This window comes from Parasteatoda tepidariorum, chromosome 6 (assembly GCF_982258835.1).
Source record: "Parasteatoda tepidariorum strain Cologne lab strain chromosome 6, Ptep-v5.0, whole genome shotgun sequence".
NCBI classification, from domain to species: Eukaryota; Metazoa; Arthropoda; class Arachnida; order Araneae; family Theridiidae; genus Parasteatoda; species Parasteatoda tepidariorum.
The window spans coordinates 64,287,117-64,431,295 of NC_141760.1; the positions used below are offsets into that span (position 1 = coordinate 64,287,117).

The following is a 144,179-nucleotide window of genomic DNA, read 5'->3' on the forward strand; positions in this document are numbered from 1 at the left end:
TACAATTGTGTAGGCATTTGTCCCAATAAGACACTTGTTAGCCAATGCTACTCAGGATATAGGACCAGTTGCGCATTTATACATCGTCTATTTGAAACTGTTTTCATCGCTGGGCTTCTTTGAGAACATCGAAGATAGGAAATCACATTTAGGCAGAACTCCAGGGTGAGTAACGCTGTATTGCTCATTTGAGTTTTCCAAGATGTTCCCATCCGGTTGCCTAGTGTTTTTGAGCAGCAATATGATGTATACGAAAGAGTTGATCAGTCGATCTCATTACGTTGCCTAATATAACAAAGGCTTCCAACCACCGATAATCATTGAATTCAGTTATAAGAAATCGATTAGCAGCTGCTCTTCACATTCGGTTCTTCGACTTCGAGTTACATTCAGAAACGAATTGATTATCCTCCTTTTATCGCAGTTTGTGTAGCAAGTATTGCCACACAGCGAGCGAACAGCACGAATCCTTTTTGTCATACCAAAAGCTACATTTTGAGTCCGTCACCATTTCTTAAATAAAATAATTTCATTTAATTGACATCTGACTCGTTATATATTTACAAACTTAATTATTGTTAAATAATATAAATTTTGATACTAGTTTTATTACGGAGGAAAGTGAAAAGAGGAATTTTAGTTTAGTTTTCTAAAAAATAGTTCTATATCTAAAGTTGCAGCCATTGAAAAAAACAAAATTCGCGCATTAAAAGCTCCTTTTATTAGTTTCGAATTTTAAATTAGCTATTTATGAGAACCATTTGTTGTATTTTCATTTAGATAACTTAATTTCCATTGATTTAGTCGGTACAAAAGATTTAGATTGGCACCGAAGAGATCCAGGACAGTCAAACTCCTTCTCAAACGTTTAACAACTAAACACACTACTAAGTTATTTACATAAACTTAATATTTTCGTACTATTCTTATAGATGGAATTAGAAATTATAAGACTCGTATATTTAAAATACTATGTTTAAAATGTCTTATAAAGTTCTTATTTTTTCTTATTCACGAGATTTTAATGAGCACATATAAATCAGTAAAAAAATATTTTATTATACAAATATTAACAACCATATAAATAGAACAGCTCTTATACATTCTGTTAGTCTGCAATTACTTAAAATAAGTATTTACTAAAAATATAATTGGAATATCAAACAACTTTATGAGTAATCAATTTTTTTGTTTTTTTATGGCTCATGTATATGAAAAGTTTCCGGTGATGTAGAACAAGTATAATTGAGCTCTTATTTCATATCTATTTTCTTGCTTGATTTCAAATTAAAAATCTCACTAATTGTTTTATTTTTATAGGAATTTAACTAGATTAATCACGTGACAGACGATAAAAATCTGTAAAATATTGTTGGCAACATAAGTGATAAATAAAAATAAAGTTTAGCACAGAAGCTTATGCGTGGATTAGCGGAGGAGTATCTTAATGCTGTAATTCCGTTTGCCACAGTTTTTGTTCCATTATTTGGCAATGGCTCAATACCTAAAAGCTCACAAAGAATATTATAAATATCAACCATCTGTAGAGGCTGCGATATGTAATTTCTCTTTAGTCCTGCAAAGAAAAGGTCAAATTTAGTTTTTTTTTTAAATATGAGAGAACAAAAGTACTCATAAAATTTATAAATTATCCAAACTGGACGATTCCACCACACCCACCGTTAAATCTTATGTGAAAATCTTAATGAAAAAAGCACTTTATATGATGTATGAAAATAAAGTTTTAGTTTATAATTTCTATGGTAATGAAGTAAATTTGTTGCGAGCTTCAAAAACTGCTGCCATTTCATGAAAGAACTCACGAAATAATATTTGAAATTTAAAAAAAATCGTCTGCTTCATATGAAAGAGAGATCGATATGTTTCGAATGATCAGAACACTACGTTTTCTATCAGAACGGCACGCAAGTGACACAAGCTTAAAAACAGATTCAAGTTAAAATCTAGAAAAGGCAGTTGCCAATGAACAAATTGTATAGAAAAATAAATGAGCTAAAAACCATAACTTGAGAAAACAAGATAGCTCAAAGAGGCTAGTCAAAATATAATTATTTATATACTATGCTTTGTCGTGGACTTTCTTTTATTTTAACCATGTGACAAAATAAGTTCTTGTTTTAATGTATATTTTTCGTTTTAGTTTTCTTGAAAATATTCGTTTTATATTAAATGATATTCTCATTGCAATCGACTAAACGTAATAAGAATATATAATAAAAATATGTTACAAGTCAATCATACTTTCAAAGGCTAATGGAAGAGACACTCAATATGTGACATTTCAGTGAACTTGATATAAATAGCTTTAAAACGTACGAGGTGTGTAAATTAAGTAATTAGATAGATATTTGAATTTTTTTTATTTAGATAAAATTACAATCCATTGTTGTCTACCTTGAAATAATACTCCTAATAAGCAACACTGCATTGGAGATGATTCTTCTACATCTCATATTAGTGATGGAATTCATACAGCCTTTAACAATTACAATTCATTGTTGTCTACCTTGAAATAATACTCCTAATAAGCAGCACTACGTTGGAGATGATTCTTCTACATCTCATATTAGTGATGGAATTCATGCAGCTTTTAAAAATTACAATCCATTGTTGTCTACCTTGAAATAAAACTCCTAATAAGCAACACTGCGTTGGAGATGATTCTTCTACATCTCATATTAGTGATGGAATTCATGCAGCCTTTAAAAATTACAATCCATTGTTGTCTACCTTGAAATAATACTCCTAATAAGCAACACTGCCTTGGAGACGTTTCTTCTAAACCTTATATTAGTGATGGAATTCATAAAGCCTTTAAAAATTACAATCCATTGTTGTCTACCTTGAAATAAAACTCCTAATAAGCAACACTGCGTTGGAGATGATTCTTCTACATCTCATATTAGTGATGGAATTCATACAGCCTTTAACAATTACAATCCATTGTTGTCTACCTTGAAATAATACTCCTAATAAGCAGCACTGCGTTGGAGACGTTTCCTCTACACCTTATATTAGTGATGCAATTCATGCAGCCTTTAAAAAGTTTTCCAATGTCCAAAAATGACGTCCCTTGAAATGAAATATTATTTGGGAAATAGGACAAAATTATAAGTGTTCGCATCGTGTAAGTAAAGAGTTGAAGAGCCAGAAATCTTTTTACTGTCCAAAGACACATTTATATTTATTGCTGTGACATTGATTACGTTTAGTGATTTCACATTATCGTGATGCTCCTTCTTGATATTTTGTCTCACAGGTATAGCCCCTTTTCGAAATGCATTTCTCAAATTCTAATGCGCATTGGTGGGATTCAAATTCAACTCTTCTACTATTATTTTAGCCGTCAACCGATGCTACAAGATAACGGATTTCATACATTTTCATCTACTCTAGCAGATGAAGGGTCTTCCTCTGCTAATTGATTAAGGCATTTTCAGAAGGCAAAGAATATCTTCTGTTTGGAAATGCCTTAAACCATTATAAAACCAGGGAAATTGTGTAAACACTGTCTCACTAAGACAGCTGAAGCCTTGCAAAATTTTTTGTTGCACTGTTTTCATGTCTGAAGTAAAATATGATAGTGCACCGTTATTGCTCCTTATTAATGTCACTCATTTTAATAATGCACTACAAAATTTTATAGACCACGTCCAACCACATGAATCTATCAAGTTTAGACTTATGCTGAAAACATGACAATTGCACCAACCACCTCTCGAAATTTGGTGCGCCCAGGATTATCATATTGAACGTGATGTCGCTAGTCTAATTACCTAATTTACTCACCCCGTATAAATGTATCACGTATCTATACGTATCGATGCATTGACCTGTTTTTAAAATCCCTTTTCTGTTGAAAAACGTCTTATTTAAAGACTTGGCAGAAAAATATATTTTCCTTTTTGTAAGCGATTAATAATATACACTGGTTATCATAAATTAAGGAAAAATCACAAAAATAGCGATAACTCTTTCAAAAGTAAGCCAAACCGTGCAAAATTTGCATATGTTGTCCACTAAGAGTAGCTGAGTAAAATTGCAATATGCAAATTAGTGGCGCTGCACTCGGCTTACGTCATCTGCCTGGAGCATAAAAGTCCAAGTTTGAGAGAAAGCACACAAATTTTACTGTGATTGCGACATTGAAAATCTGAGATAGCCAATTCGTAATAATGACCTCTAGGCATCATTTGCCTGAAGAACTACGATGGAGAGCCATCGGGAGACTAGAGGCAGGGCAGAGTCAATCAGAAGTGGCCAGATGGCTAAATGTGAGTCCATCTGTGGTTCATAGACTTTGGAGGCAATTTCAAACCACAGATTTGGCATCTAGGAGGTTCAGTCAAGGACGGCCAACTGTTACGACCAGTGCCGATGACCGATATTTGACATTAAGTGCACGCAGGAATAGAACCGCTACTCCGACACATCTTAGATCCTCTCTTGCTGCAGCCACCGGAAGGTTGGTGTCAACGTCAACTGTGCGCAGAAGGCTCCACGAAGGTGGTCTGTATGCGAGACGACCAGCCATTTGCGTGCCGCTCACATCACGCCATAGGAGAGACCGTTTGCAGTGGGCCCGACAACATGTCCACTGGACGTCAGATCAATGGAGGCCTGTTCTCTTTACGGATGAGTCCAGGTTTAGTCTAGAAAGTGACAGTAGACGTTATTTGATATGGAGAGAACCTGGGACCCGTTATCATCCATCAAACATCCGTGAAAGAGATGCATACGCAAGAGGCAGTGTCTGTGTTTGGGGAGGCATATCCTTAGGAGGGCGCACATACCTCCATGTCTTTCCAAGGGGAACCGTGAATGCTCAGGTTTATCGAGACAACATCCTTGATGCTTATGTGCGCCCATATGCCGGGGCAATTGGTGATTGCTTCCTGTTACAGGACGATAATGCAAGACCACACAGAGCTCGCATTGTTGATGATTATCTTCAACAGGAAACAATTACTCGCATGGAGTGGCCAGCTCGATCCCCGGACTTGAATCCTATCGAGCACGTTTGGGATGCTCTAGGGAGGCGTGTATCTGCCATCAATCCGCCCCCTCAGACCCTTGCCACGCTTGCAACTGCTTTACAAGAGCAATGGCTCTCACTTCCTATTGAACTGATAGACCGCATAATTGAAAGCATCACACATCGCTGTTTGTGCTGTATTGCTTCTAGAGGCAATCATATTCCATATTAAAGGTACTTTTTCTATTGCAAACCGATACTTCCAATTTGTTTATTTTATACATGTGCTAATTTCTATACTACTATTAATGTCTGATAATTTCTTTTTATGTTGTTTAATACCTTACTATGTGTTGTATATTGTGGGTAAGTTTCATAAAATTCCATGTGTAATTTCTTGAGTTATCGCGATTTTTGTGAATTTTCCTTAATTTATGATAACCAGTGTATTTTTGAACCCTTAAACTTAAGGGGTTTCAAAATATTATTCTACAAAGCGTTTTAGTTAGCAATGTTAAAATGTTCTTACTTATTATAATTCAAATGCCTACAGATACACAAGCAATACCTTGACAGTTTATATATCTTTAATTTTCAGTTCTTTAGAATTCAAACACTTATTTCAATTGTTTTCAATGACTATTTAAATCAATGAATTTAAGTATGGCGAGAAATATGGTTTCGCTTTTGCATGTTATTATTTCGGTTTTATTTTCAATCAATTCGGTTTTATTTTTATTGCAATCAATCATTGATATGAAAATTAAATTATCTCTTTTGCAGTGGTTTTGCAGAAAAAGGTTAGAATACTTTTCGATTTTCCAACTTCATTACAAGATGCAGAAAAGATTTATAGCAATTTAGACACTATAACTTCATGTATATTTGGAGTTTCGATGACCTCGTGCTTTTCTTGGAAAAGTTGCTGATTTGTTTAGCATTAAAAAAGGTTTAAAATCAATAAATTGTTGATCTGAAACTCTTTTACAAATATTAAAAAAATATAACCGAAAGGAATGAGTTTATATTTTTTGATGCTTGAAAAAATTTGATATTTTGATGAAGGATTTAATTAAATAATTGATAAACTTTTCATGACTGATTTAAATTATTAATTTTTGTTTATGAATAAAAATAATTATTTAACCCGGGAGTCTAGATTAACACCAGAACATATGTTTATTTCGATTTAATTTTTGAAAATAAACTAAATAAAAAACAATGTTTCGCTATAATATTTTACAAATAAATAACTCTTTATGAAAAAGCAAAATTAATAGGATAATAAAGATATTACGGTATTTATAACTATTATTTTAGATATAGATATAACTATATCTATATCCAAAACTATAAAATAGTTTTTCTGGTATAAACATCAATTTGTAAAATCTACCAAAAAAATATATTTTTCAAGAATTCTGAAAACATATCTTAAAGGCAATCGTATGGAACTCTTTATAGCAGTGTTTCCCAAACTTATCACTTTTGCGTACCCTTTTTAAATTTTTCGTAGCGCTGTGTACCACTAATAAAAAAATGAATGTATTTTATCAAAATATGTCTATTTTTACTATAAAAAAATTGCACAAAAGTTAAGAATCACAACTGGCTCTTAACAGCGCTAATTATTAATTGTTAACTCAGCAAAAAATAGCCAATAGAAAAATACGTAATCGTAAATTTTCATGGCTAGCTTTGTTTTTATATAAAATTTGTTTGAAATTTTTAAAAAAAAAATTTGTTTCGTTTGTTGCAAGATATTTCGCATAAGAACGAACTGTTCCCGTACCCCTGGGGGTACGCGTACCACACTTTAGTAAACACTGCTTTATAGATAAATGCTTGATTTCTGTAAAGTTAATTGACACACTTGAAAGTATAAAAATTCAACTTTGCAAAGTTTGTCAAAACTTTAACTAACCTTTATTAATACATTTTTTTGTTAATTACTTATTTAAAGCATAATTTAGGGAAAATACACACTCCTAATTTAAAAAAATATTTTTACATTTATTTCATAAAATAACTAGTTAGGATTTGCAGAAAAATAACATTTTCAAAGCAAAAAAAAAAATGCTTCTCTATTCCAAACTTTTCATTCTTTTGTTCGATTATAAAAGGCATTTTATTTTCTACATGAAAGAGATGATTAAAAGATTTTCAAACCTGGTCCTCTAGCGAAGAAAATGCCTCGCATATCTGGAACTTCATATGGATCATAGCCATGAGATCCTAATGATATTGATGAACCAGTAGGAATGCTTTTACCAGGGATATCTAACTGGGGAATAAATGATGGAAGAATGCGAACTAAATAAATATTGTTGGATGCATTTTCTATTGAATGCTATGCACAGTATAAGAAAAGGAAAAATACATAAACATATTATTAGATAATTAATGCAATTTATATGCCGTAACTTTTAGTTGAACTAAATTTGAGTTTAAATTTTACTGGCATTTGATAAACATAAATATTTTTTTTGTTAACAAAATTAGTTATTAAAAAGAATTTTGCGCTATATATTTGTTTTACTATGCAGAAACGTTAATTGTTTCTAGCCATGAAAATAATCTACACTTTAAATTACAATGATTATTTTTACAATAGCATATCGATATTTTTATTTCCTTTATCTTAGTTAAAAACTTTTCTAATATCATGAACTATACTGGTTGATTTTTTTAAATACACATAACTGATTTTTACGTTATGTATATGAAGATTAGAAACAAGATGCATTTCATTTACATAAAAATTTAAAATACGTAAACCTGGAGATTAAAATAGTTCTTTAGTGCAAACGATAATAAATAAAAGTTTAACACTTCTGTTATCAAGCATAGTAGGTTTTTAAACTAAGTTAAGTTATTTACACGGCACACTGAAAAATTATTATAATTTAAAAAATTTTGATCTGCGTATTTTATCGAATTATATAAATATCTGTATTTTTGCTTTATAATTTGATTATGTAAGCATTAAAAATATTTCAGTAATTTTTTTTTCCTTACTGAATTAATGATATATTGATATATCATTAAAAAAAGATAAACAGTTAATTTTACAGTAGTAAATAAGCAGCAAATGTAAATATTAAATACTGTTTATTTACACCCTGCTTATTGTCTGCTGTTTGATTCATATAATAAATCCAGATCAAATAAATAATTTCATTATACAAATTAATATTACAGTTAAATCTCTTAGTATTTCTTATGTCATGATTTTTATTTGCTATTTTTCTTTTAATAAATTTGAATAAGGAACAACAGAACAAATATAGACAGTTATTGGTAAAAACAACAACACACTTACTCCTTTGATATAATAGTTTTTGGAAGCCACCAAAAGTATTGGAAGTGTTAGTCTATTATTTCTTATGTGATAGTGTTCAGGAATTTCTTCTTTGAGGTAAACATGAAGACCTGTTATTCCTTTGAGCTCTTCATACAGCTGGAAAATATTTTAATATTGGGTGAGTTCCCTGATTTGGTGTTTTTGGAGCGCGCTATGACGGGGACGTTCGAAAATGACCGAAATAGATTAGTCATTTTATTCTTGAGAGAATAGTGGAGATATCCCACCCTTCCCTTTTTTTGTTAAAAGCTAATGATTTTGTATTGTATTAAAATGTTTTGAAAACAATTCACGTTGCAAGTTCAGAAAAGAGAATTACGGTATAGGATTTAAGTAATCCACGACTGCATATAGTTCCATTTTATTTAGCTGTCAAATTATAAAATTATTCTTTTAAAACAATATAAAAGCTTTTAAAAATTAAATTCATCGAACAGAAATTTAATTTGATCCATTTTTTATAAGCAAAAAAAAGACCGTGCTACGTCGCTTCAAGAGTTGGCAATGTTAATATTTGTTTACGTTGGAAGCCTGCCATACATTTAGAATCAAACAGGTTCTTCCCATAGGGATAATGGTTTATTCTTGCCTTGCTACAGAGTATAATAAGTTAATTATACTAAAAATATTTCCCAACAATACGTCAACATCATTTTTTATTGTAAATTTTCTTGAAATTAAAAATTCATTTTTAATATGCATTTAGTAATTGAGAATCTGATTTGTGCATTTTGAGCAGAATGGGCAAATCAGATCCATTAAGAATGTTATCTAAATTTTTAAAAATTATGAATTGAATTTTATTATACTTTAGGGTTTTAGTTTTTTCTGCTGTAGTTTATTTTTATGATGAATTATGAAAAACATTGATAAAAATAATTTTTATTAAAAACGTAAAGGCTATGACCTTTATCGCTCGATAAGCCGACAGTCAAACGATTGTTTACATTTAAAAAGTTGAAAGAGTTTAAAGTGCGTTTCAAAAACTCAGTGTCGGGAAACTCTCCCAAAATAAGATCAATAATACGACGCACATATACAAACAGTTTTTTTAAGCAACGAGAAATAATGATAACAAATAAAATTAAATGACTTGAAAATTAATGATATATCAGAATTGCGTTTTCAGTTTTACCTTCTCAGTTTTTCCCTCACATGGCAGTAGCATGCTTGTTGCTCCATAATATACCATGTATTTTATATCAGAAACATCAACCAACTGTTGCAGATTTATGACGTTCAAGCCTCTTGAATCCGTCGATGTCATTCCGTGATCAGAAAGTGCCACAAGATTCACCTTAAAGTTTTTGAAAACAAAATATGTCGTTGCAAAATCAGTAAAAGTTTATAAATATTTGAAATTTATCAAGAAACACTACACTATTAGATATTTGCGAACCTTGATTGATAAAAATCACTGTTAAAGTAATTTTATTAATCATTAGTAGGGGAGAGTGGGGTCAATTGTAACAGGGTACGATTGTAACAGAGCAAAACTTTCGAGTGTCGGGTTCTAGATTTGGTTCCTAGGTGGCGCACAAGATGTATTTAATAAATCTACATGTACACCCCTGCTGGCAACCATTTTTATGTACTTTTGAAAGAGATTCATCACAAAAGATATTTTCACGCTACATAAGTATTTTTTTTTGGTATTATAATATTATATTGTAACAAAGTAATTTTGTTTAAACAAATAAAAATTATTAACCGAATATGTAAGTGGACACCTTAATACATTTCAATAAAAAAGATTAGTTTTGTTAATTAACTAGCATTGTTTTTAACAAATGAAGCTGAAATAGCGTCTTGGGGACGATTGTAACAATAAGTAAAGGGACGATTGTAACAGCTGTAAATAAATAATCTTATGTTTACAAACCATTACTTAACTCTTTAAGAACCACCAATAGTTTCCTATATCATTTATATTATGTTGCAAGTGCATTATTTTATTTGTCACCTTTCACAGCATAAATTAAAATTTTTAACCCCTTGAACTTAGAAGTTTAACCCCTTAGGTCTCTGCTCATTATTATTTTTACTCCTAAAATATCACTACTATTTTGATCAATAAAAAATGTATCACAACTATGATAATATGTATAATTAACTTTGTTTTAGTTGAATTTATGAACTGTTACAATTGACCCCGTAAGTGGGGACAATTGTAACAAGTGCACGACTGTCAAAAATTGTTAATAACCAATATAATAACATTTAAAATAAGGTAGGTATTCATTTTTTTTCTAGTGGAGGATAGTCTACTTTACTCGTCTGTCAATTAATACTAATAATATATTGATTTTTTGTTAGTTAAAAATAGTTAAGTAAAAAATGTTACAATTGACCCCACTCTCCCCTATTCAATTGATTTCACAATGTATCAGCTCTTTGGATATCAATTCGAAAAAAAGAACTATTTCTTTCCTAGAAGAATATTCCCTTATCATTTTTTTTACATTTATTTTATTTTGTTTTGTTTAGTTTATTTTGTTTCACATTATTTTCTGCAGATTCTTTTCTATTTAACTTTATTTCCTTCTGTGCCGCTAGCAAGAAAATATATACAAATTTCTATTTTAATATATTTTTTATGCAACACTTATATATATATATATATATATATATATATATATATATATATATATATATATATATATATATATATATATATATATATATATATATATATATATATATATATATATATATATATATATATATATATATATATATATATATATATATATATATATATATATATATATATATATATATACAATATCGCAATGTGTGATTTTATTTTAAAACATTTTAATTTCAAAATATAATTCTTAATTCCGATGTTCTACTAAATTTTGTATTATTTTAATCGCTACCTTTTTACGGATTATTCTATATAATTTGCAAGTTATAAATATTCCCTCCGGCGTGATTTCTGTATTGTTCTTTAAATCAGAATACATGATTTTAATCATTCAAGTGTAAAATAAGTGCAATTTGTGTAAGGAAAAGGCTTCTTATCTCAAAATACTCACATTTCTAAAGTATCAAATTAAATTAAATGTAGTTAGATTTTATTGTTACCTACCCTTTCGCATGAAATTTAAGGTTCACTGATTTGTAAAATCTAGTCGTTCTGTGAATACTTGATAAAACTTTCAGTTCAATCATTGAGGCGGAAAATATCTAATTTTTATTTTGATGATATTTTTTATTCCTTGATTTTTGTGAGTTTCAGAGTTATAACAATGTAATTTTAACGATTTTAAAAATATTTTTGAAGGTTTCAAAATTTATATTCTCAACAATAGAATTCGTTTAGTTTTTAAATGAATTTTTATTTCTTAAGATCACAACTTTTCAAAATAACTGATAAAATACACCTTTCAAAAGTAGAAAATAGTTATCTAATTATCTTGCATTAGTTCATGAACTTTGTATCATATTTATCAATCGAATTAAAGAGCATTATTAAAAAGTAAAAGGGTTAATAAGTCATTCCGGAAAAACTAGAAATCTAAAATAAAATTTGTTTCCTCGTTTATATTTTTAAACTAAACTCTTAAACTAAACTATTTAAAATGCACCAGACTTTCAGAAATAAAACTCTCACGTTTGACGATTCAGCAGTCCTTAAGCTGTATTTCGTTATTTTGAAACTCATTTCGTTGCAAAGTTACAGGATTTATGACAAACACGAACTTTCAAATAAGCGACATAATGAATTTATGAACTCAGAACCTCATCACAGTGCATTATGGGAAATCGCTAACTAGAATTACGAAATTAAAATGAAGACTAGACAGTCGTAACTAGAAAGGCGAAATATTTTTTACTTTTGACGAAGCTCGTTTCCCCGAAAAAGACATGAAGTTATGTCACTTTGACGAAATGTATGCTTAGGGCGTATACGAGGAAACGGTTTCGTCAAAAACTAAGAATGTTTCATGAAATTTGAGGATCCATTTTCTTACAGTGTACAGTTTACGTTTCGAGCTTTATTATATAAGAATGTCAACAACATCGCAGTGTAAGGAAAATATACTGTCAACTAATAATTACCTTATCATGTAGTCTTCTTCTAGATATTTCACGCTGCGCTAAATCTAATATATTATCAATATCTTTCACAGCTTGTTTTCTTTCAAAAGAATTTGGACCATATTTATGACCTGTGGTTTAAACAAAAAAAAATTCAAATGAATGTTCTTAAAATTCCTATCATACGTTTAAACATGATTATTATACATTAGCATTTCCTTATTGAAGCATTGTTTAAATTTTTATTCAATTCTCATTTAATTTATGAATCTTATACAGAATGTCCATGATTAAATTACCCTATTTTTAAGTTATTTAAGTTATTTAAATTACCCTATTTTTGATTCAGATAAATTTTTGTTAAGGAACTAAAGAATAAATAGTCACTTGTTTTAGCTTTAAAAAAAAGATATATGCTTTATGAATCACACATTTAGTATACATTTATGATTGTTAACAACTTTTATGAAACACATTTAGTCACCATTTTATTTTCAATTATTATCATGAATCATGATGTAAAAGCGATTCCTCAACTGACTGCAGTGTGCTTGGGGAAATGTATAAACATGTTGTGAAATACTTTCTTTCAAGTACAGATCTAGTACAGATCTTCGATCTACGATCTAGATATTTCGAATCTCTTCGAGAGCAAAATCTAAATCAAGAAATATCAGTGTTGGTTATAAAAAGACTTTTCTGGCGTGGAAATTTAGAGCTATTTTTGTAACTTGCTCTAGTAAATTTCCATTCTTTTATTGAAACTCCTCAAACAAATAATCATAACTTTCTGAAAAAATATTTTTATAGATAATTTTAAAATAAGGATGTTTAAATTTGATTGTAATTTGATTTTTTCATAACTTTTTTGTCAATCGTTTGAAATGAAATCCGTTTTTCTAATTACTAAAATAAAAGAGAGTGAAATAAAAGTTGCAAAAATTTTCGTAATATTATGAGTCAGTAATAATACGACAACTTTTTTGAAAATGTGGTTATGAAATGCCCAGAGAAAAGAATAAGTAAAATTACCATTCTAGTAAAATTACCATTTTGTATGATAAAAATATTTCTGGTAAAAAAACCTCTTAATTATGGTAATCAAAATATATGGTATTTAAACCATTCGTTTGGTAATTTTTTCCCTCTATAAGTTGACAGTTAACCGGGAATTCTAGGTTTCAAAATTATAGTTCTTATCAACAGACGCTTAGTAAAAAATACGAAACTTTAAAGTAAGTTCACCCAATAAAATGGTTTTTATGCCATGAACTAAGGTATCATGATAAAATTTTTACCATACTTTATCATAGATATATTTTGCCTAAAACATTACCAAAGCGCATTTGTAAATATTTCTGGGTTTTTTTTGTTATTCAAATAGACCCAGAAACACAATAATTGAAACCAAATTCTAAGATTTGACCATTCCTTTTTCTCAATGTGTATGAACCTTTCGGTCATTTCATTGAAAGAGATGCAAATGATGTTAATCTACTATTTTAATCATTATTTTAACGATGGTGATAAAATGTTAAACAAATAAATTGGAATTAAAGTTTCAAATAAATGTATTCGCTCGATTTTAAACTCCCTTTGAGTCTTACCAGTTTTATCTTTGAGTTTTAAAACATCATTAAAATGTTTCAAGTTAAAATGCTAAAGATTAAAATTCCTTTTTGTAAAAGTTACACAAGAAAACTCACTTAGAAATACTTAGTTACAGAAATAAAATGTATTAACTTTGATAAATTGATTTATCTTTAGAGTTGTAAGATTACTTAAAATCCCTTTCATATGTATGCAAAATATAATTTAATGTATTTTACGTTTCTTTTTTGTTAATGTAATGCTCTTATGATTTTATGGAATGAATGTTTAATTTAAAATTAATTTAGCTTTAATATACTATTATGAACTAGGTAACACACTGCATGGATATAAATAATTTGTTTAGGAACTGTTACTTAAAATTATTAGATTTTCTTTATAAACAGTATTTTCATACGTTATCCCCTTATTTAACTTATTTTCCCCTAATTTATCATCATTTCGAAAAAATTTCTCTTTTCCTGCACTGATATTCCATAATTTTACTTCAAATGGTGTTAAAAATGTCTAAATATTTAATAATCTAATCAAACTATGAGAAGATATCTAACACTTAAAAATAATTATTGCTTAAAAGCATAATCTTTACAATTATTACACATTGTACTAATTGCTTCATTTGAATATAATTCATGAAAACATAAGATTTGATTCATCAAGTACACTTGAAAGTCGCATGTCATAAATAGTATATGATGAGAATGATGAGAATAGTATATGAATAGTATATGATGAGATGGCTTAGAGGATAGAGTGCTCACCTCCTTATGAGGCAAACCTGGTTCGAATTTCAGCGATGACTGATCTGTACGAATTCCGCACCCGGCTCACACCGACCAGACTGCTGCCATAAAATATCCTCAGTGGTAGACGGATCATGGGTTAGAGTAACTTTGCAGTCAGGCTAAATGTGGCAGGTTTGGGTGGTTTTCATCTCCATGGAACGCAAATGTGGGTTTGCTCCATCAAAAGCCTTCCATGAAGGCAAATTTCTCCCAATACTTGATCAAGGAGTTCCCTTGTCTTCTGGATTAGGTTCACAATTACAAAGCTACGAAGTTGAACATTGATAATCGTAAACTCAGTTTTTGGTTGGATGCTTAACATCGGTTTTAAACTAAAATAAAAACACTAAATCGCAACTGAAACAATATTTTCACCAAATGAAGAGAACTAGATCTTTTAAACTACTCGCACATTAAAAAAAAAAAATATTATGAAAGCTTTCAAAACTAAAACTAGTAGTCTATGTATCCGCAGTTGGAACGGCAAACGTTAGGATATAAGAGATTTGATATAAATATACGTATATCAATAAATATTTTTTTTTATTTTTAAAATCTGGAAGAATGGTTTGAATTCTGCCTATTGAGATTTTATTTAATTTACTTAAATGTGAAAATGAATTCTCTTTACAGTGAGTAAGATTTCTATTTTAAATATTATACATTCGTGTTTCTGTAAAATATAATTTACCATTAAAATCTACAGATTCGTAGTAAATTTGAACTAATTGTACTTCATTCTTCTCCATAAGTTGTAGAGCTACTAACAGAGCATCTTTCGTATCATCGTTCACAGTAGACCAAGAATATCCAACATACTTATATTTTCGGCAATAGGTTGGTTTTCTACCTCGGATTTCAACCTAAAGTAAGGAATCATATATCAATTTCAGATAAGTTAAATATTAATAAATATACGTGGAGCTAATTGGTTTGAGTCCTCCTGGAAGTCAACGAAAATCTTTCTCGCACATATACATTATGCCCAAAAATGAGTATATATAACAATTCAATACATTTGCTGTTTCAATTTTGAATACATGTGGTTTTCAAATTCGACTATTATTTGTTTCAGAGCTCTGACATACTTTTACTCAACTTTGAGAAACCTTTTTTTTTTTGCAATGTCCTTAACATTTAAATATCCGGACGTTAAGTGTTTGCTGGATACATTGATTTATTTCATTCCAGCATTTTAATATTTAATGACTGCTTTATTATTGTGCGTCGGAAGTATCTGTCGCTTTGATAGCATATTTAAAACAGCTGCCTAAAAAATGAAGAAAGCATCTAAAAACTATTGTTGTGTTGTCTTATTATAAGACAACATCTAAAAACTAAACATTTTGCAAAATGACTATATTCTATTTCTGTTTATTCAACTTTTAGTATGAATGATAGTTTTCCTGCACTAAATTTTTCCTCCCCAATTATTTTAAAACATCTTTAATTTTTGAAAATTTTAATTGCGTAAACATTTTTTTTACTAAATTTTAATTGCCTACTTCTATTTATATAATCCTGAACTTCAATAAACTGGTCATAATAGTAATAACTATAGTGGAAAGCATCATCTAAAAACTTATATTTTTAGAATGCTACTTGTCTTTTGCAGATATTTTTAAAAGAATGAAATTACACTTGTGCGACGATTTTTTATTCTGTAAAATAGAAAAATTTATTTTTTGAACTCCTTATGTTTGGTGTTTTTTGAATAAGAAGATTTGAGAAGATCTAAAGACTTCCTACTGAAGTTGATACGTATTTTAATATGTGTTATCAGTAATTTTGATAAAGTTATCGGAAAGACTATTTACTGCACGATTCACAAAAAACAATAATGTCCTTTACCATTTCAAAATATTTTTCGGAATTAGTTAGCATAAAAGATGAAGAAAAAAAGGTAATAATTAGCGTACAACTACCTGGCAACCATCCCACCAATATAGAGCACTTCTAAGTCCATTCTTCTCAGCAGTTATCCACAGTGGTTCAGCGCTATCCCACCAATGCGGAACTGAAGCAGTGTCATTCGGACCCATTAAGAAAAAATCCCCGAAGTAAGAATCATACATCATATTTTGCACAAATCCATGATTTTCGGCATAAAGACCTAAAAAAATAAATTTGGTAATTTTTCACTTTATGTCGCGCTCCATTAAAAAAATTAATTTGAATCAGTATAATAATCAACAAGGAAATGCAATTTTCAAAATTTTGAACTTCATTATCACAAACCTAAATTATATCTTGCGTATTTTGCAATGCAATATATCTTATAATAGCATATCATATAATTACGTACCTTACAATGTTTATAAATGCAAAATTTAGCCTGTTTCTAACAATATTTTGTTTTAAAATACCAAACAAGTTGAACTTGAAATCCTAAACAATATACTCGCTTAGATAACAAGTATTTATAACTATTTTTTAGGAAACTAATATTGTATTACGTAATTATAAAATATGAAATTGGTATACTGAAATTAAATTTGAAATTCAAACTAATTCTAAATTTGCTTCAGTTTGTTTTCTACTCCTAAAAAAATAAGGTATAAAATATTCACACAAATTTATTTTTTTAACAATGTATTTTCACTTTCTTATCTATTGACAGTTAAAATCACTTAAACAATAGATAAACAATTTCCATTTTCAGTAATAAAGTATTAAATCTTCATTAAATAATATTTTTCGTGATCTTCATCATAATACTTCATTTTTTATGATGAAAGTGATTGATTACTTCGAGAAAAGTATTAACTAAATGGAATTCATTTTCGACTTAATAAACAAGAGATACAACTATAAACATGCATAAATAGAAACAAATTCTTAAAATTCTTTCCTCGTCATGTTAAGGCCACAAAAATAAAATGAACGAGTACCTTTTTTCTTTCAAAAGCATATTTTTAGCAACAATAATGTGAGTAAATGTTTACAAGACAGAGCTCATATTCTACTTAAATTTAAAAAGGACACTGGTAATTTTTCTAAATAAACATATATTCACAAAATTGAAATTTGTTGTTTATATAAAGGTATAAAAAATCTTAACTTAGAAGACTGAAAGACAGATACACAGTCAAGATTCATAAAAATTTATTATTTTCATACAGGTTGCAAAATTAATAACTTAAAAGCTTATTTAAATAATAGTTTAAAGTTCTCAACCTAATTTAAATAATTGTCTATTCATGTTCATTCTACTTTCTTTTGAAAATCAAGTTATTTAAAAGAAAGTTTCAAGGTATTAATGATAATGATAGCTAAGTAGGAAAGTAATTAAATTAATTGCTTTTCATCGTAACCTATTAAAATAATATCGTAATTGGAAAGATACTGGTTAATTCATTAAGTAGACTTTATCTTGATTTAATGAAAATTACAATAAAGGTTTAATTTTTCAATTTATCTTGATTGTAAGGATTTAACAAACTTTGAAAGATGCTGTAAAGACAATTAAATTAATATTTTTTGAATTTCAATGTCCATAAATTTCAGTATTTCACTTGTTTGTTATTACGAGCTAATTTTTAATAAAGTTGAAGTAACGTGTCTTATTTTTAACTGAAATTTAAAGCATGTTTTATTGAGGTTTCGGACTATACCAAACTCTGCTATACTATATTTTTTTTCATTGTCTCACACAGAAAGTAAAAATAATTTAATGAAATTTTTTAAAATTAAATTCCAGTAAAACAACAATCTTGGCCGGAAATTGCATTGTTAAGTCAATTTGTTTTTAATTTTGGCGATTTAGATACCCTCTTATTAAAATATATTAAACCGATCAAAGTTATTTAACTGTGGGCATGTTATAAGTACTCAACACTTTAATTTTATAACCGTTGTTGAACAGTCGTCCCAATTTTTGGTTTACGACTACTAATGTTCAACTCCGTAGCCTTAAGTTTTGAACCCGATCCAGAAGACAAAGTAAATCCTGGATCAAGTATTGGGAGAAATTCTGCCTTCAGGGAGGAATTTTTGATGGAACTAACCCACATTTGCTTTACATGGAGAGGAAAACCATGAAAACATCCCAAGGTTAGCTCGACGGCAAGGGGACTCTGACCCATGATCAGTCTACCATTAATGATATGTTTACGTCAGAACTGCGGTCGGTGCAAGCCGTGTGTGGAATTCTATTTGACGAGCCATCGGTGGGATTCGAACCCAATTCATTTAATTGGAAGGCGAACGCTCAATCCTCTGAGCCACCACGGCTCAACTCTACACTTTGAAAAATTTTGATGTAACTTAAAAGATATTACAATGCAAGTTTGCGGTAACCTTAATTTGGCGTTATCCATATTATAGTGCTTCATAAAATTGATTTCTTAATACAAGTTGAATTACTATTGTTGCACTGTGTTATGGCTCAAGATATCAATATTTTCTGACTGAAGAGTATTGATAGTTCATGTTTACTAAATGAGTTGGAGGACTTTGTCTTATAATAAAAGATTATTATTTTCAGTTGGCGCTCAGATAAGTTTGAGAATTATATTGTGAATAATCATTGATTTTGGCTTCGGTTTTGTTTAAATAAAGATGCTATTTCACCATGAACATAGCTTGATTATGTAAATAAAAGACTATCCATGTTGTTAATAAAAGATTATCCATGATATGTAATTAAATATCCTTGTCAGTCTGAAGTAGATTATCCATAATTACTAATTAATTCAAGGTTGATTTTTGGATTTGGACTAGTTTGGAGGTATTTTTTAGACGATTCCATTGGATCACCCATTCCTATTGAAAGATTCACAAATACGCGAGAAAAAGGATTCCAGAAGGAATGAGGTCAGAGGTGAATCAGATGTTACAGTCAAAAGCTGCTTGGCTAATTGCGGAAATTCCAAAAAAAAAATTTTTGAATAATATTTGAAAAATAAGTGGGTGAATAAAAATGGCCAGTAAACTCTCCTGATCTTGATTCCAATGATACTTACTCGGATATCAGCGAGAAAAAATTCACGAAAAAAGATTGGGAAATAAAAAAAGATCTCAGTTGTTCCATAATTTAAGTACTATACCGAGATAACAAAATTGACCAAAAATGGTAGAATCTATGCCAAAAAAAGATAAATTGGTTCTGGAATTGAAGAAATAGCCTATTAAATATTAATTAAGAATAAATTGTATTAACATTTTCAATAAACTCTTTATTTCCAAAATGTGTGCTAGAATCAATTGTCAATGTAAAAAATGTTTCTATTGTCTTAGAGAACAATTTACTAGTTGCATATTTTGGGAATAAAGTATTCTTAAAATGTTTAGCAAAAGAAATGAATGAATAAAATCTATGAAAACGATGTTTAATATTTCCCTTAAATGATTTAAAGCCAGCTACTGAAATTATGAGTAGTTATCATGCTTGGATAAACATTAACTGACAAAATTATATAACTGCCATGGGCAATCCCCGCAAACGTTACTAATCTGAAATGGAGACATATTTCTATGAAGTCGAATTACATGTTGAATATACCACTAGTGATGATAAATGATTAAGCTTGCAATTGTTTGTTCTAGAATAGTTTGCTAATGATAATTTTCAATTTAATCTACTTTCAATTACTGTCAAACTTATATATTTATTATAATACTTACTTCAATTAATGTCTTTTCACTAAGGATATTGAAAAGAATAGCAAAAGGTCTCTAGGATTATATTGAATATGCGGTATATTGAGAGAAATGTTTATATTTTTGAAATTACATGCCTACAACTACAGATAAGATTATAAAAGCATGTACAATGCAAAAAATCCCGGATATAATTACAGTACGAAGGAGCATTATCCGTAAAATCCATTTTTACAGTAAAATCTATATTTACCGTAAAATATTATATCGTAGTTTTAACAGCAATGTTTATTTAGTTAATTTTTACAGTACTGTAAAAATTACGATTTATATCAGATTTGTTTTATCTGTAACATGTTTCGGTAAAAAGTAAAGGCTCTCTGATTGCCCGTACGGTAATTTTTTACAGTGTAATTTAATGTAAATTTTGATCGATCATTACATCAAAAACACACATTTGTGATTTATTTGCATGTATGATATACCGGATATTTCAAATTAGGCTATTTATATATTTCCACTAAGAAAATATAAACAGAGGCATTTTCATTTATTTTTGATACACCTAATACCCCTTTAGCTACAGTAGGATTGTATTTTACCACAAAGCAAACCTTTTAGAAAAATACGAATAAGTAATGCTAATGACTTTAAATGCTGTGATAAGGAGCCGATAGATTTGTCTATAGAAATATAAATTGAGCAGAAAAAATATTTTTGTTCTAATGGATGATACGCGAAAGTATATTTAATCAGCATTTATATAGCAAAATAATTTTTTGGCAGCATTGCACAAAATGTATTGTTTTGTTTGTGTATGGTTTTATACAACAATGCATATGATTTGAACTTTTTTAAAATTGTGATGTCTTAGATATTAGAAAAAAAGGTTAAGTTACGATAAATGCAAGCTACAAAGTGAAATTTTCCACAAAACCAAAGGTTAGAACAAAGATTGTAATATAGGTATGGGGAACATCTGAATGCCGTTAAAAAAAATTTACCACCATACCAGAGCTAGAATTAGGGCAGAAAAAAAGATCTTCCTGGTTTTGACCTCGAAAGGTTTGTGAGCTGTAAGCTAAGTAAGATTATTTACTTTCAAACTTGGAAGATTGTAATAATTTATTAAATAATTGTGAAAAAAGTCATGTCGACAGATTTTTATTAATTAAATAAGTTTGCACTTTCAACTGTAAAATATCAATATTAATATATTATATTATTATTATATATTATTATCTAACATTAACTATATATTTCCCCCTTTAGAGAATGTTTTTGTAAAAAGTCTAAAATATTAATTGACGAAAATATCACTCACATTGCGTAAAAGTTAAGTTCTCAAAACTGCCACTCACTTAACTTCAATTACCTTTAATGATAGCTTTTCTGCAATACATCTTTAGAGCTAAAAGTGAAGCAACATTTGCTTAAAAAAGGAAATTAATTTTAATAAATTGCTATGACATAAAATTTTTAATCAGTTAATTAATAAATCATAATGATTAATACTCAATTACAGTCATATGTGATTCTCGCAAATATTTTTTCCAATGCACACTGGGTTGACATTCGTCAATTCAAGCGTATTTGTTTCTCGCTCTTTCAGGGGCACCATGTTAAGTGGGCCAACGTTGCTAATACCGTAAGGACAGATATTACAGAGACTGAAAGAACATCCATGTCTTATCCGGGATTCGAATTCAGAAACTTTCTGATGCAAGACCAGTTCCCTGATCCCTGAACAGTCTAGTTGGCATCTTTGCAGATATAAAATTTAATACCTGCAATCTTTTGTCTTGTCAGACCGTTTTAAGAATTATAAAATTATTTAAACCGTCGTTCTTACAAATTTCTCATAGTGTCTTCTCTAATAAATTTTATGAGAAATTTTTCATACAAAAGCTATTATAATTTTTTTGTAAAAGTAAAATGACACTCGTCTCGAAAACTGGAGTTGAAAGATAATATCTATATATATATTTCTCTTACACGGCGACAAAAAAAGCCTCGTTACAACTCCCCGAATGGCAACGCTAGAAAATCGACCAATGATTGCCGCTAAAAATGTCACATGCCAAATATAGCTGAGATGGCTCAACATATAGCGCTTTTAAAAACGGAAACGGAAATAACCAGACAGAGCATAAGCTAGGCAGAAGTAAGTAGTCTTTGATAGATCTCTATTTTAGTTTTTTGTCGAATGCGCTTTTTTTCACGAATTTATTTGACGATTTTTGATTTATATCACGAATTTATTTGTTTATGCAGGTTTTTCCATTGCAATTCACTTATTTCAATTTTTAATAGACTTAATTATAGCCAAAATTTTAACATTTTTAACGAATTACATGTTTAACGATATACATGTCATTTATTTGAATTCAAATTTATTTTAATGACTTAGTATTTACTAAAAAGATGTAATTTTTTTTTAAAAAAAAGTTGTTATATGGATTTGAATGATTGTTTTGAATTTTTAGAATTTTGTGCATTTGCAATGCACCTAAGTTAGTAGCGAGCGAAGCGAGCTTGGTTTGCGAAGCAAACCATATAAGATTGCGTAGCAATTTCCAGGGTTGGCGAGCGTTAGCGGGCAGGGGGCGCAGCCCACTAGTTTAAAATCATACTTTTTGAAAGTCTCTGCTAACAGTTTTATTCAATTGGTTTAAGAAATTAATTTGCATAGTGAAGCAAATATTTTTCAGAATATTTCTTTATGCTTGAGAGATTACATGCTTTCTTAGAAAATGTACGAAAAGGAAATATTTGCTGCTATTTTGTCATAAAGAAAAAGGGGGAAGACACGTTATTGAAAAAAAAGCTTATTCTTTCAGATGCTTTCGTTATGATGATATGGGCATTAATCATGTCCTTATCGAATATCTGTCATCTATTGAAACGCATCTTCATGATATGGATAGTGCAGAACTAATATTTATCCTTCTTTATATCCAATTCAATCCTTCTTAGCAACGGTATCAATTTTTCCTTGAAAAAGGTATTATTGATTTTTAATGGCATTAGAATTTATTTTGCATTAAAAGTAAGTTTTTGTGTCATTTCGTGCCATGTCGTTTAATTTCTATTATCTCACTATATTAAAAAAATCTTAAAGGCTGCCAACGTCACCGTGGTTTTGGCTGGTCAACTTATTTGTTGTAATGTTACATTTTGTTCATTGCGCCAAAACTATAAGACTTAGAAACTTGAAATTACGAAGTTGTGTAGAAAACTGTACAGGGAGTTCAAGGAAATAGGAAAAGAACTTTCGATGATTAGTTTGGGAATTATTAAGCTTGTCAGAAGAAAATACACCATACGTACCACTCTACTGACCGCAAGAATGCAACTTCAAAGTTGAAATTTGTTATGTTGAAAGATCCATCTTTGTTTATGTACATAGAGGTTTTTTTTCGAAAATCAAATTTGTTCAAAAATTATTGCAATTTCAAATGCTTTTTTTTTTTTTTTTTTTTAGAATTTTTCCTTTATGAAAAGTATTTTGCATTTCTATACATAATTAATATAATTTAGAAACTTGCAATTACAAAGTTATGCAGAAAAACGTACAGGAAGAAAGAGAAAATATAAAAATTTAAGATTGCGCACCTGGTTATTACGTGATAGAAAACTTCATACGCTTCAAAAATATACAAAAATGAAATGAGTCAATTTCAAAATAAAGATTGCACCTATTTTCAAGACTTTACAAGCGTGAATGTTACGAAACAAAAGGGATTTGAATAGAAAAAAAGTGCGAAATTGCCAACGAAAAATGGGAAAATAAAGGTTAAAAACAAGAACTAGAAAAACCACAGAATCCAAGAGAGAGAAAAAAGATGAAAAACAGAACAAAAAAGAAAAATCAGTGGTCGAAAGGAGGATTCACGCGTTATGGAAAGATGGGGAGAAACTTATGCCATTAACTAGAGAATCAGCACTCGAATGAATAAAATAAGATTCCAGGGTATCAAGATGAGCTGACGTGATCAAGATGAGATCAGGGTGTTTAGTTACAAGGACATCTAAAAAAGATAACGTGAAATTAATTTCCGAGTCTAATGTAAATTGAAAGTTGGAGTCAACCGAGTTGGCAACAGAAAGTAACTCTTGAAAATCAGTTTCACTGTCAATTAAGACAAACGTATCTTCAACATATCTCTTATATCACGATTCGTTCGAACAAATTCGAACGACTTAAGAACTTTTTCTTCGAAATAATGCATTATAATATCATAAAAAAAGGGCGAGAGAGGGTTGCTCATGGATAAACCCTCAGTTTGTTTATTGAAATTACCATTGAATTGAAACGCATACAGGAAATCACAAGGGAAATAATATCTCCGATTTCAATAAAAGAGAAGTGAAATTCTTGCAACCGTAGTTTTACGCAATCAGTATCATTTGAAATCAATGGCACCTCTTTTTGATGCGTTTGAAACAGGTCGACTGTCACTTGAATTTTGTATATTTTTGTAGCGTATGAAGCTTTCTATCAGATAGTATCTTAACGCTTAGTTTCGAGGGATTATTAATTTAATTGAACTATCAGTTCGAGAATCATTAACTCTCGAGCTTGTGGGGGAAATATATTATGTTTGGTCGTATATATAGCCAGCTGAGACGCAAATGCTGAGTTTGACAAACTGAAAGATTTATTTTTAAATGAGGCAACGCAAATTTTGTTTCGAAATATCAATTTTTTGAAAGTTGTTGTAATTTAAAGTGTTTTTTAGTGATTATTTTTCATTTTTTTTTTGTGCTTTAAATATTGACTATTTATCCATTGTTGTAGAAAATTTATTTTTCCCTTATAAGATCTTTTTATTTTATTTTATAAGCTCACGCTCGAGTAGATGTCAATCAAAAATGGTAAAAAAAGTAATATAAAATGTTTTTTAGCCAATTCCTACTTAGATCAACAAAGAAAATTATTATCTTAGCTAATTTTTATTAAATAGTTACAATTTTTTCACCCATATGAAACTAAAATTAATTAATTAAATTTAATTAATGAATTAATATTTGAAAAAAAACTGTATTAACATCAAGTGTCATCCACTATAAGTTTAAAAAATTGTATTTGAATTTGAATGAATGAATAAAAAGTTTTTTAATAACGATAGAAAATTTGAACAATATATGGAAATATATATAGGGAGAGTGTGAATTAATTGCAAGAATTGAAACAAAAAAGGAGCATTGTATCCGACAACTATAAAAGTATAAATTTCGTAACGTGGACCACATGTGCTACCACGTAATGTTCTTTATCGAATTTATCTGACTCACAGAATATAAAATAATTAAATATTTAAATCTGCACAATAAGCTATTTTTTTTGTTCAAATAGGGCTATAAGTTAGAAATTATCACTGGTGTTATTTTTGAAATATGTGAAAAACTAAGTCACTTATAATAAAATTTAGAACAATTACTAACGCTTAACCAATCAGAAAATTCCATTAGCAAGTATAGCTATAAGAACTGTCTACGTCAGTATTTCCCAAACTTATGAATTTTGCGTACCCTTTCTAAGTTTTTTGTACCACTAATTAAAAAATGAAATTATTTTTTACTATAAAAAATAGCACAAAAGTTAAAAATCATAATTGGCTGTTGAAACCACGCATTATTAACTGTTAACTCTGCAAAAAATAGCAAATAAAAAAAATACGTAATCGTAAATTTTCAAGACTAGCTTTGTTTTTAAATAAAATTTTTTGAAATTTTCGTTTGTTGCAAGATATTTCGCATAAGAACGCTTACCCCCGCTAAACTGTTCCCGTACCCCTGGGGGTACGCGTACCACTCTTTGGGAAACACTGGTCTACGTCAACGAGTATAATTACTTCTGATTTATTTTTTCTTATTAAGCCACACAGTATATATTCTTCAGGTTAAACTTTTTTTCTTGAAGTTAAGATCATTATTTTTCAAATCTTAGTAATCGCCCATTTCTTTATGATTAACATGTTAACAAAATGTTCTTGCATAAAACTACAATAATTGTATATTTCAAAAACGAAATATTCTGTGTTTTGTAAAAATTAACGGACTACTTTTAAGGGGAAAAAATAATGTATGAATAATCAATAACGAAGGTCAGCGAGCAAGGGGTGGAGTCACTAATTAAAATATATAATTTTTAAAATTTGCAGATGTTATAGCGAAACAAGTTACGGAATATTTTGTGAAAATACGAATTGTAATTTGATAATAATTTTTTATGTAATGTTTTCGAAAAACAGTTACCCCTAGCAATGGATTTTTGCAAACAACGTATAAAAAATTTGATAATGTTCTTTTGAATACAAAATCACAAATTGGTCAATAACTGATTCAAGGATATAATGCTTTAAATCAATAAAAATCTATACAAGTCACTTCTTTGGGACATTATTTACTTATACGTATTTGGGACATAATTGACTCCACTGATTTTCATGCAAAATGATTCAGTCATAAATAAACGTGATAAAGTGTTACGTGTTGACATGCTGAATGATATTGGCGGTACGAATAAACCATGGGAAATTTATTTGCATGAAGATCTTCGTTAAAAAGTGTCAAGCATTGTGTTGGTAAACTCCCTGAATTCTAAATTCCTTTGAGAAGTTTGCAGTGGTTATTGCTGGCTTCAGATTGGTTAAGATGGGTTTTTACTTTGAAAACATATTTCATGAAGCATTGATAGAAATTTATCATAAAAACTATTTGTGATGAAAATTGGAATAAAATTAAAAACTTGTAGTTTCACTGGGAAATGAAAGTACAGTCAAAACTACCGGAATATTGTCAAATTTACCTGTTTCTGGCTATATGGAAACACAAAAAACTCGGTATTTTTTACAAAATAACTTAGGTAATAATTTGGTAAATTTGACAATGAAATAAGGTTTTATAATAAGTGATAAAATGTGGTAAAATTTGTTAATTTTAGCACACATTAGAGCAAAGCATAAAAAACTATTTATTCGATTAAAATTGTTTTTCAGTTTTGTATTTTATGCTAAATGTGGCATAATAAGAACTACAGTTTGGAAAGCTAGAATTTCCGGTAAACCGTTGTCTTATATGATGGAAAATTATCAAATAAATGTTTTAAATACCGTATATTTAGAATTTATTACACACAATTATGTTGTTGTTTTTCTTACCAGAAATGTCATTGTCATACGTTACGGTAATTTTATCAAAATATTTTTCTTAGAGTAGAAAACATAATTTTGCGTAAAAAACATATCTTTGTTAAGATTTTATTCTTAATTAGAACCAAATTGCGTTATTTAAACCTTTAATTTACAACTGCATCTCATGATTTACATGCAAAAAATCTCACTTATTCAAATTAATAAATTTTATCACTGCAAACGTTTGATATCTTACTCTAAACAATTAAAACTAAAACAAAAATTAAGAAAAATTCAATGATTTGAACTTTTGACAGCAGAAGCAGCACTTAATAATTAACACTAAAACTACGTACTCTCCTCTTAAAACTATAATTTTACGAGACTTTAATTCTTAGAACTATAATTGTAAGAATGCACTTTTAATTCTAACAGTAGCAGCCAAACTATGATAATTTAGACACTCATGACGTATTGAGTCATTAAATGTAACTGCACTTCTAGGAATATAAACTCTAAAAGGGATAGATACTTGTTGCAGGTCAAAGTGTAATTTTTCTGAATTTACACAAGTCGTATGAACAGGTCATTAAATTTTAATAGCCTCATCTCTGAAACCTTTCTGTATTTTATGCAGTGTATTGCACTTATTTAAAATACTTCATTTGTTTAGTACTACAGTTTATTTCTGAGAATGTGCAGGATCTGACTTTAAAAATTTCGAACGTAAATATCTTAATTGACTGTGTTAATTTATGTGCAAAGGTATATTTTTATAAAATTGAATTTGAGATATGCATTTAAGTTTTGTTTAATTGGAAGTTGTTGCAATATCGTAACTGTTCGTTACTATAGAAGTGCTTATAGTAAACTTAATTTACAAATTATGTGCGAAAAATAATGGCTTTTATTTACAATGTTGAATAAGTTGGAATCCTTTATAACTAGTTGTAGTCCTTACTTGGGACTTAATGTGCACTCACCTCTAAGTTAATAATGTAATTCCTTCATTAAGAAAAAGAGAAAAAAAAACAGAATTGCTAGTAGTAGTTTTGAAAAACTAATACGCGTATTGAAATTTGGAATATAAACAAAATCTAATAATTCTGAATATATTAAAAATGTAAATAAAAACCTAAATCGCAGAAATTCCCTTGCCTAATTCACTAATCTTCTCAACAAAAAAAAAAAACTGAACACGTGGTAAAAATTGGATGCTCAAGTTTCCCGAAACTTGTTTTTGACGAAACCGTTTCCTGGTATATATATATGCCCCGACCAAAAATTTCGTCAAAGTGAGGAAATAATTATCGTCGTTTCTTCGAGGAAACGAATTTCGTCAAAATTAAAGAAATATTCCGTCATTCTATTTTGTGTACAAAAAAAGCCTCGTATCTCCTCGTATATTTGTTTTACCCCGACACACTCTATGTAAAATGTAAATATGTAAAAGAAAAATTATTGAAATAAAATATTTTTAATAATATTCTTGAAATATTATAAAATAATCTTAAAAATATTTTATTTTTTTCCTTCTCTTTTCGTTAACCTTTATTATCTTCCATGTTTTATCTATATTTTTTAACTTATTTTATGAGTTCTATATACTTGCAGCTTATAGACAGTAAATAAAGCTTATATATTTTTTTTATTTTTCTCTTTTTATCCTTTTTGCTTTATTGCGCTATATTTATATATATGTAAAACATTTTCTTAGGTCTAGTATAAATATTATTCTTTGTAAGTGCTTTTTTTCGAATTCCTAAATACTTAAATGCAATTTACTTCCGATGCAATTATATTTCCTTTTGAACCAATTATTTTTAATAACGGTTTCACTCTTTTAGTAAAATAAAAATTATTTTTTATTTTGCACGGGGTTAATTTTATATTTTATTTCTTGAACAGATGTTTCATGACAATTATTCCAAACTAATCATTAGCATTGAGGTAAATTTGTATTTTTTGGCGTTATGTTTTCATAAATTGGGAAAAATAGTTGTTTTTATGTTTTTAATTGCTTTTTGAAATTCCAGATTCTATATTTGCGTCTTATATAGTTCACTTTCAGATTTTATGTATTTAGCTACTTTAAAAACTAAAATTAGTAATATTTAAGGCTTTTTCTTAAACGTCTGTAAAGTTTTCAAAGGAAATAATTATAGCTCTTATAAGTTAACTGAAATCACAGTGTTTGTTTAAATTTTTTAATCAGTTTATACTTTCACTAAGTAAATAACTCATAAGAAACATTTAATTCCTGACATTTTCCGAAGGTATAATAATAATAAATAGATTGTCTTTCCTTTTTTGACATTTTTTCATCAATAGACATATTTTTTTTTTTAAAAAAGTGGATAATTGCATTTACCACTGAATCGTTTGAAACGAAGATACTCCCAAATACTACTAACGGCTAATGATTTTGCTTATTGTATAGCTCAACTTAATGTGCGTATGCGTAATTGTATAGCGCAACTTAAAAAATAAAACTCAAAGTTTTAGTAATCCTTATTTTGTGTTTTATTATTTTTGAGAAAAATTTCACTTTGAAATCACATGAGTTTTGATTAAACAAAAACGCTCAAATAATTCACGCATTATTTCTTCAGTTCTATGTCCTCTTATTGCATTCAGGGAGGTTTTAGTAGCTTCCTGCCTGTTTAATTCTACATCTTGGATGCATGTCTCATTAGTGACATTCAATAGCATCTACTGATTTTTAACAGAAATATTCAACTTTTACAGTCTAGAGTAACGTCATTAGAATCCCCTAGTAGCTTTCTTTTCACCCGCCATGATGTCAAAATGAGTTCCTTCCCTAATCTGATACCCTTTTTTATCTGATTAAAAACCCGATTGCATTTAATGTGGCTATCAAACTGATTTTAAAGCTTTTGCTTAACAGAAAGAGATTTCTTGTGCTTGATTGATTAGCCATAATGGAGAAGTCATGCTTTTTTTTTTTAATTTTGTGTTGCATTTTTAAATCAATTGTTTTACTCGATATTTTCAGTGAGCAGCAAGATATGTTTCTGCACCATTCATAATACCACTTTCATACTATTAGTTAGAAGAAAACCTCTTATCATGGTTTGATTTTAGTTTCATTTTCATTGGTTATGGAGCATTTTATACAGCTTATTCTTGATTGTGACCCCATGTGTTGTGCTAGTGCCTTCAGTGAGCTGCAAGATATGTTTCTGTACCATTCATTTTACCACTATCATACCAATAATTAGAAGAAACCCTCTAATCATGGTTTGATTTTAGTTTCATTTTCATTGGTTATGAAGCATTTTAAATGTTGTGTTTTAAATCAAGAAATATATTTTTACATTAGATGAAAAACATACTGTTAAACTACCTTGGAGCCCAGAGACATAGATTATACACACACACACAGATTACACGCCACAGATACAAGTTCATACAACTGAAAGAAAGAACTTATTAAATTACTTCATATTTCTAACTTCATTTTTTTAGGAATTAATCAAAAAGTACATTTTATTTTCTTGTTACATTTGAAAAAAAAATCGCGTCTGGATAAGTATTATAATTGAATATGATTTTCTTGTACAGTCATATTTAATCCAATTTTTGAGGTATCTTAATTCCGAAGTTATTTGTTAATTGAATCTGGAGTATTTCATAGAACATTTTGATCAATGAGGAAATTAGTAGCTGGAGCGCGAAATAGAGATAGAATTTCTGCAATAAAATAATACAATATTTGTAGGAAAAAATTGTCTAGACTTTCTCAAACTAATGTTTTTTTTTTTTTTGGATGGGACGACGAGTTTGTATTGCAAATAACTGAGAATATTAGTTTTTTTAATTTAAAAAATGTAGATTTTTTCATAAACTGATAATTTACTAAAAAAAAAGGAAAAAAACGCTAAATAAACATAAATATATTAATGTCTAGAAGAATTACAACTAAGAATTTGTGAGGGAAGGTCATACAATTTCGAAAATAATTTTTTTAAAGTAACACATTTTTGGTAATTGCTGTAAATACACAACTCTTAGCTGTGGTGTAAAAGAAAACTTATGAGAAAAGGGGAAGGGAATTTATGCCTAGACAAGAGTAAAACTTTTAATTTTGGATGCCACTTTGCTTTTAAATTGTCAAGGTTTCTTCATATCAGATGAAAAAATTATTTATATTATTATGGTGATAACAACTATCTAGTTTATCCAATATAAGTTTCAAGAGCCATGGTGACTCAGGGAATAGAGTGTTCGTCTTCCGATGAGGTGAACCAGGTTCGAATCTCAGCGATGGCTGGTCGATACGAATTCCACACCTGGTTCTCACCGACTGCAGTGCTGACGTAAAATATCCTCAGTGGTAAACGGATCATGGGTTAGAATCCCCTTGCCATCAGGCTAACCATCGGAGGTTCTCATGATTTTCCTTTCCATGCAGCAAAAAATTCATAAGAAAAGGCTAATTTCTCCCAATACTTGTTCCAGCAGTTCCCTTGTCTTCTGGATTGGGTTTAAAATTATAAGACTACGGAGTTGAACATTAGTTGTAGTAAACCCAAATTTGGGTCGTCTGTTCAACGACGGTTTTGAAATTAAACAAAATATAAGTTTAAAAAAAATTTTATTTGCCAGTTTTATCTCCAAGAAAAAAGTTAGGGGAGAGATCGGCCCGTAATGCGTTAACCGTGTGATTTAGAAATATTTGTAATTTAAAATATTGCAATTAAATTTCGTTATAAACTAAAAAAAAATGTTTGAACTTTACTATGTCTAAAAAATGTTTGTAGAATACTGTAGTCGAATTAACTTTGGGAACTACTCAGTCAAAACTTATGCATTACTATTTAAATTTTAATTAAGAAAGATTAATTCATTTTTAAGAAATGTTGTCAGATTATAATAATTCCTGTTTTCGGCTGTGGATGTTTTAATTTAATACAAACAAGATAGTTATTCATTATATAATTAGAAATCAGAAGTTCATTTTTAGTAGGATATTCAAAAAGTGTTAATTAAGAGAACTATAATTATTTATGCATTAAAAAATTCAAAATTAGCTTATAAAATTAAAACTAGTTTGTTTGACTTTTTATTGTATTTAAATGAAGGACATCTGAAAGAACCATCATGCATAATGATTAGAATATTTCAAGCATCACAAATGCGTTTATAGAAGTTTTTATAAATATGTTTATTTAAATCCAAACGAAAGTTTGCGAAGATTAATTCGTTGGTAGAGAGAAATAAAACAATGCAATTCTTAAAAAACAGCAATCATCTATTCCGGAATTTTTGTGCTTAACGCCATATTGTTCTGAAAGACAGTTCACTTCATTGCAATTTGCTTAAAAGCTCATTACTCAAGCTGCTAATTTTCTAAAATTTATTCCAAATTTTGAGAGCTGTTCTATTTAAAGTAATAATAAATAATAAAAAATACTACTTATTTAAGATTTATTATTGACTTTTTTAATGTATATCGTTATTTTTTAAGGATTAATTTGCCATTTTTTCATTATATTTTCTATAGAATTATAAAATTTAATTAATTCAAAAGTTATAAATTGTCATTGCAAATTGAATAGCATATTTAAGAGGACAAATGCCGCAGAAGAAATGTTCCATGGACAATTCCTTATAAACTACATTAGTAGTTTATAATTCATAATATTGAAAAAGATGAGTTCAGGTAAGCCAAGAAAATAAAAGAAAAGCTGATTGTTTTTTTCAAAATATCAAATTTAAAATAAGTTTTAACAGGATAAGCTGTTGTTATGGAGAGGAAAAGAGACATTTTCATAAGTTGTCTGCAATTTGATATTTGGAGAAAAAAAAGTTTTTCAGAACTTGAAGCTTTATAGTTTATTCTTAGTTTATCTGTACGCATTTTTTGAATACTTTATATTTTAAATTGCTAATGTAATTGAGAGAAAATTTGTCATTAAATATTTATTTCGTGATACATTCACATTTCGTCTTCCGAACTTAGAATCTTAAGAAGTATAACGGTTGCAATTTAGAATGTTTAAGTCTACTCATAATACCAAAAGTTTGTCAATCGCTTCTTTTAGTTTTTTTCTTAATGTAAACTACACAAAGAAAAAAAGTATTTTGAAAACTACCTGAATGTGGTAAAATTTACCGTTCTTCTTACTGTATTGGAAAACCAAATATATGAGTAATTTATACCGAATTGATTTGGTAATGATTTTAGTAAAATTAAAATATTGTTTTATAAAATAAAATAAAAATTTAAAATTTTATTTTGATTTCTTAGAGGAAAGAGTAAAAACCATTTACTCGGTTAAATTTACTTTTCAGTTTTGCATTTTTTACTAAATGTCTGGTAATCAGAGCTGTAATTTTGAAAACCAGCATTTCCGGTAAACCGTTACCAAATAAGCGGAAAAATTACCACATGAATGGTTTAAATACCATATATTTTATTTTTATTTCCAGAATCAAGTTTTTCTTTCATCAAATAGTGTCATTACCATACGGTTCAATAATTTTAACAGATTGTTTCTCTTCGTGTACTTTAAGTTTCTTTGAGTGGTTATTTTTATGAATTGTTTTAATAACTAAACATTTTATGCCTCATATTTTAAAGTAAGAACTATTTAATCATAAACATATAAATTATAAACATAAATTTAACATTAAACTATGAAACTCATTTAATGCATTAAAAGTCTCCATATGTTAGGTCAAATGCCTAAAGAAGATAGATTGTTGTAAAATTTGCCAGAAATAATTTTTTTTTCTTTTTACAAAATCGTACCACCCATGAAGAATAAAGTGTAAGTACAGCTTACTATCTTTAAAATTTTTCATTTATTTGGCCATTTGCCATTATTATTCCTGTCACTTTATAGCTTTAAAAAAGAGCTTTCGACCAATAATGGATAGTAAACTTTTTCTAAAAACTGTTTATAAAACTCCGCAAAGAGGAAAAATTCTGAAGTTAAAAAAAGCGCCATTTCATCAAAAAGCTAATGGATAGAGAGAGAGAAAAAATCACAAAACATATGAGAAAATACTAAAAGTCAATTTTACGTATGCTTTTAAACTCTTCAATTTATTATTCGATCGATGTCAAGTGAAGGAAAGGTTTTAAAAGAAAGACTTTCCGTTGTATTTTGTTCGTGCACCAGATAAAAGTTTATTGTTACAAAGAATACGAGTTTTTCATGATTTTTACAGTTAGCGTTAAGTGATGGTTAGGATTTCCTTTTATGAAAAAATCATTGTATAAAATTGTTGTTTTCGGAACTTTACAATATGATATAATTTTTGTAAAACAAAGTAGTAGAAACATACTATGGGGGAAAAAACGCGGTCAAAGCCAAAAGCGTTGCCGAACTATGGTAAAATTTACCCTTGATTCTGACTATACGGGAAAAGCTTAGGTAATTTTTAACAAAACGCTTTTGTAATGATTCTAGTAAAAGTACCATTAAAATATGGTTTTATACTATGTGATAGAATTTAGTAATTGTGTTAGTAATTTTATAGTGATACGATAGAACATGAGTTTAAAACTATTTATCAAATTAAGTTTGCTTTTCAGTTTTGTATTTTTTACCTTATATATGTGGTAATAAGAATTTTAATTTTGGAAACCAGAATTTCCGGTAAGCGGTTACCATATTGATAGAAAAATTACCAATTTAAAGGTTTAAATAGCGTATATTTTGATTTCATTAACTAAAATAATGTTTTTTTTAAATCAGAAATGTCATTATCATACAATACGGTAATTTTACCAGAATTCTGTGTGCTACATAAGAGGTTACTATAATTAGTTTACTAGATGATTATGCCTTTGAGTTTAATTTAAGTAGCAGCTTGAGCATTTCATTTCATGGTTCTAAAACCACTATGATAGATATATTACAAGTCAAAATTACAATAAAAGCAAATTAATTTTATCGTATTTTTGAATGTTTAATTTAAAACTTTACCTAAAATACAATAACATAAAAAACACAAAGTAGAAAATCTATAAAATTTAAAATGATTTAAAAATAAATTTAATAGCTCGATATGTGTTTATTGTCTTACAATTTTCTACTGCCCTTATTTATAATTTACTAAAAATACTTTTCTAATAAAAAATAATAGAAATCACTAATAGGGGGGGGGGAATCTTGTAATCTAAATTTTGACAACTTTCGGTCTAGCTAAAGCACTCAAATCTATACTAGAGTTTTGTTCCTGAAGGAAAGACATACTTCAGTCATTTCCAAACAGTTACAAGTAGAATTTATCACCTTATTATCACCGATTGGAACTTGCTGACGATTGAAATGTTGACTAGTTTCTTACAAGAAATATGCTCAATCTTTAATTAAAACTTTAATCGTTTATTGACTAATCAGGATAATTTCTATAGTTACTCAAGAACAATTTATACATTATTACAAGGAATTTAATGCGTAAACAAATTTTCACCTCTTTGCGACTAATTGGAATGTTCATTGTGCATAAAGACAATATAAGTTATACTTTCTTTCCTTGTAATAAATACATGTAAGTGTAGTAAATAAGTTAAATATTTAATCATTTGTGAAAATTTCCATCTTTTTCCGATATGAATAAACTAACAGGCAAAAAACTAAAACAAAGAACAATAATATAATTTTTCTCAGAAAAAAAATTTTATTCTTTAGACTTAAAATGAGAATATTTTTGCGTTTAATTTACGAACAACGTAATAAGCTTCTATCACCACCAAAAACTGTACTTCAGTATTTCAAAAAAAGTTATAACCGTATGTTTTTCGTTTTAAATCTAAAGATAGTAAAATTATTTCTTCTTTTTCAGTTCATTTCAAAAATGATGTTCTTCAAATTTCTATTTCATTTTAGTATTTGCCATACAGATAATTTTCTATTGTTCATCTGTTGTCTTTTCTATTTATTTTAATCATAAGTGTAAGTTTTTATTTTATATGTAATAAAATGGAACAAAATTATCAAAAATAGCTATTATGAAAAAAGTAAAAAAAATAAAATGATTTTTTTTAGAATCCAATGTGCTTGTGCTATAAGTGATGACAGACATAAATAGTTATAATTCCCATCAACATAAAGTGACGCTTCAAGATTTTATGAAAACATTAGAGTATTTTTACTCGAATTAGCTGTTTTATAAAATAAATTGTAAAATTAACCTACGTAGTAGGTAATGATGCATTGTTTGAAACATTTAACTTCCAAAAAAAAATTTTCTTAGAAAAATTAACCTTTCAACCTTTTAAAAAGTCTATGTGATTTTTTTACACATAAAAATGTCTTAAAGATATATTTCTTACTCAACTTTTTCTTACATAGCCATCTATATCTGACTGAAAACAACACTCTGGTCCGACTTTAATGGCAGATGACCATTGCCTGATTTATCTACCATATGGTCAATTACGTTGAGAATATTTTTTACCGAAAAATATAGGTTGGCAAAACGAGAGAACCATTCATTTTTTCTGCCTCAGAGATACTTGTCAAATATATATATCCATTCACCATGAAGTAATTCAGCACACCGTTTATTTGATTACAACTATTACTCATATGACAGAACCAAAGCTAGTGTTACTATTTTTTATTTATTTCTCTCTCTATTTAACGCGAAAACCGAATTCCTGGATGGTTACACACATTATTTATGGAATAAAACAATGAAATTGAAACAGCTGTGTTGCCCAAATAGACTGCAAAAAAGAGAGTAAAATATTGTCTGAACGGCAAAAATTTTCTGATTGGTTAAAGTGTGAATAAAATTAACATAGTGCTACATAAATTTGAAATAATTGAAATAATGTTAGCTTAGTAAAAGACTTAATTCTCTTACCTTTCTTTAAAAAAAAATGTTTGTAAGTTTTTGACCATTCGTGTTAATATGTTCTTTTATCCAAATTATGTACAAATCCTGAGATTCTAACTGCATAATTTGCAAACTATTAATTTATTATTACTATATAAAATGTATATAATCTTAACAACACCCATTAATGTAGCTTTTAAACTCCATTTCGAAAATGATATCAATGTTGTTGTTGCTCCTAATGCCACTTCCGAAGCGTTTCTTAGAGGCGCCATCTATGGCCAAGAATACGACTTCAACCATGCACACGTCACAGCCCGTTTATAGGGCGGATCCATTCATACATCCATTCCCTCATCCACAGATCGTAATTTTGACCCGACCAGAGATCAATGAATCTTCAATTCAGTACCTCCAGGGGTATTATTTATGATGGGAACATGTAGGACTTCGTGATCCGACAGATTTAGCATGAACCAGTCACCATTTACTACATGGGGAGTCATTGGCCGGCCAAGATCGAACTCACGATCTCTTGGACATGGGCCCAACGTCGTACCAACCAGACTATCCCGCCCTAATGATATCAATAAACTGTTCATATAAAGCGTCGTAATTTAATATTTAGGAAGAAAAAAAAAACTTCCTGGCAAATAATTAGCAAGATTCATGAGAAAAAGAACGAGGAGTTAAATTCAATAAAAACCAGCTTAATTATATATTGAGGTAAAATGCACTATCATTTTATTGGGAACCGTATTTAATATTCATGCTAAAACAATCCTGGTAAACTACCGTATTTTTATGGTAATGACATTTCTGCTAAAAATTTCATAATTCTGTAAACCCTATTTAAACCATTCATTAGGTAATTCTTTCGTTCGTATGGGATCAGTTTACCGGAAATACTGGTTTTCGAAATTATAGTTCTTATTACCACACATTTAATAAAAGTACAACCCTGAAAAGTGAATTTAACCGAATAAATGGTTTTTATGCCATGCTCTATCATATCACAGGTATCATGATAAAATTACGAAATTTTACTATATTTACTACCTAACAGATGGTAAGAAAATTATATTTTAAAATTAATTTACCAATTTTTCATTGCACCGTATTTGTATTCATTACTATATATATATATATATATATATATATATATATATATATATATATATATATATATATATATATATATATATATATATATATATATATATATATATATATATATATATATATATATATATATATATATATATATATATATATATATATATATATATATGTATATATATATATATATATATATATATATATATATATATATATATATATATATATATATATATATATATATATATATATATATATATATATATATATATATATGTAGATATATATATATATATATATATATATATATATATATATATATATATATATATATATATATATATATATATATATATATATATATATATATATATATATATATATATATATATATATATATATATATATGTAGATATAGATATATTTATATATTATTCTTTCTTCAGTGCTTCTATAACTGCAACTAAAACTTCCCATTGACGTTTTTGAATCATTAAAAATTATTTTATGATTTTATCTAAAGCTTATCTATTCTATTTGGAACGATAGACTAAAGCTAAATAATCGAAACACATTATGTCTCTATTTTCATGGTTTAATGGATTCTATAGAATCTATTAAAAATGAATGAATATCTTTATATCTCATTTGTTAAAGTACTAGTTACTTTTTCTATTCTTCTAGGATTTGACCCACATTTTACCTCTCTGTGGCTGGAATCCATGAGTACTTTACTTAATTATAAACAGTGACTAATCACTCAATCTTTAATACGAGATTTTCTCTTTTCAATTTTTGACTTGCATGCAAATAAAACATTTTATTCTATATTTTTTCACTTGTAAGAGATCGGGTTGTTACCTTGAGTGAACTGGCTTTGTCGCATTGAAATTATAGGTATTATACGAAAACAAAAGTTTTTACAATTTATCATATTTAATTTTACACAATGGCATGAGACTATTATTTCATCCTTATAACATACATGCACATATTTTCCATCTAATTTTCTCATAACAATGTAAACTAATAGTGTAAGTTCAGTAGAAAATGTGTTAGTAAACTAAACGCATACTTTTGAAATTATTACGTTTTTATTTAAGATGCTCTCCTTATGATTATCGAACCAGTTTAGTTGTTTTGACAAAGATTTACCAATTTTTTACAGTTTTTGAAATTTTACCCCATCCCAAAACACCTTTCAATCAAATTAAAAAAGAGTGTATTTTCACTCTGAAATCCATTTTTGCGAGTCTTTTCTTGCAGATACCCTCAAACTGTCTATGGAATTAAAATTCAAATAACTTTCTGGTTACTTTAATATAACCACTTTGAAAGTTTTCCTCTTTTTTTCTTTTGGAATTATGGCAAAGGATCCAACTGAAAAGTTCCATCTTTGGATGGAAATCTCCTTTTTAGCTCTGACCTCTTTCTTTCCATTATTAATTTCTTGTAATGGGTGATGTTAATCCTTCGTTAAACACCAAAAAGTAGTCCTATGTTGTCGTATGAGAAACAACACCGAAACATTTTTTCCTACAGTTGAAAATCAGAAACTTTACATTTGACTCAAGTAGTGCGGATGCGCCAGTGTTTGTTTGGGGCCACAGGAATTGACTTCCAGGAATCTATTACTGCTGGTTGACTCTCTTGATTTGGTTGATGGAAGAATGGTTTATTTAGTTGGTAACGTAATCTGCTACCTAATTCACTCATAAGGGGTTTAATAAAATTTAGATCGAGGCCTGGTCCATTTTTTGAACATCAATATATTTTTTTTCAATGGCGGGTACTTGGGACATTGACCCATTGGCCTCAGGAATGCCAGAACTGCTGCTCTCTTCTCGTTACCCAGTGGGCACCTGTAGCGAAGCCACGGCGGTGAAGTAGCGTTGCCCACGTCACACAACCACAGACCGGTTTACAGGGCGGGTCACGTTCACACAATCACACACACATAGAGGAGAAAGGACATAGAACACAGATAGAGAAAGAAACATCCATGCTCTGAGCGAGATTCGAACCCGCAACCATCGGCTCCGCAGTCAGGCACGCTAACCACTCGGCCACCTGGACAATATAATCAATATAGTCAAACCATGGTTGACTTAGGGGATAAAGTGCTCGCATCCCAATGAGGAGACCTGGGTTCGAATTCCACTGATGGCTGGTTGATGCGAATTCCGCACCTAGATCACGCGAACCACAGTATTGACGTAAAATATCCTCATTGGCGGTCGGATTAGGGATTTCAGATGGGATTATGAATCAGAATTTCCTCACGCAGTGCAGAGTTCGTGTTTCCTTTCAAGCGAACTGAAAACCATGAAAATCATCCCCACACTATGTTGCTTCAGGTGGGTGTCGAGATACTTTTGGCATGATAAGTGAACGCTTGCTACTGCACTATTTATACTAAATTATTAAAATACAAAGCAATAAAATCCAGTTTGCTAACGAAGCACTAAAAACTGCAATAGCTTTCAATCTAATTGAAATATCTAAAAAATACTCGTGTTAAGTTCATGAACGAAAACAGAACTTTCAGCATGACGATTTCACTCTGCAGTTGCATTTCTATGGCCTGCAGAACTGCTGGTGTAATAATTTTACTTCAAGTTTAACAGTTAATAATGCTTGAACTAATTATCACATGTTATATTATTTATTCCATTGTACTCCCTGTACATTTTTATGCACACCTTAGTAATTTCAAGTTTCTAAGTCTTATACTTTTTGCGCAGCAAAACAAAATGTAACGTAAATCTTAACTCACAAAAGAGCGCTGTCAGAGGCTTTTTGTGATTTGCAAAAAGTAAAATAGTTGTTGCTGTTGCGTTATTTCATTTTTAATATGATAATATATTAAATATTATAGAAATTACAATGTTTTCAAGGTTTGTCTGAAACACAAGAATAATAGAAATTAGAGCAAACAACAATAACGCTTTCATTTCTTACAATATTTTTTCCGTTAGAAAAGTGAGCAATGGGCATCCACTAATTCAAGCGTAATAATCTTATCTTTGATTTCTATTTTTTTTACTTAATTTATTTTTTATTTTTTTTTTAATGGCGGGCACTTGGAGCTATTGTCCATTGGCCACAGAAAGTGCCAGAACTGCTAATTCTCTTTTCGTTACCCAGTGGGCACCTGTGGCGAAGCCACGGCGGTGGAACAGCATCGCCCACGTCACACTACCACAACCCGTTTATAGGGCGGGTCACATTCACACACAAAGGAGAAAGGACATAGAACACAGGAGGGAAAGAAACATCCATGCCTTGCCCGGGATTCGAACCCAGAACCTTTCTGATGCAAGGACAGTTCCCTGCCCCCTACACAGACTGGTCGGCTTTTTTACTTAAATTAAATGGCTTATTTTAACATGAATCGTTCTCTTATTCGTTGTTGAAACATTTTATATATTCGCAGATGTGTCTTTTAACATTTTATTAAATAATTCTTAAGGAATATATTCCATGTTCAGACAAATTGTCACGATTTTAAGAATCTTTTTCCTTACCGATAATATTTGTTATCGATATGTTTAAATATACATCTGAATGGGCTTTTATGAAATTTTATGAAATAAAAAATAAAATGTTCCTATTTTAAGCAAATTTTCTTGCCTTCAAGAATCATTTTTAAACTATTAGAAATTACCATCACTTTATTAAAATATATATCTCCATTTGTTTTGTGAGAACGAAAATTGTGAAAATAAAACATTTTGTTTGTTTGATCACAATATAATATTCGCTACTAGAGTATAAGTTTCAATATCTCCAAGCAATAATAAAATTGATATATTTCTCTAAAAATAAATAATTGTTGCATTATTTATTGGCTAATCTATCATAATACATATTGTTTTTTATTCCTCATTGATTATGAAAGTAAACACTAAGCTTGTGGAGATGCTTTTAAGAAAAAAGAAATTACTCTCAAATAAAAAGAATTCTTGCTGAATTAACAATCTAAAAGTTTGCAAAACTCTATTAAAGAAATGTAATTTAGAACAAGAAAAAATAATTATTCAACTTCTCTGTTATTCTTTTACTCTTAACTTCTAGTGATTTTAATTTAGAATTCAGAAGAAAAAAATGCTACTTTAGTAACTAGTAAAAAGAGATTTTGCTCAAAATATCAATAAAGTTAAAAGTTAAATTTCTATACTTTCGTAGTTTTTATTGAAGATTTACTGTAAGAAAAACCCTTAAGACTTTAGAAAAAGTTAAAGAGTAGAATTAAGAATTTAGAAATATTGTTGAAATTTATTAGAAATGCCATAATAAATTTCAAATCGAAAACTAAAATCAGTCTATAACATATACTTCCCAAAACCTCTGTAATAACATTCTTTTGTCCACAGCACCTCTAACATAAACATACTAACATAACATGCATGTTTAAAAACATGCACCATACAAGATATTTAAAAATATACACCTTACAAAATATTATAAAAGGAATAAAATCACATTAATGGGTACTAATTTTGCTTTTTTCAAACTTATGTATCATGAAAAACAAAGTTACCTTTGTACCTTACAAAATAAAATGAAAGCACTGTAAAAAAATAAAATTATTTACATGGATAATACTGTTTATATTGCTATTATTTGCATTTTCTTTTTTACTCACTTGATGCAGTATGTTAGTATGTTTTTTTTCATGTTCTAATGCGTCACTAAGAACTTTTAATTTTGGAATTTAAATATTTTTAGTGTCATAAAACACAGAACAAAAGTTTTTTTTTTTGAAATAAATAAGGAAAATTGTTACACTAAACTTATATATTATGTGTACGAAATTTCGCTTAAAAATAAGTTTTCACTGAAAAAAAAATAATTAAAAGATGCACTCACCTGTAACAATAGTGTACCAATTAGGATAAGAATTCGAAGGAAAAATGGGCGTAACATACGGGGCACGTACACCATTTTCAGCCAATTTTTTGAATCCTGGAAGTTTGGCCATGTCAGGATAATCCCATCGACAACCATCCACAAGAATTAAAAGTAATTTATCTGTCCCGATTCTAGATGATCGTTCACTATTATAATATCCCTCTGTAGGAGAAGCAAAAAGCGCCGAAAACAGGAAAAACAACACCGCGAAAGTCATAGCATGTGTTCCCGTTTCCGGGAGAAGTTGGGAAGTGAGCGTCAGTTGATTAGCGCTTCGGATCGTCATCTGACTGTATTCGTTCACCACATTTTGCACTCTTCGGTCTTTTGAAGGAATGGCAGGGATTGGTTTCCCTCAGTTCTATGTATTATGATGCGAGGGAAGATATAAAAATTGACCATTTGGGATCAGGAAATAGTTTATATTTAATGTTGAAAAATTTAAGCATTCAAGATTAAAATAATTTTAAATGCAATTTTAGTCAAAAACTTAAAATGCGTGGAAAAAATATTTTTAAGCTAATGTATATTTCAAACCAATTCTTTAAGGTTATTCAAAAATGTTTTCCTTTATTTTACCCACAATAACATTTAATTCTAATAAAAAAAGATAAGTTTCATTGTTATTTTTACACTGGGTAAAGCTTTTGTGATGTAAGAAACATGTAATTTCATAAAAAAATAAATGGAGTGTAAATGCAAGACTGTAAAAAAAAAAGAAAAAAATTTCAGCAATTTTGGGCAAAAAATAATAATTAGTGTTAACCTTGCAAGCAACCCTCAACATGCGTTGTAGCATTTCTGAATGAAATTGGCTGCAATATTTCAGGTGCAAAAAAATAAATAAATGCTTAAAAACATTATTAGTTGCTGAGGCTTTTATTAGCATCAAGACTTAGCTTTTTTTGTTTAACTTATTCCATCCTCTCTCTGTATCTCTTTTCATATTATAAAATAATAATTTGAAACTATTTTGCAAATTAGTTTCTTTTTTTTTTCCTTAAATAAAAAAGCAAACACCAAATTTCATCTGTATTCTTTCTGCTTATCTGTTTTTAGAATTCATTTTTCGGTATTATCTTTCGAATAACTTAATCCAGTTGAAGAATTTTGACCATTTTTATTGCTTTACTTTTTCATTCCTAAATACTGATTATTATTATAATACAATAATGTACTAGTCAAAGATAGCAGAGTTGTTAAGACACTGAGCTGTCAATGAATACGACCAAGGTTCTATCTCTTGCAAACGCTTGTAACTTACCCAGCTTTATATCGATGGCTACCAGCTTACTTGTGAGTTAATGTAATCGGCAGGTTTCAGAGGCAAAATAAATAGATTGAATGAATTGATTTTCAGTTTAGAAATTTCTTATTTGGATCCATGTGCGCATTATACACTAAGATATGATATAAATATAAAAAATATGAAAAAAAAAATTTTTTGGAAAATGTTGGAGGAGGACTTTTTAAAAAATACCAAAAACCGATCTCCTTTCAAAATCACATAGCTTTGTCGAATATTATTTTTTTTCATTACTCTTTCTTTATAAAATTTATAAAAACTCAACTAAAGGAACAGATAACTCTTTAGGCATAATACTAATGTCAGATATTTTACAGCAAATATCGACACTTACTACAAATTTGGCAGCAAAAGCCGAAAAGTTGCAATTAGTTATTTTTATTTTAGCTGTAAAATATAAAATAATAGTTTAATCAGCTAGTTCGCAGCCTTTTCCATAAACATTAGTAAGGAAAATATTCATGCAAAACTTCAAGTAATTCTAATTAAAATATTTGAAGATATTGCATTCAAAATGAAGGAAAATAACCGAAAATTGATTTTGAGGAAAAGAACAAAAAAGTACAGTTATCAATGAAATAACCAAAATAAATTATTTTTTCCATCATCATCAGTTCTGTTCAATTTGACGTAGAAACAAAACTTGATTGGTTTTAAAAAGAAAAAAAACTTCAAAGTTTTACCTTAGTTACATAAAAAAAAGAAAAGAAAGGATTGTCGAAATCGAAAAAAAGTCGGGTACCTTAAAAGTGGCTCGTGCGCACTGATACAATACCAAAACCATTCCGTTGATTTTCTTAAATAAGCACTACTACATATTTATTATTTTTATTTAAATTACAAAATATTGTTATATTTCATAAAGTACAATAAAAGATATTTGTTGGAAAAAAAGTCTTAAATACAGATTATTTTTGAAAAGTATGGATACTTCGACAGTAGAAAGACTTTTTTACAATGTTACGCTTTATTTTTTTATGAGTGATTTATATGAAACAAATAATTTTTTTTACAAACATCAACGAAGCTTCGAGCAGAAACATCTAAAATAACGATGTCACAAACCAAAAAAGAAAGAAAGAGAACACGTGAAGGAATGGAATGCAGTTAGCAGTTTTTTAGAATAATGTCCTGATTCCATTCACTTGATTAGATCGCACAACACTTTAATCAATCGAAAAACAATAATCGGAACTCATCTTCAGGTTTTCTTATCCAGCAATGATGACGTCACGTCTCTTGCTAATTACGTCACAGTAACTACATCATACAACATTTGGGCGGAACTAAGTCAAAGGAAATTTATTGCTTTCAAAACTTGTAAGACGGAGTATTAAAAGTTCTTTTCTGAGTTCGGAAAGCATCGACTTTTCTTGGAGTATTTTGTGGTCTCTTATTTTTATATTTCATTGTTGAAATGTTTTGTTTTTTGCTACATTATCAAATAGATGTTGAAAAATAAAAACATTGTTTGATATTTTCACATTTCATAGTTACATAGTATCCATATAGAAGGTTTAAATTTTTAATTCTCATTATACAGTTATTCAATTTCGCTTAAATTTCGAATTTTTATTTGTTTAATGAGATGGAAATATTTCTAAACTTTATCATTGAAAGTTGTTTCATACTTTACGGAAATAATAAGTAGTTCTTTTTTTGTTTAATGTTTTGCAAGAAGTAATCTTTTCAATAAAAAGTCGCATATTTGAGACCTAAAATGTTCAGTTCAGAGTGTTTGATAGTCTTTTATTTTCACCTTATGGCAGACACACAAAAGAACAAAATTAGAAGGATAGAGAGATTTTTCATCCTTTCTTATAAGGTTAACTTCTCTGTTTTTCTTTACTGGATCAACATCAATGTGGCGAGATTGTTTAGAGATTGCTATTTGAAAGCCAGTTTTAAGAGTCAGGTAGGGATTGATACTTGAAATTTTGGATTTTGTTGGAACTCTTATGATATTCTTTATATAAAGCAATAAGACATGAGTTTATACTTTTTTTTTTTATTTTTGAGAAAAATAAATTTTTTCGGGGATTTGTGATATCAAAACTGCAGATCCTCTGAAATTTTAAGAAAAACACATCAATTTACTAGAGGCAATACTTTTTGAGAAACGAGTGTATTACGACACTGATCACCACTTTATATTCTATTTCAACGTTCACATTAACTAAGACATAAATACTTTTTGTGGACTTTTAGATTGAAGGCCAAACTTCAATCAGAAATCTTCAAAATAAAATGCAATATTCTTAGGCTTTAACCGTCAAAATCTACTAGTACCAACAGCAGATTACCACAAAGGTACATATTTCTGTAAATACATATCAATAAGTGGTATCTCCAAAAAATAACTAACATATGTCTGGTGTATATTTAGCATAACCTTAATGTTGAACTTAGAATAATTAAAAAATCGAAGTTTTACTCAATTTTCAAGGTCATTAACTGCTTTCGTCACTACTGACAAATATTAAAATTTTCTGGAAAATAAGCCTTTTGTGTAGCAGAAACAAAATCAATACACAGACCAATGGTTAATGGTTTAATTTTTTTATAATATAGCCCTAACGTTTGAGACCTGTTCGTGAGTAATTGAATATGGAAATAGTTATGAGAATGCAGTAAATTGTTTTAAAAGACGCAATTTAGGCCCAATTATCTGAAGTTAACACTTTACGTCAGGTGAGCTGGAGTCTCAATCTAGTACCTACTGAAGGGGAAGGGACAAAGGTGGGGGACTAACACTTTGCTATCTAGGTAAGCAACGTATTATTTCGATATCTAATAGATCAAAAGTTAGAAAAGCTCTTGTGAATACAAAAGCTTTTTCATACAGTACATTGCTGTGCAAAAAAAGCAAAGTTTTAGATCCTATGGATTTTTTAGGATTAATCAAATAAGGAAAAACCAAGTCAAATGAAATCGAAGCCTATCTATTACAAACAGTATTAGAAGTATCAAATATGTAACACATTAATATGGACATTAACTGTTAACTGTTTTAACTGTTTTTAAATAACAACATTCAATAGCCTCAAGCCAGATCTAATAGTATTTTTTTTTAATGGCGGGCACTTGGGGTTTGTCCCATTGGCCACAGAAATGCCAGAACTGCTACTCTCTTCTTGTTATCCAGTGGGCACCTGTGGTGAAAGCACGGCGGTGGAGAAGCGTCGCCCACGTCACACAACCACTAACCCGTTTATAGGGCGGGTCACATTCACATAAAGGAGAAAGGACATGGAACGCAGAGAGAGAAAGAGACATCCATGCCCTGAGCAGGATTCGAACCCGCGGCCAGTGGCTCCTCAGTCAGACACGCTAACCACTCGGCCACCTGGTCGGCAGACCTAATAGTATGACAGAAAATAAAAATCAGTAAGTAGTCGGCGAGCGAGGCACATGATTGTGCAGCATGTCGCATAAAAAGCAAAATAGAGAAGTTACGCATTTTCTCGTAGCATTTTCCACGTAAAAATTAGTTGGTTCTGAGAATGTTCTGTTTTTTTCTGTATTCATTGGACTGAGCAGAAAACCTATGTGAAAGAGCACAAAATCTCTTTTCTATGATTCAACTTACTATTGAAATTATAAAATCACCGAACTTATTTATTTATTTTTAATAGGAAACAGGTTGAAATAAAAGCTAGATTTCAGGATTCAAAATGATATACAAAATTTTTAACAAAGATTTAAGTTTTATTAAATAAAATTTTGTAGAACGTAAGAGTTTAAAATCACAAAGCTTTGAAAAGTTCTTTATCCAATTTGTGTTTTTCACATAGTTTGAAATTTGTAAATTTAATCTTAACTGAAACTAAAAGAAATACATTTTCCTTTCTCCTTTAAAAAAATATTGAAAATAAAAAAAAAGAAATATTTTAACGAAAAATCAATTTTTTTCCATCAAAAGCTAGAGCTGTTCGAGCTTTAAATTTGAAAATTTCTTTACGAATTGTAGTAAGGTTAGCGCTACGGTTAACGTAATATAAACGCTTAACAAAATCTAATAATAAGCAAATTCTCATAAAAAATATTGTTTTTAAAGTCCTCTAATTGCTGCTAAAAATATGTTGCTTTAAAAAAAAATTTGCTGAAAAAAGAAAATGAGTAACCTGATACTTTTCTTATTTAGAAATTCTCTCTTTTTTTTCTTTTCCTTAAAAACTTAGGAGAAAATAACAAACATTATAAATAGTAAACCATCAATCTGAAAAATATCACTGAGTTAAAAGAAATACTTTCTATATTAGTTTATTAATAAACATGCTAATGATTCAAATCGACTGCTTTATTTTAATTTACAAAAAGCAAACTGCTTTTTTTATCATGTCTTTTTTCTTTTTTACTGAACTTTATAATGATGTTTTTTTATTATAATGGCGAAAGTTAAAAAATAAAGAATAAAGTTGAAAATACGATACAAAAGTTTTGCATTACAAAAAAACTATTTTCGGAAAAGATGAATATCAAGTATGCATGTAAAAAAAATTTACTTCTGCATAAAAAGAAATCTTCGAAATAAATATGAAAAATAAATTTAAATTTATGTAAAAAATAAACTTCAGTAAGACAACATATCTTTTTACTACTATTGTTTTTCGTTCGAAAGTTGTTACTTAAAAATGAAAATTGTTTTTTCTTAATTTAGCACATTAGTGAATTTTATGCAGTCAAGAATCATTAATCTAAATATAGTTAATAATTATTAAAAATTAATATTTCATTAAGTTATTCAATAAAACTTACGGGCAATTCAGACGGGTTGGTGGATTGCTCACATTACAAGTGTAACAAAATATCTGACGCCCTTCTATGAAAGAACCATCATATACATCCTCCGTATGCCGACCGTCTTTGCTAAAAGATGACCGGGGCTTAAAAGATAATTTCCATTTAATAGAAGTCTTTTAACCCCTTAACAGTGACATATATTTAGAAAAACGGACCAAATATGGAAAAATTTTTGATTGTTCAATTTTGTTTTTTACATTATTATAAAAGTTAGAAAAAGGTTTTTTATTACTAAAATAAAAATTTGAATGCAATAACTTCTGTATTTATAATTTTTACATACACATAAAAATAAATGGATTATCAATTACAGCAAATTAACCAAAATTTCGTAGCTAAATATAATATAACTAGTATAATATAATAAAAAAAAGCACAACAACACGATTTTCAATGCACAAATTTTACAAATCTTTTACAGTATGGTATATCCCAAAAACCCCACCCACATTTCCTTCCCTTGGTTGAAGTCTTAATCGGTGAAAAACTAGGGCTACTAATGCCATCTATTAGGAAAATAGTAAATTAAGTATCTTAGAGTAGAAACAATGTAGCTTGGACTTCACAAAATAGAAACGTTAATTATACTGGCATCACAAATACCGCACGTAGTAGTTGCCTGAGCGACACTGGCAAGGAGTTTAACCTCGTGAAGCTCACATTTATGCAAATTACTTTTTATTTGCAATATTTTTAATAACTAATTTTACATTGAAGTGTTTTGGTGGACAAAATAGTAGAGTAAGGCAGGATAGCCACATTATGGAAAACTTTTAAAACTGGTTGAAAATGTGGAAACAAAATGCTTTAACAAAGGGGAAGATCGGCTTATGTCCATTTTTCACAAAAATGACCATAATGTGGTCATTTGTGAAAGAGATTGTATTTTCACAAAAATACAATCTCTTGTATTTTGTGAATTGCAAAGTTTTGACGCATCAACAACTTGAAAAATCACTTCTCCCCGACAGTTTAATACAGAATAAAGAAGTTGAGTCGTGCATTGAAAAAACTGTTCTTGTCTGCCTTAAATTTCCTTTCTTTTTGTTTCTTCTTTTTTTTTCTCTCTTTTTTTTCGGAATTGACTTTTATGGACATAAACCGTTCTTCCATTTTGATATTAAATTACGATTGACCAGATATATTCGTAAATTATTGTTACAACTGACCAACTAAATTCCTAAAATAGACGTTAAGTCAAAGCTTATGAAATTTACAATAGTCTCATATTGTATCTGTCACCTCTGTTAAAATTTTTCCACATTGTTGCTACCCTGAGTAAACAGAGGAAAAATTTTAATGTTGAAAAACATAAACTGCGAATTCACTTTTCTGTATTTCTTATTACAAATAATTGATCACATTACTGTGAGTTTTCTAAATTCTTGGTATAATTGTATTCTGCATTACAAAAACTAAATTTTCTTAAGAGTTTAATTACGCAGATGCCTTGCAAATAAGTATCCTAGTATCTTTTGTTTCACATATCATACACACTATAAAAAAAATTCGTATCAAATTGCAGTTATAAGTACCGGCAATCAGGTTGCCGGTTCTTTCTACCGTAAAATCCATTTTTGACGGAGCATGTTACGTTACAAAAAGTCTAACATACCGTAATTTTTGAAATAATAATTACCTTAAAATCACTCTAATTAGATAAACAATTACGGTATAATATTTTACGGTAAAATAAATTGCACGATAATATGGATTTTGCGGATGAAGCACCCAAGAGTGCGGGTACTTTATACCGTAATATGATTCGGAATTTTTTTCAGTGTACTGAGTGGAGGTTTTTATGAAATTAATTCTGATTATGAAATTAATTCTGATTATGAAATTAATTCTGAACCCTTCATTACTAACTGATCAATAGATTATCCAATAATTATTCAAATAATAATGTTTGATTAAAAATATGTATTTTGAAATATTTCACTGATACCGAACTTGAATTAAATAAGAAATATTCTATCATTTTACCATCATTTTTTATGAGCAATAGCTCAAAAAAATTGAGGAAATAGTTCGAAATTGGTTTTTCAATAAATTAATTGGATCTGTATTGTGAGGAAATAGTTCGAAAATGGTTTTTCAATAAAATTAAGTGAAACGTTCGAATAAACGCTCTATTTGTATTAACGAACTAAAACTTTAAAAACGATGAAATTGAGAGGTAAAATGTTAATGGAAATGAATATGTATCACACTATTCTGACAAGCCGAAACCGTTTGAAACAAACTTCTATTAGATTTTTGAAATTTTGTAAATGAATAAAATCAAAATGCATTAGAGCTCGTCCTTTTGCGCGTTCAACACATAAATATGTTGCATCAGAAATTGCTTTGACAACTTCTAACATTTTCCCTAGAGCCTACTTTTTTCATAAATATTTGTTGCGACGCAAACTCATATTATTTTCGTTTTTTACTTTCTAAATGTAAAAAACAAATCTAAAATTGAAAGTTACAAATTTGTATTTCTGCAAAATTCTCATATTTTAAAGCATGCATTTTTTTTGCATAACATGCAGATTGATATCATAGAAACATCGAATCTTCTATAAAAAATTTTAACAGAGGAAGCGAGAATTCTGTTTGAAGAATTCGTTTAGATTTCTTGTTTTATGCGAATGTAGCAGTTCCGATATATTTAAAGTATTGATCTGTGACTTTTTTATGGACACATACATTTCCATACAAAAATTTATTTTGATAAAAGTAAAAAGTTATTTTCCCGAAAATGTGTGAAAATTATTGTATAATTATTTTCTTTGCATTTATAATGATGAAATAACTTGCAATATTTTATTTAAAGGAAATATTTTTTTTATTTCTAACTGTTCTATTTTTATTTCTATCTTTTTCATCAAAGTAATTACGATTTGCTGTTTGTTCTATACAGTACTTTTCTAGATTTGACAAATCCTGCTAACTTTGCAATTTTGACTAACAAATTTGCAAATCCCATTTTAACATTTAAATAGTTAAATAAAATTTAAATAGTTAATCATTTAAAATTATTTTAATATTTAAACATTTGAAAAGGAGATTTCGCAATTAGATTGAGTTTTTTCCCTTTCTAATTATGAAATTTCTTCTTTCAATTTCTTTACTATCCTTTTTTACATTTCATATCCCCTATCAATTTTTATACAAGTTTTCTGTAATATCCTGAATTTTCTGTAATTTCTCCTACTTTTCTTTCAACATAGTTTATATATTAATCATGCACTATTTTTTAACTAAAAATTAAGAAAATATGTTTCTATTAATAATTTTTACATGTTCTTTTCCGGCTCGTATTCCGAAATTCTGGAATTTTGAAACATTAATTGAAATTGTCAAAAGTTAAAAAATTAATTAAATTTATTAAGAGTTTTAATATACACATATTTTGAAATAATAGTTACTGGTATTGAAATAGATAATAATAGGCAGTTAGTATCTATTTCAATACCAGTAAGAGATAAGAATCAAAAAATACGCAGCACAAGCCGTATTATTGTAATATTTTTTTTCTCAATAATTTGATATCCTAAAAGGAAAATTCATTATTGTTTGAACAGGTTTTATTAATGTTTATCTATTATATGGGAATATAAGTATTTGGTACCTTCTATACACCTGGTACCTGGATTATGCTTTTTATTTGATGCAGCATGCATTTGATACATTTGCTACGTTCTTACATCCGATAGATGTCCTTACATACACATCCTTATATCAAATACATATGAACCTTTAATAAAGCTATTTAAGTTTCAAACTTACATCCAATACGGTATAAATACAAATTTTCAGTATAAAAATGTTTTTATGTTGCCACTAAACAGTAGCAATCAGTTATTTTACACATTTCATAGTTGGTTAACTAGGCTGATCCGTTAAGGCCTCCAAAATTATCATTGTAAACTGCAAACTATCTAGATAATACGCTCATTACATTAAAAGTACTTGTTAAAGTGAAATTGAGATCTCTTCTGGAACAACAGCAATGTTTCTCAAAAAACATTATGTTATTTATTTATTTTTTGTTAGCTATTTAAGAAATATCAAACAATTAACACATTTGTTGATCGAATCGATCATCAATCAATCGCCTTAAAAACTAAAATGCAAATGGTTTAAAAAACTATTATAATTAAGGAAGCTAACATTATATCATATATTTATTTTTCAATGCCTAAAGAATCAAGTTAGTTAATACAACCAATCAACAAATTAGTTTGAAGAATGAGAGAAGCAAACTCCTGAAATTTAACGTCACCATTTAATGCACATATTACCTAGGTAAATATGGAAACACTTCATTTTTCATTTTAACGGTTAATCTGCAGACTAATCCTAGTTAATCTGCAGATCAGCTAGATAATATGCGTATTGACTGTTTTCGATCTTCAACAGTAACATTTGTATTGAAAATTGGTATAATGAGAGTTCTCTATCATTATCTACTTCTAATTTTGAGAAGAGGATTATGCTTAACCTAATTCCCACAACTGGAAAATTTGTCTCAATCTTATATAGTAAATATATTTTGGTTCTGGTATCCATTTTAAATCTGTAGATTATCTAGGTAATGTGCATATTGACGGCTTTCGAGCTTCAGTGGTAACATTTATATTGGAAATTGGTATAATGAAAGTTCTCTGTCAATATCTATTTCTAATTTCGAGAAAAGGATTATGCTTAACCTTATTCAGTACATCACTGACACAACTGGAAAATTTGTCCCAACCTTATATTGTACAAATATTTTGGTTCTGGCATTCATTTTAAATCTGTAGGTTATCTAGGTAATGTGCATATTGACGGCTTTCGAGCTTCAGTGGTAACATTTATATTGGAAATCGGTATAATGAAAGTTCTCTGTCATTATCTACTTCTAATTTCGAGAAAAGGATTATGCTTAACCTTATTCAGTACATAACTGACACAACTGGAAAATTTGTCCCAACCTTATATTGTACAAATATTTTGGTTCTGGCATTCATTTTAAATCTGTAGGTTATCTAGGTAATGTGCATATTGACGGCTTTCGAGCTTCAGTGGTAACATTTATATTGGAAATTGGTATAATGAAAGTTTTCTATCATTATCTACTTCTAATTTCGAGAAAGGATTATGCTTAACCTTATTCGGTGCATAACTGACACTACCGGAAAATTTGTCTCAATCTTATATACAAATATTTTGGTTACGGTATTCATTTCAAATCATTATCTCATCAAGTACGTGAACCCTTTTGAAATCATTTATGAATTCTAAAAGTATTATTGAATTTGACAAGTACTATTATAAAATGAATTTAATAATAACGGAAATTTGTGTTGTTAGTAAAATATTATTAACTAAGAATAAAACAAGCGTATTAAAAAGTAAAGATAATACCAATAAGGTTTGATGTTCATTTAAAGCCAGTTTATTAAATTAGGAATAATATAATTATATTACACAATTAAAAAAAATAAATATGAGAATAAATCTAAAACAATCTGAGAAAAGAACTACACATATTACAAAATAAAACTGTTAATTTTATAGTATATTTAAACAATTTATGAGATAAGAATAAAATATGTTATAAAATTAAAGTAATAATAATATAAACTGTTGCTGCTTCTTACGAAAGTTTTTGAGGTAAAAATAAAACAAAAATAATACTATTCGATATTGTTTCTTTATCAAAAATTATGAGATAAAAATAAACACATTACAAAATGAAAGTATTGATTTTAAGTAATGTTGTGTTTTACAAGATAATCATAAGCTTAGGATAAAGCAAATATTTTATAAATTTAAAATAATAATAATGACAGAAACTGCAATTGTTTTAAAAAGAGTTTAAGAGAGTTACATAAAAGTAAATAAGCACAAATAAACAAAAGTAAATTTATTAAGCTAAATATGTTAGATATTGCTTTTCTTTAAAGGAAACGCATGATATAGGAATATGATGAACATATACAAATAATAATAATATAATTGTTGTTGTTTTAAAGGAAAACATTCATATTTCCTTTAAAGACAATTACAAAATAAGTATAACTAAGAGTAGAATTAAAACTGTCAATCTTTCTTGAAAAATCAAACTCATTTACCCTTAATGTTCTTTCATTTTAAACACTGTCAATATTTGTACGTTTATCTTAAGCTACAGTAAGCGTACAATTGAAGAAAAAAGCACAGAATCTTTTATTTGCTCAATTTATGTTAGTTACTTAACTCAAACAATAAGAAAATTCATGTTTTATGCAAAATTATGCAAAACAATAATATAAAACATCTTCTCTTCCATTTGTTTTCTATTGAACAAACTATTTCAGAACCTAAATCAGAGAAAATATTACATATTCTGACATAAATTTTCATTTAAGGGGGAACTAGGGTACGTTTCTTTCATTTTCTTGAGACTGTGATATTACTTTGAAAAGCAAACATCACCTCTATGAAGTTCATAAAAGTTCTATTACTTTTTTAAAAGAAAGAATCTTAGAACTGTGAATGCCAAAACTGTTTGTTATCCCATTCATAAATTTAACTTTTCATGTTTGAACAAGCTTATCGTAAAAGTTAGAGTTGGGGGGAAAAATTTAACTTTCAGCTCCTTTTTTGGGAATTATTTTTTTGAGTGCAAAATTCTGATCTCTGGTAATATTTTCTGAAAAAAGAATGTTCTGCCAACATTTTTTAAAATTTTTTTGGTGGAATATAAGTATACCAGCGAAATATCTCTGATTTGCGTGTCAAAACTGTTTGAAGATTTTTGTGTTGGAATTCGTCAAAAGTTTTTCCGATGTAAAAATCAGTGATGATCAAATCAATGTTTAGTGATTGTAAATTATTCAGTATCAAAAATAAGTCGTTTCATTTTTATAAATATCCTAATTCTTACTTTTTTATATAGAAGTAAAAAACTATTTGATGATTTTTATGAGCATTTGAGAATGAACACTGTAGAAAATGGATATGCAAATTTCGTCACTTTTTACGAAACCGTTCCTTGGTATATGCTCCGAGTAAACATTTTGTCAAAATGACGAAATAACTATCGTCACTTCTTCGAGGAAGCAAATTCAATATTTCGTCTATCTAGTTTTTACCTTTTAAAAATCATATGCATCGAACTTTCCAATAATCACTTTATCGTGGGCACCATATTAGTGAATCAATGTCGCAGAAATAATATTAGAAATACTGATAGAACAGAGAAATAAACTACACTCATGCCCGGAGCGGGATTTGGACCCTGATACTTCCAGGTATAAGGACAACTCTTAGACCAACATACAATCCATTCCTCTTTATCGTCACTTTTTTTCGATCGTCTACTCTTCATTCTAGTTTGGTCATTTTAGTTAACAATCACCCACAATGCAGTATGATGAGGTTTCGGAATTGAGAAGGCATTTTCGTCATTTCACGCATTTGAGAATTCGTTTTTCATCACGAGTCACGTGATTTTGTGGCAAAATGATTTTGAAAGTTAATAAAATACAGCTCAAGGATTGTTGAATCCTCAAATGTGAGAGTTTTGTTTTTGACAGTGAAAATATTTTTCTTCATCAAAAATTTTCTTCACAAATTTTCAAACCAAAGTTTGACTTACTAAATTTCGTTTCGAATTTTGAAATACATTTTTTCAGAAGCACATTTTTAAAATTGAGATTTACAGTTTTTCTGAGATGATTTTTTATTTAGGTAAAAGACTTGTAATTAATTTGAACTAATCCTAAACTAAAATAAAAAAATGTTCGAAAATTTAGCATTTTTTTATTTTGTGAAAATTAAAACAAATAACAAGAGATTAGGTCATTTTGTTTTTAAAAAAATTATTAGATTCAGAGAAATTTAATTACCAATCTAATATCTAAACTCTTGTCAAAAAGATAAGGGACAAACACGCTTTTACGAATATTCCAGAAACAGAGAACATCAACTGGGAAAATTTTATATGAAAATAAATCTAAGTATGACAAAACTATGTTGAAAAGATAAGTAGCATAAATTCTAAATCACAAGTACATAATTATTGAATCAGATATTAAACAAAGGATATTACGAAATGGCACTTGTGAAGGACGCCAGTGTTAAATTAATTCAAAGAAAATGTTGATCCTAGATAGTTTTTGTTTAAAAAAAAACCTAATTTTAGTCTAAATATACTTTTATCCAAAACAAAATTATCGTATCGCATGTAAGATTTAAATGGCATTAGTTACTGTAATTTATATAACTAATGCACAATAAAAGCACTGCAATACTACAACAATTAAGGGTTTTAGTAATTTACTTCTAAATATAAAATAGTTAAAATGGCGAAATGAAAAATATTTCTCATCTTTAACCATTGAATTTATCTTAACGACACCGCATTAGCTTCTTGTTTTATATTCACAATCGATAAAAAAGACAATTTTAATGATAAATACACATGAAAGAACGGATAAAATTTTAATGCACTCATGTAACAGAAAATAATGTTTCAGAGGTATGCAGTTTAATGGGGTAATAAAGATGATTTGTTGAAATTTGATTACGTATTTTAGAAACAGATGACAGAAAATGAATTGAAGCGTATATATAATATTCATTTTCAACATTAATCCCATTGGGAGGAATAGAGTGTGCCAAATTAATAAATGAAGTGATAAAAGAGATTCCGCTACGAAATAATGATGGCGTTTCACAGGAGTTGCTCCTTTTTGTTTAACGAATATTCCTCACTAGTTTAAACTTTTATCTAGCAGGTAAAATTAATCGAAAAAAGAGAAAATTAAATAATGAGAAACTTTTCCTTTTAAAGCTAAAGCAAATATTGTACATTATAAGTATTGTGTTAAATTTCACATAAATGGTAACTGTAAATATAAGTCTACCTTATAATTCATTTTTAAAAGAACTAAAAAATTATTATCCCTAAGTATTATAAACATGTTAAAAGAGTCATTACGGAATCTTCGCCGTCTTCCATTAAACACTGAAGATTTTTTTTAAATATTTGAAACTTTATGAAAAGAGGATTTTTAGTTCCCTTGATTATTTATATACCACCCCAATTTCAACCTCAAGTAGCTGCCTTTAATAAGTATTTTGAAAATACATTAGAAAACATCTAAGAAATTACTTACATTTACGTCATTTTGCATTACTTGCATTTTGCTATTACTTACATTTACGTCATTTTCCGGTCAATTGCTCATTATGTCAAATTTATGTCAGATGCTCATAACTATAACTCTCTCGCTATCTCTTTACTAAAAACCCCACTTTTTAATTCTCTTTTATTCACCAACCTCAAAATCTAAAGTTCGGATCATGCGTTCTTAATGAGATAAATAGATAAACTTAAAAGGTTTCATTTCGATATTTAGTAACTCGAAGAAAGACATCAGGTATTCATTTTTTTCTAAACATTTCTGGTTGGGAAAAAAACCCCTATAATTTTGGTATTAAATTTAAAAATATGCGGTATTTAAACCATTTATTTGGTGATTGTTCTGCTCATATGGTAACGCTCTACCGGAAATTCTGGTTTTAAAAATAATATTTGTTATAACCCCACATTTAGTAAAAAAATACAAAGTTAAAGAGTAAATTTATCAATATTAAAAGTAATTGTACGTATTTAGGTCATGCTCTAAGGTCCCTAAGACAACTTTTAGAAAAATAATCAAATTTTATGATAAATTTTTATTTTATAGTTACTCTTACCGAAATCATTACCAAGGTAAGAACTACAGAGGTTCTTGACTTTCCCACAAAACCAGAAACGCGGTAAATTTTACCATATTCTGATAACTTTGAACATACTTTATTTCTCAGTGGATTATCGGAGTAAGTAGAGGTTATCAGCTTAATTATTTTTATCAATATCTTGCATAAGAAGAATAAAAAAAGGAACATTTTAAAAGTGTGGCTATAACTATCAGAGAAAACTGTGTCATGTTTCAAACTTGAAAATACATACTAAAAAAGTTCTTCTTGAACTTACTGTCTCAAAATTAAATTATGAACATTTTAAATTATATTGATTTTTTTTTCTCTTTGAAATAACTGATGAACAAAATGAGTTGAAGTCAAAAAAATAAGTAATGTTATTCTTAGGTTCTTGTGTTTTCGGTTACATTTATCGGAAATGACTGTGAATGATGTTTTAAACATGTTTATCAAACCTAATTTTTTAAAGGGTACTTACAATTATTTATGTACTTCATTTATAGTGAATTAAAAATAATTGAATTATTAAATATAAAACTATTAATATCGAATGCTAAAAATTCTGCAACAAAAATTTTTTACATCTTTATCTAAGTATTGTTTTATGCTAGATACGGAAACTAAAACTCATTTGCCAATTCGATGAAAATTATTAATTTAGAAAACACATTACAGTTGCTTTAAACTCCTGTTTTTAGCATTACCTCTTTTTAATTACATGAAATGCTATTTAATTCACCTCTTTTTTAATAAACCGTAAAAAAAAACTATTTCGATTTAAAACAGAACATAAAACACACTTTAAAAAACGGTAATATGTTATTTTATGTACCTAAAACGAACTGAATTTTTTAATATTTCGAAAGATTGATGCTGTATTGTTCAAAAAAAGATGAATCAGGTTTAAATTTTTTAGACAGAAGTTATGAAACGCTATCCATCAAACTGTCATGCGTACCTTTAAAAAATTTTGGGCGGATGTTGATCATTTTAGTGTAAAAGTTTACGACATAACTCACCTGGAATATTATGTTTTTAAAATGAAATACATTTACCATCCTTTTTCTATACCAATGACATATTTGAGTTTTATTCTTTTTCTTCTCTCTATAGAACTTGTATTACAATTTTAAAACTCCCAGGGTTTTTTTTTTTTAACTGTCTGTATCATGGTCTTGGATACAGTCTTGGTAGTTGTAGCAGTTCATTGGTATGTAAGCTTAGTAGACATTTCTTGTCCTGAGATTTCTTTTTCTGGAAAAAAGAAACAATTATTGTATGACTATATTACGTCCATCTTTTCTTTTTAATAATTAATTGGACCATCTTAATCTCCATATTTATTAACAACTATCTTCCCACCAAAATAATGCATAACACTGATTTTTAAGCCTGACTAGTTCAGAGTCGTTAACTCTTATTATCATCTTTGTCAAAAAATTGAGCTTTTATTCTCTCATACACAGTATCTGAACAAAATGAGCGTTGCTTTTACTGTGTGTTTATTGGTTGAGATAGGTTTTAGGTAGCTTTCTTTTGCAGTATTGACAAGTATAGCTTCAATTTTAAAGCGAATCAATTTTAATAACCAGTTTCAACTCGATGATCAAATTTTCTAAATGCACAACATACGGAGTGCATGCCTTATCGATATTTCTCTCACTAGAACAATGTAAACAACTCACAAAAGAGGAGTGAGCTGATGTTCTGCTTCAGTTTAGTTTTAGCAAATTTGATGAAACATTCCTTTAAAATTCCTTTAAAAAATTTTAAAAAGTTGATTAATAAAATTTTTGTGATATACTTTCTACGCGGAATTGAAACCACTATATTTAAAGGTATATTATTCAACAAAATCATTCTAATTTAGTAAAAAAAATTAAATGTGTTACATTTTACTCAATTCATATGTCTTCCCCTGGAATTGAATACAGTGTAGACATGTCCACTCTAGCTCCACCAGTTCACCATTATGTGTCTAAACTAGCCTTTCGAAAACATGTGTTTGTTTATGTCTAATGCTGGTTAATTGAAACTATACAGTTCAATAGTTAATATCAAAATAGGTTTAAAAAAAACAGTATAATTTATATAAAATTATCACTTTTTGTTGAAATTCTGAAAACAAAATGCGTTAATAAAAAAGTAAAGAAAACAGTTGAAAGATGCTTGCTACTTAAACACCTTCATTTAATAGATTTTAATAACATATTTGCAGCATGAGTCTGCACTTCCGCATAGAAGTGTGCATCAGTGTTGCCATTCTACGATATCTTATAGAGGAAGTTTGACAAGTAAATGAAAATTGCCCACTCTTGCCCCATGTCCGTTATAACCCCACTCTCCCTTATTTAAAACGAAATTTTTATTTACTCTTAATAATAAGTTCAAATAAAATAAGTAATAGGTATAAAATAAGTAATAAGTGTAAAATAATTCTTGACAAAATAAGTTTTGAAATAAAACAGAATTTTAATTAAGTTTTAAGTTCAGCTTCAAATTCAATGTCTTATAAGTAAAAAAAAAAAGCATTTTTAAAAATTTTCTTTAAATTTTACATTTAAAAAAATAACTTAGAACGAAAACTGCAAGAATTTTTTTTTCATTGAAATGTTCGAATAGAAAATGTAAAAGACACTATTTTAGTATATTTTTTTCATGATATTTCTTTTTCTCTTGAAAAAAACAAAGCTTTTTTGTTGGTGATTTTATTTTAGTAACGTTAGTCTTTTGGTCTTTTTTACGGAGAATTATTTTTCTGCAGGACACAAACACGAAGTATTGCATTTTAAAAACTCTTTTCTTCTAAAGAAAATGTTACCCTTTTTATAAACCTGTTTATTCACTTTAAGAAAGATATCTCCATTTCATTTTATTTTGTTAAAATGATATGATTTTAGGCCAAGAATATATTTTCGATTTACTTTATTATTATAATGAACAGAAAAACTTTTATTTCGCATTTTATAAGAGGATATTTTAAGAATTATTATATTCTGCATAATAGGAATTCTGAAACAGGGAAATTAATTTTTAAAAAAGATATTTTGTTTTAAGAATCAGCTCATATTTTTCAATAAAATATTTTTAAATTAAAAAAAAATATTTTAAAGCAAAGTTACACATTTAACTTAATTTCAATAGTTAATATTCGAATTTAAATTTGAATAAGAGGATAAAACATATGGTTATGATCTACTTAAACATTCAAAAAATTTATTTTAATTTAATAATTTTAATTGACGAACTATTTCGTTTTTATAAATGCAAAAAGATCGAAATTAAAATTATTTATAAAAATTAGCACCATGTAAAAAAATTAAGCAATTTAAACTTTATGATACCACACATTTTACTAATTCATTTGATTCCAGAATAATTGGATGTCTGCAATTGACGTCATCGTAGGCATATCCTATTATCATGGGTATTTGTCATTTCAAGAACCAATCAGGTTCGACACTAGCGTGTGAGGTCACTTACGGGTATCCAATAAAATATGAATTAAATCACATGGTAGACATAATCACTTCTTTTTTCCAGCTGTAAGTACCTAATTCACATAAAAAAATTAACTTTTCAAATACTTTATTATTAAATAATAATTTACATTCTTAATAATTGCATACATAATAATAATTTAATTTACATAATTTACATTAAATAATAATTTACAAATAAAAATATACATTCAAATATTTCGTATAAAAAATAATTTTTCATGTACTTTAATGTCGAAAAATTTACCTTAAAATAATTTTTATTTATGAAAGTTTCGAGGTGATTTACTAGTTATTTTGTTGGTATTTTTACTGTAATTTCTGCCACTAAACATAGAGTTTGAAGAACAAGTGACTTTCTCTGAAAATTCTGGGTAATCAACGTTTTAATACATATTATTATAATCCTTGTAAGCGATGAAGCAGCTAAATAAAACATGCACCTTCATTATTGCAAATTAGTATTAAATCAAGGAAGGAGCAAATATGCTGTCGAGTTTTGGCTAAACACTTCTGAAGAAGGTGTGTTTATATAAGCATCAAAGTCTGTTTCATTGAATTGTTTGACAAAAGAGTTATGAGTCGATAATTATAAATATCTTCAAATTTCATTCAGTTTTCAAATACTTTTTTTACGTTTTCAGAATAGTATTCACCAATAGAGATTCGTCAGAATTAGATAACATTTTTATTTTTTTTCACGCTTAAATATTGACTAGCGATCAACAATAGTAAAATATTTTGACTTAAGTTTTGACAAATATTCAAAAATTTTAGATACCGGATAACTGTAGTTGTGTATTCTTTTTCATAAAATATTTTAAGAAAGTTAAAGATAAAAAATTTTTCCTTAAAATTATGTATGCGATTAATGGACAGATAGTTATTTATGGTATGACCAAATTTTTATCAAATAAAACATAATTCAGTTAGATTGAAAATTTTGCTTTAATCATTACAAATTCATGTGAAAAATGGTAATTGCTAATTAAATTTTAACGAAAACTTATTTTAAAATATTTAATTCCCGGTCATCAGTATCCTACAGTTTAAATTAAAACTTTTTTACCATATTATAAAAATATAATTTCAATGAATTTTGAAAAAAAGTTAACAATTAATTTTATAAAATTAAATTAATAAAATACCTTACAAGTTATTTTAATTATATTCGACAGTTTAAGACAAAATTCATTTTACTGCATTTGATAAACATTACTGGTAAAATTTGCAACGTTCTTTTTAATATATTCTATTTTCAAACAGATTAAATAAAAAAATTTTTAAATAAAATAAAAAAATAATTTTGATTCTTTTTTGAAATACTTAAAAAAACAAAACTTACAAGATTAACTATTAAAATACCGTATGGTGATTCACAAACTTATTTTCAAAGATTCAAGACAAAATTAATTTTAAAATTTTAAAGCTTCTGATAAACTTTGACACCAAATTTTACAAAATAAGTAAATTTTTTGTCATTCAAATTGCAATAAACCAACAGCATACAAAATTGTAGTAATATCCTCAGGGGTAGACGGATCATGGTTCACTTACCGTCAGTCTAATCTAGGGAGGTTTTCGAGATTTTTCTTTCCATGTTACGCGAAATTAAGTTAGTTCTATCAAAAAGTCCTCTGTGAAGGAAACTGTCTCTCAATACTTGATCCAGAAATTCCCTTGTCTTCTGGGTTGGGTTTAAAATTACAAGACTACGTAGTTCATTGGTAGTCGTAGACTCAAAATTGATTAGGCTGTTCAATGAAGGCTATTAAATAAAATTATATATTAACGGCAAAATTTCCAACTCTCATTAATTAAAAGCCAAACATTGTAGTACAAATTGTGTTTAGTGTTTTAAAAGAAACGTCTACAAACAGGATGAAATTGAATTCTGCTGCCATTTTTTTAACTTTGACGTAAAAATTTGCAAGATTTATTAATTTTTCACTGTCTTGTGCCATATAGATGAATACTTAGAATTTTCGAAGATTTAAAAAAAGAATAATTCTAATGCATTTCTGAGCAGAAAATGATCTGTCAAACAGCAAACTTTGACTTCGAAAACCTTTCATCTTCTTTTCAATAGCGTAAGCTTTATAAAGAGTTTTTAAAATGCTTTTTTGGCTGATATATTTCCATTTACCTGAGGCCGAAGATGCATCATGGCATCTTCAAGAAATGCAGCTAAAATGAAAGCTCTTAAGCTGTCAACAACACCTTATATTTAACTGAAGTATTCTTTTTTTAATGGAAATTCGATTGAAAAAAGATTGATATCTTTTTTTTTCAAAAAATAGGCGTTCTTTCATTTTAAAAGGTGAAAAGAGAATTTTAAATAATAATTACGTAATCATCAATCTACCATCGAATATGATTTTTTTGCAAGCAATTAGTTCATTTCTTTGTTTACTTTAAACTAATAAAAAATCATAAATCAACTTACATGGGAATCATGACTTAATTATCGACTGTTTATGGTAATAAAATTAAACCTTCCCTGCTTAACTCCCACTAAACTTCCGTGCTTAAATTATTTATAGGACCACTTTAAATTTTATCCAAGAAAAGGTGGGCTTAAAATTGGTATAATTCTTTGTCGCAGATATGACACCGGTGGCTCTTTTATGCATATTTTTACTGTAGCTCTAATTACAATCAAAAATATATTTTCGTGCTTTTTAATTATAGTAAAACAGTCTAATAGTTACTGAAATTATGTTAGATTATCGTGATTATATTTGTACTGAAATATAAAATCAAAGAAAGGTAATTTTATAACAGAATTTTTTTTCAGTCATGTTCAAAAATGTATTAATAATTGATTTTGTGAATTGAGGAAATTTCAATGATGAATAACTGTTTGTCGTAGATCCAAATAACGACAAATAAGTAAAAATTGGAAGCAATTATTGTTTGGAAGAAAGCTGTGTTTGGAAGATTTTATTTACAATGCAGTATTTCATATCCATAAATTTATGAAATACAGCATAATTATGTTGTATTTTATAACCAAGTGCAAAATAATATATTTTTCACTTATTTTGACTCAAATCAATACATAAAAAAAGAAAAAAAATATGAAAAATGTGTTTAATAAAATTTCTGAGTAAACGGGATAAACATATAAAAATTAGAGCTCTTGAAAGTTTAAATAAATATCAAAGATATAGCTACGCATTTATTACTGCGTATTTATAAAATATTCTAACAAATAATGAAAGAACAATAAATTTGTAGTTAAATAAGCACCATATATCATACTATTTATAGTTTTCAAAAATATCCAACTCACTAATTATTTACTGAGAAACAGTTCTAATTTTTTTTTAAAAATAAACGCATCGATATTGGAAGATAGGACTACAGTCTATTGAATTTTAATTTTATTTAAAATATGAGCATAAAATTTTACCTAACTGAATTTAAAATAAAAATAAATGTTTAATTCTGAATTAACTTTTTGATTTAATAAAATCTTTAGTTTGTATTAATTTAAAACAGAATTTTGTTTCATTAGAAACAATTACGTTTAAACTTTTTCATTGTCAAATACTTGCATAAAATTGAAGCATATTCAGAGAAGATAAAGTTTTAAGAAGATAAAGAAAAAGTCTTAGGAATATAAAGCTTAACTTCAAGCAGGCAAATTATTCTAGTAATTATATTGTTCGATAATTTAAAGGAATGAAACTTTTAAGTTTATGCATCATTATGTCTTAGTGTACGAGAATTGTTCAAATAAAGAAGGTTATGACAATAGAAAAGAAATTCAAATACCAAAAACAATCTTGCTATTATGATTCATTTAATAACTTTATTTCATCCTTAAAATTTTTATTTTGATTGCACTAATAATATTGTAATGAATTAAATTCAAAAATCAGTACAACACTCTTGAAATCAATTTATATTGTTTACATTTGTGATTATATAGACACTAATGCACGCAAACTTAAGAGTTACTAATTAAAAATTTGTCGTCAAATATCTTAGAAAAATGAATATTTTTTATAAAATAATACTTGTCGCAAGTTTTTGCATCTTTTATGGGAGCATTTTAAAACCTTTTTCTCAATATTTTAGGCATGGAACTAGTAATTATTTTTTTCTCTTGAAACTAGAAGAAAAGAATCGATAGTTTAGTAGTTGCTATAAAGTAATAATTAGTGGTTAATAATTAGTGAATTATATAAAGTAATAGAATGAATAGATTAAAAGTATTCTACTTTTTTTTAAATTATTGGTTATGAATTTTTCTTATTTCATGGTTTCACCTTAGCTAGTCTAAAACATATTTCAAAGGATGCAATCTTCTAAACCAATCACAGAGAGTAAAAATAATGTTGAAATAAAAATAGAATAAATAATAGATTCCTTCAATGAAATAAAAATGTTTGTCAATGCTACAAACTTAATAGCTATGATTATAGTCCTTTTTTTTAATTTTCAGAAGGATATGCATTCCATACACATGCTGTTCTGTTATGAACAGTCTTAATATTTATATTTAAACTCATAGGGAAAATGAAACAAAAACTGTATGTACTGTAGAAAGCTCAAATCATTAATAAACTAATAAGAAACGAAACCTCTATTCAAATAAGTCAAATCCTTTTTAAAAAATGATTTTAAAAAAATATCCTCACATTAAGTATCACAGAAAATACTTTTGAGAAAAAAGAACAAAACTACTACCGAAACCAGTCAAATCACTGGTAGGGAACACGGAATGAAAAAACCTTTGAATGCCTGATAAAATTTGGGGATTTTATTCATAATCACCTTTAATCTCCTCTTCTTCCGGAAATTAAACATATTAAGAGTTTTTTTCAGTAGCCGTTCAAAAAATGAAGTCATTCGTTCGAACTAGATGGCGTTTTCGTTCTTTCACAAGGGAAAGATTAATTTGTAATCCCCAGTACGCTTTTTTTTTTTTTTTTTACATAGTTTTCTAAAAAAAGCTTTGCAAATATAAAAGGTGGGTCAAAATAACGTAAACCAATAGGGTTAAAGCCTACAGACTTCAAAGTAACTAGATCCAAAACAAAAGGACAAAATATCCACGCGAAAAGAATGAAAAATCCATTCGGACATAAGTCCGCAGGAATTATCCAGAACTGCTAGAGAGGGTTACAAATTATTCGCAATACCCTCCTTCTATAGCGGTACAGTCCACTGTGGCCTTTTGGCTTACTAAACTGTGTTGTTCCTAACATTCCTGTTCTTAACCTTAGATTTCCAATTTTGTTTTCATTCGTACTTTTTTTTATTCGCAATATACAAGGTAATTAACAAAAATCCTTCTTATTTAAACTTTATTTCTACGTTTATTGCACATTTACGACGAGTATTATTACATCAATGCCTCATGGAACAGACCCCATTCTCAAACGTATAATTTGCAATGGATAGCTTTTATAACCCTATATCCTTATGTGATTTTTAATTGTATTCTTATGCCTGCTTTGCTTTTTTGTCACGTTACTTTGAAACATCGTATATATTAAAGGCAGGCATTACGGAACACCATATATCTGTACAAAGTTAAGAGTGCATGAAGCAATATCGTTTAAAAGTGCATGCGTTTCTGATAAATCAATTATTTGTTATCAAAACTAACTCATAAATCAATACGTTCAAATCTTCTACGATTAATTCATATGCTTCTATTTATGAACATTTAAAATACAAATTCTACATGCATCAAAGTTCCCTTAGTGAACGAAAAAGAAAATTAACAATTTTTGGAGCTCTTTGATATGCTTAATGTTTACGTTTTTGCCAAGAATTTTCAAAGAGTTGCAACATTTTTACATTCCTGCGTTTCTCATCAATCTCTCTTTGATGCCAAGCACCATCATTTTATATGTTTCTTTGGAAAAAATAAAACTGGTGAGAGATGCTGTAAAATATATATTTCAGTCTGCTAGGAAATGCTTCAATGCTTGGAATCGTATTTTTTCCCCGCTGAAAGTGCGGATGGATGTCCCAATATTACAGAAACCATCTGCATAAAATTGTATCAAAGAATAGAAAAAAGATACTTTCTCTGAAAATGAAATTTCTTTCAGGAGGTTTGTTTCGCTCAAAAATTCCGTTTTGTAAATTTGAATTCTCTGGCTGAAATATCGATTTGATATATATATATATATATATATATATATGCATGCAAGTGTGAATAAAGAAATGTAACTAACCTTGGATATTTCATTTTAGTTCATTTGTTATTGTTATAAATGTGTTGCTGGAATTTAAGAATTTAAATTTTTCAATGAAACTTAAACATATATAACTTTGACGTTTAACTCTTAATTTTAATTCTATTATTCAGATGAATTTATTATTAAACCTAAATTTAAATAGAACAATTAAACAAACGAAACATGAATGCAATGCAAGACTTCTTCAGAGGGCACTCTGCATGCATTTATGTGGTAGTTTTCCTGTAAACTGTTTAACAAAACAAAAGTTTTACTTGTGCTCCAAGGCCCCACTTCGAATTTACCCCATTTTGGCCCCATTTCGGCCCTATTTTATTTTAGTTCATTTGTTATAGTTATAAATGTGTGTGTTGTTAGGTTTTAATAGTTTGAATTTTTCAATAAACCTTAAACATATATAACTTTGCCCTTTAATTCTTAATTTTAAGTCTATTATTCAGAAGAATTTATTATTAAACTTAAATTGAAATAGAAAAATTAAACAAACGAAACGTGAATGCAATACAGGACTTATTCAGAGGGCACTCTGCATGCATTTATGTGGTAGCTTTCCTGTAAACTGTTTAACAGAAACAGAAGTTTTATTTGTGCTCCATTTCGAAAGATAAACAAAAATAGAAAAAATAAATTCACATTTGACGGCTGAATGGCAAAAGAATCGAAATTGAATGAAGTATACAAGTTATAATATTCGTAATCTCATCAGAAAAAACACACTAAAGCTAATTTAAATTTGAAGTAGAAAACTGATCCTGACTACGTTGGGCCACTTGCAACCCTATTACTATTCATCATCATCATTCAATAGTTTAGAAATAGATATAGTGCTGGTTGGAATGCAAATGCTATATATATAAGATGTATTTTGTCACTATAAGGGAAGTATTTACTTTTTCTGAATCTTGGAAAGAGATGCATCAGTACAGATGCAGGTTACTGTGTGTCGTTTTCTGATGCCTTCTAGTACGATATCAAATTGGAAAATATCATGAAGCTTACCTTCGCTGGATTGTTGGGACTTGTAAAAAATGTAAGAATTTAATTTATTTATATGTTGGTGAAAATAACGCATTTCAGATCGCGATGTATACCATCCTTTTGAATGAACCATCTGGGCTTAATCAATTCTTATTTCGGTATAAACTTCTTAAGCAGACTAGGTGATATTTTACTCCAGAGAGGCAAAGCGTATGCTAGGATTAGTTTTATCATCAATAGATAACAAAAACTTTTCTGTTTAAAATCTAAATTAGATCTGAATAGGAGATTTTGAAGTTTGCAATCAATTGATTTACGTTTCATTCTGGGGACGTGATCACTCCAAGTAAATTTGGAATTCAGGACGAGCCCCAAAAGGGTTGATTCGATCATAAATTGAATAGTATCTTTAAAAAGTACTAGTTACTCCCTTGACGTATTTTCCCCCCGGTTTCTACTGTTGGCGAGAAATTAAGGTTTCTGAGCATTTACTTGACATTTCAACACCAATCTTCAATGTAAATTTTTTCTTGTAATTTTTGGATGGCAAGATAGGGGCTTCTCGATTCGACAATATTACCACTGCCATCAGCGTAATACGCAGTTATATTGTTGTAAAGGGGAAAGTCGTATAGGGGTAGGATGTAAAGGATAGAGCCTTCCTTGAGATAACCCCAAAAATCTGATGCAGAAATAATGCTACAATTTTTTAGTCAGTATGAAATTTAATTTGTGAGATAATGATGCGTAATACTAATTATTCAAGAAGGAAAATTTACTTAAATTAATTTATATATTAATCCTACGTGTTGATGGCCTTTGGGATACAAATCATAAGTAGTGCAAAGCTTTCCTTGTTACGGAGGTCACGTCTTATGAAATTAACAACTCTTAAAAATTGCTTAGAGGTAGACAGACAACTTAGCTCTGAAATCGTATTACTGATCTGGTAGGTTGTGTAATGGAAGTTTTATTCTATTGAAAATCACTTATTTTATCACTTTTCCAACCGTGCTGAAGAGACTAATATGCCTTTAACTGGATGGTAGGGGGAAATCTTTATAAGGATTTGGAGCAAAAATTTTACTAACCATCTTCCAGTATTAAATATAGTGTGAGGAAGCAGTAAACGTGTCAAAATATCATTTATATGTTACTGTTGCCAGTGGAAAGGAGAGCTAGAGAAATTTGTGACAACAGAGTAGAGTAATAAATAATTGTAGAACCAACCAAGGTGCAATCCTGCGGTGCGCTATCTATATGTGCTATATTTCAATAGGGTGCTGTAAGAAACTGGCCACTAGATGGCACACTAACTTTCTTTTAGGTTTCTGTTTGTTTCCAAAGAGAGTGGAGTCGAGATTAAAATGATGATGGCGGTATTTTGATAAATGTCTTGGTTAAAGTTTGTCTGTTATGTGTCGTTTTTATGTCTGTTTTGTGCATCTCTAACTTGTGAATAAATAATTTAAGATGCAAGCTACTAGTCTTTTTTGTGAAAGTTTAAAAGTCTTTACAGACTAAAAATAAATTGGTGGCAGCGTTCGGCACGAACAAATAGTCAGTGCCTTCTTAATGAAACAACTTAGGGGTAAGTACTTTTTCTATCTGAAAAGTGCCTTAGTATTTTAAAACTCAATTTTTGTATTAAAATCTGGGTAATTTAAATACTGTCATATAAATCTAAATTCACATTTTGTATTAAACGTTGGATTCTGATTTGAACGCACATGCTTATCCCTACTAAAACATTTGTTATACATAAATTTTGATGAATGATTAGTTTAAAAAGCAAAAATTATAAAGTGTTTGCTTTAAAGAAATACAAAATTGTTTTATTCAGTGTATTCTGATTTAAAACTTGTTTGAAAAAGGAAATTGAGCATAGTGTTTAATTATATTGAAAGTGAAAGTAAACTCATTCGTCAATGTAGATGTATGTGTAATATTTTTATTCCAGATCAACATGATGAGTTAAGTTTCAGTTCATGAATAATTTATGAGATTTGAGTAAGGATCTCGGTTTAAAAAAAAAAAAAAGAAGAACGATTTATTACTTATTGAAAAGAACATTTAATTTTGTTTTTGTTCATTGTGGTTTTAGCTAGGATTATTGCTTAGTAAGTTAAAGAAAAGAATAATTAAATGTTGTATTTAATATTTCTATAATTATCCTTGAGTATTCTATGATACAGGAATATAATTTTTTGTTGACTTATGCACAAAGTTTATTGCATTTGTTTATTTGGTAGTATTGAAAACCAAGTTCAATTTATAGTGAAATAAATTTTAAATAGATTGTATTTTTTGTAAAAAAAAAATATATATATACGAGGTTATATTTGAAGCTTTTAAGTGAACATGAGAATTTATTATTGATTGAAGCTTTATATATGTAATTATAGAGTTTATTCACTGATTCGTTTCGATTTTAATTCGAAAGTAGGGTGAAATTTTATGCAATTTGTTGAATATGTAAAAGGTGTTTTTGAAACTATTTTGCATTGTTTATGGTATATTAAAAATTAGCGTAAAAATGTTTAGTTGGTTACTATTGCATAATAGATGTTATATTTTCGAAATAATAGATCTTAGAATTGTTATTCGTAATGCATTTTAAAGTTTTCTTTCGGTTGTGAACGGTGTTTTAGTTTTCTTATTGTTATTTTATTAAAATAATAAATAACATAATTTTCTTAAATTTAAAATACAAAGAAGGAAAGGGAAAATAAATTAAAAGCATTCTGATTTTGTTAATCCTTAAGTCATGGCTTACTTAGCAAAAGCTAAAAAAATTGACTTATTAGAAGTGTGTGAAGAAATTGGTGTTGATGCTGACTCTTCTAGTAAAGTAGTGGAAATTAAGAATTTAATTTTGAATAGCCCGGCTTATAAGGAAGATGAAGTAAAGATTATTTTAGATAGAATTATTGAGGACAGAAAACAAGAAGAGAAAACTCGACAAGATGAGATAGATAGACAAGAAAGAATTAGACAAGAAGAGAGAGAAGATAGATTGGCGCGTGAAACCCAATTACATGAACTGGAAGTAAAAAAATTAGAACTGGTGAATAAGGATCCTGTTCAAAATAGAGATTCAGAAAAGAAAGTTGAATATTCTCATCGAATTCCTCTTACTCAGATTACTCTCAAATTTGATGAAAAGCACGATGAAATGGGACTCTACCTTATAAATTTTGAGAGAAGAGCAGAGATGGCTCAGGTACCAAAGAAGGATTGGGTTGCCTATCTGTTAGCGGTTTTACCTGGGGAATTATCTAACATGCTGGCAAGAGAAAAACCTGACGATGCTATTAACTATGACTTTGTAAAAGATCTTATCTTGAAAAGATATAAACTGAATAGTGAAAAATTGAAGCAATGTTTTTATAGACATCAAAAATCCCAGGACAAATCTTGGCGAAATTATGCACAAGAACTGTCTAGTTATTTTACCCAGTGGATTACTGAATTGAAGATTGAGAACCTGCAGCAGCTTAAAGATCTGATAATAACTGAGCAATTGAAGTTTCGAGTACCTGTGGAGATAAGAGAACATTACTTAGAAGATTGGCTGAAATTTATCACTCCATTTGAATTAGCTGAAAAGTTGGACAATTTTGAAAGTATTCGAGAGAGTTTTAAAAAGAAAGATTTTCCCAAAAGGAATTTTTCTAATATTAGAAACCAAAATTGGAACTCTAAGTTTAACGAGAATAAAAAAGAATTCAAGCCGAAATTGTTGACAAAATCGGAAATATCTCAAGAAAAACTAAGAGATAGAGAATTTGAAAAGAGAAAACCCCTTCGTTGTTATGAATGTGGCTCTAGCAATCATCTTAGACCTCAATGTGATAAATTAAAGAAAACTCAAGAATCTATTTCGCATGTTGTAGCTGACAAAAGTATTGATGAACTGATGTCACGTTACATTAGTGTAGGTAAAGTAAATGGAGTTGAGATGAAAATTTTGAGAGATACTGGTGCAACTCTAGATCTAATTTGCAACAAGTATGTGAAACCACATATGTATACAAATGAAAAGGTTTGGTTAAGAACACCTTTGGAAGAAACTTTGACATGTTTGCCTCTTGTAGAAGTTGAGTTGGAGTGTGAGATGGGACACATAATCACTAAAGCTGCAGTCTTAAGAGATTCCTTAGATCAAGGTAGATATCTGCTTGGAAACAAAACTGCTATGCTGTTTGAAGAGTGCAAAGTTAAAGAAGATTTACAAGTACATATGTTAAATGCCATACAAACTAGAGCTCAGAAAAAACTTTTAAATGTTGAAAATGATAGCCAAATCCAGTGTGACGATAAACTTAACAAAGAGCTGAATGAGAACACATCTGAAGATAACGAGAAAATTGAAGAAGTCTTACCAGTAGTTAAGGAACTGTCATGGCAAGATCTCATAAAAACTTCTCCAAAAATGTTTATCAAAGAACAATATGATAGTAAAGAATTGAAACCTCTCATTGATGAAGCGAAAAAGTCGGTTTCCAAACCAAACAAATACGTATTAGAAAGAAACATGCTGTTTTATAAGAAAAGAGACAAAAACGGAATGGAAAGAAAACTATTAGTCGTTCCTGAAAAGTTTCGTGAACAACTAAAAACGTTTTGTCATGAAGGTACAGTTGCACATTTAGGTGCAAATAAAACTAAAGATGCTTTATTTAAGACTTTTTATTGGCCGAACTGTTTTAGTGATGTAGAAAAGTTTGTTAAAACTTGTGACCATTGCCAACGAGTTGGAAAACCTCGAGATAAGAAAAAAGCGCCGTTGAAAATTGTCCCTGTAATTTCAGAAATATTCACCAAGTTGAACGTTGACGCTTGTGGACCTTTGCCAATCAGTACTTCGGGGAACAGATATATCATAACGGTAATATGCATGTCATCTAAGTATCCTGATGCAATACCTACTCCAAATTTGTGTTCTACAACAATTGTAGATGCGTTACTACAAATTTTCAGTCGTCTTGGTTTTCCTAAAGAATTACAAACTGATCAGGGAACATCATTCATGAGTGTTCTTACAACTGAGTTTTTGGACAAATTCGGAGTTCGAGTTGTAAGAAGTTCGGTAAGACATCCTCAAAGCAATCCAGTTGAAAGGATGCATAGAACTTTGAAACGAATTCTTAGAGTGCTTTGTTTAGAATCTAGAACAGATTGGGAGAAAGTCTTACCTCATGCTCTATTTGCGTTGAGGACAGTTATTCATGATAGTACTGGATTTAGTCCAGCGGAACTAGTACATGTTGGAAATTTGAGAACTCCAATGAGATTGCTCTATGAAAACTTAACAGAACAAGGTGACGAAGAAAACAATGTGATCTCGTATGTTTTTGATCTACTGAATAGAATGAAATGTTGCCAAGAACTTGCTATACAGAATATGCAAGCAGTTAAAGAGAAACAAAAACTGTGGTACGACATTAATGCGGAAAAGCGAGAGTTTAAGGAAGGTGATCTAGTTCTAATCATCGCTCCATCCAAACCAAATAAACTGTCTGTTAATTGGATTGGACCAGGCGTAATTATTAAACAACTCTCGGAAACCAATTATATCATTCGTTACCCAGACAATGATAAAACTCATGTGTATCATGCAAATATGCTGAAGCCGTACTTTCAGAGAGAAGAAAATGTGAACTTGTTGTGTGTTGAAAGCAACTTAACCAAAGAAGACGAGGAAATTCCTCATCTCGAATTAGAATCTGAAGACAATGAATTATTAGAAATTTGGCAAAATATTCAATCGAATACTAGATTGTCTGAAAATCAGATAGATGAACTTTGTTTGTTAATTAGAAAATATTCCAGCATTTTTTCAAATGAGCCTGGATGTACAACGTTGACTGAACACGACATTGAACTAGAGTGTGACAAATCTATTTGTGCCAAACCCTATAGATTCTCACCCCGACAATCTGAAATTTTGAAATCTGAAGTAGAAAAGATGCTAAAGCTAAAAGTTATTGAACCAGGAGAGTCAGATTTTACTTCTCCTTTGATATTAGTGGAAACCCATGGCAAAGAAGCAAGACCTTGCATTGATTATCGGAGATTAAATAAAGTCACCCGCACAAAATTTTTCCCGTTGCCTAATATTGAAGAGCTGATAGAGAAAGTATCTGCTGCGACATATATTTCAGTCCTGGACTTAACCAGAGGTTACTGGCAAATTCCATTAAGTAAAAATGCCCAAAGGTATGCTGCATTCGTGACGAATTTCGGAACTTTCAGGCCATTGCGTTTACCTTTTGGTTTGAAAAACGCACCATATGATTTTAGTCGGCTTATGGCAAGTATATTAAAAGGGTGTGAAGAGTATTCAGTGCCTTATTTGGATGATGTGGCCATATTCTCCCAAAACTGGGACGAACATTTAAAACACCTTGAAGACATTTTCCACAAGTTGAGTGCTGCTAAGTTGCACATAAAACCGTCAAAATGCCAATTTGGCCAAGCTTATGTAAAGTACCTTGGTCATTTAGTTGGACAAGGCCTAAGAACACCGGGTGAACTGAAGGTCCAAGCCATAAAAGAATTCCCAATACCCACTACCAAGTCTCAAGTCAGAGCTTTTTTGGGATTAGCTGGCTATTACAGAAAATACATTCAAAACTTTTCTGTAATTGCAGCTCCACTTACAAATTTACTCAAGGGCCGAAATCGTAAATCAAATATTGACTGGAATAGTTCTTGCCAAAAGGCATTAAAGGAGCTTAAAGAAAGACTCTGTGACAATCCTGTTCTATATAGCCCGGACTATACAAAGTCTTTCATCATTCAGTGCGATGCTTCCAATCTTGGGATTGGGGTTGTGCTTTCGCAAATGATAGAAAATGAAGAACATCCTATCCTGTTCCTCAGTAAAAAATTTTCACCCACAGAACAAAAATACAGCACTACAGAGAGGGAATGTGCCGCCATTATTTTTGCTGTGCAAAAATTGAAATGTTATCTTGATGGACACAAAAAATTTCTTATACAAACTGATCATAATCCCTTAGTGTGGCTGGAAAAAAACACTGGAACAAATCCTAGACTTCTAAGATGGGCGTTAATTCTGCAATCATTTAGCTATGAGATTGTACATCGTAAGGGAAAACAACATCAGAATGCTGATAGTTTGAGTCGAATCCCTTAAAATTTGGTCAAATATCAATACCATCATAAAATATCTCAGATATAAATATTTTAATGAAAAAAAAAATTTTTTTTTCTTTGTCGTTCTTAAATTTCCAGTATTTGTATAAATGGTTCAATATTTTGCATATTATGTGTGTTTTAATTTTTTCCTGATCTAGAATAGTAGGGATAGGTACAGTGCTTTGCAAAAATTTTAAGGTGCTAATTTTTCAGATAGAACTGGTACTGTATTTGTTTATTTTGCAATATTGCATTTGTTTATTTTTCAATACTATATTTGTTTATTTTTCTATACTATATTTGTTTATTTTTTTTAATCAAAAGCCAACAAAGAACTTATTTTAGGAAAAATATAAACTTTTCCCTTCGAGAAAAGTTTTTTTCATGAGGGGAGGAAGACTGTAAGAAACTGGCCACTAGATGGCACACTAACTTTCTTTTAGGTTTCTGTTTGTTTCCAAAGAGAGTGGAGTCGAGATTAAAATGATGATGGCGGTATTTTGATAAATGTCTTGGTTAAAGTTTGTCTGTTATGTGTCGTTTTTATGTCTGTTTTGTGCATCTCTAACTTGTGAATAAATAATTTAAGATGCAAGCTACTAGTCTTTTTTGTGAAAGTTTAAAAGTCTTTACAGTGCGATGAAAATGCAGATGTGTGCCCCAGTATTACCCGAACCATCGATATAGAATGTTATCAAGGAATGAAAGAAAAAGCTACTTTCTCTGAAAATGGATTTTCTTTTAGGATGTTTATTTCGTTAGGAAAATTTGAATTCTGTAGTTGAAAAACCAATCTGTTATAAATATGTGTAAGTTTGAAGGATAAAGGGTAATTAACCTTAGATATTTTTTTAGTTAAATTGTAAATGTTTATGTAATGAATTAATATAATGAATTGTATTAATGCTAATGTAATGAATTTTAACAACATTAAATAATAAATGTTGTTAAAATTCTGTGTACTTTAAAAATTGAAACCTATTTAACTTTCATTCTTAATCCTGCTGTTCCGATGAATTTATTTAATTTATTGTCTATTTGAATCGAATTCTCATGTTGAATCATCAATATTTGTTCATTGCGTGAACAGTTGGATTATTAAATGTAATTATCATCAGCTATTTTTGTATAAGTTGATTTATTAATTTTATAAAAGTTGTTAAAAGCTAAAACGCTTTCAAATTGCAACCCTTTAATAAAAGCGAATAAAATATAAGAGACATTGACTGTTAACTTTTAATTCTAATTATTTTATCCACTTGGTTTAAATTCTGTCGTTGAAACAATAATCGGATATAAATGTATGTAAGATTTAAGTGATAAAACGTAATTATCCTAAATTATTTTTAGTAATTAATTACTAATGTTATAACTGCTGTTGAAACTCAGTGCTCTTTAAATATTAGAAGTTTGATGGAAAAATAATTATATCTTAAATACTTTTTTTAATTTTTTTTTTATCTATGCGTTATGTATGTAAGATGTAAATGATAAAGCACAATAAATCTTAGTTATGTCATTATATTTAATGTTATAACTTTAGGAAAATAACTAATGGTTAATAGATATTATATGTCAATGCTTTCTAAAAAAAAAATAAACACTGAAAAGAAAGAAACTTAAAGTCTATAAGACTGATTCTTTTCTGTAAATTTTAGATTATATCCATTACATTATTTGGCAATTTGTATTATTTAAATTTCAAATAGCTTTGTATGTGAAAAATGATTCACCCATAAATATAGTTTTATATTTAACATTTTATTATCATATGAATAATCATATGAATGCATTATGTAAAATCAAATAATAGTACTGTATATTTTTTAAAACGAAACCCTCTACGCCTTTGCGCATGCACCAGATTTGCTTTGATATCATTAAAAATGAGTGAAATAAAATAAAACATGTGTTTTTTACTTTACGTGCTCAGCGCGTACGTACTTTCAAACTGTAAGAAATACTCAAATCAGCTTAAAATTGTTCCGTAGTAGTAGATTTGCACATTCTAGCCAAAAATGCATAAATCTATCTATATTTAACTCATAATATTATTTTAAAGCAGCATTTCGTTGATATAGTATATATATATTTTTTAGCATACGCAATTTATGTTACGTTTTTCATTATTGTAAAATAAATAGTTTTACACAGAATTCGCTTGTAAAATTTTCAAAGCTTATCATTACTCCTTAAATCTAATTTTTTCTTCTGTTTACCCCTTTCATCTTTTAAACTATACAGTCTACGCCACTTTTTTCTTATATTTACTTAATGTTTCATAATTGTAACGGGTATTGCAGGATATGCGCAGTATGGGAAATAATATACTCATTAACGTGCTTAAAACTATAAAATTTTTCTAAAAAAAACTTATTCTTTTTAAGAATTATTTTCCTTTAATGACTCACCGAGAACATCATTCTTTTAATTATAACACTAATTATTGTTTACTAGTATTTAACAATCAAGTTCAAATAAGTAAAATTATACGTGCAAAAATTTAGTAACCAACTTCAAAGTCACAGGTAGCGGTGATGGCATTTGTGGGGCTGAAACTTAACTGGCTACTTAGCCCTTTTCTCCTTTCGAAATACTCGTACACAATATAAACCCAGATGGACACGCCATTCGACACTGGCTACTTAGCCCTTTTCTCCTTTCGAAATACTCGTACACAATATAAACCCAGATGGACACGCCATTCGACACTGGCTACTTAGCCCTTTTCTTCTTACGAAATACTCGTACACAATATAAACCCAGATGGACACGCCATTCGACACTCACTCTAAGAAAGATTTAAATTCTTTGTATGAATATAACAGTTCTGTATAGCATTACTTTATAAATATCATTTATATTTAAGCAAATAAAACATTAGTTTGAGTTGAATCTCTAAAAAAAAAAAAAAAAATGATGTACAAAAAGAAATATTTTTCGAATAACCTCTTGAATTTCTAAAGCAGATCTTTTCAAATCTGAATTCTAGAATTCTAGAAAACCATTAAACAACTCCTAGAATCGCATAAAAAAATTTTTTAACACAGAAGAAGGCAAAACGCTTGCTATTGAGACCTACGCTTGGAATATTTTTATTCTAAGAAAATGGCACTATTTTTGTAAAAGTATTTGGTAAGGATCTGGATAAAGTTATTATCTTTCGAATCAAAAGGAACAATAATTTTTTCTTTCACATGTGTTTACTCAAATATTATACAAAATCGTGTTTAGTTGTTGTAACAAATTAAGTTTCAGAATTGCATTTACAAGTTTCACCTTACGTTTTAATGCTATAAAATATGTATTTCCTTATGTATACGCTTCCTTATATATTATGTATTAAATATGTATTTGCTTCCTTATTGTATAAAAATGACATGAAAGAAAAAATTTCAATTGTTTTTTTATAATAAAAAAATTACATTAGGAATTATTAGAAAAATAAATAATTTGAACCAAACATAAACAAACATGCTTAAATTTGAGTGAAAAAAAGCTTGAACAGACACGCAAGAAGTAAATTTAGTTATCTTGGTTTCAAATTTTATTCGAAGAACTCCAAATTTTGATCTCTCTTATGACCAAACTACTGGAGTCACAATATTTTCCTAAATGCGGCAACAGACTTCTAGTTTGATTGTCAAAAAACTGATTCCGTCTATAAAAAAGACATGTCTATTTAGCGAAAGTAAATTTTCATGTGTAAATCCAAATGTTACACTGTTTGAAATGTCTCGGAAAAAATTGTTAAATAATAATATATTTAATTGTTATTTTAACATGTTCAAACAAAATAACCAAATAACAATAAATAAAATGGTATTGAAACTGTTAACTGTGAGAAAAACGGGTTATTAACTGCTTTCACCTTATACTGTTAAACAACCAGAATTTTATTGCAACAACTTGACCAACCTAATGAAACCACTTAGTGCTTTGCAGACGGGTACATATTACAGCTGAGGGGGCTAATCTATCTTATGACTGACAGAACGGGGGTTCGAATCCCAGCTTTGACACCACAATATTTCCACCATTCTCTTCAACACATGAAGAGTTTACAGTGTCCTGCACTCTCCAATATGAGACCCTCGACTGTTAGAATACTTTTCTTTCATTCACGAGCTGCTTAACTATCTTCAATGTCTAGTTAAACTTCTTTTTTACGGTTATGAAACCATGCTAGTTGTAAATAGTTTAAAAAAATATGTAGTTTTGTATTCATGGTTTTTTAACCATACTAGTTGTAAACGGTTTCATAACAGTAGAGGTAAAAAATGTTTTTTTTACCGTAAACTTAACGGTTAATTAAATGGACAGACTGCTACCGGTTTTTTTTACTATGATTTTGGAATGAAAATTCTAACAGTGTAGATCCAAAACTGATTTAAAGAGCTTAAACAATATTGTAATTTGCGCACATTTAAATTCTAAGGATCAAAATGTCTATATTAAATAATCTCAAGAAACTGTATCGGCAAGATATTATTTGATTAGAAGCTTAGAAAAAATTAGAATTAACAGTCGACACGTTTCAAGTCCTCAAAGACCGACGCACATTTTCTAAACTTGCCAAACGTGAATGAGAAAAAAACAAAAGTGATTTGAAACATGAAACGTAAAGTTGTCAACGAAAAACGGATAAATAAAGATAATAATAATATTAGAAAAAAAAAAACTACAGGGCCTCTCTAGTTTTGTTTCTCACCTTTATTTATCAATTTTTCGTTGACGACTTTACGTTTTATATTTCAAATCACTTTTGTTTCCTCTCTTTCACATCTGGCAATCTTTGAAAATGTGAACCTGTTTTTAAGCACTCGAATCATATGGACAGTTAGTTCCAATTCGATTATTTTTTAAGTGAATAAAAATTTTAATCAAGCAAAATGACTATATTGTAGAATTAACTTTATCTCTAGGAATTTCAAGGTATCATTTTAATTCCTATTAAATTTCTGTTTGATAATTCATTGAGATGAAAAATTAAATTACAATCCTTTATTAAGAGTATGAAGATTTCTTGAACACAAAGGCAAGATAATAGTTCCACTTGCTGTTTTGATTTTCGAAAGCTCAAGTTCTATTTTCGAATGAGAAAAATCGATTTCCAGATCTTTTATTCAATTTAACACAAGATCTTGAAAACGCCATCAAGCAGAATAGTTTGTTACAATTTGATTAGAAAATTGAATTTAAGTGGTTATTATATTGTTTGGTTAATAAGATTGAAACTAATTACTGCACGTTTTCTTTCTTTAAGATTACGTATGAATAGCCTTATTTTTAATTAAGCTGGTATTTTTTTATAAATTCTACCTAATTTAACGAGATGCTCAATGAGAATTGTTTAACATAGATCAGTAAAAATTGTTTTATAAATTTCGAGATTTCGTAATTGTAAATCTTTTTTTCGTTCTTTTGAATTTTCAGTAAAATATATTTTGAAATTACTACTAGATTTACTATTAAGTACATAGATTTTTTAGAGACATTATTATTATATAGCGTTTTTGTTATGTTGTAATCCAAATATGTTTGGTATCCTTGTCAATACCTAAGAAAAAAGTCAGCTCAAAACCTTTGGAAAAAAAACTCTAAGTTTTTAAGCGCTCGTACATAACTCAGCAATTTTTATTAAAGTAAGATAAAGGTTATGTTAAGTATTTTTAAAATTTTTTTAAAGGTTTTGTGCTGAAAGTTTTTAGGTAGGTATCTTAAAACACCTTAAGAGTTTATAAAAGAAAATTAGTGTTTTTATACATGGATATATTAAAAAATCTTAAAAATTTTTGAGAGAAAACTAATTCTTTTTTAAAGATTTTTTAAAATTAATTAATTTCTTCATTTGAGAGTGTTAAAACATTTTCTTATCTAATGCATAAAATTAAGATTTATTTTAATGATCAAGATGTAATGCTTTTATCCAAAATATTTCTTAGAAGAATAAAAAAAAGATTTTTTTAATGGAAGAAAAGTACTACTTCCAAATTTCAATAATGTATAAATGCGTAAATTTGTTCATCAATAACTTTTCTTCTATTTTCGATAAGTAAAGATAATTATTATTTCGGCAGAAAAAAGTCAATAATGTAGGAAAAATATTTATTTCTTATAAATGGCATACTAAGTTGCTTCATTAGGTGGTTGTAATTGGTGAGATAAAATTCTGGTTGTTTAACCGTATTAGGTGAACGCAGTCAATAAACAGTTTTTCTCAAACTTAACAGTTTGATTACCATTTTATTTATGGTAATTTGACTGTTTTGATTAAATATGGTAAAATAACCATTCAATAAATTGTTATTTAACCATTTTTTCCGAGAAATTTCTAACAGTGTATTAGTTGACATTTTTTGCGGGCAATTTTCGTAAAAAATCTATATGGATTTAAAATGCTTTTCTTTCTTTAAAAAAAATCTAATTTCTTCGTTTCTGTGAAATTTAACATACCAACGGAGCAAGAAATTTATTTCTCAAGTTTTGCATCCGAGAAAATATTTATTCAAATGCAAAAGTAATCGTGTATGTTGCTCTTTTTTATTTAATTTTTTTTTTGTATTTTGTGAATATAATTTAGCATGTGCGTATCTGAAATTTTCTCGAAGAGTTTGTCCAATTCAACTTTTTGAAACCACTCATTTCGGAAGAAATTATTTACATTTGTAAATTTTGCAGCCAGAAATTTTAAATTTATAATTCAATACTTTTGTTCTGTACAACTTGATAGAAATCTGACAGTAGTATTTAATGTTCCTTCAAACAGAAAAGAGTTCCATATAAAATTTTGATAAAGTTGCGACCCTCCACTTGACTGGCGTTTTTAATTGCGGCCCCCGGTCTCATGTAAGCTTGAAACCCCTGCTATACAACATCACAAACATGTAAAATAACAAAAAACTCTTAATTGCTAGTAACTTGTTTACATTTCATGACGAGATTACTACTTAAAGAACTTATTATTGCTTCATTACACTAACTCTTATTGCTTCGGTGCTCTTCGTTTTAAACTACCCCATATAAAATGTCTCTATTTAAATCAATTTTATTTCATTCTTATGCAACATCACTTCAAACCATGTAAAATAACAAAAAAATTCTTAATTACTAGCAACTTCCTTAATTTAATTTAGAATACTTTTTAAATTAGGAGAGCATATCCGTAATTCTGAGCAATATAACTTAATTTTTAATGTATCACGAGTATCCTCTATTAATTAGATTTCGGAAGAGTTTTGAAAAGTATCTATGAAACGATTAAATGAGAGAAAAAGCTATGAAATGTGCTTTCAAAGCGAAATCTAGTGAAGTACTTTTAATTCGATAGATCTCTCATAACTTCTCTTCCTGAAACAAAATCTTTCAAATAGTTACTTCTCAATATGTTTGGAGAAAAAAAGTAATTAATTTGTTAAGGAATGTGTCTTCCGGCTGTGACTTTGGTTCAACTTTTTATTTTTTTCAAAATTTATCAACAACCAAAAGTAATTTTTGCTAGAATAATCTTAGAGAATTCTTTTAAAATAACTAAGAAGGAGATTTTTGGAGATTGCTAAGTAAACAGACATGACCTTCTAATTAGTTGGAAAATTCCGATCCTGAAATAAAACTCTATTTTGAAGCTTCAATTAAAGTTTAAGTACGTACTTTAATAATTTCCTATTTCCTGAATATTCATTAAAAGTACTGCTAAAAATAAATTAATAAAAAAAAATCGAGGGATTTGAAATCGTTTAAAATTTTAGATTTTTCTAACATTGTTTTAAATCATTTTAAAGTTAATAATAGAAATAAAGGAATTGTTAAAGTTTAAAAAAAAATTTTTTTTGCATCTTTGAATTTATTTTTGCTTTGTGAAACATTCTATTCTATTTTAAGATTTTTAATCAAATTGTGATTATCATGGTAAACATTGGACGATAATACAGAGTAACCTTTTTTACCTTCAACATCAAGAACAAAAATAGGTTTTGTAAAATAAATTTCTGTAACAATAAATATATTTCTGTATTTCTCATGCAATAAAGGATGTATGGCCATTTTCTAAGGTAAAAAGTGATCTTGAAAAGATACTAAAATGTAATGACTTTTAATAAAATTTAAATTAAGAAAAGAAAAATTTGACATCATGCAAATTAGTGTAAGCTACCTTTTCTAAATGTTAAACCCTGATTACATTTTTCGAGAGTTCCACGTAGTTATAACTTATCGAATTTGTGGAGCGAGTGTTATTAACAATGTCAACCTTTATCCACGAAAAGGTACCACAACATAGGACAACAATTATTCAATTCCAATTGAATAATTGTAGTGGTAGCCAAGCTACAGTACTTTATCCAGATTTTTATCTGTGATAGAATTTTATGAACGAATACACTAATTGATTCATTGCTGTTTTGTCAGAAGGAGAGAGAGAGCTGTATTAAGATCCCCGGACTTTGAGTGCTGATTGCGAGAGCTGTATTAAGTGTACTGTACCTCCTGCGTTGCCATTACCAGTCGAATGTATACAGGCTCCGTTGTGTGTAATCGAGACAGAGCAGCAACGGTGCGAAGAAGAGAATATCGCAGTCATAAATAGCAAGTCAATCGTTCAATGTGGACCATCTATCGAAGTAGACGTATTCAAATCGAAGTGGGCATGCCCGTCGAGTTAGGCATGTTCGGATCACGACCGGATCACCAATGTGGGCGAGTGGTATCGACAATGTCAACCTTCATCTATGAAAAGGTACCCCAACTTAGAATCGAGTTATTATTTGTTATATACTAGTGAATTTGAATTGAATAATTTTAGAGGTAAACACTCTACAAACTTATAAAATGTTTAATTACTTCATTTTAGAGTAAGCATCAAAACTTGGTTTGTGAAGAAATTCAAATATTACTACCAAACTAGACAGCTATCTACCTTTTGATAAACGAAATCTGTTTTTTATGGGAATATATAAAAATTTTAAACTCATTATAACACGTTATTAAAATTTCATTTAGCTGTAATCATATGAATGTCTTTAAAATTAATTATTGTTAATCATTTGATTCTTAGTTTTTATTCTTCTCTTAAGGAAAAGCTATAACTTAAAATGGTATCTTTAGAATGACTAGGCGGAGAAATATTTCATATAAATGGCAAACATATTCTTAAAGTAGAATTAATCTCGAAACAGAAGTTATCGTCAAGAAATGTATAGCTGAATATTTTTTTCCAGTTATTTTTCGGCATTATTTTTTCCCCTGAGAAATGTAAAATAAAAGTTTTCTAAATTCTTTTCAAATTTTCAAAGTTCCGCATGAAACAATCTCCCCCTGATTTATTAAACTAGATACATCTTTTGTTTTCAAGTGCGTTCTTTTATTTCAATTACTTATCTAGTTACTCATGCATATCTTTCAATTTATACGTTTCAAAAAAGGCAACAGCTTACAGATTTGGGATTCACTTTTAATTTAAACACGTAATGGAACAGTTTTCTCAGTCAAAAGCTTATTACTATTTACAAAAAGGCTTCTTTTATATATAAAAAAAATTATAGTGTTCGATTATTTATTTATAAACTATGTACGAAAGTCAAAGATATCGTGAGTAGCTTTTTATACAGTGTTAAGAATTTAAGATGTTTAAAATTATGCATTGTTAAAACTGTTGCACTTTTATGAGCTTTTTATTTTTGTTTGGTAAGAAATGTACTATATTTTTACCTTTTTTAAACATAGTTTCAGAGAGTAACCGAATGTTCTCGCGTATTCATTGCAACGCTTTTTCCAAAATAAATAAATAAATAAGTAAAATACAAAACTAAATCAGTTAACAACTTTATTCTCTATTATTTGGAATTTTATAAACAGGAAGGGTTCGAGATTGAGGAAATTTGGATTTAAAGTTAAGAATTTTTCTCAAATTAGTTTTAAGAAATAAAAAACTAACGACTGAGAATATAGAAAGAAAAATATTTTTCTAGAGGAACAAAAAGAAAGATCTAAGTTTACAATTTTAACACGGGATGTTTAGAATATCTGAGTCCTTCGAAAGAAACGCATATTGTAAATATTTGCTTCCCTAAAAGAAATCAGCAATTTTTTATATTTGTAGTTTCTTTTGAATTGATATTGCTAATTTAGAAGCCTTTTAAAGTACTACAAAAGGAACCAATCAATAAAGACAGTGTTTTTTTACATAAACTTCAGCTGAAATTATTATTTATTACAGAAAAATTGAGTAGTTTAGGAAACTCCACATTTGTATTGTGTTGTATAACTTCGCTTCAAAATAACAATTTTTAATGTAGATTTCCCTTTTTTTCTAAATCTTATCCATAAATAGAGCTTGCATCTAAAACGCCATTAGTTAAAACTTTACCTACAAGGGGAAGATAATATTGATTTAATTACCTTAGAAAATGTGACGATGTGCCTTTAGTAGTATGGAAAGTTGATCAGTCCCACGTTTCTAAGATATATTAAAATTTAAATACTGTATTGTCCAGCAAGATATAAAAAAATTCTCGTCAAGGTCAAATCCTCCTTCTTCCCTATGCATCAGCCAGAACGTTACGTTATCATATTTCGGCCTGTGGCCCTTACCTAAATAAAATGCTATTGTAACATTAATGTTTCTATATGAAATTTCAATAACTACCAGCTAAAATACAAAATTACTCTATTAATGCTTTCAAAGATTCACAGACATATTATGGATAAGAACATAATTTACTGGAACTGGTAAAAATTTGCAGGAGCTTGGCGCTTTGATAACAACCTATTTGGCGCTTTGATAAAAAAAAAGAAAAAAAGAACTATTTTGCAGAGAAGACCATACAATAGTTAAATTTTTAAGTCTGATTTTCTGTCTTAAAATATTGCATGCACGATTAGTTTAGTTGGTTCCACGAATAACGGTCAAAATAGCAGAAAAATAACGGTCAAAGCTATAAGAACATGGTAAACTTTACCGTGTTTCTTGCTCAATGGCAATTCCAAAAAGCTCGGTAAATCTTATCGAAGCTCTTTGGAAATGATTTTGATAAAATTAACTATAAAATATAATTTAACAATGTGTGATAAAATTCAGCAAAATTGGTAATTTTATCATGATACATTAGAGCATGGCATAAAGACCACTCATTCTGTTAAATTCACTTCCCAGTTTTATATTTTTTACGAAACGTGTGGTAATATCAGAAATATAATGGTTTAGACCAGGGGTTTCCAACTTACATGAGACCAGGGGCCGCAATTAAAAACTCCAGTCAAATGGCGGGCCGCAACTTTATCAAAATTCTATATAGAACTCTTTACTGTTTGAAGGAACATTAAATATTATTGTCAGATTTTTATCAAGTTGTACAAAACAAAAGTATTGAATTATAAATTAAAACAAGAACTAGATTTTTAAAAATATTTAATTGCATAGTAAAAAATTCTGGCTTCAAAATTTACAAATGTAAATAATTTCGTCCAAAATTAGTGGTTTCAAACAGTTAAATCGGACAATTTCTTCGAGAAAATTTCTGATACGCTCATGCTAAATTATATTCACAAAATACAAAAAAAAGCAAGTAAAAAGAGCAACATACACGATTATTTTTATATTTGAATAAATATTTTCTTGGATGCAAAACTTGAGAAATAAATTTTTTTGCACCGTTGGTAGGTTAAATTTTACAGAAACGAAGAAATTAGGTTTTTTTTTACAGAAAGAAAAGTGTTTTCAACCCATATAGATATTTTACGAAAATTGTCGGCAAAAAAATGTCAATTAATATACTTTTGTTCGCGGGCCACAAGAAGAAGGCTTCGCGAGCCAGATGTGACCCGCGAGCAGTTGGTAACCAATGGTTTAGACACCGTATCAGAATATTTGGTAATATCAGAATATATGGTTATAACACCGTATATTTTGGTTTCTAATACCAAAATTATATTTTCCTTTTTTACCAGAAAAGCCACTACCATACCGTATTTTGATTTCACCTGAAATTTTTTCTCAGTGTATAACGTGAAAATTCAATCATTATATCAGATGTCATTTAACACCGGTGCTTTGAACACCGGTGCGCTACTTTAAAATACCAAATTACAGCTTTTCCGCATAAGCCCTACTTTTCAGATTCGATTAGCTTAATTAAACTTTACAATTAAATTAAATAATTTGGCAAAAACTTGTGTAATAAAAACGAAACGCAATGTAAAAGAAAACAAAGTCATGACAAAACTAGCTTTAATCATAGCTGTATATACACTAATTTCTATTGGTTTCTAAATCCTTTAACGAGTCTTATTTTAGATTAGGATTGAATAGTAAAAGCTTTTGTATTGCTATATATTCGAAACAAAATCATGCAAATTCTGTTGAATAGTTTTGCACGAAAGTAAAATCCTTTCTAAATTTCAATTCAGCTTTTCCCTTTGTGCATATTGTCTGTCTTTATTTTATTCTTTTAACCAGTTCCTTTCACAACTAATTACCCAACGTCACAAGTTTCTTTCAATAGATTCAATTAGAATTAGGGATTTGGATTGGACAATACCATTTCCATTTCATCCCAATGAGAATTTGTTCGCACAGAAATCCTCTTTATCCTGATTCCGATCTAGAAATGGTTTCCGAAAATGTCGCCGGTAAATATTTATTTCTAAAGTAAGAAATTGAGGTTGTTAAAGAAATAATAAGATCATGGAATTTTAGCACGAAGGAAGGGATAAAATGCTTCATCTACGAAAGATTTCAATAAAAATGTAAGAGAATGAGAAAAAGTATAACCAGTTTTTGTTCGAAATTCTAAAAATTATTATGGAATTTTACTGCGGAAAAAATTGCTAATCACGCAATTTCAACGCTAAGAAAATAAAAAATAAAAATTATATAGTCTTCTAAAAAATTAATTTTTTTAAAAATATTTAAAATATGAAATAATGAATATATATTAAAAAAATAATAAAATAACATCAGACTTCATTAAAAAAGCAGCATCATGAGAAAAGTCAAAAAAATTTTTTTTCGAAATCAATGTTAAATTATTATAGAATATCACTGAAAAAAATAAATGAAATAAGTTACGAATCGCGGAATTTTAACCCTAAGAAAATAAAATACAAAATACTATATATAGTCTTCTAAAAAGTTTTAACTTAATGCAAAAATATTTTAATTAATAAAACACAAAATAAAATGACAACAGACTTCAGTAAAAACAGTAATATAAAGAGAAAAAGTGAAACCAATTTTTTTCCAAATAATTTAAAATTGTCATTGAATGAAAATATAATAATGAATAATACTGAGCTAAAAAAATATATATAATTAAATGAAAAAATAGTTAAACTATATAAAAGTTTTACGTTTCCGGGACAAATCTTATTTGGTAGAGAGTGACAAATTTTGAACATGGCCTAAAACAATTGCTGGGAGCGAAAGGGACACGACACTCTCAGAAATAAAACTCTCACTTTTACAATTAAACAATCCTTTTGCAATATTTAGTTAATTTTGAAAATCAATTCGTCACGAAATCACGTGATTTGTGACGAAATGACGTATATAGCTGACCGATTTGTATAGTGATCAAGTAGTTGGCTTAGTACCCGGAAAATCCGGGGTTCAAAGCCAGTTTCGGACATGGGTGCAACGTATCTTTCCTGCTCTTGTTACGTCCTTCCACCTATGTGGTGCCCATGTTAAAGTATTATCAGAAAAGTTAAAAAGATTAGGAGTTATTTTTTTTATTTTTTTTTTTTTGGAAAAAATTGAGTGGTGAAGTATTTTTTATTTTTTTTTAATTTTTACAAAATTTGTTTCCTCGAGTAAATAATGATAGTTATTTCGTCATTTTGACGAAATTTTTGCTTGGGGCATATACCAGGAAATGGTTTAATCAAAAACAGAAAAACAATTCGTGTTAATTGAGTATCTATTTTTTACAGTTTAATACCATAAGATAGCATAGTAGCATAATAAAAAAAGCAAACCACCCTTTCTCACTAAATGTATTTGAAATGTAAGTTTTTAATCTAATTTAAATATTTAATGAAAAAAAAATTTTTTTACAATTACTTTTTTTAAAATTTTAGTGTAAGTTTTCTTTTCAGAAAAAAAGACCTAAGTTGTTAATGCAAATTGTAGGAATCTTATAAACTTATTTTTAACATATTACGAATTTCTTATCCTTGCTCATCAAATACACAAGTGAGAAAGGTTATGCAAATATTTTAGCACCATTTATTGCCGATAAAATAATCGGCCAAAATTGTTGGTAGAATACTTATTGTTGATAATAAATTAAAGCTTCAATATATTACTAAATATATATACTTATTTTTCCTGCCTATTTCGAATTTTTTTCATCATCAAATAAAAATATTTTATCAAAAATAACAAAAAATTAAATGGTTAAATGACATAATAATAATCAAACGAAATTGAAATTCTAATTATTCAATTAAACTCAATTTATTTTCTTTTTGCTTCAAACCGCTTCATTATAACTGCTCAACAATCTTAATTTTCTTAAAACAGTCTTATAATAGATCTTATTAGTTCTTTTTAAGCAATCATATGTTTTTAGTGTGGTAAAAAAGAAGGCTCCTTTGTTTAAGAGCATAAAGAATCAATAACCCACTCAAGGTCCTGATTTCGAATCTCCCCAATCAGTTAACAAAGCTGTTCAATCATCTTCAAATTTCCATAATTTTTTTTCTGCAAAAAAAATTCCTAGATTTATTGTACTAACCTAACTTTTAGAATATTCATTCTAAAATTATGGTAAATTACCGACAGCAGTCTGTTCATTCAATTAACCGTAAAGTTTACGATAAAGAACATTTTTTACCGCTACGGTTTTGAAACCATTTACAGCAAATAGGGTTAATCATAAATACAAAAGTATACGTTTTTTTCTTCTTTTTCTTACAATTTATAACTACGTAGCATGTTTTCAAAACCGTAAAAAAGACATTTCATTGGGCATTGGAGATAATTGCATTATAATTTTCTTACTTACATTTGCTAAATCTAGGATACATTTTTCCTATTCCTAGGATATATTATTCTTAGAAATTATTTTAATTTATATTTCCAAATCTGCCTAATTTTATTTCAGTTATTGATCCCTTATATCAGGAGTGTAATTTCATAAAAAAATAACATGAATTCAAATTTAATGTCATAGAAATTAATCATATTAAAAATTTCAATTATTTCCCGTTAGTTAATAAACTGCTGTTTGTAGAAAATGCAACACCATGAAAGAATCATCAGAATCAAATGAAATTTAATGCAGAAACGACTTGTACTGATACAAATAAATGATGAAATTTTCAAAACAAAAGAAACAAATTAAGCGTCCGAAATCAGTATTTGGTGCAGCCACCACGCGCTGCAATAAGTGCTGCTATACGACGTGGCATGGAGTCAAACAGATGTTGAATATCTGCTTGAGGAAGAGAATTCCATATCGCTTGTATGCGCAACCAAAGTTCGTCTTTGGAAACTGCAGGACGCGGATCACGAGTGAGACGCCGACCAACCATATCCCACACGTGCTCAATAGGCGACATATCCGGCGAATAAGCAGGCCAAGGAAGAAGTTGCATGCGTTGTGCTGAACAGAAGTCTCTAACAGTCCGCGCAACATGTGGGCGTGCATTATCCTGCTGAAAGATAGCTCCAGGGATGCCTTGAAGGAAAGGAACGACTTCGGGCTGTAGCACTTCACGGGCGTATCTGTTGCTATTGAGATTACCCTCAATTCGTATCAAATTGGATCGTCCATGATACGAAATCGCACCCCAGACCATAACTCCGGGTGTTCGACCACTATGTCGTTCAATAATACACTCAGGAAGGCAGCGTTGACCGGCATAACGTCTAACACGAACACGGCCATCATGGGTCCACAAATTGAAGCGTGATTCATCTGAAAAGACAACTTGGTGCCAATCAGCTCGCCAGTCTCTGTGCTCAAGAGCCCACTGCCGACGCAGCCGTCGATGATCCGCCGTGAGGGGAATCCTGTATAATGGCACCCTTGCACGCAATCCACGGCGCAGCAGACGACGACGAATTGACGAAGCCGACAATTGTACACCTGTAGCAGTAGACCAATGTGCTGCCAGCTGCCTGGAGGAAGCTGTGCGATCATTCACCGCCATGCGGAGCAGGTGTCGATCATCGCGCTCTGACGTCACCTTCTGTCGTCCAGTGCCTGTTTTTCGAGTTGTTCGGTGCTCGTCGGTCCACTGCTTCCAAACTCGCATCACTGTGGAACTGTTCCGCTGCATACGAGCTGCTATTGCGCGATAGGAAAATCCTCCTTCTCGAAGGCCGATTATCCTCCCTCGTTCAAACTCCGTAAGTTGCTTGAATTTCTTATTCTTCCGTCGTGGAGGCATACTCAGGTCTCACTAAACGTTTGCCACTAACAAATAATCATAGACTATTTTCAACGTCCCGCTACAGCACTTTATTTATACGCTTTCAGCATCAATTCAGAGGGCGCTGCGCGCGCCACGCACGCGCGATGGCTCTGAAACTTTATTAATTTGCATAATATCCTATAATTGACATTTGCTGCGAATTTCATTTGATTCTGATGATTCCTTCATGGTGTTGCATTTTCTACAAACAGCAGTTTATATATGGAGTGCAATCCCTAAGCATGATTAAAAAACGTTTGACTTAAAAAAAAATCATTGACTTACATGATTAATTATGATTTTTTTCAATTACAGATTTATGTCGAAAATACTAGTTTAACAGTACTACATTATAGAATATGTATTACTTAAGGCTGTGAAAATAAATCACTGATATCATATCTCATTGATAATAAATGTTTTATTATTTAATATGGAATGTTAATAAATTAAAAAGATTAACTATGATTTTTTTTGTACAAGAACTTAAATGTAGATAAGAATGAAGCTCTTAAATTATAGTATCTCATTATTCTTTTCATGTCAATTTCATATTTAAATGTGCCCAATGACGATATGTAACATAATTTGCTGTTTTACTATCAGTAAATACAGCAAATAGCATTATACTTATTTAATTTTATAAATATTTATTTTAACTCAAGTAATTTTAAATCTTATTAAATGCGTAGTTATTGTATCTGCATGTAATTAAAGAATAAAGACTTGTTCTGCCAAGAATAATTTAATTTTGAAAATGCTTTCTGGTCTAAATTAATTTAATTTTCATCTGACAAATTGATATATGTCTTAACAATTCATAAAAGTTTTCAGTTTGATAGAAAAAAAGTAACATGATTTTCATTTATTCAGTAATTAATTTGCCATAATTAAATAATAATACTAATTTTTTTATTGTTAGTGGTGTTAAACATTTTAATTGCAGTATAATTGTTAAATAATATTAAGTATTACTTATACATTTTATAAGAGTTTTTATGGTCAAATGAGAAAAGAAATTTTTTAAAAAATTAACTGATTGAAATTTTTAAAAAATTAATGATTAATATATATATACCTTGAATATAAAGTATGATTTTGAACTCTGATAAAATTCCTGAATGCTTCGCTTAGGGAAATACTTCTGTAACTATCTGGAAGGAATTAAGTAGATGGGTTTAGTTGGTGCGATAAAATTCCGGTTGTTTAACTGTAATAGGTGAAAGCAGTTGATAAACGGTTTTTCTTACACTTAATAGTTTGATTACCATCTTATTCATGATATTTAACTGTTTTGTTTGAATATAGTAAAACAATAATTAAATCAATTGTTATTTAACAATTTTTTTCTTGTAATTTCTAAAAGTGTATTGCTCTTATGAGATCTTACCAAGACCCGCTCTGCGGTAAATTTTCGTCTACTTGGGTATTAATGGATGAAATAAAATTTAAACTTGATTGTTATTTGAATTATCTTGAAAAATTTAAAATGAAGTTAAAAACTGAAATTTAATCATTTTGTTCCATTTTAGTGTGATTATTTTTTATAAATACGTTTCATACGAATTCGTATCATAGTGTTTTATCGCAAATGTTATAATTTTATGTAAATGAGTGTTACGAATAACAATTAGTCAGATATTAAACTAGTTGCATTACAAATGGCGCTTAAGTAGGCTTTATAATAAGAGAAGTCGCCATTTGTCTTTAGGTTTCATTAACTTAATTTTATTTATTTCCTTATATCCTTGCTTAACCATTATTTTAACGGTCGAGTTCAGTAGATAAAAATGTATTTTATTAAATGGTCTTGTCAAACTGTCTTGATCAATTGCCAAATTGTCTTGATCAATTATATCAGCTTTCATGTACGATGGAGCATCTAAATTCGTCGGTTGAAAAAAAATTGTGCATGGGATGCAAAAGATTGGCCACTCTTGAGCTATAACAATAATAAAACGATAAACAATTGAGGTGAAAGAACAAAGAAGAAATCTTTTAAAACGCAAACTTAAAAAAAGGAATGCCAGAACGTAGTTTTTACAAGGAACAGCAGTGAATTAGATTTTATTTGTATAAGCAAAGAAGTAGTTTTTGGTAAATTAGAATTCGCGTGCTTTTTAAAGAAAAAAGTAGGGACTTTAAACTCTTGGCACGAATTGCAAATTAGCTACTTTGAAGTAAACATTAAAATAAACGTAAAAATTTTTATACTGTGTGTGCATGAGTAGAAGTCACGGAAATATAAAAATAAGCTCTTTCGTTGAGTTTTTCTTTGTTAGATTTTATAATTCCTTTAAATTATTACACAGCTTTAAAAATACTTAAACCAAAAATGATTTACATTTGTCATGGATTCAGCATGGACATAAAAGGAAACTATTTGAACTATTCGGCTAAAACATTTTATTAGAAGCCTTTAAATTATAAAAATAATTTTTATGAGAAGTAAATAGAAATCTGATTTCCATGTTACGAATTCATACTTTAAATTTTTATCAAGATAAAGTATATCTTAATATGAATTCGATATTCTGAGACATGCTATGGTGTTTCGAAATAGAATATAAGCGTTAGCATTCCTTTCTTGCAAGTTTGTCAAACTTTGTATTAATTTTTATTTTATATTATTATATTCATTCCATTTTCATCAGTAGTTATGACCAGAGGAGGTTGCGAATTACCCTTAAGTTAGAAAAAGATGTAAATGTATGGAATTCAGGTCAATGACATTGCCCATAAAAAAACATGACAGAAATGCAATTCATTTTGTTCTTTCTAAACCTGCGAAAGATAGGCAACAAACCACTTTCAATAAGGAGGCAGTTTGGTATTGAAAAACTAGCACTACCCGTTTTTTTTTATATATATATAACCAGATTTGAAAATTTCACTCGATTCCGAGTTTATAGCTATCAATGTTCAACTCCGTAGTCTTTTAATTTCGAACCCAACCCATTAGACAAGGAAACTTCTATATCACACATTGGAACGAACTAGCCTCTGTAGGGGACTTTTTGCTCGAACTAATCCGCATTTGTGTTACATGGAGAGGAAACCACTGCTAACTTGATAACTAGGAGATTCAAACATATTATCCGTCTACCACAGAGGATATTTTTATATTAGCAATGGGGTTAGTGCGAGGGAGGAGCAGAATTCGTACACCTCTGGGATTCCAACCTAGGTCACCACATTGGGAGACAAACACAATATCCCCTTAGACACAGCCGCTCACACTTGTTGTTTTTTTATAACCTTCGTTGAACAGCCGATCCAATTTTGGGTTTACGACCACTAATGTTCAACTCCGTAGCCTTGTAACTTTGAAACCAATCCAGAACACAAGGGAACTCCTGCATGAAGTGTTTGGAGAAATTCGCCTTCGTGGAGAAATTTTTCATGGAACTAATTCGCATCAACACAGAGAGGAAAACCTTGAAAACCTCCCACGGTTATTCTGACGGCAAGGGAAATTTAACCGATTATCCGTCTACCACTGAGGATATTTTACATCAGCATTGTGGTCGGTGCGAGCCTGGTGTGGGATTCGTATTGACCAGCCATCTATGGGGTTCGAACCAGATTCACCTCACTGGAAGACAAACGCTCTATCCCCTGGTCCACCACGGCTTTACGTTAGTTGTTTTATAATTTTGCTTTCAGGGCAAACTCTTTGATTGGAGATTAGATTCCAATGACTTTAATCATTGTAAAGGGATGGAAAGCCAATTTATTTACTTTTTTTTTAAAAAAAAAAAGTTGAATTGAAAAAAAAAATGTGAATCCATATATTAAATTTCGTATGGTAAATATAAATTATTAAAATTTTTAAAATTTATTATTTCCAACAAAGTAATTCGTTTGTATGCTTAAATACAATGAATATATAACTTGTAATGACCTCAACATTAATAAATTTATCATGAAAAATTTTTCTTGGACAATTATTTCTCTCAGATAAGTATTTAGCTATTAAAAAATTTAATTTCATAATAAAAATTGAAATAACTTTAAAGTGATAATGTAGTCGCATTTACCATTGTTGGTTTTCTTAAAATAATTAAAGTAAAACATTTTACTTTTGATTAGAGAAAATCATACAAGAATAAATAGTTAATTGACTTATAATAGGTCAAAGTTTCCATGTTTAGATAATAAGTAACTTTTTGATATGAAGAGGACACATTTTAAGTAGATTAACTTAACTTAGTGAAGAATAATTTTAAAAAAGACTTAAAATTCAGGATTTGAGAAGAGTTAAGAGTTTTTTGTATGAATAAAACATTAATATATTATGATATACCTTTTAAAAAACAATTTTCAATGCAAGAAATTGGTTTATAAACATCATATTTATGTTTATAAGCATTCCGTAATAGACAATTTAAATATGTATTTTTATAACACTAGTAAAAATAAAGCAAAAAAAAATTTTTTTACAAAAATATTAAATTTATGCCCGATATTTTCTTTCTTCAAAAATCAACATTTCTTTTGTAAAATGTATCATTTTCCTCGAAGCAAGTAATGATTTTTAAAATACTTTTTTTTGATTTCAACAATAAATGGATAGTAATAAATGCATTTTGAATTAAAAAAATAATACTTTTATTATTTTTATTACTCGAGACTTAATTTATTTTCCACAATTCGTGCACGCATATTTTTTACCTTTTGTTGAATTAATGTAAATCTTGATTGCACATTTTCAAAATTTCGATTTCAACTTAACTCTTTCATCCTGACGGAAGTCTTCCAAGAATATTCATTGTATGCTATGAACGCGATAGCTCGTCCTCTACACAAGGGTTTTCTGTATTATTGCTGTGTTTCCAGTACGAATTTACGAGCCAATTTTAAAAGAATTTGAGCTTTGTTTCAACTTTAGTACTGTAGGAGGATTCTTATAGCAGGTTGTTGGACGATGGCAGTCCATTGTCAGCGAATAAAGTGCTTAAGTCGAGAAAATAACAAAATAATAATAATGAAAATTAAATGAAGTTAAAGTTTGCCATTAGATGATGAAAGAAATTATATTACTGAAATGCATCACCAGGGGTCTGTTTAGAAGAAATTTGGGTCCGTTAACGGACCCTTCACAAAATATCTTTTCATAAAAGCGGACCCTTCACAAAATATTTTAACTTAAAAACGAACCCTTCACAAAATATTTTAACTTAAAAACGGACCCTTCACAAAATATTTTAACTTAAAAACGGACCCTTCACAAAATGATTTTTCTTTTAATTGGATCCTTCGCAAATTTGTTTACCTTCATTATTATTTTGTTAATCGAATAAACCCTTTCCAGGGCAAAAAACAAGAAAGATGGATGTAAACGAATTAAGTTTTGTCTTCGGCAGACGATTCTTCCATTATTCGTCCGAAATTAATATTCTGCGTTCAGCAGTATAGGCTAAATACCAAATGTTACGTCTCTAATTTATAAACAGCAATTGTTGTTTATTTTTTAAAATTTAAGTTTTTTAATTATAATTTTACAGTGTTGAGCATAATCTTGCATGTCTTTACAATTTAAAAACTCATTGAAAAAGTTTTTTTTTTTTGCAATAACGGACCCTATTTGCACAAATTCATAAAAATGGACCCTGGTTGAAAGAATGTGAGTAATTTTTTCACAATTTCACGAAAAACGGACCTTTCACAAAATGTCTGGACAGACCCCTGATCACAATATTTTAATCATTGGTTCTGTATTGAGTCCATTTAAGGCACATGTTTAGGGAATGTTACCGATTAACCTACCATATCCAAAGAAGGGTACCTAGCTATGCTTTATAATGCTTAATTAGATTAAACTTTGTAATTATTTTAATTTATCATTCTAATGTAAAATTACTTAAATATATTTGTAATTTTACGCTCATGTATGTTTTTTACTATCATCAACATAAAGATTTTATACTTCTAAATGTTTTGTAGTGAATTGGACTTCCCTAAGAAATGCATTGTAGGCTCCTAAATTGAGATTCTTGAAATGACTTTATATGACCTTTGAAAAAAGTTTATAGTGTGTTCCTGCGCTGATGTAACACACTTAAAATTTGAAACTGAAGAACACATAATTTAAAGCGGGGTACACCTTTTTGGACTGTAAAAAGCAGGATTTTTTAAAAAAGTTGTATTCTAATTTGCTAAATATTTCAAGTGAACTAATATTAAATTATTTTTGTTATTTAGCTTTTGTAACATTGTAAATGATTTCTCAACATAGAGAATACAGTTTTTAAGAACCATTATAGGCAATTTTTTTCTTCCCTGTTTTCTGTTTTTTAAATCAACACGTCTTGCTTAACCATTTTTTTAAAGTACAGATGCTTGGGATATGTTATTTATACTTAAAACTCTTATCATGCATTTTCTTTAAACCAAAATTCATAAAGTCTTCTAATGATCTGATGAATCTCATTTCTGCCTACATCTTGTTTTACTGATGCTTTCAAAATCCATGGTCTTTTCTCCACTATATTATGTATTTTATTTCCAAGTATTACCCTCTTTAAAGTAGTTAAAGAAAAACAATATAATATATTGTTTTACTGATGCTTTCAAAATCCGTGGTCTTTTCTCCACTACATTATGTATTTCATTTCCAAGTATTGCCCTCTTTAAAGTAGTTAAAGAAAAACAATATAATATATTCTTTTACTGATGCTTTGAAAATCCATGGTCTTTTCTCCACTACATTATGTATTTTGTTTCCAAGTATTACCCTCTTTAAAGTAGTAAAAGAAAAACAATATAATATATTCTTTTACTGATGCTTTCAAAATCCATGGTCTTTTCTCCACTATATTATGTATTTTGTTTCCAAGTATTGCCCTCTTTAAAGTAGTTAAAGAAAAACAATATAATATATTGTTTTACTGATGCTTTCAAAATCCATGATCTTTTCTCCACTACATTATGTATTTTGTTTCCAAGTATTACCCTCTTTAAAGTATTTAAAGAAAAACAATATAATATATTCTTTTACTGATGCTTTCAAAATCCATGGTCTTTTCTCCACTACATTATGTATTTTGTTTCCAAGTATTACCCTCTTTAAAGTAGTTAAAGAAAAACAATATAATATATTGTTTTACTGATGCTTTCAAAATCCATGGTCTTTTCTCCACTACATTATGTATTTCATTTCCAAGTATTGCCCTCTTTAAAGTAGTTAAAGAAAAACAATATAATATATTCTTTTACTGATGCTTTCAAAATCCATGGTCTTTTCTCCGCTACATTATGTATTTTATTTCCAAGTATTACCCTCTTTAAAGTACATTATTATCCGATAAAAACAATCAACATATTTATCTCTTTTAAGAAAGTTCTAATTTGCAAACATAATAAAGATACTAATAAAAAAATAAGAGATGAAGCAAAATAAGAGAAGATAAAACAATGATCATTCTCAAAATTCCCCCATTTGTATGAAAATAAAGGGGGAAATTTTTATCCTTTAAATCGGTCCAACGTAATCACTTTAAAAAAAGGTATCAAAATCAGAAAATAACGAAATTATTGCTTTAAAAAAATAATAATAAAATGTTTCTAAATATTCAAGAAAGCTAATTTGAAATCTAAATTGTCGAAATCTAAAAGTACTACTTTAAAGAAACATCAAGACGAAAAGTATACCTTTTTTCCTGGAACATTTAAGCAATCTCTTATTACAAATGTTTTCTAACGTCAAAATGAAAAATTATCCAAACATAAAAAAGCATTTCAAATTGTTGGAGGTTCTATAATATGCAAGAAATGGAAGAAAACGAGATTGTATAATCCGTTAAACTTCAAGAGAAACGAGATTCTTTTCTTAAGTTTCGCATGAATAAATAAGTAACTAAAGGAAAAGTGAAATACTGTAAGCCAAAAATGCATAACTTTAAAAAGGCAATTTAAAAAGTTCTATGAATTTTCTTTGGGAAAAAAATAACTACGCTTTTATTTACGCGTCTTTTTCAACGTACAAAAGCAAACAATTTAACGGAGATATTATTTCAAGTTAAGAAAGAGAGCCATTTATTAAAAAGGTACTCATGTATGCCTAAATATATTCATAAAGTCGCATAAAAATGTTTAATTTTAACTATAAAAAGCAGATATCACGCCAACACCGCCAATTATAAAAATATATTTTTGAAAAACGGATGTAGAAAAAGTATTTGATCACATTTATTATGATTACCATATTTGACCATATTGTTTTTATTAATTGACCATATTATCCTTACCTTATTTATTATCTTATTTATTAATAGCTAAATGTTATTTGATATCTCTGGCGCGTATTTTTGAGTTTTATTTGTTATTGTTTTACATTAATCATGTTATTTATATATTTTTTATGTACAAAGAGGATCTATATCAGGGGTGGACAAGCTCCTTGATAGTCGAGCTATTTTTTAAAACTTGAAAATTTTCGCGAGCCGCAATTAAATACGTATTTAAGAGGTAAGCAAAAAAGGTATTAAATTTTTTTTTGCATAAATTATATATATTAAAAACATATAAGTAAAAGTACAAAATATGCGTATTGAATTTAAATATTAACCACATTTATTTTACTTCTCTTGATAATTCCTTAAAATTTAGTGAATAATTGGTGACAGCACTTCTCAGAGATGGTGGTTAGTTAATACTGATGGGTGTTTGGATTTCACGAATTTTTAAGAAGAATAAAATGATTCACTTAAGTACGTTGTCCCGAATATTGAAATAATTCAACAAGTAGCTTTTTTTAATTCAGGATACTTCGATTCTGGTACAAATTTCCAAAAATCCGTAATCGACGTCGATTTATATTTTAATTGTAGAGCTTGATCTTCTTGCATCTCTATCAATTCAAATTGTCCCGATCCTTTTTGTCTCATAATTATATTGGAAAGGGAAAACTCACCTTGAATTCAACAACGTTGCACTTAGTCTTTCATATTTGTTCTCAGTAATTTAAAAGACATTTTGAAACACATACGGAACGATAATAATTTTTTAAAATATAATAACGCAAAAAGGAAAAGGGTACTCGAGTACATTTATCGAGAGCCACAAATAAAGACTTCAAAGAGCCGCATGTGGCTCGCGAGCCGCAGGTTGGCCACCCCTGATCTATATACTACTAGCTAACTGGCAAACCTCCGTACCGTCGCCAATAGCCCATTGTGCAGTTCTAGTGTGACGTAAATTAACAACAACAACCTCCGTAATTTAATTTTCTTTTATCATTATTTATTTCTTCGAAAACGTTAATATTCTTCTCAAAAACACAGAATATTTTGGTTTCAAAATATCTAATAAGATATTTTATAGCTAGATGTTAAAACATTTTGTTTATACGTTAATAGTAGCGAAATTGACGATTACCTAAGAATTGAAAAATAATAATCATTTCTTTTTTTCATCGAACTTCTTGTTCTTTCTTCACACCTTTGTTATTTTGAGTTTCTAAGTCTTATGGATTTTGAGCAAAGTCTAACATAAAGCAAAAAAAGGTTTCGTTTTATTTTTAAGTGTCCACGCTCAAAAACTATTCGAGTGGTTTTATACAAATTTTGAATTGGTTGAAAATTTAGAAGAATTTATGTACCTAACAATTAAGACAAATTTTGAGCACTATTAAATCGAATAAAAAAATTATAGATAGTTCTAAAATAATTTTGATCTACATGGGATTTTCTTTGGATATTTTTTTTTTATAATTATGAACAGAATCTGCTCTCCAGACCTAAGAATTGATTTCTAGATAGAAGCTGCGTACACTTATTTTGAATGTCAAGTTTCCGAATAATTGAAAAAAATGGGTATGTTTAGTTAGCAACTGAACATTTTGGTGTATAATTTCGTAACTGTTATCGTCTTTACTAGTTAATTAACTTATTTAATGTCTACCCCTGAAACCATAAGGTTTGCCGTTAGCATACGAAAATCTGATAGTTGGATCAAAAGTTATATAGGCATTCCGTTTATTTTTATAACGAATAATTTTTCGCATAAAACATTTATAAAAAGCACAAATTTAAAAAAAAACTATCGGTTTGAATGTTCGTTCATTTAGATCAATTAACGAATGATTTATTGAATTTTCTAACAAATCATAGAAAGTGTTAAAAAATATATATAAATTTATTATTTTGAATATTTTTAAAAAAATATTTTAGGTTTCTGATTAGCATCTCGAAAGTTATGGACACATGAATTCTTAGTAAATTAGTATCTAATTTGAAATAAATCTTATTGGAAGGAGCATATAAATATTATATTTGATTATATAGGAAAAATATGCCGTCTAGACTGTATGGTGTTTAGGAAGCTGACCTCATGTCAGAAAGGTCCCGAGTTCAAATCCCGCTTCGATCATGGATGTAATATCTCTCTGTCTAATCTGACCTTCTTATGTTGTTGGAGTGACAGTGATCCACCAATATGGTACCCAAGAAAAGAGGTTATACCGGACGTTAAGTACCACGATGCCACATTATGTTGGTATAAATGCTTTTTTATAAATGTTTGGCATAACATATATTCTTTTTTCTGGCTTCTATTTTCAAGATGTCGCAGACGCCCTTTATATATTTCTAAAGACAATTTTTATGCGCAATAAAATTGCTAAAAACTATATGACAATTTTAATCTATAAAATATTTAAATTTTGAGAGAATTAAAATACGTGAGATACTGAATGGATAAGGATGCAATAAATTATTATACGTTTTAAAATACACAATCTCGACTTTTAATTCAGTTCAATTACACTTGCTTTCGTACGAAATAAAGTAACTTCAATTAGTTAGACGTGAGACACATTTTTTTACAAAAATAATATGGGTACAAACAAAAGTTTAAAAAATAATTTTAACCTTGAATCTGTTTTCTTTGAATAAAAAAAATGACTCTTTTAGGTTGTGTTTTTCTTCGTGATTTTTTTTCCTTTTGAAATTACTTTTTCGGTTGAGTAAAGAGTGTTTTGCAACTCCTTTTGTTTGCCAAAAATATTACTGGCTCTTTGAAATGTTTCCACTTTTCATTTATAAAACATTAAAAGTTTTTTTTGCACTATAAAAAATATTTTTTGAGATAAGCTTTAAAAATGCATTATTTTATTTCAAATCCCTTAAAACATTCATAAATTTGCCCTCATTATTATTACTATTCTGGAAAAACAAACACAAAAAATATCAATAACTATTTTATATAAAAAATATTTTCTTAGAAAGTATCGAAGAAAAATTTGCAGAACAGATTATGCGAACCAAATCATTACACAACGTTATCCTTAAAAAAATTAATAAATAAATAAAAAAAAAAGGAACAACGAGACACAGATTGATTCTGCTTTGTATTTCGACACACTGTACAGATATTATCTATCAACTGGCGTTACTTGGCCCATTCTCTTAATTAAGTTAGGACGGAAAAGAGCAGTTACTCATTAGCCTTGAGTGTTTCGTAAATAATCAAAATTATTACTTGAAATTTTGGTAAGTTTGAGACTAAAATATTGTAGATTAATAAAAGTTAATCAGTGTTGAAATAATTAATTTGTAAAGTAATGATCAAGAAGTTTGAGACACCTAGCAATTTTATGCGTGATGCACATGAAGAGATCTGATTTTTCATATTCTTTCCGATTTAAAGGAGATAAAGACACCAGTGTTCCATGTTGTATTTCATAACCTTAAATTATCGAAATGTTAAATATATTATTTTATACTTATTTTGATTTAAACTAATGAAGTTGACTGACAAGTTGAAATGACAATTTCCAAGAAGTTGACTCTAAAAGTAGTTTTCAAAAGATAGGCAATAAAAATCTGATAGGCAAATTTTCCCTGATTATCTTAGTACCTCGGTTCACATACAATATATCAATTTTACCATGACTAACTATTATTTTCATCTCGCCAACTGACAAAGAAGAATACATATATTTTTCACTCATTGTTTAAAATTGAGATAATAAATTCCAATTGACGGCACAAATAATGGCAATATATTATAATGCAAAAATGGTCTTTTGTCTATCACATATGTTTATTTGTTCTTTTCATGTTGTTTCTTCGTTTTTTGAAAAGGAATATTACTAATTTTTACCGATGTTACTTTAATTTGTTCTAAAACTTGGAAAATCTTTTTCATCTTGCATTATCCTTTTGTGTTGTAAAATGGGGATCAGACGAGAATCTTTGCATGAAATCAGCAATCTTTTAAAAGAAATGAATGCTAGCTAACAACTATTTTTCCATTGATACAAAATTATAATTTTGCTCTCATTATTAAGTTTTTCCTATCTATTTTATTTTACTTCTGTGAATGAAAGGTAATAGAAGCAAAAGCTCACAAGAGTCAAATAAATAACTGGCAGATGCATTGCTGTCATATTGTTGACAAAGTTTGATGCTTTTCGTCAAACTTCGCCAAGTGTCAAGCTAACTCATAAGTACCTAGTTTACTCCCAGAAAAGTGTTTGACTTATTACGTAATTACCAAGTTATAAAAAATTACTGTACGGCTAACTTTTAGCACAATTATTGTATATGAATAAAATATAATTTATCCATGAAAGCGATGAAACACTGCACTACTCTTAAAGAAATTATAAGTTTTCTGTAGATAATATGCAAACACATGTTTAATTACAAAATAGATTTATAAGTATGTTGTAGTAGCTGCGAAGTTATTTTATCTAACTAAATTAAACCTTCAATAATGTTTCACGAAATTTTTTTAATCAATATTAAAAACTTCAATAAATATAAAAGTATACATTAAATTCAATGCTGCAAGTTGGTTTTTACTTCAAATATTACCGAATTTTGTCTCTATCATAAAATTTTGAAAATGGTTTCAGTTCTTTCATAAAGATGCACCAACAGTTATCGTTTAAAAATTTTAGTTTAATACTCTTCCTCTTCTTCACCCTCTCCGACATCAGTAGTATCTTGGCCAACTTCTTCATAGTCTTTTTCGAGTGCTGCTAAATCTTCTCTGGCTTCTGAAAACTCACCCTCTTCCATTCCTTCCCCTACATACCAGTGGACGAAAGCACGCTTGGCATACATAAGATCGAACTTGTGATCAAGTCTTGACCATGCCTCTGCAATAGCAGTTGTATTGGCAAGCATGCACACTGCTCGTTGAACCTTGGCGAGATCCCCACCAGGAACTACTGTCGGTGGTTGGTAGTTAATCCCTACCTATGTAAAACATTAAAAAAGTAGAAAGATTTGATTACTACTTCAAAATCTTTATTCCCACTTGAAATCCTTTTTATTTACTTAATTTTAAAAATAATTTCTTTTAAATCTAAGTTTAGGGAAACGTAATATAGATTTCTGCTATAGCGTTATGGAATATTGGTTATAGTAGTATAGTGGGAATATTGATGGAGTATAGTGGTTAGAATTGAATACTGATTATAGTAGTATGGAGGGAATATTGATGGAGTATAGTAGTTAGAGAGGAATACTGATTATAGTAGTATGGAGGGAATATTGGTGGAGTATAGTAGTTAGAATGGAATTTTAATTATAGCAATAACATAGGCGTTTGCCTGTGTTACTACTATAATCAATATTCTCTCAATTTAATACTGTAAATAGAGCGAGGAGACGAACAATGTTAATAATCCATAGTTTATCTGTAAATGAAGATTAAGGGTAAGAATGGTTTATGTCCATGAAAGCAGTCTGAAAAAACGCATGTCAAGTCGGAAAGGAAACGATTTTCCACAGTACAAGCCATCTTCACGGTGTAATAACTCTCGGAGAGAGCGGATTTTCCAGTGTTATTGATTTATCAAAACTGAGTAATATTCAGAATAGTACAGAAGGTGACCAAATCGTCATTTTTTGTGAAAAATGAACATTAACCGTTTTTTCTACTTGATCTTCAAATGTTAAATAAAATATTATAAATTATAATTTTTATTTGGATAAATAATTTTAGGGTTGAGTTAAAAATGGTTAAAAAATAAATATAAGATATAAATTTTTCGATGCATCAGCTGCTTACAGTATATAAGGCAATTAAAATCTTAGTCCAATTTATCTAAAGTCCAACTCACCACTCTAGTTTTTATTGCAGTTTGAATCAACGTTTTACCACGAGAATTTAGATTTCGAAAAGAGAAACTATGAAGCATTTTCTTTTCCTTAATGGGAGTTCCAGGTTATCGTGAGTGAAAAGATGTTAAACATTAAATGCAATGTCTTAAAGAATAACCCCAAGTCATAGTCTTAATTTTCAAAAATATAGTTATACTTTACTGAATTTATATGATTTTTCTTAAAAATTTTATTAATTTAACTTCTATTAACTTAAAAGGCAAGCTAAAGCTCCCTGGCATTCATATGAAAAAAAGACATTAGCTAAAACAAATAATTTAAAACAAGTTTAACACTAATATTTTATCTCAAACACTTTAATAAAATAAGACTCGAATTATGTTTGTTTTTTCTCCTTCTTTCCCCAATAATATAATAATATTCGTTAACTAAAAATGAATAAAGTTATGCAAAGTTAATGATTTATACTTTGAAACCCGTTGGGCACCAGTCTACGAATTGAATTGTCCTTCTGCTCTTAATAGCCGCTATTGCTGCGTTAACATCTTTCGGCACAACATCCCCTCTGTATAAAAGACAGCAGGCCATATATTTTCCATGCCGGGGATCGCACTTTACCATCTGGTTAGCGGGCTCAAAGCAAGCATTGGTAATTTCCGCCACAGTCAATTGCTCATGATATGCTTTTTCCGCGGAAATTACAGGAGCATAAGTCACCAAAGGAAAATGTATTCTGTCAAATAAAGATATATAATTAAGAATCTGGTACAGTATTTATTGAATAGTATCTTTTAAATAAAAGGAAAGAGAAAAAAATTAGGCATGTACTAATGTTCCACAGTACCTCGGAAATGGCACCAAGTTCGTCTGAAATTCAGTCAAGTCAACGTTCAGAGCTCCATCAAATCTCAGCGATGCAGTTATGGAGGAGACGATTTGTCCAATGAGGCGATTGAGATTTGTGTATGTTGGCCTCTCAATATCTAAGTTGCGGCGACTAATGTCATAAATAGCTTCATTATCCACCATAAAAGCACAGTCGGAATGCTCCAGAGTAGTGTGTGTCGTCAGGATTGAATTGTAAGGCTCTACGACAGCGGTTGATATCTGGGAAATAAATTTGTTGAAACTGCTGCATTATCATGCTTTTTTAGTTTTTTAAACTATTTTATAATCGAATTATTAATGTTTAAATTTCATTTTACAAGATGGTAGTCTGCAAGTTTACCAGCAATATTATGAAAAAAATATGCAAAAGTATCTAGTACCCATTGATTTATTAAACTTGAGCAATTAAAACTGGAGTGCAATTAATATAAAGACGGTTTAATATTTTTATAGGATTTTGGTACTAAGTGACAGTATCTGACTGGAAAGGAAGTACTTTCCTAATACATGTTTGGCAATAAACAGTCCACGAGAAACCTTATAAAACATTTCTTTTGGCAACAAATTAAAATAAAGCATACAAACGCCACGACACGAACGAATTAAAGTATTATAGATTATTATTGATTTCATCAATTGGAAGTTTGTGGACATTAACCAAAGACAAGATATTATCATTAGTTCTTATTACCCGAAAAGAAAAAAAAAACTTGGTTAAATTACCGAGCTGTAATGACATGGTTATTAAAACCTAAGTATGCGCTATTTAAACCATTAATTTGATAATTTTTTCCGTTTGTATGTTTACGGTTTAACGGAAATTTTGGTTTCTAAATTATAGCTTTTATCACCAACCATTTAGTAAAAAATTCAAAACTGTAAAGCAAAAGTAGCCAAATAAAGGGCCAAATAAAGGGTTATGCCAAGGTATCTCGAAAAATGTTGCCAAATTTTACCATATTTACTACAAGTTTTCACCGATTATAAAAGCATGTTTTTATAATTATCTTTCAGTGAATAAACGTATGCACAAATTTCAAAGCTTATGAACTCAATTTTTTCTAAACTGATACTCAAAACCTTCATTCACGCAGTTCTTCATCTACGACATAATTTTCTGAAAATATTCAGTTTAGCGATACTTTTCAAATATAATGATGAGCAGTGAAATTATTCAGCATGACTTTTGATTTTTACCAAACTTTCAAGTACTAATTAAAATAAGCTTTTCATGGTTTTAGAAACCAATTTCAAACAGGCTAATCTCCTGATTTAGATATGGAAACTTTAAATTCTTAATTAAGTAACGGAAAAGGGCATAAAAATATGTCTTGTCTGAGAATAATATGTAACATTATTTCGACAGATTCAGACTCTTAACTCTAAGATTTGCCTCTATTAGGAAATTGAGTTTAATTGTTTAGTCAGAAGAACGCAATAAAAAGTTTAGGCCCTTTAATATAATTATTATTATACAGGTTATTTTCTTCTCATATCGCCAAATATTTGAAACTAATTAATCAAACCGAGAGATTTTGTGCTTAATTTCAAAGCTGATTTTGAATTCTGTGATTTTTGCGCAGTTTCAAAACAAATTTGTTTGAAAAAAAGTTTATGAAAAAATTTTTATTTTCATTTTATAGTTATTATCAATGAAGAATTTTTTTTCATTATTTATTCAATTTTTTTTCAATAAAATTATAGGGACAGGGATAACTCGGTTGATAGGGCATTGGGCCCATGTCCAAGAGGTCATGAGTTTGATCCCCTCCTGCCAAGGACAAAAGGTACAAAAGGTGTGTACAAAAAGGTGACAGGTCCACGTTAAATCTGCCGATGTCTTAAAGTCCTTCAATTTCTCATAACATATCAATACCTCGGGAGGAGGGTGGTACTAGATCGGAGATTGATTGTGATCTGTTTCAGGTCAAGGTTGCGATCTGTGGATGGATAGATCGTGTGTGAATGTGTTATTCCCTCTAAAACGAGCTGTGACGTATGTAGGTTATCTCCGAATCAATTCTTGTCCGTAGATTTCTCCACTGGAAAACACGAAGAAGAGCTCCGCTTTAAAATAGGCTTGTCAACATTGACAATGGCATAAAACAACAACAACAAAGTTATAAATATGGCATCATGATAAACTAAGTAATTTACTTGAAATGCTTACTATTCTTAATAAATAATTGTATTTAAACGCTATATTTTCGAGAACTACTCGCATAATTTTTCGTTTGTTTTTACACATTGGAAATTACATAATGTAGGAATTTTTTTATCTTGCAATTCAAAAACACTTTGATAAATTTAAAAATGGTAGGTCAAAGTAAAAGTAAATAGTTTAAAGTTAAAATAAATAGTTCAAAGTAAAAATAAATGGCTCAAAGTAAAAATAAATAATTTTGAGTTTCTTCGTAGTATTTCCTTTGAAGAATTTTTTTTTAAAATCCAATACAACAGGTGTTCTTTTCAAAATAGAATATATAAATGCAAGCGAAGAGTGGTGAAAGGAACCAAAACAGTTACCGGCTTTGTTGATTTAACTTAATGGGTTTGATTACAGTTCAGTACGATCACATCGCTGTCCAGATCTCAACTCAAACATTTTTCTCCGATTTGGATGATCAAATCAAAATTTTTAAATAAAAATACATTCATTCGCATAATATAAACATTTTAATTTAGTCATTTTATTAATTGTCCACTCTTTCGAATAAGCATTTCTGCATTGTCCATAAATATTGCTGATTTGTGGGTAAAATTCTAATAATTGGAAAGCTATTCAACGCATTAAACAATTTAATTTTCTTTCATTGCAAAATTTCTAGAATTATAGAAATCTCAACAATTTTAGTTTTATGTTCTTTGCTGTTACTATAGTCACATAATTTGTCAAGTAAGATACGATTTATAAGTAGTTAATCAATATATTCGCTCATAAGACTAATCTGCATAGAATACTGTTATCTTTAAATTCGTTTTTCGGGGATTTCGTTTCCCATTATTATATTGGCCCACGGAATACAACAAAATAAATATTCTCTGAATAATTATGTTTCTTTTCAATAAAAAAGTTTCAATGCATATACTATGCTCGTTCAAAACAGCTCTATGCTCGTTGAAAAATAATATATAACTTAAAATTTATTGCCAAAAGCAACTTTTGTGACCGTTTATTTCAGCAATATTTGTTGTTGATAAATGCCTAAACAATTTTCCTTAAACACAGTATAATTTTGTATTGCTCTTAAGATTGTGAGCCAAGTTTACAGGCAGCATTAATGAAATGCTTTTTAATTTCAGTATATAATGAGAAAGACAATTTAAAATAAGTTATTTTACTTGAGGTGCTGGGTAAATTGCGAATTCTAATTTCGACTTTTTGCCATAATCCACTGATAGCCGTTCCATCAACAGAGATGCGAATCCAGATCCCGTGCCTCCCCCGAAACTATGGAAGATGAGAAATCCTTGCAAGCCTGTACATTGGTCAGCTAACTTTCGGCAACGATCCAAAACGAGATCAACGAGCTCTTTGCCAATAGTGTAGTGTCCCCTGGCATAGTTGTTTGCAGCATCTTCCTTGCCTGTTATCAATTGCTCAGGATGAAACAGCTGACGATACGTACCTGCAAGCATAGAAAAAAATATATAATTAGAAATTTCAGGTTGGTTATTTGAGTTCTCGATTGAGCTTGTTTTTACCAGTTCTGACTTCATCTACAACGGTTGGCTCCAAATCAATGTAAACTGCTCTTGGAACATGCTTGCCTGCTCCAGTTTCACTGAAGAATGTATTGTAAGAGTCATCACCTCCGCCAACAGTCTTATCACTTGGCATCTGACCGTCTGGCTGAATGCCGTGCTCTAGGCAATAAAGCTCCCAGCATGCGTTTCCAACTTGTACTCCAGCTTGGCCAACATGGATACTAATGCATTCACGCATATTAATTCTTTAAACTCGTAGCAACACAAGCTATATAACAGAGAAAGTTTAGCATTAGTTGAAAAACTGCCGAAAAATAAAATTTAAATTACGCATACATTATTATTAGACATTGTATAAGCACCAAAATAAAAAATAAAAAAAAGAATTTGTTTGAATTTGTAGTTTTCTAAAATGTTAAAAAGATTTGAACACAAAACTCTGACGGGCAACAGATTTTTCAGATAAAAAATACTCTGTTTAAATAGAATTTTTTTTTTTTGTAAATGTAACAAAAATATTAAAACTTGTGTAGATTGACAAGGTACTGATCAATAATACCTGTTTATGTACCGAGATAACTAAACATTTCAGTGAATAAATTTAATTGGAATATTCGTTAAAAGCAATAGTGTCAGTAATTTGAATTTAACAAAAACAGTCGTCCAAATGCTCTAAATATTTGTGATCTAGTGTTTGAACATTTAAAAAGTTACACCAACGCTATATTATCTCATAAAAATTTGAAAAAAAAATCAGAACAGTTCATTGATTTTGACAATTTTCCTTATGGTGAGAAAATCTCGTCAAATTCGCCATTTTAATTTTAAATTTTAAGATATTCGAATTGTTCAAAAAAGCCCATCTAACACTTTACAACAGGATGGTATATATAAATTAAAAGTATAGCCTTGCCTCATGTGTATGGTACTTAAAATGTAGCATTTTACTTTCTTTGGAGAAAAAAGCATCAAAAAATGCTTCTCACATGATTTTGACGAGGAGAAATAAAGCGAGGTTTCAGAGGATCTTCGAAAATTATGTTAAGTTACTCCGAGATGAACTTAAGCTGTTTGTCATAATTCTCTAACGTTAGATGTAGGGACTTTAAACTGAGGATAGTGATTTTATGAGTAAATGGTCCTATTAGAAATACCCTTTACCTTATTTTTAATATTACTTGTACACACTAGATTTATTTGAAATTTTTCATTATTTCCATAATATCTTTAACGTCCTTAAAAGTTGGCGTCCCTATGCCTAATGTTTTAAATTTATCCATTTAAACTTATTTAATTAAACATTTGTTCTGATAAAGAATAATTAAAATTCGCGAGCAATAGATGGAAGCTTATGAAAAATTAAAGTTTCATTGGTATGCATCTAAATTTTTTTATAAATTTTTTTTATTTACTTTTATGCGTAGGTCCATTTTTTTCATTGTTTTTATAAAATTTTATAACCATCGTTGAACAGCCGACTTAGTTTTGAGTTTACGACTACCAATGTTCAACTCGGTAGCCTTGTAATGTCAAACATAATCCAGAAGACAAGGGAACTTTTGAACCAAGTATTGGCAGAAATTTGCCTTAGTGGAGGACTTTTTGATGGAGCTAACAAGCATTTGCATAACATGGAGAGGAACATCACGAAAACCTCCCACGCTTAGCCTGAAGGGAAGGGGACTCTAACCCGTGACCCGTCTACCACTGAGGATATTTTACATCAGCAGAATTACAGTCGGAGCGGAATTCGTATGGACCAGGACATCGCTGGAATTCGAACTGGGGCACCCTATTGGGAGGAGAGTGCTCTATCCCCTCAGCCACCACAGTTCAGTTATGTGTTTAAAAAAATGGAATAAAAAATAGTACAAAAAATAATAAAATAATTGGCGGATGTCTACAATCTTGCACCAGGCTAAACTGAAAAGTTCCGTTTAATTTAAGTTATTATTGTTATTAATGTTTTAATCGTAAATTCAGTAACAAAAATGTAAAAAAAGACAAAAAAAATATTCAATTTTATCAAAAGTTACAACCTGCAAAGCAAGCTAATACCTATAGCTTATTTGTAAAAGCTATTATATAAAAATAATTCCACGAATTTCTTTTTTGTTCTTTTTTTTTTTTTTAAATTATCAAATTAGATTATGTAGTAGCATTTTGCATTGATGTTGGCAAAAGTTCAGCGACATGCGTCAACGTTCGTTCGGCGTTGGCGACTATTTTCATAATCACTTCAAGCAATTAACATACAGTAGGATTTTACCCAAATTTAAATTATTTAGTTATCAAGTGTAAATTTGGCTTCCATAAAATAGCAGTTTCAATACATTAAGCTAGTTTAACAAAATCTCCACCATAGTCATCATTTGGCTATTTTCTTAATTTTGCCATAATTCCCTTTATTTCTTTTCTTTTTTGTTGTAAATAATGTTTGTGAATGAAAGAATAATTAAAGTTAAAATGAAATTCGCGATCGCAACGCTCGAGTACGCCCTCTATCGGGAGCCTGTAAATATCAGACATTAATTTATCACGTTTTCATTTAGTTCCATCAAACTCATCGGCTATGACGGACGCCATTTTCTTAGCAGCAAATAAAAATCAAAATTGCATGCCAAACATGCCAAACATTGAAGCAGAACACGCCAATCATTTGAAGAACAATTTCTGAATAATTTTTACCTTTCAATTAACAACAACATAACTTACGATTTCATGATCACTTGCTGTTACAGATGTGTATATTACGGTAAAATAATTTTTTCTGTCTTCAATTCGTTACAAATTAAATGAAGTCAACATTGCTTTCGTCATTCCAATAAAGAAATGTGAATTCAGAACGTCAAGAACTGCAATAGTTACAGAATTCTTCTTTGTTATAGAACAGTATATATTTCTGTATCTATATAATTCGGAAAACAACAATAAAGAATCAACCAAATTACTTGAAATAGTGTCATTTGTGCTGATGATTAATAAATGTTTTATCGTTTTCTTGGTAAGTATTTCTTAGTTTTGAAAGAATAGATAATTTCAACTAGAATTCAGCTGTTCTGTTTTTAAGCTACATATTCAAATTTATATCGAGATCTTACAATTATAAAATTTTGATGTGTGGTATGTTATCTAAAAGTAATAAAGGGATAATCTATGCACATATTATTTGAGAATAAAACTTTCAAACGAAGCACATTTCATTTGGAACTCTACGGATTTATAAAGAAGGTAAGTGTTATGATTTTTATAATAAAAAATTAGCTTGTAAAACTTTTTTTTCCTATTTAATGATAGTTCTCTACAGAATGGTTTCTTACGTCTGATTAAGAACTATAAGAATAATAAGAATGAAAGTTTCTGAAAGAAAGCTATATGAAAGTTTTTATTTCAATGTAAAGAATTCTTAAAATCGTTTTTCATCCTAAGAATTCTTTATTTTCCGTTTTATAGTTTATAATTTTTGGATAAAAATTGTTGTCAAAATACTTTTTTTGAAAACATAAATGGTATAACATTATGTGTTTATGTATACCTCTTGCATATTCTAATGTTTCAAGTAATATGATTCAGAAAAGTATGAATAAAAATTTGGTACTTATGTATTAACGCCACAGCAGCTACAGATTTGGCTGTTTTTAAGTGCCGCCAATCGACACCTAAAATTTTTGTGACAAATCATAAAACGAAACACTTTATTTAAAATCAAAGTAGTTTATCGGATTTCGGTGGACAATGGGCAAAATATCTCGCTCCCGAAAAAATAAAATTGCATCTTGTTCTATTTTTGGCAAATCCCAAAGACGCATTTTCGTAGCACTGAAAAATGGTAACAAAAATCGAAGAACCATTTGGAAATCATTTTGGAATTCTTCTGATTTATAAGCAGGTAAGTGTTAATTTTTATAAAATTAAAACTTTACTTTTAAGTAGTTTTTTTCTTGATGATAGTTTTCTATAGAATAGTTTTCTACGTCCGATTATGAATCAAAAAAGAAAAAACATGAAAGTTGTTTATTTTAATATAAGGAATTTTTAGAATTGTTTTTTTTTAGTTTTTGTTTTGTATCGTAAGCATTCTTTACTTTACGTTTTTAAGTTTCTAAATAATGATTTTTATTAAAACTTAAAATTTTTTGATAAAATTACTTGTCAAAAAACTTTATTTACAAAATTAAATTACATAAAATTATGAAGCTTATGTATACTTTTTGCTTATTTTAATGTTTGAAGTAATATGATTCTTAAAACTATGGAATGTAAAGTTTATAGGCCTTTCAGGTTATATCATTAAATTTAGTAAAACTATTTCTCAGGCAGTAGGTTTTAACTCTAATAAGAAGATACATATTTTTTTCTGTTTATTTACAAATATTTTTCAGATGTTCCTTCTTTAAAAAAAAAAGAGATACCATCTTGTTTTCGGTCGTATAAGAAAGGATATCAAACATTTTTCTTTTTTAAATTTAATAAGCCACATTAAAGAAGGAACGTTGCAATGCTACACGCTACATTAAAGACGTCTCCAGAGTAACTGAATGACGGTTCATATAGAAATCGCAGGTATGCGTCTCATACAACAACGCCCCCTATAGTTCGTTGCGATAGCGAATATAAAACTACAAAACACCACAGATTAATTTTTGTGAAACATTTTATAAAGCGTTAAAAATAAATAATTAAAAAAATATAATGCACATTTTAACTACTTTTTTGCATTTTACTGTTATTTGAAAAATGTGAAAAGATAATAATTTCGTAATGAGAGTGGAAAAAAAACAGTAAAAAAATTATTGAAAAAAAGGTTTTTAAATTTGCATTAGTACTTAAGTATATATAAGTACTTATATATATTTATTGCCTTTTTGTTCATCTGCTTTTGGCAACAGTTGTCGTTTCAATTTTGAAAACATCAATAGAAGCGTTTTTTTTTCTTGTTTCGACGAAGTTTGTCTCATGTTATAATCTTTATTATAATATTTCTTTCCCTCATCTGTTTATTTACAATTATGATTTAATTTCAACATATATAAGAACTTAAGTATATACAAGTACTTAAGCATATATAAGTACTTAAGTATATATCTGTATTTATTTTAATAATTACCAAGTAGCAAGAATAAAATAAACAAGTATTACTACAAGTTTTACTTACAGACTATAGTAAAAACAAGATGTGAAGATGATCCCAAAATAGCCGAGTAGTAACGCAAAAATAATGGTATTTAGTAAATCAGTTCTTTTCAAAAGGTTATTTTTTCTAGTTTAAACTTTGAATTATTCTCGAGAAATAAATTTTATGACACACGAGAATCATTCGTGCAAAATTTGATTCATATTACGAGTAATTATGTCGATAGATAATAAAAATATTTATCGTAATAAAGAAAGTAAAATATGAATAAAGAAAGAAAAGACAGATGACTGGGTTCACAAAAATACTCGATCATGAAAAAAAAGAAAGAAATAACTAAGGTAAGCCGAACATGAGGAAAAATTATAAATGTTATGTGTGTTATTAAATAGGAGATAATTTCAGCAAAACCTAGTTTGAAAAATACTTATAGTCCAGTTCACTTTTATTAAAAACGGCCATTGTAAGCAAGGTTGGCAAGTTTCTGCCGAGGTGGTTAAAGCCACTGGTAGAAACCGGTTAAAACTGGCATGGCAGAAACCCTTTTCTGCCACATTTGTGGCAGAAACTGGCAGAAATTCAGAAAATGACATAAAAGTTATTGATGTAGATGTGTTAATAAGATAGAAAAAACATTGGTATTTACATATTTAGGAAATCTGGGAGCACATCAGCACTACTAATTTAACTTTCACCTATGAAGCCCGTGCTCTTTTTTATTTTTATATATATTACGATCATCGTTCCATTTTGTTTCTTTTTGTAGTATACTCAATAAACCATTAGTTTAACTTTGAGATGTTATGTTCAGTTATTATTTGCATAACTCAATAATTTCTATAGGTTATGGACTCCAGCAAGCTATTTACGCGAAGTTAAAATAATGAAATAATTGAGTTTGGCGATAGTTAAGCGGAAGTGTTAGTGCTAAGTTAATTCATATTCCGAAAGTCAGCAATTGCAGTTAGTTTTAAGTAATGGATCAAGGAAAAATCCAAGTGAAACCATTAAGTGGTAAAAGTGATTGGGCAATTTGGAAATACAGAATTAAGTTTGCTTTGAATTATCACGCAGATGCTCTGGAAGTTGTTGAAGGAAAGATGTACAAGCCAGAACTGCCTGAGCCAACAGCTTCTGAAACTATCAAAAAGAAATATAAGGATGATCTCAGAGATTTTAATAAGGCAAATAACTGTGCGATGATGGTGTTAACCAACTCCATGACAGAAGACACATTACAAAAGGTAATGAGATTTAATAGCGCAAGAGAAGTTTGGCTGGAACTTCAGAAAATTTTTGAAGATTCTTCTGACAACCAGCTCTATAGCATTTGTCTTCAATTCTTTAAATTTAGTTGGTCAGATGATGATATGTCAGCTCATTTATCAAAGCTCAAAAATTTATGGAATGATTTAAATAGTGGTCTTGAGAGTAAAAGTGAAAACCGGCTACCAGAAATGTTGTTAATTTGCAAAATTTTGGACACTCTTCCTCTCAATTATCGTACCTTTAAATCAAGTTGGCTACTTTTGAATGATGAAAAAAGAACTCTAGATGAACTAACAACACAGTTGTGTACTCATGAAAGAGAGATAAAGAAAGATTCAAGTTTTAGTGAATCATTAAATCAAGAAGCATTAGAAGCAAAAGTAACTAGAGCCAAGCCGATTTTTAAAAGTAAAAGACATCTTGGAAAGTGCAACTACTGTCATCAAAATGGTCACTGGGTGAAAAATTGTCGAAAGTGGAATGCCGATGGTAGGCCAGCTAAGCCAAAGCAAAATGAAAATCTTCAAGATAGAGATAATGTTATTGCAAATAATTCATTATTAGCTCTTCACGAAGAAGTTTTTTCATTTGAAGAAAGCAGCTACGATTGGTTTATAGATAATGGTGCTTCAAAACATGTCACCAATAATAGTAAATTTTTCGCCAGTTTTGAAGTTTTCGAATCCCCGCATGGGATTACTGCTGCAAGTGGTAAGGTACTACCAGCTATAGGCAGAGGCACTTTAAAGATTATGACAAAAGTTAATGGTGAGAGACAATTTAAAGAACTTAAAGAAGTTTGGTTAGTCCCAGATATTAAGAAAAATTTATTTTCAGTACTAGCAGCACAGGATAGAAACGAAAACAGTAAATTCGTATCAACAACGGAAGAATGTTGGTTAAAAATTGGTAACAAAACTGTACTCTATGGTACAAGAAATGTAAGAGGTGGTTTATATAAAGCACATATGCAAGTTCTTATTCCAAACAATCCAGTGGAAGTGAACTTAGTTACCACAAGTGATTCCATTCTGCAATTATATCATGAGCGCTGGGGACACCAAGACAAACGCCATGTAAAGAATGTTCTTGAAAAGCAAATGGAACTTAAAGTTGAATTCAACAATCAACTCTGTGAAGCATGCATCTACGGTAAAGCTCATCGATTAAATTTTGGTAATAGACAGAAGACCAAGAGCCCAGGAGAGCTTATCTCAACAGATGTCTGTGGACCTTTTGATCAATCATTTAAAAAGTATCGTTATTTTGTAGTTTTTAAAGATCATTTTACTAAATTTCGCTATGTATTTTATCTTCATAAGAAATCAGAAGTTACCCAAGCTCTTGAAAATATGTTAGCACATGCCAAAAATCTAGGACACAATATCAAGGAGATCTTGAGTGATAATGGGGGAGAATTCGATAATGAAAATGTGAGAAGAATCTTGCATAAAGGTGGAATTATTCAAAGACTAACAGCTCCTTATACGCCTCAGCAGAATGACGGCAGTGAGCGAGAGAATAGGACTTTAGTAGAAATGGCAAGAACTTTGAAGAATTCCAATTCAGAAATAAATTTTCCTTCATCATTATGGGCAGAACTGATAAATACATCTGTGTACATATTAAACAGAACAGGAAAAAGTTCATTACCAAACATAAGTCCTTATGAACTATGGATGGGGCAAAGACCCAGAATAAAACATATGCGAATAGTAGGATCATCATGCTATGTCCATATACCAAGACAGAAGCGTAGAAAAATGGATAAGAAAGCAATAAAAGGTTATCTATTGGGATATGATGGTGATGAAAGATATCGTATCTGGATAAAGGAAAACAATAATGTTATCTGTTCTCGAGATGTAATATTTGATGAGAAACTTCTAACTAATTGCGAAGATTCTGCTGTAATACCTTTAATTGATACAACGAGTAAGTTACCTACAGAAGCTGAAAATGAGGGAAAGCTTGATCAAAATTACTTAAAAGAGAAAATGAGTTCAGAAAATGAAAGTGAAGATGGAGAAAATTTATTTACCATGAAACTAAGAAATCGCAGTGAACTAAAACAGCCTAAAAGTTTTGAAGACTATGTAATGGCAGCTGAAAGTTTCATGTCAGATTCAAATGTGCCAGAGTCATACGAAGAAGCTATCAATTGTAAAGAATACAATTGTTGGATAAAAGCAATGGATGCTGAAATGAAATCACTAAAAGAAAACCAAACATGGATATTAACACCTTTACCAGAGAAAGCTAAGGCTTTGCCTTGTAAGTGGGTGTTTCGTATCAAGAAAAATCCTGACGGTACTATAGATAAGTATAAAGCAAGACTTGTGATTAAAGGCTTTAATCAAAGGAAGGGCATTGATTACAATCAAACTTTTAATCCAGTTACTAAGTTAGGAACTGTACGTTCAATAATAAGTATTGCAGCTTGTGAGAATATGCATCTTACGCAATTTGATGTATCAACTGCCTTTTTATATGGTGATTTAGAGGAAACCATTTACATGTATCAACCTGAAGGTTACACTAATGGCACCAACGATGTATGCAAACTCAAGAAAAGTTTGTATGGCCTTAAACAAGCTCCTCGTTGTTGGCATAAATGTTTTGGTAGATTCCTGTTAAACCTTGGCTTTAAAGTTAATGAAGCGGATCAGTGTTTGTTTATTCGGGAGAAAGAAGATAAAAAGCTACTCGTAGCTCTCTATGTAGATGATGGACTAGTTGCTGCTACTCACGAAGAAGAGTCAAGAGACTTCATAAATCAGCTGAAAGCTCAGTTCAAAATTACAAGCAAGCCAGCATCATATTTTTTAGGAGTAGAAATTTATAGACTTTTCAATGGAATTTCCTCCTTGAAAGAAGTGCCAACAATTTTTGTTGATAATAGTGCAGCTGTCAGATTGGCTCAAAATCCCGAGTTTCATCGTAGAACGAAGCACATCAGTATAAAACATTTCTTCATTCGTGAAATGGTTTGAGCAGCTGAGGTAGTTGTCAAAACTTGACTGGAAAAATAAGTTTCAGGAAATGGGGCCGATTTGTTTAATTTGTTTTGTGGGGCCTATTTGTTATAAATATTTGATGTACTGCACTCTTTATATTTAATATAAACAAAATTGTATATATTTACAAACAATGAACTGAAAAGGTTGTTACAGTTATATGGATATTTTTCAGTTTACTTAAACAAAATGTCATTAAGCAATTGCTAGAACTAATATAGACATTTGTTTAGTTTCTGCCAGTTTTTGCCGGTTATAACCAGTTTTTGCCACTGGCATGGCAAAAACCAGTCTCTGCCGGTAAAAAGCCAACCCTGATTGTTAGTGTTCTGGGGTATTTTGGATAACATTTCGACAAATGAACTATTTTTTAAAAAAAAATTTAAACCCTATTAAATTGCTTAATGAAATCAATCTAAGATACAAATCGATCGTTTAAGATGCACGTAGTTCACTACTCACTAAGAATTCTTTTCATATCTAAGGAAATCACTTGTAACTAAAATATATTACAAACATGAATTTAAAAAGTATACGTATATATTCAAGAGAAAATCTTTTTTTTTCCTCAAAGCAGGATTCATTCAGTAAAGCATTTTAGCCGAAACCAGTATCTATCTAATACTTGCTCAACAAATAAACAATTTAAAAAATTATTTTTTTTTGCAGTTAATGCAATAAAATAGTTTATTTATTAATTTATTTATTTTTTAAAATTTACCCATTTTAGAATTTGAAATAAGTGATTATTTTTTGCAAGCAGACACAAACATTAAAACGACTACATTATCAAAATAAAAAATCGACTTCATGAATACTTTTCCATCATGATAAAAAAAACTTAATTATGACTACCGTTTAATTCGTGTGCAGTTGGTATTTTACAATAAAAAATTAGATTACTTTCCAATTAGCTAGAGCTTTCAAATCTGTACCTGTGTCTATTGATAATGCAAGCTGCAATAAATTCCTGACAACTGCAAACTGAATTTATTGCGATATTATTGCAAAACGGAACTAATTGTTAATCGAATTTTCGACTAACTAGATAGCACAAATCCCACATAAAGCTTTATGCCTAATAGCAGTACAAGTTATAATTGTTTCCTAAATGTTGCAAATCTAAATATCCCAGCTGTTGTTTTCTATATATCCCAAATATTACAGTCACTAGAAATTTTGACTATTTCCAACGTAAACAAATAACATATACAAAACTTAACAGAAAAAAACAATGTATTGAAATAAAAATTTTCAAATAGATTAAAATGAAGAACATAATTCTAGCTTTGTCACAACTATATCAAAAAAATAAGGAGCATCACTTCCAAAATAAATACAACCGAAAAGTCTCGTGATGTCTTTTAATAGTAATGCGTCATGCACTTTTGTTCTAGGTTTGACAAAAATGAAAATATTTTCTTCCTTTCAGTTTACTTGTGAAAAAAATTTGGTATTTTTTTCTTCTTTTATTCAACTTTTTTATAGCTTTCAATAAAACTTTCAGCAACATATAATGATAGCAAATTAGTTTTATTAAAATATATAACAATATTTGAAGCTCTAAATTATTCATGAAATGTGATCTAAAGTTTTAAAAATGTTACTTAAATTCTTTATCATCGTATTTTTTATATGAGCTTCCTAACTTTTATTACCTGGTTGATTGGACCCTTTTAGAAATTTAATTTTCGTTAACATTTCTTATTAGAGTACGATTTTGACTCGAAAATACAATTAAGAGCATTTGAGTCCCAAATGTGCTGACTGATCCATTATCACGTTAGAATGAACTTTGCACATTAGTGTGTTGCATCCAATTCTAATTTGAAACTCGAATTAGCTATCCATCTTGATAATTTACGTCAAGACAAAAGTGGCGTTAAGTAATTAATATAGCTCTTTATTAATTAGGATTGATACTTCTCAGTTAGTAAATTAGTTAAAATAAGCATATATTTGCATAAAAATGTTGCATTATATTTTGACGTAAAGAAATCGTAACTTTAATGTTTTTTTACTTCTTTGATTGACGTAATTAATTTTGTTTTAATTAATGGGATAAAATGAAAGTTTAAACGAAATTTTGTGTATGATGTCAGTTAAAACTCGATGACATTAGGCTGGAATAATTAATGAAAATGTGTTGTTTCTCCCCGGGGCACAAAGGGATGAAAATCGATTTTCGCGATCAAACATGAAGAAAATGAAGTATGTTTAAGAGTAATTTTAAGCATGTTGATTTTTGCAGTAAAATGTCCTAGAAATATAATAATGAACTTTATTTTACTGTTAAATAATCAATTAGGGAAATATAATTCAAAAATGTTAAGTTAAAAAAACGTTCTTTTATATTTTTTTCATTCATTCTATATTCTTTAACAAATATTTCAATTCTTTCAGTATATATTTCTTACTTGACACTAAGACAGTCCCCAAGCCATGTAAAATATAAACAAAACTATAATTGTAAGATATGTTCTTATGCTCATCGTATTTTTTGTAAAATAATTTACTTATTATATGTCAGTTAGTAGATGGCAACGAGTGGAGTTTTGTGGTTGCCATGGTGATATTTCTTTCTTATAAATAGTTTTTGAGAGAGTGTAAGATCTTTTCTTTGGAATGGCGTTGTTTTGATTATTTTGTTGTTGAGTTCATAAATCTTCCCTTTTATTAAACGTAATAGTAGAATTTTCTTAATTATTTTATTCGACGTCTTTTGAGTTTTATTTGAGGTCATTTTTAATTTCGTATTTTTTGGCACTAATTATGCATCAAAGTTTCCAAGTACCCAAAACAAAAATATATCACGATTACATTAAAATAAATAAGCAAATAATAAATTGTTGTTGTTGTTGACGTATGCCTGTTTAGGTAGAGGGGGTGCGATTGCTCTTGTTTTCCAGTGGCGCCATCTATGGTCAAGAATTCGACTTCTGTCACACCATACGTCGCACCCGCTTATAGGGCGGACCCATTCATACATCCATAGATCGTAATTTTGACCTGAATCAGAGAACGATCGATCTAAATAATAAATAAAGTTAAATAAAAAGATGTAGACGAGGAAGAATTATAGTTTAACAAATTCGTTGTTCGATATGGTGTTGTATTTAATTAACATCACGTTAATTAACATTCTTACTTACGTGGTTAAACTTAATTCGACTTTAACACGCCATCTTGATTATATATGATCAGCTGGCGCTGAGGTCATAGATCACGTGTCTGTGTATCAGTGATCGTCTTCTTGAGTCATAAGTACCCAATTAGAGAAAAAACAGTATTATAACTGTCTTAACTTGTTGCTTTGTCTAGTATGACTAGGAATCGTCAGTCTTGATTTGGAACACGCATTTCAATGTCATCTTAAATAAAAAAGAAAATCAAAGGCAGAAAATAATAAAAAATGATTTAACAAACCTTTTTTTTAAATCCAATTTCGAAAATACTTTTAAGAAGTCAATATCCTTACGACTTTATAATAAATAAAATCTCTTTATGTTATTCATAAATGAGAAACACAAAATTATAAAAACAGAACCATTATTTTTATGTCCTTTTTAGGACAGTATTGCCGGTGATTTCCTGAAAGAATATGCATTATATCATACCATTAACCTCTTAAAAACCTACTTTCTTTGTTTGATGTACTGCGCATTTCCATCAACAGAAAATGCATTTAAAGAGGAAGGGAAAATGTCATTATGAGCTTTCCCCGGAGACAGTAAAAGAAAAATACATCATTTATCTTAACTTTGAAATAAGATGATAGTTTGAGACCGTTTTAAGCATTCGATGCGATAACGGTTAACTTAGTCAGTGGGCAATAGGTTTATGAAATAAAGGTAAGGGTATCAGTTAACTTAATCGATATTACTTACAGATTACTTTTTTTTTCATTAAATAAGATGTATGCGTAAATTTACAAATAAGTTTTATCGCTGATTTCATGATGTTGAATATTAATTTAGAATGGTATAAAATTGGAAATTCTGTTTTTAGAAGATAATTTGAGTTTTTAGGAAGAGAGTAATTTCATCGGGTGAAAATAATAAGATTATATTGTTTTGTTTTAAGATTTTATTGTTATCAAATTTGGACGAAATTGGAAATGATCCCGTAATGAAAAGGATGTGGCAAAGTAGAGTAATACTAAATATAAAAGATACCGTTTTCAAAACTATTTGCATACCATCTTTATAAATATATTTATAATGCTAGGATCACAAATGACTTAATATTACTTTAATGAAACAATAACACAAAATAGAACTATATTTTCCAAATGGAATAAAAAGAAAAAAGTAATTTCGTTTTTGTCAAACCGAAAAACGTAAGGGGCATTTATTTACGAAAGTATTGAACCCAATGTCTTTTGATTTTGGTCTAACAAAAAAAGCATTTCCTTCTTTTTAGTTTAATTGAAAAGCATAGATTTTAAAATATTTATTTCATTTTATTATATTTGTCCTTTAGTAACAATTCTGTTGAATTTTTTTTCCAACTCAATGGTAGAAAGTCAACGAAAATCCAGCTTGGAACAGCCCCGCAGTAAACTGGTCGTAAAGACACGGCTCCCTGTAGAACACCGAAGTCGAGCATCACTGGCTGCTGTCAGTAAGCGGGTGGGTGACCACTTTGATCAGCTTGCGTTGGGGCCGAGTGTGCGCAGTATCGGTCCTGGTTAAACTGTTCTACCATAAAGTGTTCGCCTTTGCGCCAAAGCAGGGGAGCAATCCCATCTACAGAGTATCAATATTGCGTTGGCATGTCTTCGAATTATCCTTAGGGATGTTTTTCAAACCGTCGCCAATAGCCCATTGTGCAGCTCTAGTGTGACGTAAATAAATTACCTACCTACCTACCAGTTGGCACTAAAATAATTAAATAATTTGATTGCACATTTTAAAAAAAAATGTATCTTCTGTTGGCATCAGACCAAAACCTTCCAATGAAATTTAATGAATTTTGCTAATATTGAAAAACATGAAATTACTACCAAAAATAATTTTCATTTGTCTTTATGACGATAAATTCTACTTGCAGTGGTCAGAAAAGGAGAAAACATGCATAATGAGTCAAACACAGAGGTACCAGAATAATTTGCTCCAGTTAGCTAATTAAAAAAGTGGTTGGAATTTGGATTGACAATAAATTCGATTGTTCGTCAATGTGGAGATAAATTATTTTCATTCCTGCCAGAAAACTATTGAAACTTGTATTGCCATCAACTAAAAAACTTTAGGAAAAATTCAATCACTTTAGTAAGTCGAAAAGTAGTTGAAAACAAAACTGCATGAAGAAACAAAATATATCATACTCTGAGATGTTAAAATTCGAATCATTTAATAAGTCGAAAAATGGTCCTAAGTTTCATCGAGAATAAATTCTTATCTGAGATGCAATTATCAATTAGAAAACGGGTGAAATTTATATCAGTTAACGAGGAATTTTTGTTAAAATTTTAGTGATTAAGCTAAAAGTGGCAATAATTTTGATGAACGGTAAATCCCCTTTGACAATAATTCTGCAATGAATCAGGGTGGTCACAGTCTGGCAAAATTTATAAATAGTGACAAATATTTAATCAATTAAATTTTATAGATTATAATTCCACATCAATGTTAGTAATTCAATTGGTCGTTCGTAACAACAGATATTTTATTTAAAAGTATACTTGGACGATAATAATTCGATAAAGCATTTTGTTTCCTTGATCTCTGTTTACCAGTTTTTCGAGTTTTCTAGAATAAGGCTACAATGTAAATTGGCTAATAACGATCAGTAAACGATGGGATCTTAGATTGTCATCCAGCATTCAGATTCAGTTAAAATAGTCAGAAAGTAGTAGAAATTTCAATTGCTAGCTAGTCAGAAAGTAGTAAATATTCAATTGCTAGTTAGTCAGAAAGTAGTAGAAATTTCAATTGCAAAGTTCCTTCGGATGAAATACCCAGTGGGAAGAAAAAAAACTAACTTGTATAGTTACTTTATTAGAGCTTCGCCTGGCCCCAAACTATATCCAGGAAATTATATTTATCTATTTACTGAAAATATTAATATATTTTGAAAAAAAAAAGTGGCTGGGTGGCGCAGTTGGTTTGTCGTCGGCCTTCTGAGCCCAAGTCTGCGGGTTCGATCCCCAGCCCAGACACCGGATTTTCGGAATGCAGAAATATTCTCAGCGGCCATGTCGTATGATTATGCGGCATGTAAAAGATCCCGGGAGTGCCTTATTGGCTCTTGGCATTTCCGGCAAAATTAAATTCCTAGTGCACTTTAGCATCCATATAGAGTCTCGGTGCTGCCATCTAGTGTGGCAGAAACAAGTGTCTAAATTAACTTGACCAACGGTATCTCACCCATTGTGGTGGTTCTGAAAGAGTGGATACCACATCTGGAGAACGCACTAGGTCTGCTAATCGGGAAAAACTGATTGTGCAGCTCATTGGAAATAATATTGAAAAAAATATTTTAGCCTTAATACATTCTTAAGAAGTTTTGTCTAGTCTTTCAGATCTATTTTGAAAATACGTTTAAAGTTCATAATAAAAGTTATTTTTGGTTTTAAAAAAATATTTAACTCTTTTATGTTAACTAACTTATTATTCACATACGAGTAATCAATAAAATAGGATGCAAAATAAATTATTTATAACAGTAGAACATTTTGATAATGGTATTGCAATTAAAGCGAAAGAGTATAGTAAAGCTTATTTTCCTCCGGTTCTTCTGTTAAGAGACTATTTTTAAGATTAACCAGAGAAAATATTAGAGGAACACAAACAACTCTTCGTTCTAATTTTCGATGTTTTCTTTTCCTTTTATCCTTTTAACATAGATATTGCTTTCGAAAGCAAATATCAACTCTTCACCGTTAAAATGAGTTCCAATTTCTTTTCTAACAGAAACTTTTTCGAACTCAAAAGTTTCTTAGTTATTCCTCTCACACACACGTTTTAAAGAAACTTAGTTTAAAGTTTGAGTTAAGAGAAAAATTACACTTTTCTGCTTTTTTATTTTTTTATTTTAAGAAAAACAATTTTTACGCACTTGAAATTTCAATTTTCAGTAATTTGGACAAGTTTTGTGCCTCAAGCAAACTTTACTTGTTACTGTTGATGAAAGTGTGTCTGAAATAAAAAAAGACTGAGTGAAGTTTTTAATAAAAATAATATCACTTATTGCTCTAATTTTTATACCTTACGGTTCAAATTTTTCCCCTCATTAGCAAATTAATTAGTAAAAATTATTTAATTCATTTAAATTCTTCGTTGTATTACATATTTCTCTTTGGGCCGAAGGCTTATAACTTTTTGTGATAGAATTATTGTAGTTTAACGAATCATTCAAAAGATATGAAAATAAACGTGATGCATTAAAATAACATTAGGGTAACAAATTTTTGAACCGTTATAGTGGTTAAACTATCAAAGCTAGCTTTTAAACTTCGTCTCAACCTCCTCCCTATTTCTCTTTAAAAATGAACTAAACTATGAAAATAAATAAAAATGAATTAAAATTAAGATGATGCTAGGAAAAATTATTACTAATTCAAATATAAGTGATTTCGTAAGAATAAAAAATAATTTTTTCGTTACCGTGAATTTTATTTGCTTTCTGAATCATTTGATGATTAAAGGGAGTTAATTAAATCTCCTAGTTTATTTTTCATAAAAAAGATAAATATATTTGTTTATTACCGTGAAGTTTAGTAGCTAAAGCTAATCATTTGATGATTAAAGGGAGTTATAATTAAATCTCTTAGTTTATTTTTCAAAAAAAGATTAATATATTTGTTTATTACCTTGAAGTTTAGTAGCTTACTGAATCATTTGATGATTAAAGGGAGTTAATTAAATATCTTAGTTTATTTTTCAAAACAAGATAAATGTATTTGTTTATTACCGTGAAGTTTAGTAGCTTACTGAATCCTTTGATGATTAAAGGGATGAATAACTGATTTGATGCATAACTGGTAGATTCCAGGGCTAAAGAGAATACAAGGGCTAGTTCACTCCGCTCTTAGAGCTGAAGCTACGATTTCCCTCCTCATGACGTCACTGTGTCTACATATCTCGGAGATCGCAAGCAAAGATATGATAACTTTGCATCTTTCTCTTGTAAAAATAAGTTAGACTTTTTCTGGTTATTAGCCTTCAAACTTTACGTAATTAACACATTATTTCCGTTCATAAACATAGTTCAAAAAAAAAACTTTCTTGGTTATTATATTAAAAAAATACCATTTTAAACTTATAAAAATGTTTTGCTAGTTGGTGAAAATGACACGATAAATACTTTATTTTAAAAAGTTCAGTTTTAACTTCAACTATTAAGAAAAATGAAATTTTTTATCTACATATTCTTTTATAAGGATAAGTTAAGTTAAATTTAGAATCCCTGATTTTAAAATATGTCGTTAATAGCAATTTGTTCATACTTAATCATTAGGAAACATCAACCTTAAACGCTAATTACTGAAACGAAATAATAATTTAGGTTCATAATGACATCAGAAATTTTACAATTGTTTATAGACATTTAAATTTACGATGATATAATATATAGATATTTAAATTGAAGAGAATATAATTTTTAAAAGAAATCATAAATATTAATTTAGAATAACTACATTAAAAAATATGTTATGAAATTAGGAGAATTTCAACTATATACTATATATTTTATTTATACTTTTTACTTACATTTTAATTTTCTTTGACTTTATCTATTTTTTAATTCTTTTCACCTGCCTTTCTTTATGAAGTAGCGAGGCGGTTTCTATTTAGATAATGAATTTTTATAAAAGTTCTTTACGACAGAATAAACGTATTGTGGTTTTATATTAACTGTGTCATTTCGGAATCCATTCTTTACATAGTTGTTCATTTACTTTAGGGAACACGCGAAAAATTATACTTTTTCCTTTTGTTTTTATATGTATCAGAATTTTTGCAAGTTGCAATCGCGCAAACTGACATTTCGATAATAGTTTTAAATTCTTGTAAATTCACTGCAAAAACTGAGGAAAGTCATTATGGAAAATAACAAATGTCTTAGAATATCTCGCAAAAAGAAATGATCCAATATTAGTTAGAGCTAGTAAGGCCAAACGCTCCGTTCTTGAAGTAAAAGTGCGAGCTTTGCGCCAAAGTGACGTCACTAGAGTGACGTCGGAGGATCGGCGCGGCAAGAGATACTTCAAAGGAGTGAACCAGCCCTTCTATTCTCTTTAGCCCTGGGTAGATTCTGCCTATCAAACGCGCTAACACAATATTGAAAGATAAGGGCTTGCAATAATTATGGTGACATGAATTCAAATCAGAATTGCTCAAATAAAGAGATTAAATTTTCGGCTGTTACCACATGAAAAATTACCCGGCAATAAAATGACAGTTGTAAGATTATTTATTTGAAAATCATAATTTGCTTCAATTACTAATGTCGTAAGTTTCATTTAATTCAATCAGTCACTTCTAACGATTATTTTAAATGCATATGCAGTCTCAATCATCATCGACACATATAAAGATGTAGTATGGATAACGATGCAGTATGCATCTTTAAGCCATGCACCAATCTTTTCAAGAGAGAGCTCATCAATCTTTTTAAGAGCCTAGGTTTGATGTATAGTTAACCAATCTCTTAAACGATTGATTAACCATATACCAACCGTTTTAAGAGAGAAGCGAAATAAATAAAATAATGATTATATTGTTTCGTTTTTGTGTATGGTTCTTTATTTTCTTGGGGATAATTATCACAGAACTTTTCAAATTATTTTTTAAAAAATACTAAAAATAATTCAATTAATTATATTAATATTTGATTTCTGATTTTCTGTTTATTGTTGTCAATCGAATTAACATATTTCTTGTAAAGAGCGCTAAATAAAAATGAAATCACGCTGAATAACTTATGTTCTAATAACCGGAATTTTACTAACGTATTGCCCATTATAATGATTCAAAGAGATGATCTTAGATATGTTATAAGTTACAGAATCAGACTCAATACCGTACTTTCTCAGAATAAGTATGTATATTTTTTGACTTTTCGTTTTTTTTACCATCGAAATATGGAGAGAAATCGAAATCTGGGGAATATGGTCTCAATATCGTTTGGTCAGAAGAGCAGACGAAAGTTTAAGCCCATTATGTTAATTTTACTTTTTACTAATTTCCCCATATATCTCGAGAATTTAAGTGAATCGAAAATATTTTGGGTAAAATTATAAATTTAACCCGAAATTTCTTTCGAATTTCTGACCCAAAAAAAGCCTTTTTTTATTGCTGAAAATTAATAGATGTTCTGTCCTAAATTTGAAAATGCAAAATATTTTTGTCAGCACGCAGTTTTCTGCTTAACCTATTGGTGGTAAAATATGTAATCTCCCGTCCACTGATATCCAGTTTTTCCTGAAATGCACCCAAGTTTCATCTTAAAAAAAATATAATGTGATAACATATTGATCAACTCTATTGCTTTAAGGTGTTTAAGATAAATAACTGCATAAAATAATTATTAAAATTAGGTAAAAAATATTTTGGAAAATAATTTTCCAACCTTACCGTTAAAACAGCTTTACAATCAGCCTTGGGCATTAGAGCCAGAAAATCTTATTTATCACAAAACTATCATAACTATTTTGACACACAACTGTAACACGCAAATAATGAAATAGATATTACAGAAAATACATAGTGATTTTGATTTAAATTCAAGGCGGGAAATCTCACTGCGGAAATTGTGAAAAAAAGTGGGACTAGTAGCGCCAACTCGAAGGAATATTCAAAAATACAAAAATAATCAAGGGAATTAAAGAGACGTACAAGTAGCGACAAATTCAATTTCAATGAGGCAGTTTTTGTCATTCGCATGGCATGGCGACGCTGACCATAATGCGGGCACAAATACGCCGAACGTATGAGATGCAACGTCGAGAAGCGGTTGATTTATCCAAAGCCCAGATAACAGTGTAAGGTTGATTTAAATGTCAGCGACAACTTTTTTCACAATCCCAACAAAGTTTATAAATGATATAAATAAACTATACCAGATTGAAATAATGTTAAATTTAACTATAGTATAAGCACTATATGGTTAGTATTAAGCTTCCATAAGCTCTTTTATAGTGAGTTTTGTTGAGAAATTCTAAGAAAAAAAAGGCTTAAAACATGATTTTGACACAGTATCCCCTGGGAACTGATTGTTGCAGACTGCACAATGACATCAGCTTTCAAAATTTCGGACAACACTTGAAATGTATAATCAAATAAAGTAGTAAAATGAGTGCAGTTAGTAAAATTGAGTAGTCCAGCAAACGCATGGGTTTTCGCGATTCTCAGTCTCTCAACTAGGTTTGCCACCACAATGATATGGTTTCATCCTTTTGGCTCATTTTAAAGCTTCTTTTAATTTTGAAACACCCTGTATGAGATAGCCATATTATCTCTAACATTCTCATATTATTTTCTTGTGATCGAGAGATGTAATCATTTCTTAGGTTTTATGGTGAGTAAACTTTAAATATAATCGTGTTCTTTTAAAATGTTAACTTCAATTCTGAATAATAAATTCGCATTAGATCTACTTCCAGTTGCAATAAAATCATTTTAGAAAATATGATTGCGAAACGCATACAACAGTTTTCATCTAAATTCCTCCTATTAGAGAATATGTTTCCAGAAAGAATACAATTGTGCTTAGCTAAATTATTCATTTCAGAATATTTGATTTTAAAAGGAATATCACACTTCTCCTCCCATTTATTCATTTTATTTAAATCGAGAGTGGATTCATCTGACCAAATGTTATCCTCTAGAATTTAAAATTCCAAAAATTATTAAAGGAATCTACAGAACACCTGGGTTTTATTATGGGTGCTTTTCTAAAATAAATCCGTTTGATACCCTCAAATCATATTAATTTTTGAGTTTATTCCGTTACATTTAAATTGTAGGTTTTATGAATAAACGAGTTTAAATTATTGGATACATCCCCAACATATTAAAGTTACGTTATCCATTCTTCCTATGTCACGTGTGTTCCGTAGTGTAAGTTCAAGCAAAGTTTATTTAATTATGAGTTAATGCATAATGAGTTTATTTGGAACTATTTACTTTGGGACTTTTTGCTAATTATATTGTGTATTAAAGAGCAAAAAGCTCATTTTAAATAAAAATAATCTTCACCAATATGCTAGATATTTTTTTAATTGTTTTTTACATAAACGTTACGAGCTTTTTCATGTAAAGGATTCTATTATTTTAAGTTGGTTGAATTAGTTTAATGGATAAGTTCATCACATGACATGATTCAGTCAATTGTGTCTCAATAAAGAGTAGTCTGTAGGAGCTCGGACCGCTAATGGGATTTAAAAAAAAATTGAAATAGAAAATAAAAACAAGTTTGTTACCTGAGTGTACTTTGAATTAAGACATATTCATATCTTATTTGTTTACATTATCTTTAACTGTATTAAAAAGTCTGGTTTAGTTTGGCATTATGAAGGAAATTTATATTTAGTGAAAAATTTTGTAAAATGTAAGAAGAAAGGAAGACAGCTAATATGTTATATGAACGTCTTTCTCTGCGTGAGATGAAATATTACCATGCCTTTCAAAAATATGAATTGTATGTAAACTCGTAAAATAAGGTAGGAATAATTTTTTGGCCATTTATTTTAAATTTATGACGAAAGCAAAACAACTCAAAATACAATATTTCTTTATTTACATAACTTTTTCTACACACAGGAAATATGCTCTCTAATGGATAATAACTAACTTCGCCTATTGATCTCTATATATTGGATTGCTGATACACGATAAAAGTGAAGCCCAAAAAATTCACTAATTCATCTCTACGTTTAGTTTGGCTCTAATGTTTAATATAAATGTCAATGAGCATGATTGAGCCTTCGTTGCTCAGGAGATAGAGTGCTCGCCTCACAATGAGGTGACCCGGGTTCGAAACCCATCGATGGCTGGCCAATTTGAATTCAGCACACGGCTCTTACTGACCACATTGCTGACATAAAATATCCTCAGTAATAGACGGATCATGGGGTTGGAATCCCCTTGCCATTGTTGGGAAATTTTTGTGGTTTCCCTCTTTATGTAACGCAAATGTGGGTTAGTTAAATCAAAAAGTCCTCCACGAAGGCAAAACTCTCCTAATACTTGATCCCGGAGTTTCCTTGTTTTCTGTATTGGGTTTAATTACAAGGCTGCAGAATTGAAAATAGGTAGTCGTAAACTTCAAATTGGGCCGACTTATAAAAATTTAACATGGCTGTACAGATAAAAATTTAGTTTAAAATTAAGGAATTGCTTGAATAAAAAAAAATCACCTTATAGGTCATTTTTTAGGAAGTTTCAGAATATTAACAAAGTTAAAAGAAATTATGGTTTATATTTTACAAAATAAATTTTTGATACTTTTCTTTTATCGTTTTCTCCAAGAATCAAGTGGTGCAACAAAGATATACAATTCCTGCTCTTCTGGGATGGATGAGAAAAAGTTAAGTTGGATTTGATGGAATGTTCTTTAAATCGAACAGATGTGTCTTTCTTTCTTCGTATTGAGCAAATATTTCCTTCGCTAATTGGATTGAACAAGTATTTATTTATTTACTTTACATTGTATTTTGCTTTGAACGTTTTTTACTATATACTATCATTTATTTTATAAATGATAATTTACACTTTAATTTATATTCCACGCTTTACTTCACTTTATAGTCTACGCTTTATTTTACTTTATAATTTGCACTTTATGCTTTAATATTTACTTAACATTACTTTACTCTTAACTAAGCACTATAATTTTCGCTTAACATTATTTTAGGCTTTACTTTACATTTTACTATTTACTTTATTGCACGCTTTACTTTCTACTTCACTTTACTTTACGGTTTACTTTATACTTTGCATGACGCTTAAATTTATTTTTTATTTCATGATTTACTTTATTTTATGTTGTACTATACTTAACGCTATTTATGCTTTACTTTACTTTACGAAATAATCAGTTCTATCGTTATAAATTCAAATTTGTATTTGACTAAAACGCATTTAGTCAGAGATTATTGAAGTAAAAATTCAGCTGCTTAAGCTAGCATAGGCCTGCTATACCAGTACAATACCTGGCTCGTTCCAACCACAGTGCTGATGTAAAATATCCGTAGCGGTATATGGATATGGTTAGAGTCCCCTTGCCATCAGACTAACCATGGAAGGTTTTCGTTTTTTTCCTCCCCACGTTAGTTCTATCAAAAAGTCCTCCACGAAGGAAAATTTTCTCCCTATACTTGATGCAGGAGTTCCCTTGTCTTTTGGATCGGGTTCAAATTAACAAGGGTACGGAGTTAAACATTGGTAGTCGTAAATCCAAAATTGGGTCGGCTATTTGACGACGGTTACAAAAAAACAATAATAAATAACTAAATAAAATACTGTTTACAAACTTTATTGAATATTTTGAGAGAGAAATTTTGGATCCAACAGGCAAGGAAAACAGTTAGAAAAGCAATTTCCGAATGAGTCATTTACATTTGAAGAAAAAATTGGATTATGTGCTGACTTCACTTGCAAAGGACCAAATAAATGCTGTGGTATTTAAAATAATTGGCACAGACACAGCAGGATCTCTATATTTAAAAGGTAACCGGAAATCATGGATCTTTGCTTCCACCTTCTCTATTTATCAAGATGTATATTTAGAATTAGTTACCATCCTTTCAACTGAAATTTCCTTAATGGCTTTGCGTTGATTTGTAGCGAGACGAGGAAGATGCTCGACAATTTATTGTGATAATGGGACAAGTTTTGCTGGAGTCTCAAACTTACTTACTTCACTTAATTGGGACGAAGTTGTAAAGCATGAAGCTATTAATGCCATCAACTGAAAGTTCCAATGGCTGCATGGTGGGACGGTTGATTGGAGTGTCTTATAAAAATGATGAAAGCAATTTTATCTCAAGAATGAATGCCAAAAGTATTATGTGATTGACATTTGCCAGTGGTGTTTCTTCACGATATTAAGGAATCAAAAAAGCCTGAACCGCAGAATTCAATACAGATAAATTCTCCAAAACGCATTGCGAAACAGATATAGATCTGAATACCTTGGTAGTTTGGTTCAATAAGCGGTAGCCTCCTGTTGGTGATATAGTTTCGATTTTGGATTCGAAAACACTAAACAAATAAAATATCCACGAGGGCTAATTATTCGTTTACTTCCAGCAAAAAAATGAATACGCTAAGTTCATCAGGATTAAAACTGCAACGAAATACGCTGCTTCAAAGAATTTATCCATTAGAGATTCCGAGTTCAGCCGAAAATTCCTCACTTATTACCTCAAAATTAAAATCTATGTAGGATAAGTCATCACAATTCGAAAAAGATGAGAAAAACTTTCCTATGTCCATTAAAACAACTAAATCAGGCTGAACAGTATAAAAATTGAAAGATAAATTTTAAATTCTAAATTATTGTTGAATTATTTTTTAATATAATTCCCTTTTCTAAAATATAATTAAAAGGTTGGAGAATGCAAAGCATTAGATAAAAAAGCTATCGTTTGCGCATTTTTAATCAAAATTATTATTTCACCTTTTTCTAAATCGATTATCATATCGTTTGAATATTTTTTTAGTCATTTATAGAATTTTAGTTAAGAATTGATCAGTAGCTGTCTTAATTTTTTGTTCTACCGCTCAAGAGGTGAGGTTTTAGGTTTCATAGTAAATATTTCTTCTCTTTTTTTTTTTTTTAAATGTTTCCAATTTATTTCCTTAAATCAGTTAAGGTAAAGGTTTTATCTTGGACTGTAACACAATTCATCGAAAAGTGAAGTTAAGGGCTAATTTTTTTAAGGATCAGGAAAAGTTGAACACATTTATCATTTTGTTGAAATTTTCTAGAAATGTTCCTTTGTGAAAATTTTAGACACTTTTCTTTCAATTTTACAGAATTTATTTTTGTTTTAGCTTTGGAAAATCAAAACTGAAATTTATCTCGTATTTTTAGAAAAATACATGGATTTAAAAAAGCAACACTTTATGTGCCGAGAGCAAATCTTGATATTGGCATTTTGTTACTACATCCACATTAAATAAAGACATAAAAGCTAATGGTTGATTCTTGGCGAAAGATCGTTCAAAATAAAGCTTCTTAGATTTTGGTCATAGAATAACTTATTTGAGCCAACAAAATTCCTTAAAAGTATATGTATTTAACTGAATTCATATTAATGAGTAGAAATTAAAAACGGCAAGAAATGCATAGTGAACAGTGCAGAAAATAAAAACGAACACCCTTTATAATTTTTGACCTAATTAGCAGTTTTTCACTTAACTGGATTTAATCTTAATGATTCGAAGTCGTAAAGTTAATTATTATCCTAATTATATTATTTAGCGTTAATTCTAATTATTTTTAGCAAATGATATTTTAAGTTACGATGCCAAAAAACTTAAAATATCATTTATTTACATCTATCATTAACCAATTTACGATTACAAAACCTATTTTCGTGGAATACATGGGTATTTTTCGACAAATTTAAACTCTTTTCCCTCTAAATATGAGGGTTAGCTGCAGTCTAGAAAATATGGTTCCAATAGTTATGGCAGGAGAGTAGTCGAACCTTTGAGCCTCTTACAATTAATTTCCTTTTTTATGATTTTAAAATCTCTCCGAAACTAGTAATGAAGCAAATCAAAAAATATTAAGAAAATTACAAAATTTGTTCATCCAAACGTAATTTCAAGAAAAAATTATTTTTTTAATAATTGTTTCATTTTTTATTATTTAATTTTTTAATGGTCAAAAACATTTAAAATTGTTATTACAATTTTTAAAACTAATTTAACTAACAAAATTATTAACGACGAAATCGAAAATTCGAATACTTCTTCGCAAATAATAAGTTCAACATAAATTTTATTGATCGTAAACTTTTCGATCTAATTCGTTTGTCATCAATAGTAATAACATTCTACTTTGTCATTTAAATTTACTTAAAATTTAAAAACCTTTCGACGATTATTAAATAATGTCATAAATAAAAATTAAAATTAATTTTTAACATGAGATTATATTGGATAAACGAGTTTACTAATTCTGGGCAAAAAATTTTTTCATTCGCTTAAAAACATTCCGAAATATAACAAAATATACAATAAGTAAAATTAACAGGGGAATTAAAATGAATGAAGAGTTTAATGGCAAAAGATTCAAAAAAGTATGCTGCTCCAAACATTTATTTTATCATAACAGGACCCAAATGTTTAACCTAACTATTTGGACCATATTTTTGAGATTGCGGCTGCTTTCCACCCTATTTTGAAAATCAAGAACTCAAATTTGTGGAAAAAAAGGTTTATTTATTCAGAGAAAGTACGATTTTGTGTCTGCTTTCGTAACTTGAAATATTGTCCGCACTAATCAATTAGCAAATTTTAGATTAGGCACTCGAATAATTTAGATTGACCAGTCCCAGTATTAAAATACATATCTTTGCAAGCGATTCATTGTTGTTCTCAGTTGATTGTAACCGTGAAAATCTAAGAAAAAGCGTTATTTTGAATAATTTTTGCGCTACGAGTTGTTCTTGTTGTTGTCATTTGACAAGTGCAGAAAAGTACAATTCAAATGGGACCGAAGGCATGGAGCACAGTCCTGGCCACATCTCCGACTTTTTCGGAATAAAGGGCACTACGAGTTAACCATAAGTATTGATGTCCAAATAGTTAATGTTGTTTCACACGAAATAAGAATCAAAAGCATAGTTTACTATAGGAAGAAAAAAAAATTCTAACAAAATTGATATTCCCCCCCCTTAAAACACCAGTATTCAATTTTGACCCTCCAAAAAACTTGCAGATTTTTTTTCCTTTTTGCCAAAATAAAAGATATGCATCGAATAGTTTTACATATATCCTGAAAATTTCAACAAAATTGACAATGCCAAGCATCTAAACCTGCCAAATTTCTAAAAGAACTGGCTCTTAAATTCCATGTTTATAAAAACCATACAACTGAAACGGATAACACATGAAATTACACGAAAATTATCACGTGCATTTTGGTGCTGTTTTAGAAAACAGAAGTTGAGTACAAGACAGTATAGATTTGTCAAAGCTGAAACCACTTAACATAATTCAAATTTATCAATTATTAACTACTTACTACTATAATATTGGTATATATTAGCCACCAGTTGGATATCTGCAAGTGATGTACGTCATCCTAGTTAAATCATGGCATTTGTCAATTCAGAAACCAATAAAGTTCGACATACGCGCGTGCCGTCGCTTACAGATATCCAGTTACATCTTATTTAAATAACATTACTTAGCATAATCACTTCACTTGTTTTCGAATTGCAAGTACTCAATCGTAATACATTTCAATCCAAACTACGAGTAAAATAATGTAAGAAATTGGTTGCCATTATCAAACACAATATTACGACCATTGAATAATTATAGTCAAGTGATATAGCTTCAAGTATATAGTCAAGTGGTTAGTGATATCAGCTTTTGGCTTGGACATCTTGAAAATATTTACACCTAACTAAACCAAGTCACGAGACAAAAAATATGTGTAAATCATTATTTTTTCTTATTAACTGTCTTTGTATTTATGAGTTTTTCATTGGTATTTTACACATTTAAAATCCAAATTCTTAAAATTAATGAATGAAATGTGCAATCATTTTCAATGATGGATAATTTGCAACAAATGAGCATTTTAATTTAATTTTCCCTCGCTTTTTTTTTTTTTAAATTGCCAGGTTTTAGAATTTATGAAATTCATTTAATGGGCTGAGCTGTTTATGGATCTAGTTTGGATTTAGGTTCTTGTAGAAAAATGTACAATTTTAAAAATCGTTAGTAACGATTTTAATAACAAGAAAAAACGACATAAGAAAATTATTAGATTCTTATTTTTTCATGCCATGGTAGAAATACTATAGCAGTATGCCTCAGCGTAATTTTAAACGATATGAGAAAAGAGGGGAAAGAAATAAACATACTGTAAGTTAAACTTATCTCATAATTTAGCGAATAGAATCGGAATGTACTTATATTTTTTTATGAAAAAGCATTATAAAATAAATTTTTTTTCATACCTTGAATTATTATTTTATTGTATTAATTATCGTATTTTATTATTATTATTGTTTCCTATTTTAAAATTTAATTTTTTTATTTAACGTGTTAGTGAACAATTAATTAACTAAGCAAAAAAAATTTTCTACATAAACCATAAGTGCTACTCGCCAATTCTATTCTTAAACAAAACTGTATTAATAGTTTTATAGCATAGAAGTATAAATTATCTTTTATTTAACCTCGAATATGGAGATATTAATTTGCAATAAGTTTTAAATTTATTTATTTCATTTATACAAAAGCAAATTTACAACTACAAATGCATTTAACAAAAATAATAAAATTAAAGCATGAATTTGAAAGATCCTCCATCTTGCTTCTTTCAAATTCAAGTAAAAATAGTGAGAAATCGTTGATTCCTTTTGAAAAAAAATGAACAAATATTTATGTTTGTTTAAAAAATAAAATCAAGGTCAAATAAAATAAATAAAAATACATATGTTTCACTTATTTTATTTTTCACCTACGTTGCTCATTTTTGTGAATATAATTTTTTAATCAAACTAATAACTTAGTTTATTTCTGTTCTAAATTAACATTGCTGGTAATAATTAAAACCCAAATTTTCAAATTCAAATGTGAAATTACAAACTGCAATCAGGCGTGAATGATGCCGTTTAATCCGATACTGTTATAACTGTACCCAATCATTAGTGAATATTTGATTAAGTGCCTCGCATGTTAGAAAGCACAAATGTTTTTAATAATCTATCAACAACAATTATTCACTTTAAATTTTTTATAATCTTATGAAAATTATTCATTATTGGGAAATAATTTTTCTCAAATTGCCTCGCCAAACTGATGATAAGCAAAATCAAATAACTCCATTGAATATTAATCACTTTCATGAACATGCGAGTTAGTTTTTATATATGTGTGCATATAAAATTTATTTCAGATTGAATTTACTCCTGATACATCAGAAATAGATGACCTTAATCGAGCCTCCAATAACTGTGGGTCAACAAACAATGAGAAAATAATACCAAACAGAGTATTTGTTGGCGGTATTCCATCGAATGTAAGTTATCTTATACGGTAAACAAAATTCTCACAAGTTTTCAGTTTAGCGACGAATAACATTTTTTTTTCTATTTTGAATTCTGTGACAATAAAATATACTTACGATTTACAACATAATAAATAACAATGCTATATTTTATTCGTAAATTCCGGGAAAAAAATAAGACGAGAATATCCGAGAAAACTCGTAATAATGTAAAAAATAAAAACAAACCTACAAAAATAAAATAGACTTTTAATATTCAAAATTTTGTAGTAATTATACTATTGCAAAATTCTTAAATTATGTTTTTAAAATTATGAGGGGAAAAAAAACCTTGCATGCTAGATTAAATATTAGTTGACTATTTGAATCATGACATTTTCATTCAATTTAAATATCAGTGATTTTCCCATAATTCAGTACAAATAGAGCATCTATTATAACTTAAATACTATGTACGTATTGTACTGCCATTTCTGTAATTATATTTGTTGAAAAATCTATGATTATGCTATAACATATCTTGTCTTTTTTAAGAAGTAGAAAATAAAAAGTGTGATTAAGTCGAAATTTAAAAAGTAAGCCATGGAATACAAATTTATTATTTTTAGTAAATAATTATTTAGTGTCATTGTGAAAGGATGTTGTAATACCACAAAAATGTGCCCAAACTATTGGCGCAAAACTAATTTCATTAAACAAGGTAGATATTTCAACCATGTTTTATTTGTTGCGTAATCTGTCAAAAAGGTTAAATTTTTTAAAATAAATCACCTTTCGTGAATAACGCACACATAAAGATTCAGAAATGAACTTACTATAGTTTCGGTTCTATAAACATAAGAACCTTCCTCATTGTCTAAATAAAAAATGACACTTTTCTACAGTCATTTCGTGCTCTTTAGACACTGTGAAAGGTTCTAAGTTTATAGAAACCAACGAAACTATAATATGTCCATTCCTATACTTTTATTTGTAAAATATACATGTTTTGCTTTACTTCAATGCAGCGCAAAGTATCCTATCTTTATTTTAACATCATTCCATTTGTTTCAAAATGTAAAGCTATCTTGATACGCACTTATATTTGTGTTTTAACAGTTATTATAAAAATTTCTCAGTAGGAAAATTTCGCAATTTTAAGTTACATTCCTTACGTAAGATTTGAAGTTATTGCGCATGCATTAGCTTTGATGAAATGCGCAAGGGCCCTGGTAAAAATATCAAACTAATGTGAAAGAAAATAAGAGATATTGTAAAAACACGTAAGTTAAAAACACTAAAGGAATGAAATAGATCAACTTCGACCACAAAATTAAAACAAACAATAACAAAGGACGCGGATGTTATGAAAGAAATTTCTTCCAACATAAATTGTATGATTAAAATAAAATTTCAAATTAATGACAAAATATCTACATTCTTATGGATCTAGTTCAATTAGACAACCATAATTTAAAATTATAACTAATTTGCTTGTTTGTATAAAACCACGCCAACAAAGGCATTATATATAAATAATATATGAACGCGAACAAGAATCTAACCTAATCGAACATAGCAAAATCTCACGATTTACACCAAATTTTACGCAACGTTTTGTTTAGTTTAAGGAATAAATGAAATGCATTTAATAAACTGCTTTCGTATTCATAAAGCGTGGATTAAAAAGAATTATATTTTGAAAAAGCTGATTTGTACAAATTTTTTTTATTGATTTTTTTTGTACAAAATTATTTTTAGGCTACTGAATTGGATGTTAAACAGAAGTTATCAATTTATGGGACCATTAAAGCAGTCAGAATTATCAGAGACGGCATTGGTGTATCAAAAAGGTTAGCTAATAATCTTTAATTTTTCTTTTTCTTAAATAAAACAAAATGTAACTTTGCTTCATTTTCTGTGAAAATATTAAATGAAAAATAAAACAGAAAATTAATTATGTTTTTATTTTGATCAGTTTAAAATAAATATGGGGGGGGGGATATCGTTAATTAAATTGATTATATTAGAATTTTTGAAAAACTTTTTTTTGTTGTCAACTGTAACATAATTTGAGATTTTTTTCATGCTTAAAAATGTTAAATTTATATTTTAGTAAAATAGAAATAAATTTATTAACCTTTATTCCTTTATGCATAAGTTTCATTCCATTTATTTAAAACATAATTTGTTTCTAAAAATAATAACAATATTAAATTAAATCATCATTCATTAAAAAAAAACAGTAACATGTTATTTTTTTACTTATTCTTTCGTTAATAATTATCAAACTAAAGTGCACATATAAAAAAATAACATATGTTTTAACGAGTATTTTTTATTTAAACAAATAACATATAGTAATGAATTTTCACTATGT

At 29.0% G+C, this 144,179-nt stretch overlaps 4 protein-coding genes and 1 non-coding gene across 6 annotated transcripts in view; 3 read left to right on the forward strand and 2 right to left on the reverse strand.

The window, feature by feature from the left end:
- Positions 1–1,039: 1,039 nt before the first annotated feature.
- LOC107456211 (glycerophosphocholine cholinephosphodiesterase ENPP6) lies at positions 1,040–60,382 on the reverse strand. 2 transcript variants are annotated; one of them, XM_087165963.1, is made up of 8 exons: positions 60,253–60,382; positions 16,729–16,916; positions 15,495–15,666; positions 12,429–12,538; positions 9,496–9,657; positions 8,319–8,456; positions 7,166–7,280; positions 1,040–1,576 (listed from the first exon to the last, which is right to left on the reverse strand). In XM_087165963.1, the coding sequence occupies exons 2-8, from the start codon at positions 16,879–16,881 to the stop codon at positions 1,338–1,340; spliced, it is 1,089 nt and encodes a 362-aa protein (XP_087022089.1). In that variant the 5' UTR covers positions 16,882–16,916; positions 60,253–60,382; the 3' UTR covers positions 1,040–1,337. The 2 variants fall into 2 exon arrangements, with proteins under 2 accessions (XP_087022089.1, XP_015929500.2); XM_016074014.4 differs by lacking the exon at positions 60,253–60,382 and adding an exon at positions 43,357–43,735.
- A 12,320-nt stretch (positions 60,383–72,702) lies between these two features.
- Positions 72,703–77,100, forward strand: LOC147808083 (uncharacterized). Its single transcript, XM_087166860.1, has 2 exons — positions 72,703–73,544; positions 73,620–77,100. The coding sequence occupies exons 1-2, from the start codon at positions 72,703–72,705 to the stop codon at positions 77,098–77,100; spliced, it is 4,323 nt and encodes a 1,440-aa protein (XP_087022986.1).
- A 2,913-nt stretch (positions 77,101–80,013) lies between these two features.
- Positions 80,014–80,093, forward strand: LOC147808084 (small nucleolar RNA SNORD36). Its single transcript, XR_015434964.1, has one exon. It is a non-coding gene; the product is annotated as a small nucleolar RNA SNORD36 (small nucleolar RNA).
- Positions 80,094–106,241: 26,148 nt separating this feature from the next.
- LOC107456214 (tubulin alpha-1 chain) lies at positions 106,242–117,505 on the reverse strand. Its single transcript, XM_016074018.5, has 6 exons — positions 117,348–117,505; positions 112,190–112,460; positions 111,827–112,113; positions 108,441–108,703; positions 108,065–108,329; positions 106,242–106,726 (listed from the first exon to the last, which is right to left on the reverse strand). The coding sequence occupies exons 2-6, from the start codon at positions 112,428–112,430 to the stop codon at positions 106,427–106,429; spliced, it is 1,356 nt and encodes a 451-aa protein (XP_015929504.1). The 5' UTR covers positions 112,431–112,460; positions 117,348–117,505; the 3' UTR covers positions 106,242–106,426.
- A 22,905-nt stretch (positions 117,506–140,410) lies between these two features.
- LOC107456219 (uncharacterized) overlaps positions 140,411–144,179 on the forward strand; it is a 15,190-nt gene continuing 11,421 nt past the window's right edge. The window contains exons 1-3 of the mRNA XM_087165964.1: positions 140,411–140,670; positions 141,710–141,832; positions 143,561–143,652. Coding sequence (XP_087022090.1) covers positions 140,614–140,670; positions 141,710–141,832; positions 143,561–143,652 — 272 coding nt within the window. The 5' untranslated portion in view covers positions 140,411–140,613. The remainder of the gene's footprint in view (positions 140,671–141,709; positions 141,833–143,560; positions 143,653–144,179) is intronic.

Excerpts from the sequence above, each read along its gene's own strand:
- LOC107456211 (XM_016074014.4), bottom strand. The coding sequence starts at position 43,684 with ATGACGATCCGAAGCGCTAATCAACTGACGCTCACTTCCCAACTTCTC. Across the intron at positions 16,917-43,356 it reads TTGGTACACTATTGTTACAG|GTCTTTATGCCGAAAATCAT; the intron begins GTGAGTGCATCT and ends TTATTTTTTTAG. Across the intron at positions 15,667-16,728 it reads ATTGGTGGGATGGTTGCCAG|GTTGAAATCCGAGGTAGAAA; the intron begins GTAGTTGTACGC and ends TCCTTACTTTAG.
- LOC147808083 (XM_087166860.1), top strand. The coding sequence starts at position 72,703 with ATGGCTTACTTAGCAAAAGCTAAAAAAATTGACTTATTAGAAGTGTGT. Across the intron at positions 73,545-73,619 it reads CCATTTGAATTAGCTGAAAA|AAACCAAAATTGGAACTCTA; the intron begins GTTGGACAATTT and ends TTCTAATATTAG.
- LOC107456214 (XM_016074018.5), bottom strand. The coding sequence starts at position 112,430 with ATGCGTGAATGCATTAGTATCCATGTTGGCCAAGCTGGAGTACAAGTT. Across the intron at positions 108,704-111,826 it reads CAATTTACCCAGCACCTCAA|ATATCAACCGCTGTCGTAGA; the intron begins GTAAAATAACTT and ends TTTATTTCCCAG. Across the intron at positions 106,727-108,064 it reads GGTGCCCAACGGGTTTCAAA|GTAGGGATTAACTACCAACC; the intron begins GTATAAATCATT and ends TGTTTTACATAG.